At 40.5% G+C, this 144,179-nt stretch overlaps 5 protein-coding genes across 16 annotated transcripts in view; 3 read left to right on the forward strand and 2 right to left on the reverse strand.

Moving 5' to 3' along the window:
- Positions 1 to 9,545: 9,545 nt before the first annotated feature.
- Positions 9,546 to 67,644, forward strand: lrpprc (leucine-rich pentatricopeptide repeat containing). Its single transcript, XM_083539865.1, has 38 exons — positions 9,546 to 9,772; positions 11,870 to 12,078; positions 12,195 to 12,317; positions 14,052 to 14,173; positions 14,784 to 14,842; positions 15,161 to 15,247; positions 15,329 to 15,455; positions 21,303 to 21,447; positions 21,589 to 21,746; positions 22,936 to 23,041; positions 23,795 to 23,902; positions 29,748 to 29,866; positions 30,202 to 30,295; positions 31,162 to 31,231; positions 32,585 to 32,612; positions 32,724 to 32,781; positions 34,074 to 34,180; positions 34,325 to 34,402; positions 34,506 to 34,562; positions 34,809 to 34,922; positions 35,040 to 35,170; positions 35,404 to 35,489; positions 40,868 to 41,075; positions 45,073 to 45,197; positions 47,813 to 47,919; positions 54,738 to 54,806; positions 54,897 to 54,987; positions 56,242 to 56,384; positions 57,235 to 57,400; positions 57,622 to 57,748; positions 59,792 to 59,880; positions 60,008 to 60,212; positions 61,549 to 61,679; positions 62,463 to 62,578; positions 64,626 to 64,700; positions 65,678 to 65,759; positions 66,312 to 66,454; positions 67,421 to 67,644. The coding sequence occupies exons 1-38, from the start codon at positions 9,597 to 9,599 to the stop codon at positions 67,484 to 67,486; spliced, it is 4,305 nt and encodes a 1,434-aa protein (XP_083395991.1). The 5' UTR covers positions 9,546 to 9,596; the 3' UTR covers positions 67,487 to 67,644.
- Positions 67,645 to 68,397: 753 nt separating this feature from the next.
- abcg8 (ATP-binding cassette, sub-family G (WHITE), member 8) lies at positions 68,398 to 91,082 on the reverse strand. Of its 2 annotated transcripts, none has more exons than XM_083539988.1 (13): positions 90,855 to 91,082; positions 90,222 to 90,326; positions 89,901 to 90,048; positions 88,942 to 89,180; positions 72,371 to 72,503; positions 71,765 to 72,034; positions 71,510 to 71,675; positions 71,242 to 71,340; positions 70,905 to 71,104; positions 70,721 to 70,797; positions 70,287 to 70,554; positions 70,057 to 70,184; positions 68,398 to 69,954 (listed from the first exon to the last, which is right to left on the reverse strand). In XM_083539988.1, exons 1-13 carry the CDS (start codon positions 90,915 to 90,917, stop codon positions 69,817 to 69,819), a joined length of 2,034 nt encoding a protein of 677 aa, XP_083396114.1. In that variant the 5' UTR covers positions 90,918 to 91,082; the 3' UTR covers positions 68,398 to 69,816. The 2 variants fall into 2 exon arrangements, with proteins under 2 accessions (XP_083396114.1, XP_083396115.1); XM_083539989.1 differs by having other exon boundaries at positions 90,222 to 90,453; positions 90,510 to 91,008.
- Positions 91,083 to 91,094: 12 nt separating this feature from the next.
- On the forward strand, positions 91,095 to 101,518 carry abcg5 (ATP-binding cassette, sub-family G (WHITE), member 5). Its single transcript, XM_083539993.1, has 13 exons — positions 91,095 to 91,394; positions 91,975 to 92,096; positions 92,593 to 92,729; positions 95,073 to 95,171; positions 95,268 to 95,400; positions 95,913 to 96,052; positions 96,250 to 96,379; positions 97,736 to 97,949; positions 98,045 to 98,250; positions 98,752 to 98,890; positions 100,542 to 100,727; positions 100,847 to 100,959; positions 101,061 to 101,518. Exons 1-13 carry the CDS (start codon positions 91,234 to 91,236, stop codon positions 101,243 to 101,245), a joined length of 1,965 nt encoding a protein of 654 aa, XP_083396119.1. The 5' UTR covers positions 91,095 to 91,233; the 3' UTR covers positions 101,246 to 101,518.
- A 7,336-nt stretch (positions 101,519 to 108,854) lies between these two features.
- On the forward strand, positions 108,855 to 118,664 carry dync2li1 (dynein, cytoplasmic 2, light intermediate chain 1). The gene is made up of 15 exons (XM_083540067.1): positions 108,855 to 109,003; positions 109,621 to 109,777; positions 109,878 to 109,912; positions 109,994 to 110,063; positions 110,145 to 110,233; positions 110,383 to 110,578; positions 110,666 to 110,734; positions 110,873 to 110,950; positions 114,972 to 115,051; positions 115,193 to 115,263; positions 115,450 to 115,538; positions 115,636 to 115,728; positions 116,902 to 117,360; positions 117,510 to 118,220; positions 118,409 to 118,664. Exons 1-13 carry the CDS (start codon positions 108,990 to 108,992, stop codon positions 116,962 to 116,964), a joined length of 1,104 nt encoding a protein of 367 aa, XP_083396193.1. The 5' UTR covers positions 108,855 to 108,989; the 3' UTR covers positions 116,965 to 117,360; positions 117,510 to 118,220; positions 118,409 to 118,664.
- Positions 118,488 to 144,179, reverse strand: part of cep170aa (centrosomal protein 170Aa) — a 57,515-nt gene continuing 31,823 nt past the window's right edge. Inside the window, exons 9-20 of one of the 11 annotated variants that reach the window (XM_083539894.1) lie at positions 142,156 to 142,646; positions 140,227 to 140,316; positions 138,085 to 138,220; positions 135,905 to 137,380; positions 131,032 to 131,097; positions 128,825 to 129,065; positions 125,177 to 125,357; positions 124,753 to 124,920; positions 122,698 to 122,786; positions 122,503 to 122,596; positions 122,303 to 122,354; positions 118,488 to 120,630 (exon numbers count right to left, since the gene is read on the reverse strand). In XM_083539894.1, coding sequence (XP_083396020.1) covers positions 120,428 to 120,630; positions 122,303 to 122,354; positions 122,503 to 122,596; positions 122,698 to 122,786; positions 124,753 to 124,920; positions 125,177 to 125,357; positions 128,825 to 129,065; positions 131,032 to 131,097; positions 135,905 to 137,380; positions 138,085 to 138,220; positions 140,227 to 140,316; positions 142,156 to 142,646 — 3,287 coding nt within the window. In that variant the 3' untranslated portion in view covers positions 118,488 to 120,427. Of the gene's footprint in view, positions 120,631 to 122,302; positions 122,355 to 122,502; positions 122,597 to 122,697; positions 122,787 to 124,743; positions 124,921 to 125,176; positions 125,358 to 128,824; positions 129,066 to 131,031; positions 131,098 to 135,904; positions 137,381 to 138,084; positions 138,221 to 140,226; positions 140,317 to 142,155; positions 142,647 to 144,179 lie in introns of all 11 variants that reach the window. The other 10 variants (XM_083539898.1, XM_083539895.1, XM_083539896.1 and 7 more) reach the window with 10 other exon arrangements.

Consider the following 144,179-nt stretch of genomic DNA (forward strand, 5'->3'; position numbering starts at 1 on the left):
GTATCTTAGATTACCATGTTTTTAATATAAAACTAAAAATAAGCATAAACATCTATTCAAATGTATAGCGATTTTCACAATGAATTACAATTTACAATGACTTTACAACTGTCACTATTGCTCACACATAAAAAAAAAATGAAGCACTCTAGCAAACAATCTCTTCATTATGAAAACTCAAAACAGGATCTCTGTCATTTTCCACAACTGGTGACAGAAGCCATGTTGCTGTAGGCTACACTGGAGAAAGGGAAAGGTCAGGCCAGATTGCAGTCTACTCACCTTATTGTGGTGTTTTCAGCATTCGGAAGAAGGCGACACAAAGTCAGTTTTCGAGAGAAAAAAAGAAAAGAAAAGAAAGCGCAAAGGAAGAAAATTGAAAAAGACATTTTGAAAAGGTCATGTAGCTTAAGGCTATTGAGGTCAGAGGGGAGAGGAGTGCTGAACCTTTCATGAGCACTCTTGGTGAGTGGGTGTGATAGAAGGAGAGAGACAGGGTGTGAGAGAACGGTGATGATGCTGAGAACATGGTCAAAAAATCAAGGTCAAGGTTACAGCCAGAGTATTTTGGCTTGAGGATGCAGGCTTAATCTGCAATCTGCAGTAGTCTTTTTTATATAATTTTTATTTCATTTTGCAGAAATGATTGTTGAGGACCAGGTTCATTACGGTGACAGGGTGCTACAGCATATGCTGCAAGACATTAACGTTAAGGGTCTTCAAAAAAGTGTCATGTTTAAGGATGTGAGGTTGATTCGAATACAAAGACTGTATAGCTATAGTATTGGTAGCTACCCCTCTACACACTTTCTGCATTGTCAGCACCCTGATGTTCACGCTTGACTCACCTTGTTCTTGTCCCCTCACTGTTTTTAAATCTTAATTTAAAACAGAATTACTTTAGAATGTTAATGAAGGGGGCATCTCAATCTGCTGCCTAGCTCCTTAGGTCATTAATTAATACATTACACACTGGTGCATTGATTAAACCTGTGTTGTAAAATATCACCGCTAGCATTAGTATAAAACCTTTAATTTCCTCATCAGTCACAAAAACCAAAACAAATACAAGGGGCGTTCAAGTCAAACCGTGGCTTCTGACTTTATTAAATAAAAGAAAACATTTTATGCAGTGAAAACTGCATTTATTTTTCTATATACTCCTATGCTACATTCACACACCTATCCCGGTGTTTAACTAATGCCTGGAAAGATTCAGCACGGAAAGACGTATAGCCATCTTTGTAACGTTTACACTATTCAAATGTCTTAGTGCAGACAAGTGTCTCATTACCGCACTGTGCTTGAAGCTTTCTGCAGGTATTCGCAGATTTGACAATTTTGTTCACAAGAAACTTCATCACCACACGCTGTTCCATACAGGCACTAACTGACCTCCTGATCAGGGTCCTGATTCCAGAACTATTAACTAGCTGATTGAAACTTACCCAAAATATCTCTTAATAGAAATACTGTTTTTCTGGATGAACAAGAATCAATAACCTGCTTGACGCATTAAAATCCTATACAGATAAATAAAACAAAACCTGTACAACAGTGGCTGCAGAAACCGAGAACATATTGACAAACTTACAATTATAAGGAACAGTCTTATTCATTGTTTATTACTGCATATCTGTGTGAAACTGTTTTAAGACAATGTCCGTTGTTAAATGTGCTATTCCTCCAGCACTGCTCAACTGGTACCACCTTCTCCCAGAATGATATGTAAGTACACTTCAAGGCTCTTCTCTGTTCTGGCACCGAGGTGGTGGAATGAACTTCCCCTAGATGTCCGTACAGCAGAGTCCCTGATTATCTTCAAGCGACGACTGAAGACATACCTCTTCCTAAAATACCTAAATTAGCACTTTCCAAGTTTGTAGAATTCGAGTTATATTTATATTAAGTTTGTAATCTTGCGTACCAGTGTAGATTTATTCATTACTAAAGATTTAAAGCACTTTTGTACGTCACTCTGGATAAGGGCGTCTGCTAAATGTCGCAAATGAAAATGTAAATGTAAATGTCTATTTAAATAAAAATAAATTGAATTGAACTGCGGTGTGTGAGTGTAGTCACTCAAGATCAGGGGTGCCCAAACTTTTTGGTGTAAGGCCCACATAATTTTTCCTTTCGTTACTGGTGGCCAGGTTGGTCTGTAACAGAAAATTACATGTCTCAGAGTGTCTGCCATTATTATTGTGGAGATTGTATTATGATTTTAAATGTATTTATTATGCCTCCTAATGCTAAATTAGTGTCATGGATAGACCAGGCGTCAGAAACTGGTAGTAAAACATATTGTTTATTATTGGTCTAAACATGAAAACACAAGGGAGCTTGAGATGAGACTGTAGCAAATGGTAAACTTAACTGAGTGCTTCCTTCGAAGGAGCATGGAAGCACAGGAAACAAGAGCAGTAGGTAGTCCGGGTGATCAACGGTCGTAACTAGTAGATCAGATGGTGAGTAAAGGGGAATAGGGACCTTATAAAGAGGACGGGTAAATCGAAGACAGGTGTAGGTGATTAGTAGGAGAAGTACAGGTGTAGGTGATTAGTAGGAGAAGTACAGGTGTAGGTGATTAGTAGGAGGAGGAGAGGTGTAGGTGATTAGTAGGAGGAGGACAGGTGTAGGTGATTAGTAGGAGAAGTACAGGTGTAGGTGATTAGTAAGGAGGAGGACAGGTGTAGGTGATTAGTAGAAGAAGGACCGGTGTAGGTGATTAGTAGGAGGAGGACAGATGTAAGTGATTAGTGGGAGGAGGACAGGTGTAGGTGATTAGTAGGAGAAGTACAGGTGTAGGTGATTAGTAGGAGAAGTACAGGTGTAGGTGATTAGTAGGAGAAGTACAGGTGTAGGAGATTAGTAGGAGGAGGACAGGTGTAGGTGATTAGTAAGGAGGAGGACAGGTGTAGGTGATTAGTAGGAGGAGGACAGGTGTAGGTGATTAGTAGGAGGAGGACAGGTGTAGGTGATTAGTAGGAGGAGGAAGCCGGTTGTAGGTGATTAGTAGGAGAAGTACAGGTGTAGGTGATTAGTAAGGCGGAGGACAGGTGTAGGTGATTAGTAGGAGAAGGACAGGTGTAGGTGATTAGTAGGAGAAGTACAGGTGTAGGTGATTAGTAGGAGGAGGACAGGTGTAGGTGATTAGTAGGAGAAGTACAGGTGTAGGTGATTAGTAGGAGGAGGACAGGTGTAGGTGATTAGTAAGGAGGAGGACAGGTGTAGGTGATTAGTAGGAGGAGGACAGGTGTAGGTGATTAGTAGGAGGAGGACAGGTGTAGGTGATTAGTAGGAGGAGGAAGCCGGTTGTAGGTGATTAGTAGGAGAAGTACAGGTGTAGGTGATTAGTAGGAGGAGGAAGCCGGTTGTAGGTGATTAGTAGGAGAAGTACAGGTGTAGGTGATTAGTAAGGCGGAGGACAGGTGTAGGTGATTAGTAGGAGAAGGACAGGTGTAGGTGATTAGTAGGAGAAGTACAGGTGTAGGTGATTAGTAGGAGGAGGACAGATGTAAGTGATTAGTGGGAGGAGGACAGGTGTAGGTGATTAGTAGGAGGAGGACAGGTGTAGGTGATTAGTAGGAGGAGGACAGGTGTAGGTGATTAGTAGGAGGGAGAGGCTTAGCGAGAGTGTTAAGCGAAGGTGGAAGTCAAATTAGCATTACTGTTCAATAGATATATAGTCTATTAAAAGACCATTATTAATATCATAACATAATATTATTTCTTCATGTTCATTGCTATTGAAATCAAAACATAATTAGGCTATGTTAATAACTATAGTGGATTTGAATAATAGCTAGAATGGATCGTACTTAACGAATACCGTATAATCAACCGATCATTTTAAAGATGGATAATAAATTAAAAAAAAAACCATAAAAAACATAACACTCTGTGTAAAAAAGTACTGAGCTTTATTACAAAAAAATTTACAAAAAAAGTACAGAATCAGGAAAATGTTGTAAAGGAAATTAAAATGAATATATTAATTAATTAACATAATTTAATCATTAATAAATTATAAATAATAAATATATTATAGCGCTCTCCGTGCAGCTTGGGTCTCACTTGTAAAAACAAACAGCCCATGGCATCAATAATTCACCTCCAGATGCCGATCTCTTAATGACAACGGATCAGAAGCTAGAAAATCTATCAGGATGGATTTTTACCGATAGCCAATATTTCCAGCAAATCAATTATCGGTGCATAGACCAAAAACTAACCATTATTATCAAATGCAAATATGATATGAGTTAAACATATATTTTAAATTACACTTTTAAAATATGACACTGGCATTGCTCAGAGGGCCGTTTCAAATGTGGGGGCAGGCCGCAGTTTGGAGACCCCTGCTCTAGATTCATCATTCATCATTCTTCAATGTAGGGATGAGTATCTGCTAAAAATGCTAAAAATGTTCAGCAAGGTTTCATCAGGCCAGGGGACCAAGGGATTTCATTTGTTGCAATAAAGCATTATGGCGTGTCTGGGTTTGTCCTGTGAACAGCTTCTCCTGTTTAAGCTGTGGCTCTCTCCAGCTCCTTCATGGTTATTTTCAGCCTCTTGTTTGTTTCTTTCAAAACTACAGTGTTGGATGTTCTGTTTAAGAGGAGATGTGTATATCTAAATTCATGATACAGTATGTATGTCTGTGTGTTACCTCGTCACCCAATCACGGCTTAAAACTGAAGTTCTAGCGTCCATCCTTACTCACTGATCACAGAAGCATATGTTGATTATCTTGATGCCCAATCGTAGACTCCAGTCCACAGATTGTTCATAGCGCGCATGTCACAACATCTCACAGGCAGCTATATTAAAATGTTTGGACCTACAGCACATGATTTATCCTTTGGTGTCATGCTCGTCTGGCCTGAGCAGAGATCCAGCCATAGAGCTTCCTCATTCTTCAGGATTTGATAAGAGTGGACAGGCCTGAAGAAGAGCTGGCAAAGTGCTATAATGATGTTGCTAAGGACAAATGAATCTTGGAGAAAGCCACAGTTCTGTCATGTTCACTGGATTATCTCTGGTCACACAGTCCAGAAATGCATACAGTACATGCATGCATGAAATGTATGTCAAGATTTATTGCATGTTTGTGAGCACAGAAAGTGATTGTATCTGGCATTAGATACAACAAACAACAACAAAAAAGTCTACACCAATGTCCTTTATGCTGTATATATTAATCTGCTTTTATGTGCTGTTCATTTTGGGACTGTGATTTGAGAAACCAAAATCTGGGCATTGGCAGTAAATCTTGCTTTAGTCCAGAGAATGTGTTTGTCTGTGTTGATTTATATGGATTGGGTCAGATCAGGCCTGTGAGCCCTTGCTATGTTTGCAGTGTCATTTTCTTGCCACCAGTGCTGCCTTTCGTCCTCACATGTGTGACACTTTGGTTCACAAGGATCTCTGAGAAACAACACTCTTCTCACTAGGGAGAGTATTGCTCCTATCAACACATTCACACTCTCACACTCTTTAAAATGCTTAGACATGGATTAATTCTCTGGGGCCCATCCACATAAATACAAATATTCCAAAAATGTGATCTCATTTCTGGAATTTTGTGTGTGTACATATTCCAGAAATGTGATTACACTCTCTCTGCAGCCTGTGCACTATTTTACAAACTCCAAGCTTTACATTTTTTTTAGGCCTATAAGTAGGTGTTGTCTTGTAACAAACTAATGGTGATATCCGGTGCAATTCTCACCACGTGCTTTACCACGTCTGTGATTTTATCAGCTTTTATCATGGACAACAGGTTAGAACAAAGAGCAAAAGTGAAATTCTATGTGAAACTAGGCAAATCTGCCCCATCAGAGAACAAGCCATATGAGCTGACTTCTGCACCCACACTACTGAAGCTGTATCAAATACTAGGGACTTGATTTTAATGTCATTTTAAACATGGCAAATGGCAGGTTAATGGTACTGGTCAAGCTGTGCCTGGGTAATTTGGGTGGTCAGGTTTAAATGTAAATGCATTAAATGTCAATGTATTCTTCCATTTTTCTACCAACGATTAAATAAAAAAAATAATATGATTACAGTGTATGACAAGGTTTTCGTTTAGAAAACAAGAAACCAAAAGGGCAGCAAAAAATGTTAAGTAGAGAAGTGGCTCTAATCAGTAAATAAAAGATGACATGATGAATAAAAGATTGCTAACAAATGCATTCATGCTGTAGAAAAAGTCAAGGCATTTCATTCAACAAAAAAAAGTAGGGGTGGGGGGCATGAGCTTCAGTGCTCAGCTCACCTTTTTTTCTCTTCTTTATAATTTAGTGACCTTGAGATGTTTCCTCCCTGAGTTGAACACTTTTAGCTCTCACAGATACAGAAAAAGCACACACTCCCGCCAGAGTGCAGATCCGTATGTCTTCTCTGAAGTGTTAGGAAAAAAAATATAAAGAAAGGTTGCCAGATAACACAAAGCTGTGATTATATTGACAAGTTTTATATAGGACTTACCACATTAAACCCTAAGATAAACTTGGAACAGTTTGTGCAAACACTCGACAGCTATTTCATATTTTCCAGTTAGCTCATATTAAAATTGAAAATTTTCCACAAAATCAATGTTAAGATATTTATTACTTTTATACAAATACAGTGGTTCCAATTTTTCTTCAATTCTGCATTCTTTTTTCATTTGTTGACTGCACTATCGTGGATTCCATGCAACACTTCAATCGTCTATTGAAGTGTTGTCTGGTCATAGGCTTGAATAGAAAAGATTAGGGATGAAGAATAGTTGACCTTTGGTGCAAAGCAGTTAAAATGGCCAATATCACACACTGACTAACCAAAGACAATTTTAAAATGTGTATAAAAAAATATCTGTTGAGAAAAAGAATCTGTTGAGTTGTTTAAACAGTTAATTATTTGTTATTATATTATTTCCATTTTTTATTATAAATACTTATACAGTCTTGATCAAAACCTTGGTTTGGTCTTGAAACCAACTGCTCACAGCCCAGCAGGAAAACTGTGATGGACTGGGGTCTGACAGACAGGGGCAGTCTGGGGCAGTGGGTGACTTGCTCTGCAGGAGCCAGACAAATGTGCCTGGCAGGCAGTGCCTGTTCCACGTTGCCTGTTGGCCGGCTACTGCTGTGCTGCTTGCATGCATGCTTGGTGTGGTTTCGCTTTGAGAACAAGTGCAGCCTGCAATTTGTCAGACATAATGGAGCCCCCTGGCCCTGATGCCCAGCAGTAGACACAGTGACCCAGTGAGCATCGGTTTGGTCCTGGCAACACCCCACCTGCATGACCTTTTCAGATTTGACCACAGCTAGAGTGAATCAGCTTCCAAATCTTAACAATTTTCACATCAAATTTCTGAATAAGCAAGATAGATTGCACAGCAGAAATTAAAGTAGAACTGTGTAGTTTTGGAAAATCCTACAGTCTGCAAAAAAATAATATTTAGGGCAAAAGATACAGAAGCAAAAAAGAATCTGAAAATTTCCTACTGCACACACAAAAGATATTTATGACAAAAATAAAAATTGCACATTTATATACTACACACCAACTAGCAAGTGAAAATGACAAAAACATTTTGCGTAGAGCAAATACATTTTTTTAATGTAATGAAAACTGAAAAAATAAATTATTGGAAATTTGTTTTTTAATTAAAGTCATTTTTGTGGAAGCAGACAGAGAAATCCTGAGGCATCCAGGTTCAATAGTTTCAGGTAATAAAAAAGACTTTTATATATTTAATATACTTTGGTATCTGTACTTCAAGAAAAACATAATTTTTTCCATTTACTTTCAAATTTTGTCTTTGCTGCTAGCAGGGATCATTATGTATACGGAGACAGTTTAACAAATGTATTCAGTCTGCTTGAATGTAGACAACTTTTCAAGCTACGGTAATGGAATTTTTTTTCAACTAAAGGTTTATAGACATTAAAAAAAAGGATGTCTCTGTATGCTGTTGCATTAAAATCTACCTTCACTGGAACTAAGAGGCCCAAACCAGTTTCTTGTTTGGATTTTGTTTCATTGTCTCTTTGCACTTAATGAGCTCAGTGAAGACACGGTTTGTCAAAGTTAGTGTACACCTGAAACGCAGACTGCATTACAAATTTCGAATCATTACCTTGACACTACAAAATCTTATTCAACATCAAATTATGATTAAATCTGTATTGGGACATGGCATGGCTGTGTTGGTCAATTGTCCACAAACATTTGTCCATGCAATGTGTATATGAATAGAACACTACCTTTCAGAATTTTATGTTCTACTGGCAATTTGCTATTTTGGGATATTATTAGGTTTAGGTTTTAGAGCAACAAATGCTTCCAACCAGACAACGTTTTTTTTTTTTAGGAAAGGCCATGCATATTTAAGCATGACAGTGTTAAACCGCATACTGCATCTATTACAACAGTGTGCCTTCATAATAGAAGAGTCCAAGTGCTGAACTGGTCTGCCACAACTTTCACCATGAAAAATAAGACAAAGTAAACCCAGGACTGTTGAGCATGTAGGATTCTGTATACAACACAAATGGGACAATATACATCCCTCAAAACTCCAGCAACTGGTCACCTCAGTTCACAAACATTGTTAAAAGTAGAGAAAATGCCACACAGTGTTAAATCTGGCTTTGTCCCTACATCTTGAATTAAGTATGTTGAAGACCCCAGAGTTGTACAAGACATATTGAAGCCCAGGTTTGCCTTCTTAGTACATAATGTTGGGTTTTTTATAGACGATTTGTTCATTTTGAATGAGTCTTTAATGTGAGTCGTTCAACAAATAAAATAAAAAAATAGAAAAACAAATAGACTCAAAGACTGATTTGTTCATTTTCTACTAAACAGGCAGGAACAAAGAATCGCAATAGGTTATTTACAGAAAACAGAATTTAGTTTTTGATCTCATAAGTCCTCTGCCCCGAGTCGATAAAGACGTTACACAATTCAATAGATTTTTTTTTTTGGTTTAAATCCTCACATTTTTGATACAATTATTATGGGAGTCACGAGACAAAAGAACTTCCTACACAGAATGTGAGCTACTTATTCTATCATAATTTGTCCATAGCTGCTTTTTCATATTTTTATTACTGAAACTATCGTCAAAGTTTGTGTATGTAGGTGTGTTTGGGAATCTTCTTATTAAAAATGTTACATTTTATTGTATTTCTGATCAGAGCAACGGAATGCATTAAATGATGAAAAAAAAAAGATCCGCTTATTTTGATGAACTCGAGTCAAATAACCGAGTCACTTATATGATCCGATCTTCCCATCGCTAGTACTGTATGTAATTGTACATCCCATTCAGTCCGACAGGGGTTATTAGCAAATTGAGAAATTATATAATATGTAGCAAACTTGATACATTTTTATAAACACCACCGTCAACGAAACACTCGTGTTTAATCATAATCTAATTCATACCTAAAAGATTCTCACCAACAATCACGACCTCCCAAATCATTCCTAACAAACGATTCACCCCGCCAGTTCGCAGCTAATAAGCTCCTCCAGTGCCCTATGACCTGTCACGTGGTACGGATGTCCTTCTTCCACTCTATTGCAGGTTAAACATGGCTGCGCTCTTAAGATCCTCTCGGCTGCTTAAACTCTCGCCTTGTTCTTCGCTGCGAGGAAAAATAAACAGCCAGGGACACCCGATCCATCGCCTATACAGCAGAGCAGTTGGTGTGAAAGGAATCGAGGCTTGTCCGAGACAAACCGCTTTAAGATCGGTGTGCTCGAACAGGTAGGTTAGCATGCCGGGGTAGCCATGCTTGTTTAGGAGAGCACGCAGATGTCATTGAGCTTTGGGGACAAGACCGTGTAGGGCATCTTCTATTTGAACATGGTGCATTATAAGCGCATGCTCTTTCAGTATCTGATTTTAATTTAATGGCATGTTGTAAAAAAAAAAAAAAGGGATCTCATTATGATCTTAAGGCTTTGAGTCTGTCTTATAAATCAGATTGGGGGCAATGTGGGGATAAATACCATCCTGAAGTCAGGCTTTAATACTAATATACACATTTTACTACTTATTAATATTAATGGAAAATTTATATGTAATTTGTAGGAGTTCAGAGCTATTGAGCTGATACCAATGATTTACTACTCAATCTTGTGCAGGACAGAGTTTCGAAAAATGTGGCAAAATTTCTCACTTAAAACTTCACAGCACTAAATTCAGCATTTGCATAAAGATAATGTCAATGAATCTGATTACTTTTATTAGGTTTATGGTGTGTAAATGAGTAGCCAGAGTGACTGCGCTTACTCTTATTTTATTTTATTATTTTTTTAATGCTCCTGGTATTGTGTATGTTTTTTAAGTTTATTAATAATAAAATGCACTCAAAGTGCAAGGCAGAGACTAAACACAGTTACGGTCCACCACTTAATACATTCCTGAACTCGGATAATAACACTTTTCCACATAAGAATTGCATTCATGTACCGAACCGAAAGCCCCGTACTGAAAAGTTTCAGTACAAATCCGTGTGCCGATACACGTCTAATATATATTTGTAAGAGTCAAGACTCAGGAATACATCAAAGATGTTTGTTGCACAGTGTTTATTAGGTTAAATGGTCAAGGTCATTTATTAATCATTTGTATTTCAAATAAAATTTTATTTGACACACACACACATACATACAGAGATTTTTACAACGGTCCGGCATGAGGGAATAGAATGAGGAGAAAAAACAAAACAAAAGGCAGATAAATAAAAAGTGTATAAAGATATATGTGAAAAAAGTGTATATATAAGGATGCGTTTGACCGTAAACAGTATTTGGTGTACTTTTTAAAATTTTTTGCTAACCTGACGATATTGTGGCTCTCGAGCTGACACTCTGCAGGCCGCAGATGTGCACAACATCAGCCTCTGAATGCAGCAGGCTATAATACACACAGTTAAAAAAACTGTTATGTTAGGCATCTTTACACATATAAAAAAAAAAACACACCAACAGGAAACATGGAACATGTCGAATCCAAATCTGACCCCGATCCAGCGTTTAAGGCCTGTGTTATCAGACACCAGAGGTGTAAAATGTACCTCAAAATCATACTTGAGTAAAAGTATTGATACCTTACTGTTAAACTGACTATTACAAGTTAAGTCACTAATTCCAGAATCTGATTTGCACGTATGCTCAAAGATGAACTAGTTCTCAACACTGCAAGATCGAGATCCCAGAAACAATGATCACACAAACTGGTAAAAAAAAAAATAATAATAAAATTGTAATGGGAATTTCACTTTACAAATAAAATTACAGTATCATGTCAAAAGTTGAAGAACCATAGTATTGAATGGAGAAATTAAATTAAATATCGCCTCTTCCGAAGAATACATAAGCCACGGCAGATAAAGCTGCCACACAACATATAATAGGTAAAGGTCATCAATTAAAATAAAGTGGAGTAAAAAGAACCTCTAATGAATAATAAATGTAATTGAGAAGAGAATAAAAGTTGCTTAAATCTTCAGCACTCAATAAACCCAGAAAGTAGCCAAAAAATTACTTAAGTACAGTAATGAAGTACATTTACTCAAATGCTTTACACCACGGTCAAACACCAATGCCTGAATAAGTTCTTCCCTTCAATTAGGATTATAAAAAAATAAAAAAAGCGAAGCTTACTGATGGACATACAACTTATCATAGCGGATTTTATCAGAATCTCTTAATTGAGAAAAAAACAGTTCAGAAGGATGGAGTTAAAATGCATATTTGAGATTGATGTATATCCGTAAAGCTGCTTTGTGACAGTGTTCCTCATTACAGGTTTTTCCTAAGTGAGCAAAAAAATTTCATGTCATTTCTTTTTCTTTAGGTCCGCTTGGTCCTCTGCAGGTCTGCGCTGCCTCAGTGTTGCCACAGAGAGTAAAGGTGTGGTGAAAGATGAACCCAGCGTCGCTTTACGCACAAAACAGGCCCAGCAGTTCGACTGGGCTCTCGCTAAACTCGACAGCTCGGTCAGACGGACCGGTCGCGTCACCAAAACGTTGATTCAACGCATCTTTCACGACATCTGCCGTACAGGTATAATTATGCTACCTGGTTGGATTAATTGATCCAATATTTGTTTGATTCAAACGGAGTCTCTTTTTAAACAGCTTGAGCACATTAATATTAGGAAAACGGATTTCTGTCTGTAGGATACCCCAGCAGTAATCAGGCTCTGCTGCTGTTGAGGAGTTGTGGCTCACTGCTGCCCGAGATGCCACTTGAAGAGCGCAGTGAGCTGGCACATCGGATCTGGGAGAAGCTGCAGGAGTTGGGTGAGAGGCTGCCTCTCTTTATTCTTATTGATTCTGCATCTTAGAAATGTGCACTGTGTGGTAGTCAGAATCATGTACAAATCACTTGTTAATCCAGAACAATTAACAAAATGATTTTATTTTAAGGTCAAAATGTTCTAGCATTTAATGTAGGATGATTGCAAGTAACCAAATGTACGATTATCACTCAGGATTCTTGATTAATTCGAACTCTTAAAATCGTCTTGTTCTTTCGGCCAAATGGTTTAGTTTAATTCAATAAAATTTTATTTGTATAGCACTTTTAACTATTAACATTTCCCCAAAGCAGCTTTCCAGCGATGAAGGTTATGAAGTTTGAACGTACAAGTTTAGAGCCCATCAGTTTGTTCCTTTTAATTGTAAGGATGTCCATAAAGAGCGAGTCAGTGATAACTGTGGCAAAGGAAAAACTCCCTGAGATGGCATGCGGGAGAAACCTTTAGAGGAACCCGTCCTCATCTGGGTCAAACTCGTTGTTCATTCATTACAATTCCATTATTGATAGTCGCTTAAATTAGTTTAGTTCATTTTATTTTCAGAACGCAAGCTAAACTTATCTAATTAATAAACTTGGCTGATATGGAGCAGGTTTTTAAAAAAATGCTTATATTCTGTCATGGTAACCCACAAAGTCTTGCTTTATGTTGGTCTGTGGAGCTGAAATTGATGGAAATTGTACAACAATCCTGATTCATCAACTTGATTTTCTTCGTAAAATAACAACCAGGATTCAGTTGTTTGATGTGAAACGGAATATTGGTGGAGTATAATAATATCGATAATGAAATTAGGGAAAATAAGCACCCTTTATGTGTGATTTTAAGAGAACATAAATTGATTTGTTATTAAAATTAAAATTTTCTCTGCAAAATTTAAAAATCATTGATTGTAGAGATGCCCAAACTAGGGGTTGGTTGCCCAAGTTGGCCTGTGGTAGTGTTTGATTTAGCCTGCCATGCCCTATATATATATACACATACATAATGCTTTTTGACACTTAATGAGCAGCTAGTTATGGAGAAATTGAGGCAGACAAGAGAAAATTGCTGTTTTTAAAGATTATATTTGTCCTTCTGTATAATTCTTTCCAATTCATTCTTCAGCTTTTTGAATGTATAGTAACGAGAACATTTGCTTCCATGCAACATTTAATTCATGACCCATGGACCTTAATCAATTTTGATTTCTAGCTCTTTATTGGTTAAAGTTTGGGTACCTCTGGCAATGATCTGTGCCATGGTGAAACTCGCGTAATGCTTTAACAATTGTCAAAATTATCCTCAATGCACAGGCAGAAGTGGTCACTCAAAGCTTAAGATGTTGGACCTCTGATCAGAAAGTTAATATCACAGCTCCACCAAATAATTTCTGCTGGGCCCTTGAGCAAAGGCCCTTGAAAAGTCATGTGCTCAGTTGTATAAATAAGACGATTGCAAGTCACTCTGGATAAGGCCGTCTGCTAAATGCTGTTAATGTGAATGAAATCTTTTAAATGCTCTTTTCGAGGCAACCAGATTCGCTTCAACGCATTAACCTTTCACAGACCGTAACTATAACTTGCTATAATATTACAGTATGTAATATCTTAACACAATTTTAGCAGTTAACAGCGTAACATGTGAAATGGTTTCTAGATGAAATCGAACCAAAGATTGTGTGAAATCTCAGCTAAATCCAATACGTTGTTTGCGACTGTGTCTCTTTCTCTCGCAGGTGCCGCATATGATGTAAGCCATTACAACGCGCTACTCAAAGTCTACCTGCAGAATGAGTTCAAGTTCTCGCCTACTGATTTTCTCAGCAAAATGGAAGTGGCCAACGTTCAGCCCAACAGAGTGAGTGACGTTTTGAGCGATTACTGATAACTAACTGGAGAACAAGGCTGAGGGTAAAGTATGTTAGGTGATTGAAGGGTATACTTTTCGAATTAAGGAAGCAGGGGGAGCTCTATATTCTAATACAGACCACCCAGGAGTCTTAAAGAACGGTGATCAGTATGGTGTAATGTACTGTCATTTGTTAATTTAATAAATTACTGCAAAGAGTTGAACAAAACAGCAATTTACGCTATTGTATATATGTATGTGGGGATGCGAGGTTTGCGAGGGGATGGAGCATACGCTGCTACATTTCTGCTTGCCGCGCGGAACAAAATATTTTTACAATTTTGTCGTATCGTCCTCGTAATATACATTTTTTTTTTTAGTTGAATTGTATCTTATTGAATTGTAAAGAAACTATTGCAGGCCTTTCACTTTGTTTACATTTTGAGTGCTATTCATTGGTTTTATTATGAATAATTGCAATTATTATGACCTTATATTTTGTAGTGGTTGTAGTAGCAGCAGCCGAAGGAGTAGTAGTGTTGTTTTTGCTAATTGTATAGTGTTACAACTGTTTATTTCTGCTTTTGGCTAAACTGTTTGAATGACCCTTCCTCGCCAGGTGACGTATCAAAGACTGATTGCAGCGTATTGTCAAAATGGAGATATTGAAGGCGCAAGGTGAGACCAAGTTATTTATTTATTTAATTTGTAAATTCTTTATATTAAACAGCAGCACAATATACATTCTATGGCCAAAACTATGGGGTCACCTGACCATCACAACCATATGTTTTTTCCCGCCAAAGTTCGAAGCACACTATTGTATAGGAATTGTTTCAAGACCTGATGAGATTTTGAGAATTCTCATAACCTCTCTGTCTCTCTTTCTTTCTTTCTTTCTTTCTTTCTTTCTTTCTTTCTTTCTTTCTTTCTTTCTTTCTTTCTTTCTTTCTTTCTTTCTTTCTTTCTTTCTTTCTTTTTTCACTCTCTCTCCAGTAAAATTCTGGGCTTCATGAAGAGCAAAGACTTGCCCATCACAGAGGCAGTGTTCAACTCTCTGGTGACTGGTCACAGCCGAGCCGGGTGAGTCTCCCTCAGTGAGCGATGGCTATACGTTTTATCCCCATCTGTCTATAATTTAAACACTGCAACCTTTTTGCACAGAGACATGGAGAGTGCAGAAAACATCCTGTCCGTCATGAGAGGGGCCGGGATTGAGCCAGGCCCGGACACTTATCTGGCTTTACTAGTGGCTTATGCTGAAGAGGGGAACATGGGCAAAATCAAGGAGGTGAGTTGTTTGGCTAATTCAGTATTGTAATCAAGAGGGTTTTCTTTCTATAAATTAAACATTTAGATAAATGAGATTATTGTATCAGGCAGCACAGGGCTTCTGGAAAAAACTACATTTGTTGTGTTCTTTTTAATTTTGTCACATTAGGATGATTAATTTTGTCCAACTACATGTAATAACCTCAACAATGAACTAATCATATCAGGGTGCACAGCCTCTTAATAAAGTTGAAGGAAATAGGCCTGGATAAATGTGGAACGTGTCATGGCTTAAGGTTTGTTTAGGGTGTCCCCGACTAATGTTTTACGTCACAGCTTGGCAATTTTTTTTCCGTAAGGGCCACTTAATTTTTCCTTTTTTTTTATTGGGTCCCAGATCAGTCAGTAACAGAAAATGCCTCCTAATGCTCACATGTAAAAATGTGGCATCAGTGATTCACCTCTAGAGGCTGCATTCATGATGACAGCGGACCGTAAGTCGGAAAAACTATGGATTTTTGCCATTCGTTCCCGCAATCTACAATCGGTGCCTCAACCTCTATTAATAAATATTCTATAACTTAGTATAATTACTATACTATAACTTTGATAATTTTATCAAATACAAATACTATATGAGTAGTGTTGCAAATATTTTGATATTTAATTGGATACAAATGTATTTAATGCTTTGCTTATTATAGCTATAGAAAACCCTTATTTAGGGTATTTATTTATAAAAGTGTACTTAAAAAATGCAAAAGCCACATAGTGAGTTTAGCCATCTTTATTTTTGACATTTTAAAGCTTTTAGCGTCTGCTTGTTGAGGAGCACATGGGGGAGTTCTCCTTTGAACATATTCACTCGTGCTGTTTTTTTTTTTTTTTTCTCTGTAAAAAAATCAAAACAAAAACAGTATTTGAGTGTGCAAGGTGCAGCAATTAGTGTAAATCAACATTTCTATTGTATTTTGCAGATGGCATGTTCACACTCATGCTTAAAAAAAATCTATATAAAATATAATAACTTTATTTTAACAATGTTTTTTTGTGCCTCACTGTGGTACTTCCAGGCCACATGAGCTCCTCTTTGCTTAACTTTCAGGTTTTAGACTCTTTTTTACAGCAGTTTAAAATAAAACGTTCTAATGCCTAGGGTGAATTTGGGACGCACACGTTTTTCTGCTGCTGGTTGACTTGTACTTTTTCCTGTTGCCATTTCGCAGGCGGCTGTTATCTTGCCATCACACCAACCCGTGACTTGAGCAGCCCAACTAAGCGAAAAACAGCATCAGTTGACCATGAATGAAATTTTGTTATTAAATTTTTTTTATAAATGCATCTCTGGCATTGTTCAGAGGGCCGTTTCAAATGTGCGGTCATGCCATAGTCTCGGGACCCCTGTTTTACGTAGTCGTAGGTAGTCAGCAAATCAAAACTGCCTGTCAAGTGGTAGATGAAACTTAGTCTTTTTTATTTTTTTTTTATCTTTTTAAAGTTGAAATAAAAAGCAATGTGGATAGACATTCTTAAAACGATTTCTCATAACATTTTAAACCCACAATATACAGAACATCACACAAAGATGTGGAAGAAAATGTATAAAACCATTTTGGATCAATAAGCCTAATAAATCACTGTAGAAAGGCTATACTGCAGACAGGATTTGCATTTCACATGTCGACAAATCAAATGAAATTCCCTAAATTGCCTGTGCGAGATCGATTTAAATACAGTGCAACTAGTTGGGTAATTGGTTTTATTCAGGCACGTTAAATATTTTTTGTAAAAACTTCTTTCTTTTCATGTTTTTATTTACAGCATTATCATAACCCAGCCATTAGGGGGGCACAAGCCAGTGTACTCTTAGTGCCGGTCCCAAGCCCGGGTAAATGGGGAGGGTTGCGTTAGGAAGGGCATCCAGCGTAAAACATGTGCCAAATCAAATATGCGGATCACAAATGAGAATTTCATACCGGATCGGTCGAGGCCCGGGTTAACAACGACCGCCACAGGTATCGTTAGCCGACAGGGTACCGGTGGAAATTGGGCTACTGTTGGCCGAAGAAGGAGAAGGAGAGGAGGAAGGCGTCTACAGAGACGGCAGGAAAAGGAGCAGTGTGGGAGAGTAGAGGTTCGGGTTGGTACTTTAAATGTTGGTACTATGACGGGTAAAGGGAGAGAGATAGCTGATATGATGGAGAGGAGAAAGGTAGATGTGTTGTGTGTTCAGGAGATTAAGTGGAAAGGGAGTAAGGCCAGGAACATTGGAGGTGGGTTTAAACTGTTTTATCATGGTGTGGATGGGAAGAGAAATGGTGTAGGGGTGATTCTGAAGGAAGAGTACAGTAAGAGTGTAGTGGAGGTGAAGAGAGTTTCTGATAGGGTGATGATCGTGAAGGTGGAAGTTGAAGGGATGATGATAAATGTCATCAGTGCCTATGCTCCACAAGTTGGCTGTGAGATGGAGGAGAAGGAAAGATTCTGGAGTGAATTAGATGAAGTGGTAGATGGTGTACCTAGGAAAGAACGATTGGTGATTGGGGCAGACTTTAATGGACATGTAGGTGAAGGGAACAGAGGTGATAAGGAGGTGATGGGTAGGTATGGTTTGAAGGAGAGGAATGTGGAAGGGCAGATGGTGGTAGATTTTGCTAAAAGGATGGAAATGGCAGTGGTGAACACGTATTTTAGGAAGAAGGAGGATCATAGGGTGACGTATAAGAGTGGAGGAAGGTGCACACAGGTGGATTATCTTCTGTGTAGGAGATGCAACCTGAAGGAGATTGGAGACTGTAAGGTGTTGGCGGGGGTCAGTGTAGCTAGACAGCATCGGATGGTGGTCTGTAGGATGGTTTTGGAGGCGAAGAAGAAGAGGAGGAAAGTAAGGTTTGAAAGAAGAATAAGATGGTGGAAACTGAAGGAGGAAGAGTGTAGTGTGAGGTTCAGGCAAGAGGTCAGACAGGGGCTTGGTGGTGGTGAAGAGGTGCCGGATGATTGGGCAACTACTGCAGGAGTGATGAGGGATGCAGCTAGAAAAGTACTTGGTGTGACATCTGGAAATAGAAAGCAAGACAAGGAGACGTGGTGGTGGAATGAGGAAGTGCAGGAGAGCATTAGGGGAAAGAGGTTGGCAAAACAGAAGTGGGATCGACAGAGTGATGAGAAAAGTAGGCAGGAGTACAAGGAGATGCGGCAGCAGGTTAAAAGGGATGTGGCGAAAGCCAAGGAAAAGGCATATGAGGAACTGTATAAGAGGTTGGACACTAAGGAAGGAGAAAAGGATTTATACCGATTGGCCAAGCAGAGGGACCGAGCTGGGAAGGATGTACTGCAAGTTAGAGCAATAAAGGATGGAGAGGGAAATGTGTTGACTAGTGAGGAGAGTGTGTTGAGAAGATGGAGGGAGTATTTTGAGCAGCTGATGAATGAGGAAAATCAGAGAGAGAGAAGGTTGGAGGATGTGGAGTTGGTGAAGCAGGATGTAGATAGGATTAGTAAGGAGGAAGTGAGAGCAGCGATTAAGAGGATGAAGAATGGAAAGTCGGTTGGACCAGATGACATACCGGTAGAAGCGTGGAGATGTTTAGGAGAGATGGCAGTGGAGTTTTTAACCAGATTGTTTAACAGGATTCTGGAAGGGGAGAGGATGCCTGAGGAATGGAGAAGGAGTGTGCTGGTACCGATCTTTAAGCATAGGGGAGATGTGCAGACCTGCAGTAACTACAGGGGAATAAAGTTGATCAGTCACACCATGAAGTTATGGGAAAGAGTAGTGGAAGCCAGGCTGAGAGAAGAGGTGACCATTTGTGAGCAACAGTATGGTTTCATGCCGAGGAAGAGCACCACAGATGCCTTATTTGCTTTGAGGATGTTGATGGAGAAGTATAGAGAAGGACAGAAGGAGCTGCATTGTGTATTTGTGGATTTAGAGAAAGCGTACGACAGGGTGCCGAGAGAGGAGTTGTGGTATTGTATGAGGAAGTCAGGTGTGTCAGAGAAGTATGTGAGGGTGGTGCAGGACATGTATGAGGACAGTGTGACGGCAGTAAAGTGTGCAGTAGGTACGACAGACTGGTTCAGGGTGAAGGTTGGACTGCATCAAGGATCGGCCCTGAGCCCTTTCCTGTTTGCAGTGGTGATGGACAGGTTGACGGACGAGGTCAGACAGGAGTCTCCCTGGACTATGATGTTTGCAGATGATATTGTGATTTGTGGTGAGAGTAGAGAGCAGGTTGAGAAGAGCCTGGAGAGGTGGAGATATGCGCTGGAGAGAAGGGGAATGAAAGTCAGTAGGAGTAAGACAGAGTACATGTGTGTGAATGAGAGGGAGGGCAGTGGAGTGATGCGGTTGCAGGGAGAAGAGGTGGAGAAGGTGGAGGAGTTCAGGTACCTGGGGTCAACAGTGCAAAGTAATGGAGAGTGTGTTAGGGAAGTGTGACAGGAGTGATTTGTGATAGAAGAGTATCTGCAAGAATGAAAGGGAAAGTTTATAGGACTGTGGTGAGACCTGCGATGTTGTATGGATTAGAGACAGTGGCATTGAGTAAAAGACAGGAGGTGGAGCTGGAGGTAGCAGAGCTGAAGATGTTGAGGTTTTTGTTGGGAGTGACGAGGATGGACAAGATTAGAAATGAGTTTATTAGAGGGACAGCGCATGTAGGATGTTTTGGTGACAAGGTGAGGGAGGCGAGATTGAGATGGTTTGGACATGTGCAGAGAAGGGACATGAATTATATTGGTAGAAAAATGCTGAAGATGGAGCCACCAGGTAGGAGGAAAAGAGGAAGGCCAAGGAGGAGGTTCATGGATGTGGTGAGGGAAGACATGCAGGTAGTTGGTGTGAAAGAGGCAGATATAGAGGACAGGGGGGTATGGAGACGGATGATCCGCTGTGGCGACCCCTAATGGGAGCAGCCGAAAGAAGAAGAAGAAGAAGAAGAATTTACAGCATTATCATAATAGACTGTATAATAACTTAATGGGAGAAAATTGTTAGTTCTGCGTGAAATCAGACATTGTGCTCCCCCACATAACGAAAATGGCATGATCCTTGTTTTATTACACCTCTGTGAAGATTGGACTATAAGATTGTTAGTCGAATCAGGCTCCTCCTATACCTCGGTTTTTAAGTGATGGTTCGAATCACCTTTGGTACGTTATGCGGAAGAAAAGCAAAACATAAAATTGATTGTCGCAGTTTATTATTATTAAAATTTGTGAACATCAACAGTTTACATTTTTAAAACAATAAAAAAATGCCTGCTTGTTTAAATATGTAAAACATTTAATATTTTATAAAAAGAATATGGAATAAATCTTATTAATGCAAAACACTTTTTTATAATAATTAAATTGTCATGAATTAAATTTATAAAAAAAAAATATATAAAATGTAATTTTCTAAAGATATGATCTCCTTAACTTTTCTTATTTCAGCATACTTGAACAAATGTCTTCATTCTTTCCATCTTTCATTCATTCACTCCCTCGATATGCGGCATTGTCAGAATTTTCTCCATTTTAGGATAAATTCTTGAAGCTGGAGATAGAACGCTAAAGAATTCATATCTCTAGACTGTCGGTAAATTATGTCATGCGATTTCTTATTTCCGGTACGGAGTGAGTAGCCACAGTAACTGTGCTAATTCTAGTTTCTTGAGTACATTGAGTACATAATATTAAACACACAGCCTTGCCTCCTGATGATGTTTCTCCCTTTTCTGTTCGGCACACCCGCTGTGTTTCAGTGTATATCTAAAGTCGTTTATTGCATCTCTTCATACTGGTCGATTTGATTGGTTGTGTGATAATTAATTGTGTTCAAATGTCTTGATTAATTGTATTTCCTCCGGCTCTTGCACAGACTCTAAACACGGTGCAGAGCAAAGACGTCAGTCTGATGGACAGAGACCTGATGCAGGTGGTGTTCAGTCTCGCCAAAGCTGGCCATCAGCAATACGTGCCTGAAATAGTGGAGTGCATGCGGCATGAGAGGGGCTACGTGCCAGGTACATCTATTTTGCCATGTAACATTGATCATCTTGATCACCTCGTGCATGTCTAATCTGCACTGATATTTTTCCGTCTTGTTGCACTGTTTCTAAATGCATATTTTTGTGTGGGTGTGTTGGGGGGGTTTCTGTGCACAGATGCGATGAACCTGTGTTTGAGTCTGACCACCCAGGGCTTTGAGGACACTGCATTTACTGTGCTGAAAAGCTTTCCCGGATTGCAGTCAGAGTTGCAGGACGGGGAAACTCTGAACATGGGCAACTTCTTCCTCCGTCACTGCGTGAACATGAACAAGGTCAGGTCCTGCAAATATACACTATTGTACAGTTGATAGCTTTAGCCAACAAAGTTTAAAGTGTTCACATCTGCCACTTTATGCACATTTAACATGCATGCAATGTGTTCGGGTTCTCTAATTTGTTCGATCGCTTGCATTTCCTTGCCTGTGGAAGAAATGATCACCCTCATATTTCACTTTCTGTTAAAAAGATTTAAGATTTGGTTTAATATACTAAAATACTGTCAGTTTTCCCAGAATCACCTTTAATGGTAATGTAGCTAGATAATGTAGCTAGATGCTATAACGTAATGTCAGCCGAGACCAGAAAACTGCAAGTACAGATCTTTATTTCAAATGAAGGGTCATAAGTCAAACTTGATTGAGGCCTATAGGCAAAAAGTACATGTTGCATGATACCAAACTGTATTAGATTTAGTGGTGAGCGAAGTACACAAACCATAGGAGCAGAGATACATGTGGAAAAATGAGTCCAGTAAAAGTGGTCCCTTTTTAAAATTTCAGTTGAGAAAGTACAAAAGTATTTGCTTTCGAATGCACTTAAGTATCAAAAATACACTCCCTCACTTGTGGGGCGCTTTTCTCATTCTCTTTTTAACATCCTGGATGATTTCAAACTTTACCCCTACACTATTAATAAGTTTTTATCCACTCATAAATAAAAAGGTATGACTGATTTTGCAAAATGTAGTTGAGTAAGATACTTGGCTTTAAAATGTAGTGAACTTGAACAAACTACACGACTTGACAATCTTAAAACAATCCAATTCCTAGTACAGCTATTCGGGTTTTAAGGAATACAGACATAATATAAGTCTCCTGGCTTTTTGTAAGAGAGGGGCTATTATTTTCGACATGAATGGTTTCCTCTTTTTTTTTTTTTTTTGCTAGAGAAACAAAATAAGGAGTCCTCATTTATTTCTGCTTTATATAACTTATTTGTAAAAAGTTCTCACATTGAGGCATGTGGTTATAATGAATATCAGCATGACTGCGCTTTTCTATGGACCAAATGGGCTCCTACTAATGTGAAGTATAATAATATGCAGAATATGATAATTGCAGATAGAGAAGCCAAAAACACACATTCGTATTATTTGAAAGCTCATTAGAAAATGTTCTGTAGAATGTTTCCTTGCGTCTGTCTGTATCGGTAAACAATCTGTTTTGTGTATTTTTGTTACAGTCGCCTGAAAAGTTGGTCTATTTCTGCACACAACTAAAGGAATCCAACCTTCACTCTTCACCACAGCAGTTCACACTGTATTGCGCTCTGGAGTCCAAGAACACAGGTGTGTGTCCGTACATTTATGTGTGTTATACTAGTATTTGTGTATAGGCAAGTTATATACTAGACATAGACTTTCCAACTTTTTAATCTTACAGTGGCAATAGCGATGCAAGAAAATTGCTCAAATGTTAATGTTGTATGTAGCAGCATATATATGTGTTACAGTGCGTTGGGACACTGTCAACCACTGGTAAGAATAAGGCATCTCACAAGGTGGGAGACGCATATATCCTGGCAGAGTTCAGTTGTCTGTGTTAGAGCACATATTTCTTTTTGTTTTTTGGGGTTTTTAAAGCCCAAGTAGTTCTTGTTCCTGTCTCTTTTTTTTAATCGCAATTGCCAGACTTTAAAACAGAGCGTTTGTTTCATCTGGCTCCACTCTCCGTACATGCTGCCACATACATATATACTGTAAAGTTTATACATTACGGTACTGTAAAATTCCTGTTTTGCGAAAGGACGTACTGTTATTTGTTAAATTAACAAATTAATTGACCATATTCTACCTCATACAAATCATCATTTTATAAGACTCCTGGGTATGCTAGGCCATGACTTATACGATATTTTCAAGTTTAAGCTGAGGTCATCAGAACGCATCTCCATCATAAGTCAGGGACTACCTGTGTGCGTGTGTGCAATTATGGCTGTGCTTTTTTCAGGCTTGCATTCCGCTTTTTCTTGTGCAGGCCTGGCCTCATGCTCGGTGTCAGAAATTCTAAAATCAGTGCCAATAACTTCTCTGTCTGTACAGCTTTGGCCATAGAGGTGATGAAGAAAATGAAGGAAGAAGGATTACCCATCAGGCCTCACTACTTCTGGCCCCTTTTAGTCAAGCACCAGAAAGACAAAAACACACAAGGTAGGTTCTGATGGCCGTGCGTCTGAGCTGACTAACACAAAGATTAACGTTCGTCACTGATGACCTAGATTTGGAAAATAAAAAGGTTTTCTTTTTAAGGGTGTGTGTGTGTGTGTGTGTGTGTGTGTGTGTGTGTGTGTGTGTGTGGGGGAAATTTTTTTTTAATTGCGTCAGAGTAGCACAGCTGAACACAAAAATGTGAGGATTTGTGTGTAAATAAGCTGTGCTGTGCTGATGATGATGCTGGTTGCAGGTGTTTGCAGGGGAAACACAAACATACATGCACACAGTGTAATCAATGATTGTCAGCAATTAACTGCTAAATATTACTACAAGGTTAAGCTCACGATTGCACAATTTTAACTCGTTTCCATTACAGTGTGTTCGAAAAGTCATTTATGAAGCAACGTAAAGAGTAAATTCTCTTATATTCTTTTCCTCCTGCTAATTCCTCCACATACAATTTGAGTTTCAAAAATCTATTTAAATCAAAGAGGATTAAAAGAAAATGTACTGAATTGCAGTGGTGGACAAAGTGCTCCCTTTCACTTGAGTAAAAGTACAAAATTATTTGCCTTCAAATGTACTTAAGTATCCAAAGTACTATGATTTTATTATGGCAATTATGTTCCTTTTATCATTTTTGTTACAAGACTTTTGCTTAATGAAAAGAGTCTGTTACTCTTTTTTTTTTTTACAACAATCTATTAATAGAATGATATTAATGGGTCAAACACTGATTGATATCTATTACAATTATCATGAGCCCAAAACCTTCTTTTTAACTACTCCAAAAAAAATCACACAAATAAGGCCATGGGTGTTGTGGCGAGTTCAAGTCAGGAGTTTCTTCCATCATTTTTTTCCTCTGGAAATTCTTAACTTCAGCTGCTGAACTGACGCTGAACTGTATTTTCATGCTAGAACATGGACACCACCAAACGCCAATCAAAACAAGTCCAAAGCAAAGCGTGCGCTCGACCCAGAGAGCGCAGAGAGCGATGCTAACTTTGACCTCCTCGACTTGGATATGGAGGATGAGGATAAGGATGACAGTGGTCCCTTAACAGCAAAACAGTTGAGACCCCACAGCTAGGGTAAAATGGCCACGCAGGCAGATGGTAACCTGCATGAGGTATACAAGCGAGCCACGGCTAAGCTAGGCCTAGCTTGGCCCGTGGCCCAGGACGTGGAAGGAGCTGAAAGGAATCTCTATGACTGGAAAAGGCTGCCACCTGCTCAACAAGAGACAACTCCTGCCCGCTGTACCAGCTTGCATGAAGGAGATGTCTAGCCCCGTGAAAAAGTGCTCTAAGCTAGAGATTCAGGGGATGGGAGAGCTGGGGTTGGCTGGACCCGCCAGCGGTAGAGTCTTCGGGGGGCCTACCACCTCCATCTGAATCTGCGCTTTATCTCCGCCTCCTTTCAAATTTTGTTGCCAAGAAAAATGGAAAGATTGATGGAGTCTATCCATCAGAGGATGTACAAATATGCGCCGCAGTCAGTGTGCTCGCTGAATGCTGTGACTTTACTGTCTGCGTACCAAGCAAAGATTTTGGAGGCGATGGGGTGACAACTCAACACAGGAGTGCTCAACCGGCACTCTGGGACGAGATTTGTTTGGTAAATGACCTTATTCTGCGCTCTTCACGAGGTGCGGTTCGGGGCTGCGGCCGCACGATGGGCTTAGCTGTGTCAGGTGAGCCCTCACTGACAAAGCGTCTGTTTGGTCCAGCTCTCGAAGAAAATGAGAGAAACCAGCACTCAAGAAATAAGAGGACGAAGCTTTCAACCTCTGTTTACCTCGCAAGTTGACACACTAGTCAGAGGGCCAAAGCCTTATCTACTCACACACTTGATAACAATAAAGATGGTTCCACTGTGGGATCTGTCTATGGTCTTTTGAGGCTTTTTCTCAACACCCTTTCGAGCCATTGGATGGGATAGGGTTGAAATTTCTCTCTCTTAAGACAGCCCTGCTTGTGGTTCTGGTGACAGCCAAGTGTGTGAGTGAGCTGCAAGCTCTGTCTGTCAGTCCATCCTGTTTACAGATTGGCCCAGGGCTCTCAAAAGTTTCCTTTCATCCTATCCTGATGTTTGTACCTAAAGTAATGGATTCTTCTTATAGATGTCCCATTGCAGAGCTTTCGGCTTTTAACCCTCCTTCATTGTGTGCCCGGTGCGGCCTCTCTATACATATGTCAAGAGAACAGCAAGCTTCAGGTAGCATGACCAGCTGTTTGTGTCTTGGGCTGCTCCTCATAAGGATTGTCAAGACAACGTCTGTCCCACTGGATTGTTGAGGCTATATCTCTAGCATATGAATGCAGAGGTTCTTCAGCACCTGAGGGTCTAGGGGCCCACTCTACTAGGGGGATGGCGACATCATGGGCCCTACTTGAGGGAGTTTCTGTTCAGGAAATTTGTGAGGCAGCTGGTTGGGGTACGCCACACACCTTTGTGCGATTTAATAGACTGAATGTGTCTGAGTCATCTTTAGCACATGCAGTTCTAGGAGCCAGAAGGTCAGAGCCAACATAATTTGGTAGAGCGGGATCACGTGCAATCCGGGAGTGGTCTATATCTTCCATAGTGAAACACAGAGCGAAGTTAGAAAAAGAACGATGGGTTACTTAACGAAATCCCGTGTTCTTTGATAAGAGTGAGGTGTTTCACCAGCACGTCCCTCCTTGCACAGGAACGGGAAGAAATCTTGCTACAATAATATTGTAAGAGGTCGACCTGAGTAGTAAAGGTGGGGCGGAGCCTGATCTCAGGTCGCCCTGTCTGTCAAGACAGACGTGGTGTCATGGGAGCTTCCGTAGTTGGCCACGCCCAAAGCGATTCCCATAGTTAAACACCTCACTCTGTTATCAAAGTGATTTTGCTAAATGTAGTTGAGTAAAAAGTACAATATATGACTTTGAAATGTAGTGAAATAAAAGTTTTCCCAAATGGAAATAATTCAGTTAAGTACAAATACATGAAAAAAACTATTTAAATACAATAACAGATTACATTTACTTCGTTACTGTCCATCACTGCTGAATCTACCTGCCAATATATAATCAATGACATGACTAAATTCAAAGTCACATTTTAATCATATTTAAAAGTATGAATATTTTTAACAATAACAGTAGTATATCTCTCCCTCTTTTTATTTTTGAGAGCATAGACTATTTGGCCATTAAGCAACCTCAGAACTTTGTTTCACATTTGTTCAATGGCAGGAGCCCTAAAGAAAGGTGCAATCTCTCTTAACGCCATCCTGTGTGTGTTTGAGAAAAGAGAAAGGGTGCCATGGTAAAGCTGGAATGTGATGGAATGCAGAGTGACTGGGTCTCATGTAAATGCAAACGCTCTGAGGGAATTCACTTTGGATTACGCGCACTGCTGTGCACGGCCATGAAATATTAAGCACCACGTCACTTTACGTCCACAGGTGCCACTAGCGGGTAGGCGCCGAACAAACCCCCTCCTTCCCTTCCGAAAAAAAACAACAAAAAACGAATGTGAGACAGAGAAAGAAGCAAAGGGAAAAGTTAGTATTTTGATGAGGTGTGGATTTAGACAGGTTTTTTTTTTTTTGTGGAAGCATATGCTTGTGCTATCTAGCCAGCCGCAAGCCAACAGCTCCATTCAACCTGGATCAGCGGAGGCGGCTTCTTGCCCTTGACATTGTTTGAGGGGAAATGCACCGCCCGTCCTCTTTACCCACTGATGGCTTTAAGGTCTGTTAGAAACCTGTGCCCATTGTCATCTGCCTATTCAGTCTATCTTGACCTTCGTTAGTGTACATATTTTATATCTCATACTAAACTACCGAGATGGAAGAGAAGCAGTCTTGGCCCATTAGCAGTGATTTCAGATGATGTTTCACTTAAATAGTGAGGATTAAAGGTAGCATCTGAACGACAAAAGTTTGTTACTGATGTTTTTTGAGGCTGTTGTAATATGAGTTGGACATGTTAATGCTGGGGGTCCCCAAACTATGGCCCACGGGCTGAATATGGCCCACCCCCAATTGTAATTTTAAAATATGTGCTTTACTCATATCATCTGTGTATTTGATAATAAAGGTTTTTTCTTTCCCATTGGAATTTCTCTTGGTTATTAATAGAGGTCGAAGCACTGATAGTTGTTTGCTGGAACCATCGACTATCGGCAAAAATCCATACATAGTTTTTCCGGGTTCCGATCCGCTGTCCCTTTTAATAGGCTATATACCTCTCGAAGATTAATGCTCATTTGTCTGTATGGTAAATAATAAACAAATCTAGCAATAATTATCCATGCATAATTATAATACAATCTCCACAATCACTCCGGCTCATGTCGTTTTCTGTTATAGACCGACTAGTCACCCTTTAAAGAACGAAGAAATCGTGTGGCCCTTACAAAAAACAGAAGGGTTGGGGACCCCGGGGCTGCACCATTTGTATATACCATACTTCTACTGTGATCTGCAGGAAGGTGCATTGCATCTTAAGCAAACATGAATTATTTTTGCTCTGTGAAACCTACAGAGATTTTTACTATTAAGGCATTGAACTTGAAGGTTGTGAGTTCAAATCCCATCCATACCAAGCTGCCACTCCTGGGCCCCTGAGCAAGGCCCTTAACACTATAGCTGCTCATTTGTATGATTGAGATCAGTTGTAAGTGGCTTTGAATAAGGGTGTCTGCTGAATGCCATAAATGTAGAGTAAATGTCATGTTGTGTTGCTCAATGCATTTGAAGTTACTCTGTTTGATAGATATTTTACCTCCCTGCTCAGCCTTTGAGTCAGACCCATGTATTTACCGGCAACTATGTTTTCTTTTTTTCGCACACCGAACTCTGCTCTTTTCTGTATTCTCCTGTGGACAAGCCTCTTTATTATCTTTGCTCGCGTCCTCCATTTGCGGTTCGTTCATAAATCCTGCCAAACCCGAAACCCGAGTGTCATCTGAGAATTTGCTGAACTCCTAATGCTGCAAAAAGCCCACTTGTACGCTCTCCTGAGATCCTAAAAAAAAAAAAAAAAGGAAATCTGCTGATTCGACCAGCTTGGCTTTCCTCCTGCTTTTCCAGCCCCATTCACATGTTCCTGTTCGCTTGACAGGGTTATGGATTATTAATAAGGAACGCAGGTGTGCTCCTTTCACAATCTAGGTAGGAGTTGGATGTCAGGCTCCATTGAGGAAGCAACGTCTGACAGACCGTCCTCTTTTTCTTGAAAGTGGAGAAGCATCGTGCTGCGAAAGAAACATGAATGGAGGGAGTCAAATGGAGGGATGGATATCCCAGTTCATTTATGTTTACCAGATGTGGGGTTTAATGGCAGATAAAAGCACCTCGTATATTTTATTTAGCTGTGTGGCAAGCGAGAGCGAGTGTGAGGAGGAGCAGCCAGGTAAACGCATTTCCCCAGGACGCTGCGATACAGAGCACTAAAGTCCAGGTTGGAGAATGTAAACAGCAGAAATTGCTAATTCATGTGCTTCATGCACTTAACCCCTCTCATAGACATATCTGCACACTCACTTATCACACACACACACAGACCCACTCAAGCATGGTGTCCATATGTATGAGGCCCTGCTCGAGATTGAAGCACAAGGCACTGCTGGAGATCTTGGTGAATGACTGCTGTCTGAATAATATTCTGATTATTAAATCCTCATGTAGGATCATGGATGGTACTTTGGAGCTCTATGAAGTGCTGAGCAGGTTTCCTAAGTAAGAAATTGCTCGTTCGTGAGCTCGGTGCGTATATCATGATCTAAACGGTGTTCTTGCAGATCAGTTGTATATGAGGGCACTAACTTATTGCTGTTTTATTGATCTGATTTTGTTCAGGTACTCTGGAGGTGCTGAAGGCCATGCAAGAGCTGAACATTCATCTTGATGTTGACACTTACTCCACCTACGTACTGCCTACTTTCTCCTCAGTGGACAGTGCTCGTGTTGCTCTTAAGGTAATAGAAACATTTTGGGTGTGTGCATCTGTGTTAAGCATGTATTCCATTTATGATTTATTCGATATCTGGGGGGAGACTGGAGATGAGAACTGGGACTTATATATATATATATATGTCATGTATATTAGTAAGTAAATGTCGAGTAAATTTTGTCAGAATTTCAGTCTTTCACATTGTTTAGGCCAAATTTTTGTAGTGTATGTGTTTTTATTTTACTTGCACAAGTTGTTGAACATTTGTAAAACGGTTTACATCATTATTTGTTTTTTCTTTTTGATTTTATACGAAAGAGAATGCATTCCGATGCGTATGTATTTCTTTGTGTGGTGCAGGACGCTGGCTGTGCAGTCGACAATGGCGAATTTATTGCAGCAGAAGTGCGAACGGTGGCGGCGAGTGGAACTCTTTCTGAGCTGTATGCTCTGTGTGAGTATTACTAACTTTCTAACTGACTTTCTCTCAATCGCTCTTTCTCGCTTGATCCGAGATGCCAGTCTTGCTGTGACCTGCGAGCATGGCATGTCTCCACATATGCACACAAGCACAGGGATTTAGTTGACATTTTGCCTGCAGGTTAATTATCCTTATATGTATGACACAAACACAAATCCATTCACAGACATGGTTTTGTCCATTAGGCCTTTTAAGTGATTTGTAAATGAATGGGAACGATAAGACTTTATCTGAATAGGAATAAGGAGAATGAATGCTGTTTAGTTATATTTATTCTTTTCACATTCGGGATGGTAAGATTCCAATTACCAATCCGTATCAGTGCATCGGCATGTGTGATGCATCAGTAAAAAAAAAATGTGCATCATAGACAAATTGGCAATTGTTTCCCGATGCATCATTTTTAACGTATTTGCATTGTTAAAAACCTATGTATTTATATATAATTATTAGTAGACGTGCCAAACTTTTGATTATTTAGAAAGTGACCAATAATTTGTAATGCCATTACCGCTTTAATTATAGCAGAGATCTCTTGAAATTAGACAGAAATATAACTTGACATGTTGGAAAGAAACTGCAAAGCCTGGAAATTTTTCGAAAAATGTGACCGCCCTGAAAACACAGGAAGAAAAATCAGCTGTTACATTGTTTTATTTTGTAGTATGTAAAGTTATTTGATTTCGCTTAATGAGCATCAGTTTGCAATGTCTTCATAGAAAATGAATAACTGTTTGAGTGCTCTGTGAAAATGATATTATCTCAAGGATGCTTCTTGACTTGTTTCTCTCTCTCTCTCTCTCTCTCTCTCTCTCTCTTTTTTTTTTTTGTCTCTGCAGTAACTTTACCCTCCTTCCCAGTCATTTCTCTCAGCTCGTTCAGAGGAAGCCTGATCAATGGCTTCAGGGGGTAAGTGCAATAGCGTGTACATGTGTGTTTCAGCCCAAGGTCCTACACCCAGCTATACTCTATTCACTTCATGCATATGGATGATACCTCAGGTCATGCTGTAATGGCTCAAATGCCTAAATGCGCTATACATGGTCTTTCAAGCACAATGTGGCTGTAAACACACACACACACACACACACACACACACACACACTTTTTTTTGTGTAAATCCATGTTAATGGGTTCCCTGGTGGTCTAGTGGTTAGGATTCGGCGCTCTCACCGCTGCGGCCCAGGTTCGATTCTCGGTCAGGGAACCGAACCCAGCCATTAGGGTTGCACAAGCCAGTGCACTCTTAGTGCCGATCCCAAGCCCGGATAAATGGGGAGGATTGCGGCGTGGCGACCCCTAATGGGAGAATCCGAAAGAAAGTTAGTTAGTTAGAGTAAATCCATGTTGATTAACTTTCTTGATGAATTATAGGGTTATATGCAAGTGTGTGAGTGCTCACAAGTGTAAGAGTCTGCACGTGAAAAAGTGCTCACGAGTGTGGGTCTGTATGAGTGTGCGCACCAGAGTTTGTGTGTGTGCACAGATACGAGTGTGTGAAAGTGCAACTGTGTGCGAGCGCACTAGACAGTGAGTGTGCAAGAGCGCGTGAATGTGTACACGTGTGAGAGCATGTTAGGTTATGTGAGTGTGTGTGCATGAAAACACGTGAGGGGTGTGCACTTAGCAGATGTCCAGCCTTGTTAAAGTAATGATAAATAACTGTACCTATTGGCTATCGGCAAAAAGCCATACCAATATAGTTTTTCCAGGTTGCGATATATAGTACGAGAGCGGCCTCTAGAGGCGAATTACTGATGGCACATGCTGTTCATTTTGAAGTGTCTTGTTTCAGGTTGAATGCATGCATTTTTTTTTTTTTTTTTTCAGTCTGATGGACCAAAAAAATTATTTATTATAAAATGAAGTCAAATGTTAATACAGTACTGTATACATAAAATATCATTTTTGGGTGGTATTCATTTATCGGAGGGGTTTTTGGAACATAACTGGGTCATAAATGGGATTTATGACTGATCTGACAACTGATCTGTATTTATTAATATAATTAATATATTTATATACAAGTTGAGTACTAATTCAACATCAAGTGTTGTTAGTTTTGATCCAGTACCCATTTAAAAATCGAATGATTAACGGTTATTGGCAGGTACGATCCTTCCTAACTATTGTTAAAATATACTATCGGTCGACCTCATATTTATAATACACTACTACGGATGTATGGTACATGCACATACAGCTGTGTGGATAGTTGTGCGTTTATACCTAACACTTGTGATCCTCTGCTGCCCCCTGCAGGTCTAAAGATGTGGAGAACATGGCCAAGGTAGAGAAATGTGCCTTCACATTTAATTTAATCCTTATGCAGTTATTCGTCTACAGTACACAGGTTCTCCTGATCTTTTATTATGAATGACTGATTTGTTTCTTGTTTCAGATCACAGAGCTGCTTTATAAAAATAGCCGCTTTGGTCAGACTGACGCAGAACGAGCAGGTATGCTATTGTTTCTAGTGCTGCAGTCACATTAGACTTCAACATTTGTCAGCTTGCAAACCCTTCTGTGAAATTTGGTCGGTACCCAGACATGACATTGAAAGAAGATCTTTTTCCGTACACACAGATGCTAATGCTTGTATTTTATTTTAAAGCTGTTTTGTTTACACTTGGACACTGCTATAATCAGAATTTCTCATGACCTATTTTCTGATGACTTTACACCATGACACACACACAAAAGCCATATGCGTTTCTTCCACAAACTGTTAAATCAGAGGCACACGATTGTATGTATTTAAAATAGGTTGGAGTGGAACCTCTAGTGTGACCTATAGAATTCAACCCTATTGAACACCTTTGAGATGAATGTGAACATTCACTGATCCCCAGGTCTCCTCACCTCACCTACATCAGTACCTGACTTAACTAACACCATTGTGGGTTAATTAATCTCCACAAGCACACTCCAAATTCTAGTGGACCATCTTCCCAGGAGAGTGGAGGTTATTACAACAGCAAATGGGAACTAAATGTGGAATGGAATGTTCAAGAAGTACATATGAATCTTAAGGTCAAGTGTCCACAAACTTTTGTCCATATAGATTAACAAGAATAGAGTTACTGTGGGTAAAAGAAAAATCCAGATATGTGACCACATGATATTTGCTTCATGGTTTGTGATAACGTTTTATTTATGTGTATTATTGTTATATTTTATTAGTGTATTATGTGCATTTTTTAAGTGTGTCATAGATCTTTTTTTTTTATTAATCCATTATATTGTTTTGTATCAATTTGTAATTTTTTCACAGAAATATAGTCTGTAGAACTAGACTCTTTAAACAGGCATTATGTCATTGTGTGTGCATACAAAATAGAGACAGTGTGTATCTTGAGGCTCATCTTGTTGCAGTCTATTGTGTGTGAAGGTGTTGGGTAAAGCGCGCGCGCGCGTGTGTGTGGGGACCGCCCACAGCACTGGTGTGGGAGCATGTGTTATAGATGGAAATGGTTTGTCATTGTGCTGTTTTTGTGTGTGTCAGCTGCCCAATACACATGATCACATTCTTCAGTTGATTCTACGGCAAAACTGTTAGCAATACACATTAATACACATGCTTTATTAGTATATTTTTATTTATGTATATTAGCTTGTGTATTTAGAATTTGACAAAGGACACAAAGTTACAAAGGACACCTTTAATATTCTTATAAGATAAGGTAAGATATACCTTTATTCTTTCCACAGTGGAGAAATTTCTGAATTTTTTTTTCCTGTCTCAACACAGAAAACACGGCCTACTTTCTTTTTAACCTTTTTGATGGAATGACCGAGTCGGAGGTACAGGCTAAAGAAGAGATTTTGAGAGAATACCTTAATCAGCTCAGCAACATGGTGTGTCCCTATAATCCGTAATAGCCTCCTTTCCTTATTCGAATCATTGTAGACCATGTGGAGCTCTTTTTTCCTTTTAAATTAAGTCTTGACATATTGAACACAGTGGATGAAATTTGTATTTATTTTTATTTTTTTTGCCAGAACATCTTCATTCATATGAACATCTACAGAGGAATCAGGAATATCCTAAACCTCTACCATGTGCCAGAGCTCACCAAGGTACAGCATTTTAGTTGAAATCTAATATAGACTATATTATCTAATTATTAATAATGTATCATTAATAAATAGGAGCAAGCGTGTAAATGTTGTGTTGCTGCAGGACGTTCTTGCGCTAGTGGACAAACAATCGAGAGAAGATGATGTTGCAGAGTCCAAGGTAAGCTTGTGTGTGTATGTGTGTGTGTTGATTGATTGATTTTTATTTTTAATACAATACAATTACATTCTTAAAGCTACGCCCATGTCTAGTGTCTGATCCATTTGGTCTGTAGTTTATTTTATATGAATTGTGTATAATAAGGTGTTTGGTGGAACCGCTTACTTTCTTTACTACTGCTGTAAAAGGCTTTGGATTCAATTGTAAATACAAATCATTTGTAACGATTTTCGCTTTGGATCTCAGGTTTTTGATGGGAAACTAGGCGTTCAGGAGAGAAGGCTGGAGGAGCTGAAATCCAAAGGGAAGCCGGTTGGAAACTTATTCAGACAGCTCATCGCTGCTCTGTGTGCTGAGGAGGTGAGGGTGGATGTTTTCACACCTACAGTCCGAGCATCTCATTTTACGTTTTTCTTCTTCTTCTTCTTCTTCATACTTAGTGTTTGAGTCTGTTGTGTAAAACTGTTGTGTCTACAGAACCTGGCCCATGCTCTGGAGCTGAAAGCTCAGTATGAGGATGAAATGACTACTAGTTGCTACGCCCTGCTCATCAACCTATGCTGTCGTCACGACAACCCGGAGGAGGCGCTCAACCTGAAGAGAGAGCTGTGAGTTTAACTTCGAGCCAATCACACATGCACACACGACACACACAAATAATTGTTGTCTTACTACTGAGCAGTGCATCTTGTCTTTTATCTCAATGTGTCTTTTTTTTTTTTATTTATATATATTTTTTTTATCCATTTCTCTTCGTGCTTGAGAACCTAAGCAACAAATGCATTCTTTTTAGTTATTCCAGACGTTTACTTTGAACTTTTGTTCTTTCACATCTGTCCAGAGCTCGTAAAGACTCGGAGGTTATGCTGGATGCCAACAAATACATGAGCTTGGTCAGGGTGCTCGCCAAACATGGCAGGATTGAAGGTTAGTCCATCACACAGTGTACACACTGTCTTTGCTCTCCAGGTTTTTTTCTCACAATCAATGCCACTCTTTCTTTAATGGCAGTTATAATCAGTTATACTGAGAGAAAAAAATTAATCCCTATTGTTTAGTGTGGCCAATAAGTGATATGATGTGGGGCAGATTTTTCTCCAGAGAGTATAAAGACTCTATGTATCATGAAATCTATGAACTCTTTATTGAGAACATTGAGTGAACTGAACAGAAAAAAAAAGTCTTTAGTGATCTTTTGGTGAGTCGATTTTTTTTTTCTTTCAATATAACAAAGTTTAAATGCACGGTGACTCGACCAAGCAGACGAGGTAAATACACCTTCAAAATAGTCCCCTTGCACAGCAATACAGTGCTCCCAGTGTTCCTCAGTGTACTTCTGTCCTGGAAGTGTTCTTTTCGAAGCGTGATGAGCACCATCTGCAATTCACACTGGATCTCCACAATGGAATCAAAAGAGCAACCTTTTTTAGCTGGATCTTCATCTTTTGGGAAGTGGGCGAAGTCCGCAGGAGCCGAATTTATCAAGTAGGGTTCAAATGACCGCAAGCGAATAATTGCAGCTTTGCCGTAAGCGTACCGAATCTTGTCAAACATCTCTGTGACAGATTTGTCCAGTTTCATGCAGAATTTTGTTTGTGCTTTGTTCTTGCTGTCTATGATGGAATTGCAACCCTGGTAATGCAAGTGATCAGATTATCACCAGTTGTACAGCTTCAGATTTACTCAGGATTATGTCTTTTTGTACACTGATTTATGAAGGTTGGTGCTCCCTGTAACTGTGCGTGTGGCCTTGTGCTGCCATCTGTTGGCATGTTACAAATCTAGTTTCAAACTTTTCGATACCACCTCGGGCAACAGTGTAGGCTTTGCATTGTGCATACTGGACTTCATTAATAAATTCCTAAAGCATGAACATATCAACCTGACAATTAGGAAAGCTGCACAAAAAGCCTCTTTTTATACGGTATAGCAAATATACGGTCACATTACGAGCTCATCCAAATGAAGATTGACTCCTCAACTTCTTAAACAATTTATAACTTTGGGTTTATCTCTGGGGGGGGACGAAGTTCATTATTCATTGAAGGCGACACAAGGTGGATACAAGAAATTTCACATTACGTGAATTGCTTATATTTGGCTCCCTGATTTATTGCTAAATTCGTTCTCGACCTGCATGCTTCAGTGCGATCGCTTGTGAAGCTCGAGACAGCTGTCTCTCCGGACGCCCGTGCCAATCAACCATTATCTGAATTCTATGGTGGATTTCTTCATGCCCATATACGACACAATTACAATCAAAGTGTTTCCTCTTTGCTTTTGTTCATGCACTGATGGTGAAAATATATCCTCGCGCTTCCTTTTCAGCGTCTGTGTCACTCTGGACCCCTCCTTTTTTTTGACTCCTCCTGTCATGGAGCGGAGGAAAATTACAGGACTGGCGCCACTTTAACGGAATTCCGTCCTGATACTAATGGCATATCATGCCGGAGGGGGGAGGGAGGAATTGAGCATTACACACACATTCGGAAATTTACATGTGAATTCAGGCGAAGACGGGTAATGAGGGACGTCGGTGTGGGTGTGCATGCTGGCGAGCTTCTGCCTTTATGTCTGTCAGCATGAGCAAGCGGCCATTAGCCCGCCGGTGTACAACGGAAGCTTGTCTCCCAAATTAACACACCTCAGTGCTCTGGTACAGCAACCAGATCTGCTTAAAGATCATGACTCATTGCTCCCTCGGCTACCATGTCTTTTAACATCCCTACAATTCCTGCCCTTTTCTATCCAGCACTTCCTTAATCGCAGGTTGATTCCTTTGGCGATAAAGACTTTTGATTACACAGTAGTTGGGGTGTGGGATTTTTTTCCCCCCAGTGTGTGACCTGGAGATCTTTTATTCCTTTGATAATGTTATATATTATTTTGTCTCATGTCTTCAGTGGCCTGTGAAGTTCAGTATTAAAAGTCTAAGTTGTGTATACATTATTTACCTTCTTTAAGAAGTCCTGAAATATTGGATTTATTAATTATGTTTTCAGATGCATGCGCAAGATAAAGTTTTTTCCAATTCAAGCCACAACAGTTATATAAGATTAATATAAAAATATTATGATCTCACTAGATGCATTCAGATTGTTCAGTTTATCACAACGGTCTGTAATAATGTCATGATTGAGACAGCAAAGAGAACAGCATCAGGGATTTGCATAACAGGACAAAAATTAAGGGGAAATGAAAACACACATGAAATTGTGTGTGTGTTGGGAGTTTGGGATAGTGGTGCTCTGTTGAGCTTTCCAATTTAAATACAGCCTGCAATCCAAGCAAACCTGTTATGAAAATAGATTGTTAGAGTGCAGATTATGCAGACCTCCCTTAAAACTCACTTGCCTGTAGCACTTGAGTTCCAATTCTTCCGATCCCTGGAGGCATAAGTCTTTTTCGCATGTCATGTCATAGGATTTTACATATTTTTCAAAACATGCCACCTCCCGAACAGACTCCGGAGAGAAAATGAGCAGCGTCTGGCAGGCGAATGCAAGAAAACGTCCAAGTTTTGCTACGGTTTGTATAGGATAGGATGGCACATCTGTTGATTCCTCCTTTCAAGTGCACTTGCCACTCAAATCTGATTGCAACACATGTCCGTTATCAAGCGGCTCCAGAAAACGAAAGCAACAGACAAATTTCCTTCATCATCATTGTGACAGGAAGTGAACGGGATGGGGGAAAAACAAGTTTGTGAGAGTAGGGAATTTTGCAGACGGTGTACTTTGAAAGCATCGCGACAGGCTCGAAGATAAACTGAGCTCTGGGAGAGGTTTTTTTCCTTTCCGAAAGGAAAGGTTGGCATACTATCTCTCTCTTCCACAATCCAGCTTTGGATGATTAGTATCGTCTGTGCAAACAGGCCCTATCGGTATCAGCCCATTAGCGAGCTTCTAAACAGTGCATAAACACATCTTAATTATCTGGCTTGGTGACAAAGCAGATGTTGAGGTGGAAAGAGTGGTTTGTAGAGCTGGTGAGCGGCAGACCCTTGCCCTCTGCCAGATGGGAGCATCTCCCACCAAAAGAAAAAAAAAAAGCCTCCATTACGCTGGGTGATCAGCAGCAGGCCTGTGACCGCGCCCCACCAGGTTCACGCCGGGCACTCGCCACACACCTATAATTTACCGGCATGCTTTCACAGAGAGACGCGAAAAAAAGCAAGCCACCATTGTGGGGGCCTGGTAATTGGAGTCTCGTTTAGAAATGCAAGTAGCAATTAGCGGCGTATTGGCATTATATGCCAGCATTTGCATTCCCGCTGGGTGTAAAATGTTGTTTTAATAGCGGTTTGTTTTCCCCACATGAAATTATCTAAGGGGCCTTTTATCACCTCCTCCCCTCCCCTGTTCTCTCACTGGCGCTAAAGCATGCATCAGCAGCAGGCCCATCAGGGGACAGCCCAGTTTTCTGTCACAGATGTGAACTTGCTGACGAAGAGCCGGTTAAGCATCTCAGACTGGTTTGAGCCTACCCTAAGCCTTTTAAAACTATTAATTACTTAATTTGTTTTCCAGACTCCCAACCCACCTCTTCAGTTGATTAACAATCCCTACAGAAACTTTAAGTGATTGAGCTGCACAGCCTTCAAGTGTAGAGAAATGAAATTCCTGATCTTTAGGTTGTTTTTTTTTTTTTTTTGGTTTCCTGACTTTGTTAACCTTCCGATTGTACGTTAATATTAATAATTTCTGTAGCCAGTATCTGACGTGCAGATCGCTGGTTTAAGGTCAAGTATCGCCAAGCTGCCACTCATGGGGCCCTTCAGCCCTTTATGCTCCAGGTGCGCTGTATCATGGCTGACTCCAGCTTCCTAACATAGCTGGGATATGCGAAGTAATCAAGGCAATAGTTGCAGATGCAGGTAAAAAGCTTTAGTTCTCATCAAAAATTTGAATAAAAATGCTCTTTGTGACATGGGTGTTGGTGCCAGACTGGCTGAACATCTGGGATTTTTACACAAAAAAGTCCATTAAATTTAAAACAATTGATTTAAACCATCCAGCCATTCTGTGGGAATGGAAATGTCTTGTCAGATTAGAATGGCTTGATTGGTTGTTGGAACTGGAAAGCTGTGGTATCTTAAAGAATCACTCTGTACAACTGTGTTGAGTATAAAAAAAACAGCATTTTAATGCACGAGAGCTTAAGGTAGGTGGGGTACTACAACAGAAGACTAAATCAGGTTTCATGCCAGTTCGCGGCCCGGGGTTTGGGGACCACTGCTCTAGATGGTTTAGAAAACAACTAGGCGGTGTTTTTTTTTAGATTTAATTAATTTATTTATTTGTAGAGCGCTTTTAATAGTGAACATCGTCTCAAATTAGCATTATAAAAGTAAAGTGGTTGTAAAAGAATGTATAATTTAGTTCCTTAAATAATTTTTTTGTCCCTAATTAGCAAACCAGTGGCAACGCTGGCAAGCAAAAACTCCGAGATGGCATGAGGAAGAAACTTTGAGAGGAACCGTTCCATAATTGTTCTATCATTGTTGAGGTGTGCTGTGATAGTTGCTCAAATGCAACCTGCAGTCCTGAGCCATTCTAGCAGACTGTTGATATTCATTCCAGTCCGAATCCATCCTCAAAGTTCTTGTGTTGCTCAGTAACTTTATGGATTTTTAGGCTGTTGAAGTGGAACCATCCCCAGCTGCACAGTTTTCTTCAATTGAAGAGAACTTCGTCCATAGGTAGGGTGCAGTTAGGAGCCTTCAGATCAAAGATCCAACAGTGTATAACAGTGTTTTTAAAATGACTAGCTCTGTTTACAAGAAAGCACTTTATTTATCTGTTTACACACCATTACCTTCAAAATAGTCCCCTTGCACAGCAATACAGCGATCCCAGATTTCCTGCCACTTCTGGAATTCGTCCTAGAAGTCTTCTCTTTAAAGCATGTCAAGCACCTTGTGCGATTTCCACTGGATCTACCCAATGGTGACTTACCGATGACCTTTGACCTGGATCTCTTTATCTTCGGAAATAGGGTCCACAGGAGCCAAAACTGGCGAGTAGGTGGATGTGGAAGTGATATTGTTGTTTCCATGCCTGTCCCAGGGCTGTGGGTGCAGCCTTCTGCTGCCATCTGTTGGCATGTTACAAATCCATTCTCAAACCTTTTTGATACTACCTGAATGTGTCTGTACTTATTATTGAGTTGTCCGGATTCCTTATTGGATAAACAACTAAATTAGCTAAGCACATCATTGGTTGCCATTGATCTCTCTCTCTCTCTCTCTCTCTTTCACTCTCTTTCTCTCTCTGTGTCTTTTTCTGTGCTTTTCCTTCTTTCAGAGGCAGTCGACATCCTAAAAGAGATGAAGGAGAAGAATGTGCGGATGTTGGACACCACGGCCACCCGGTTGTTCCACATTCTCAACAACGCCTCTGTGAAAGGGGACGTCGCCACCATTCGGCACCTGCAGGACACAGTGTTCACCTTAGGCCTGGTCAAGCCCACCAGCAACCTCTGCTCGCCACTGGTTTCTGCGTACCTGGAGCGGTGAGTGGAAAAGAAACTGATTGTCTTCACAAAATTACCACAAAAGAAAGCATAAAAGAAAGAGGAAAAAAAAACACAATAATTCTGCTTCTCTAAACTGGCCCCTCAGCCCCGCCTCCGGTCTCTTTTGAGGTCTATTTGCGAGAGCTGCTTTTAAGAAGATCAGCTCATTTGCATGTTAATTATGCACCCTGTGCTAATTGCTGGATTTGTCAGGGACATGCAGAGCACGGCGTAAGTGCCTCCCCTCCCGCCAACCTCCTCCTCCTCCCTGCTGGGGAATACACGGGTTTACATGGTGTTAGTAAATACACATGCACCGGCTCACTTGGTTCCCCTTCCAAGACTGTTTGTTTTCCTGTCACTCGAGTGGCGCAAACACACCAGCACGACGCGAGGTTTAATTGCTGCCTCGTGTACGATAAGCTTTCTAATTTAACTCCAGTTCATTAGCAGGAAGAAACACGGGCAAACCAGGCACGTCTCGTTGGAGAGGCAGATAAGCTTGTTCATACCCAAACACACACACACGCACACACAGCCATTGGCAACCGGATACACAAGTTTTAGTTACTGTTGAAGGTAACAAGGATAAAAATACACATCTAAACCGAATCTGGCAAGGAATGATGCGTTCTTTCGCTATAGTGGTTCGGGTGAACTAGGCATCATTTCAATATTGGCATAAAACTCATTACAACACACTTTTCTGAGATATGGCATATGTCTGACCGGTGTAAATTTTTTTTCCCTTGTTGCATTGTTTGTAAATGGCGTTTTCTCTCAACATGATCCAGCTTCAGTGTATGTTTTGTAGTGTGGCAGATGGAGGGACTTTTTTTTACAATGGGTTCCTGGTTGAACCTGCTTGATCATGGGGCAATTCCTTATAAAATATCTAAACGTGTGACATTTAATTGTTCCAGTGACCAGACTGTGAATCTCTGGTTATTATTCTGTTTTGTTCTATGGACAATAAATAGGTTGAAGAAAACTGAAAGTACTTAAGGAAAAACCCTATGAAGTACTTCTTGCAAATACACTATATGGATAGTTGATTTGGGACCCCTGACTTAAAAAAAAAGTTAGGATGTGTGGTGCTATTAAATTGTATACAAAGTGAGCTCCATGAAGATATGGGTTTTACATGTTTTGGGAATAGAAGATCTTGAGTGGCCTGCTACAGAGCTCTAACCACAACCCTATTGGACACCTTTGGGATGAATGTGAAGACTGACTGTACCCTCATCACACCTACATCAGTACCTGACTTTACTAAAACCTTTGTTGCTGAATGAGCTCAAATCTCCACAAGCACATTTTAATATCTAGTGGAGCATCTCAGAAGAGTGGAGGTTTTTCTAAAAGCACATGGAGACTACATTTACATTCATGGCATTGTGCAGATGCCTTTATTCAGAGCGACTTACAACTGAGAAGGGGAGGGTTAAGGGCCTGGCTCAGGGGTCCAGTTGTGGCAGTTTGATGTTGGTGGGTTTTGAACTTGTGACCTTCTGATCCAAAGTCTGATGCCTTAACATCTGACATACCACCTCCCATTAAATGGGGTGAAATAGGATGTATAAAAAGCACATATAAAGCTTATGGTCAGGTGGCCACATACTTTTGTACATATAGTATATCAAAATCTTCAAATCATATCAGGTGTTTTTTTTTCTTAGCATGATGTTGCCTTCTTTTCAGTACCCCCCACCCCAGAACTCAAACGTGGAGCATCGCCCCACCCCATCTTTGTCCTCTTCTGATTTCCCATCAACCCTCCCTCACTCCTATCCCTGTCTTTCCGCTCTGTGTCATCCCTCTCTTCTTTCTGTCTTCGAAAGCGGTGCAGAGGGGAACAAAGCCGCGCGTGTCAGTATGTCAGCTATAATGACTTAATGAACGCTTCTCTATGGGATTAACTCTGACAGCCATCAGCACGTCGCCACGCCGACCACAAGCGCCGCTCCTGATCTATCAGTCTTCATCCCCCCCCGCCTCCCTTCGTTTGGGTGGAACAAAGGGATGTGGCATGAACATTTTTTTTTTGTTTTTTTGTTTTTTCCCCCCACCCTGTGCAAGGGGGCAGGGAGATTTGTAGTAACAGTAACAGGAAGGGAGGAGAACAGGGCTGTCAAGTGGGCACAAAAAGTCTGGCACTTTTTAAAAAAAATAAAGAGCCAGCTACGTGCACACAATTGACAAGGTGTGTGTGTGTGTGTGTGTGTGTGTGTGTGTGTGTGTGTGTGTGTGTGTGTGTGTGTGTGTGTGTGTCTGTCAGAGGAGCGTTTTAGGATGTGATAGTTAGGACATTTGAAGAGAGGAGGTGCACCATGGATCGCAAATCTTGGCGTCAGTCCTCTGGCAAGCGCGCACACACACACTCTCCAAGTTCTCCAAGTAAATTTTTTTTTTTTTTAAACAATAGCCAAAAAAAATCCCAATGTTTTAGTGGTCTCCTCTTTCAAGAACGTGGAATGGATGATAACATGGGTGCCAGTCTGAGGAACAAAAGAGGAGGTGGGCACAAGTGAGAGTTAGAAGGAGAAGAGCCGGGAGGAGGAGGAGGAGGGATGAGATGAGCTTTCTTGTCTAATTCTTCAGGTTCTCTGCGCAAAGCACTCACTCATGCCTTTTTTATTCTCCTGCGACTTAATTGGCTGGAAAGTGCTTGACATGCAAAGTTGGTGACATTAACGGGTACATGTTGCAGTAAAGGCTGAACGCCACTGACAGCTAAATTGTATCCAGGGAAATTATGAAGCCTTCAACATGGTTAAGTCCTTTTTTTCTTTTTCTTTTCCTATTTTTTTTCCCCCCTTGAGGGGCGTGTAGTAAGAGGTAGGGGTGGTTAGCAGCTGTAGAGGGGGTAATTGCAGTTGGTGGGCTTCATATCCTGTTGATGGCTGTGAAGGGTTTCTTGGAAAAGTTGGTTCTTAGTCATGAGATTTAAATTGGATGTTAGTTGGGGAACGTAAAGGGCATTAGGCAGAGGTATGCATGAGTTATGCGTGATTAGTGTATTATTATAGCTTAGAGCGGCCATTGTTTTCCCCAAGTGTAAAGTTTCTTTTTTATTTGCATATTGGTTCTAATGATTGTTATATTGTAATGGACAACTCTGTGCTTCTCTAGAACACTCATGCCTCTCTCTCTCTCTTGTCGAGTGCCTTGCTTAATCAGCTGGCGTGTGTTTTTGAATTGCCTCTTGACTCCTGCTTGATGAATAATATTGCCGCTCTTCATTTCAATTAAGCGCGATTGCCTAAGAGGAGTTGTCGTGGGCCAGGCTTATTCACTCCTCTTGTTTTTGTCTATCCCCGCTCCTCCTCTCGTCTTATTCAGCCCGCTAGCAAGGTCACCCCTGTGCAGGACGCGTTCTCCTGCCCTGGCACATAAAGTCAAGGGTCGTGCTCGGCACTGAAATTATACCTGTTAAAACCCCAGTGGTTCACTTTTTTGCCCTTCGTGCCCCCTCCTCGCCGGTGCCCTTTCTGCTTTGACCTCGCCGTGATTGGCGTGGTAATTACCCAATCACTCGACGGCTGCAGTTGCAGTCACAATAGAGCGATCGGAGTGGTGTTTTTCTCGTCTGCTCCCTTCGCTTTATCCTTCCGTCAGCCCCTCTTGTCAGAAAAAGCGCCGAGCTCTTTGTTAGGCAGGAGGAGAATGAGGGAGGTAGAAAGAGAGGTAAAAGGGAGGGAGACAAATGTAGCACACAGAGTAGATCTAATTTTGTTGCCTTGTTCTGTCAAACAGCCCAGTAGGGGGAGAGGGCTGGAAAAGGAAGGTGGGGTCTAAGTGAGCTGGGGAGGCTGCTGACCTTCTCCCTATGTCCTTACTGAGAAAATCTGTTTTCGGTCTTGAGTTCAGCTGATCTTATTATTTTCAGATCTCATGGTTCTTAGATTCATGTTTTTAAGGGTGAAGTCAGAGTAATAAAGTTGAACCTGGACTAACTGCATGCGTGTGTGTGTGTGTGTGTGTGATGTGGCAGTGGGGATGTGATTGGAGCTCTGGAGGCCAGCATAGAGTGCCAGAAGCAGTACAACCAAATGCCCCGGATTCATGACATCATCTGTCACCTGGTGGAGAAAGGAGAGACTGAGCCACTGCAAAAAGGTGACACACACACACACACAAAAATATTAGTTGTTAATGTCCTCTAATAAGAGGGACAGTACAATGTTTCAGTGTAAGTTTCCATCATTCCTCACAAAGCAAACGCACACATACACTAAGGATGGTAAGATGCAGCAATTTGCATCGGTGCATCGGCTTATGTTAACGATATGATGCATTGATTTAAAAAAAAAGTGGGCATCAGATACAAGTATGCATTTGTATCGTGATGCAGCATTTGTAACACAATTGCATCGATTTATTTACATATAATTATTTATAGATGCGCAATACTTATTTAGAATGCGACCAAAAATTTGTGACAGAATTTTGATATGTAGATTAATTTCTCCTCATTAAACTCTTTCTCAAGCGCGTTCTCTCAGCATCACTGCTGCTATGTGAATATGACGTATCACAAAACTACGTAGACCAAGACGTGTCCTGAAAGTCATATAGAATACAGATTAACATGGCAGAGTTAGAGCTGCATCTTCCTGGTGACAGAACAGGAAAAGAACCTCTGGTTTTTATTTCATCTTTTTTTGCACTGTAAGGTAAAGGTTTGTAAAAGGGCCATGAGTAAGAAGTCAGAAGACACTGAAGTAAATTTACGATTTGCTGTCTGTCTGATGGCTGTACCAGATTGAATTGCGTAGCATTATATCTTTTTTTTTTCCATTGCATTGTGTTGAACCAAATCGAAATCGATCGCACTGCTTCGTAATAGAAGTGAATCGTATCGCATCACAGCTGGACCTGCTTCATATGTTTCTTTGATGTATCGTATTGTTGGCTATGCATCGAGATGCGAATCACATTGGTTTCAGTTATAGAGATCGTTTAGGGTCTTCTGTTTTCTACCACCTGTGAGTTTTCCACTCTAGGGGAAAAAAAACAAGAGGATTAGGTGCGATAAAATTAAACAGTTCTGTCAATGAAAAAAAAAAAAAATGAACTTGTCCACGTCCATCAGTATCGGATCAGCTAGTTAATGAAGCCAAAAATTGTAATCATAATGGCTTAAAATTACCTGATTATGGAGCTTTGTTTGAATTATTTTTTTTTTTGTACGTTTGTTTTATTCCTGTGTCTGAGTCTGGTTGAAAAACCTATACAACCCTGCTTTTAATGATCCATGTCCTCCACTCGGCCACACCAAGAGGGTTTAATGTTTTTGTTTGGAGCTGAGTGTGTTTGGAGTATTAAGGACATGAGACCCCTAGGCTGGGGTGAAGGACCACTTTATCAGTCCCACTCCTCCATTCCCACCTCAACCTTCCCCACTCTCACTTAGACACACAGCAGCCCCGTGGCCTTTTTCCCAAAACACGCCCTAATGTGATTTCTCTTTAAGCCGACTAAGCGAATGGCTGCGCGGTATGAATAGAGAAATCAATTCTGGTGGAATTATCTCCTTGCTCTATTCACTCTATTGAGATGCAAATCCCTGTCAGGCTATGACAGCGTGTGTGTGTGTGAGGGGAGTGGGGTAAGAGTGAAGCGCACCAGTGGATGTGCAGAAGTGCTTGAAGTCTTGTAGTGAATGAGTGAAGAGAGCGTGTGTAGGCAGGTGAAGTGATTGCGAAGCGGCCTGCTAGGCACAAGAATTCCCACACACGCTGTGTGTATAGACACGTTTTAGTTAAGCTAAAAGCACCAGATTATGCCCTCTCACACGCATACAGATGAATCCCGATCGAGTGTGATTGCACTGAGGGCCTTACTCTTGAGGCTGCTCTTTGCCCAGGCTGCAAACGATAAAGCAGCCGCAGCACGATCAACCAAACGAAAGCATTCTGGGAATGAATGGATAGTAGGGATGTGCACCTCCGTAACCGAGACCGATGGGATTCGCATCTCAATGCGTAGTCAGCGGGACAACACAATAAAAATACATATGAAGCAGCTCCCAATGCGATTCCTGCTATTACGATGCAGTGCGATCCGATTTCAATCTGATCTGATTTAACACATGCAGTGGAAAAAAAATGATTCTATGCAACATAACATGATACAGATAGTTTGCTTTTATTCAGACAGACAGCAAATGATAAATTTGCCTTCCGGCTTCTATCGCAAGGCCCTTTCACAAAACAGGCCTTTTGTAGTTCAAAAAAGGAAAAGAACCTCTGGTTTTATTTTCAAAAAATGTTCCGTTTTGTCTCCAGGAACATGCAGCTCTACCTCTGCCTTGTTAATCTATATGCCATTTGTGATACTTTATATTCACGTTTTAGTAGTGGTTGCTCAGAGAACGCGCTTGAGAAACAGTTTAACGAGGAGAAATCAATCTACATATCAAATATTGGTCACACATTATTTTTCACTTTCTAAATTAAAATAAAATTAAATTAAAGCAAATCTACTAAGAATTATATATAAGTAAATCATTTTTTACAGATGCAAATATGTTAAAAACTATGCATTGTGATACAAATGCCAACTTGCTACTTTTTAAATCGATACATCACATCATTAACTTTTATGCCGATGCGCCGATGGCAATTAGAGAATCTTACATCCCTAATGTATAGCTTTATATAGCTTTTTAATTTTTTTTTTTATTTTAAAAACCCTGGCTACTCTAAACCTCTCTCCGTTTCTTTGGGCAGCTATGGACTTTGTGAGCCAGGAGCGTGGCGAAATGATGATGCTCTACGACCTTTACTTCGCTTTCTTGCAGACGGGCCGCTACAAGGAGGCACGCAAAATCCTTGAGGTGGGAACCGGCTGCTATTTCATGTACAGCCACAAAGCGTTTTTCCGCTTTTCAAACGATTCGGGCCACAAGGCTGAAATTAAGCTATTCATTCCACGCAGTAAGCAAAGCAGGGGGCTGGCGGAGGCAAGCGTGCATAACAGTACAGGTGTGATTATGAAAAGGGCAGCTTTGATGAGCAGTCTAAGCACAAGTGCTCTTTACTGAAGGCCCCCCCCCCCCCCATCCCACCCCCTAAGTGCTCAGGTGTTGAGCCTTATTTCTTAAGTGGCCATGAATGTGCTTGACTCGTACACATTCATTCTCACATACGCGCACACACACACACACACACACACACACACACACACACACACACACACACACACACACTCCGTAGCCAGGTTAATGTCTCCAGACTCTGGACTGTTCGTTGCAGATAGGAGCCTTGCAAATGGATTTTTTTATTTATTTCTTTGTATGTTGTAGTTGTGTATAAATGTCTGCTGAGGATTTCTTCTCTACATCTTTTGGCGTCTTCGGAACACGACCGATTTCTAGTCTCCTGCCATGTTTTAAATGGCTTTTTGAGGCCTGGTTTTACTCTACGCTCCATTTTGCTTTTTGTCTTTATGTAAGTCTCGAGGTCTCACAAGTCTTGTCTGCCACTTAGGAACAGCCCTGACAAAAACATTGATATTAATAAGTTGGGCAAACTCAAGAATTTCACACTACTCGACTCGTTTATATAATACACAGTATACTTGTTAAAAAACTGCACTTTCTGTGGGCATAGGTAGCCTCCTTTTGACAGATTTTTTTGGCATCCTACCCAATTTGTTTTTCCTCCTCCTCAATAAAAAAAGGATTAACAATGTACGAGTAACGAGTAACAATGGATAGACTTGCAATATCTTACGATGACTATAGCAATTCGACAAAATTGTAAAAATCTTTGCACGGCAGGCAATTGCACGGTAGCAGTGTATGCTCCGCCCTCCATTTGTGAACCGCCGCTTTTCCATGCACCTGCTGCCATACGTGTTTGTGTGCGTGTGTGTTTGTGTGCGTGTGCGTGTGTGTGTGTGTGTGTGCGTGTGTGTGTGTGTGTGTGTGTGAGTGTGAGAGATATATACATACAGTGAGGAAAATAAGTATTTGAACACCCTGCTATTTTGCAAGTTCTCCCACTTAGAAATCATGGAGGGGTCTGAAATTGTCATCGTAGGTGCATGTCCACTGTGAGAGACATAATCTAAAAAAAAAATCCAGAAATCACTATGATTTTTAAACTATTTATTTGTATGATACAGCTGCAAATAAGTATTTGAACACCTGTCTATCAGCTAGAATTCTGACCCTCAAAGACCTGTTAGTCTGCCTTTAAAATGTCCACCTCCACTACATTTATTATCCCAAATTAGATGCACCTGTTTGAGGTCGTTACCTGCATAAAGACACCTGTCCACCCCATACAATCAGTAAGAATCCAACTACTAACATGACCAAGACCAAAGAGCTGTCCAAAGACACTAGAGACAAAATTGTACACCTCCACAAGGCTGGAAAGGGCTACGGGGAAATTGCCAAGCAGCTTGGTGAAAAAAGGTCCACTGTTGGAGCAATCATTAGAAATAGGAAGAAGCTAAACATGACTGTCAATCTCCTTCGGACTGGGGCTCCATACAAGATCTCACCTCGTGGGGTCTCAATGATCCTAAGGAAGGTGAGAAATCAGCCCAGAACTACACGGGAGGAGCTGGTCAATGACCTGAAAAGAGCTGGGACCATCGTTTCCAAGGTTACTGTTGGTAATACACTAAGACGTCATGGTTTGAAATCCTGCATGGCACGGAAGGTTCCCCTGCTTAAACCAGCACATGTCCAGGCACGTCTTAAGTTTGCCAATGACCATTTGGATGATCCAGAGGAGTCATGGGAGAAAGTCATGTGGTCAGATGAGACCAAAATAGAACTTTTGGGTCATAATTCCACTAAATGTGTTTGGAGGAAGAAGAATGATGAGTACCATCCCAAGAACACCATTCCTACTGTGAAGCATGGGGGTGGTAGCATCATGCTTTGGGGGTGTTTTTCTGCACATGGGACAGGGCGACTGCACTGTATTAAGGAGAGGATGACCGGGGCCATGTATTGCAAGATTTTGGGGAACAACCTCCTTCCCTCAGTTAGAGCATTGAAGATGGGTCGAGGCTGGGTCTTCCAACATGACAATGACCCGAAGCACACAGCCAGGATAACCAAGGAGTGGCTCTGTGAGAAGCATATCAAGGTTCTGGCGTGGCCTAGCCAGTCTCCAGACCTAAACCTAATAGAGAATCTTTGGAAGGAGCTCACACTCAGTGTTTCTCAGCGACAGGCCAGAAACCTGACTGATCTAGAGAAGATCTGTGTGGAGGAGTGGGCCAAAATCCCTCCTGCAGTGTGTGCAAACCTGGTGAAAAACTACAGGAAACGTTTGACCTCTGTAATTGCAAACAAAGTCTACTGTACCAAATATTAACATTGACTTTCTCAGGTGTTCAAATACTTATTTGCAGCTGTATCATACAAATAAATAGTTAAAAAAAAAATCATATATTGTGATTTCTGGATTTTTTTTTTTTTTAGATTATGTCTCTCACAGTGGACATGCACCTACGATGACAATTTCAGACCCCTCCATGATTTCTAAGTGGGAGAACTTGCAAAATAGCAGGGTGTTCAAATACTTATTTTCCTCACTGTATATTGGGTTATAATAGGATGGGTCTTAACCCTCCAGAAGGGCTGAGGGCTCATAGTACCCGAGGCTTGGCCACCTCGTGGACGCTGTTTTAAGCGCGTTTCAATTCAGGACATTTGTGCAGCGGCATGCTGGGCTTCGCCGCACACTATTGTCCGGTTTTATAGCCTGGACGTCACAGAACCTTCATTGGCGCATTCCATCCTTAGTGTATATAAAAAATAATAATAATAATGGAGAAGATGGAAACATTGTAATTAGGATGGTTTCATTTCTCACACATCTCCGCTCTTTTCGGTGAAGGGTGGAAAGCTTGTGTTAATTTTATCACACATCACTGAGTTGGTTGACCCGACTGCTTCAGATAGCATATCTGGCAATATGGGAGTAGTTTATATCCCATAGTGAGAAGAGATATGTTAAGAATGAGGCAAGGACGTCAGCAGCAGTGTATATAGGGAGGCGGGACTCCCCACATCACTTTCGTGATTGATTTGTCAACCGACAGACGTGATGTGATTGGTGCTTCCAGGATCGGTCACGACCGAGACGATTCCCATAGTGAGATACCTCACTCCTGTTATCAGAGATCTGGGGTAAGGAGGGTAACCTGAAGTTTTTGTGAAAAGACTGTTACTTATAGCCCAACAATCTATTAATAGACTATTAATGAGTCAAACACTGATTGATATCTATTACAATGATCATGGGTCCAAAAGATTCTTCTTGATTGCATCAAAAAAAAATCGCACAAATAAGGCCACAGGTGTTGTGGTGAGTTTGAGTCGGGAATTTCTTCCATATTTTTTTTTACTCTCAAAATGTTCTGCTTGCTGTTGAACTGATGCTGAACTGTATGTTGGTATAAGTAGATGCCACCGATCGCCAATAAAAAACAAGTTCAAAACAGAGCATTCGCTCTACCCTGATTGGTTGGATTGCTGTTTGTTTGACCAGTTAGGTTTCTATCTGCTCAAATAAAAAGGAACAACTGATAAATATAGTTTAAAATGCAGTGAAATTAAAGTAAAAGTCTCCCCAAATGGAAATACATCAGTAAAGTACAGATACGTGAAAAGGCTATTTAAGTACAGTAATCAATTACATCTACTTGGTCTAGGCTAGACCATTTCTTGACTTAGTCTGGGACTACCTGTAGTTCTTTTGCACTGTAACCTTTATTGTGTATGAAGATTGGGTGTAAGAGGATCACATGACATGATGTCTTCTCAGAAGCATTCCAATGAGTTGATTGATTGACAGAAAAGTAAGGAACATCGGAGGCTGAAGTTTGATTACTCTGCACTTTTTTATTTTTTAATTATGTAGTCATTCTATGTACCGAAAGCAGCCATTCCCTATGGCATATGCCATATCCCTATTTCCGTTCATGTATCTGCCCATTTGTTTAATAAGGCTCTTATAGCCTACTTGAAAATAGTCATTCGTACACTGTTATAATCCCCCTTCCGGCATAAATGCTCTCAGTGTTAGTGAAGCATCAGCAGTGAGCTCCTCGGGGCCAGCCACAGGGTTTAAAAGCCCCTCTTGCTCGACCAGGTTGTGTGATTTTATTATGGGGCCGCTCCTCAAACCTCCAGCGGCTAATTAAAAACAATGATATCTGCGTAGCACTGTCAGATACCACCATCAGTTGTGACCCAGACAGTGGCTGTAAGTGCTGCAATTGAGTTTTATTTTCAGCAGGTGATTTTCTTGTCTGTAATTGTGAGATTATTAATAATAGTGGGTAATTACGTGAAACGAATGTAAACGATGTTGATGTAATTAAGACGTTTAGGACGCAATGGCACTCGCTGTAAGTGCTCGAGAGAATGTGACCCAGTGTTTCAAAGAGTGACGTTCGTGTGTAACTATTTCAAAGCTCGATTACCCGACATGCTGGTGTATCATTCATGCCTTGCAGCCCTTCTATTTCAACCGTTGGCAGAAGATACAATATTGACCCTCACAGTTCATTTGAGTTAATAGGTTTGCAAACATTATCTTACAAGAATCAATTACAGTTATGAATGAATTAGTAAATAAATCCCAGTCCACATTTAGTCACTATTTCTTATAATAACCATTACCCTTTTCCACAAGCACACTACAAAATCTAGTGTGACGTTAACAGATTTGTAATTATTCAGCCACAATTCAAAAATTGATGTAGGTGAGATGATTAGGGTGCTGCCAGCATTTCAGTTCATCCCTAAGGTTTTCAGTAGGATTGAGGTTAGAGCTCTAGAGCAGGAGATCTTCCTCTTCAACCCATAAAACCCATATCTTCATAGAGCTGGATTTGTCATGCTGGTACAGGTTTGGGTCCCATAGTTCAAGTTGAGGCAAAATGAAATGCTTCTGTCTTCGGCGACATTTATGTGCTGGTAACTTTGTGCAGTTTGGGGGAAAGACAGCATATGGATGCAAGTGTCGGTTGTTCAAATTGTGTATGTATTTTGCATGTTCAAATAAAAGAATATAAAGAAGTACACTGTGGAGTGTCCAAAATCCTCTAGCAAATATCTCCAAATGTTTCTGACATTGTAAGACGATGATCAGTGTTATTTGAAATTAATATGAAAACAATTATTTAATAAAAAAAAAAAAACGATAATTGGTGAAACCCCCAGAGTTAAAGTTAAACAGCATTTTACCCTTTATCCCATTTTTCCGTTTCTGGGACAACGGTGAAAATGTTTTTGAAGGTTCGCGACGTTCTCGTCTGATTGGTCTCCAATCAAATGCTCTAGATCTCCCAGCATTCATCCCAGCACCCAAACTTGGAAGGACGAATTATTGACAGTAGCTACTGAAAAGCATCAGTCATTCTGGTTGTGGATGATCCTGCATGTTCTCTTTCCAAACTGTTCCTTTGCTTAACCATCCGGCAACTTGTGCATGACGATAGCCGGAAAACAATCCACATGATCTTAATTTCGCACCCACCCTACTCACCAGATTTAGTACCTGTGGACTTCACCCTTTTTCCAAAGATGATCAGCTCATAGGTTGCCGTTTTGACACCATTGCAGAGATCCAGCGCAAATCACAGAACGTGCTTGACGCGCTTCGAAAATAAGACTTCCAGGACACATTCTAGAAGTAGAAGGAACTCTGGGAGTGCTGTTTTATTGTGCAAGGGGACTATTTTGAAGGTGATGGTGTGTCAACGTAGCTCAGTGGTCCTCAACCCCCGGGCTGTGGTTCGTGGGTCAATTGATACCGGGCCACACAGAAAGAATACATAACTTACATTATTTCCGTTTTATTTATTATCTGATTCTAAACAATGTTTTATTTTGGAAAATTACTGAATTCTCTCCACCACATCTGTCTATGACTCACTCTTGATGCATGTGAAGATGCTTGGCCTCGGTCACATGTCTTACCTCCATCCGCTGCCTTCTTATAGGGGCTCCGGCCGCTAACACATAATACATTACCACTAAATTCAAACGCCCAAGCTAGCAAAATAAACAAAAAACAACACAGTGGATTCACGTTTATTATTATAATATTTAGAAAATACAAGTTTTTATGCCGGTCGTATTTTATGCCGGTTTTTATTTTGTTGTATTTATCCGCCACACTTTAAAGGCCAGTCCGTGAAAATATTGTCCGACATTAATCCGGTCCGTGGTGCAAAAAAGGTTGGGGACTACTGACGTAGATAAATATGCCTGTATCAAACCTCATGTGGTCTGTTATAGGGCTGTGGTGGTCTAGTGGTTAAAGCTCTGGGTTACTGGATCATAAGGTTCAAGGGGTTCAAAGGGTTCAAGCCAGAGAACCACCAAGCTGCCACTGTTGAGCCCTTAAGAAAGGCACTTAACCCAATTTGCTCCAGGTGCATTGTACCATGACTGACCCTGCGCTCTGACCCCAGCTTCTGTCAAACTGGTATATGATGAAACTTGCTGCATTTCGTTGCCTTGTACCATAACTTGTGCAATGACAATAAAGTTTAATCTAATAAAGGACTCGCAGCCTTGTACAAATCCAGAGTATAGTGCCTGTACATCTATGTTTTTAACGATTTGATTGTATGTTTGTTAAAATGACTTTTTTTTTTTCCTCCCCCTTATAGACTCCAGGTTTAAGGGCGCGAGCTGGTCGCTTGCAGTGGTTTGCAGAGAGGTGCATTGCATCTCAGCAGGTCTGACTTGCTCATGTACACAGTCATGCACATAATCATATGCTCACATGCATTCCCATGCTCAGGCACGTATGTATTTTCCTTTATTAGATGGAGCCTCTCGAAAACATGGTGGAGATGACCGCAAAGCTGTTTGAATGTGACCGAGACGAAATGTACCACTACATGCTCCGCCTCTGCAGTAAGTTCCGTGTGGCACGTAGAAAAAAAAGATGCATGTGATGTGTGCACGCCCTGGAATAGAGTTATTTGTTGTGAAGCTGCACAGCTGGTGTGAAGGTCAGTGGATGATTTTGCTAGTGTGTAGACACTACATTTTGCTCAGTACATTGGTCATTTACCCTGCAGTGGAGAAGCATTGCACATCTGCTGTGTGCGTGTGTGCGTGTGTGTGTGTGCGCGCTCAACTGAGCTGCGGTCTTCGAAGCCCATAGACACGCACTTAGCCTCACAGCACTTGATTGTTCTCACAGCATGGAGCTGAGTGTCGCCAATAGCTTCCAGCCGAGAGATAAAATGTGTGCACTATGCACATCTGTAAGTGTGTGTGTGCAGATCGACAAAACCAGATGAGTGATGGGACAATGAGTTATTGTTCTAGCTTCATCACACTTCCAAATCTTCCCGAAAAGGGACAAGCCTGAAGAGCTCCATTTGAGGACGAGCTCATGGCTCTATTTGAATGAAATCTATAAATAAATGCTCTACTTGGGAAGCTGATAATGCTGTGCCACACTTCCTTTTGGCCAGCAGTTTTTGGGTCTTATCTTTGACTATATAATACATGGTGGACAAAAATCAAAGAGCTTCAATAAACATTACTAAAAAAAAAAAAACGGCTTTTATCAATTAAGCTCAATCAGCCACCGGGGGGGGGGGGGGGGAAATCTAATCGGCGTGATCATTCGGAAATTCCAGTTTACCAGTGGACTGCAGCCAGGCAGCTCGCTGATTTGCATTGTAAAATCGGGCTAATTAAAACCTATGATATGCAACCAGCCACTATGAAACCCCTGTTATTTTGCGTAGGAGTTTAACAAAAAAAAAAAACTGTGTTAAAGCCACAAATTCAAAATCTTTCGAAATCAAATTCGCCTGCGTTCTGCATCTTATAGCTCCCGGCTACATTCCATAACCTGCCACAAAAAAAAATGCAGATTGGATTGAAATGGGGAATATGCACCAAATGGTCATTTGACCAAAATGGTTCTCTTTTACCAGTCATTTATCCTGCCAGTGACTGGCCAGAATGGCCACCATAATGCTGTGTAAAGTCTAAATGTAGTTACAATATGAAACACATGCTGCATCCCAGGTTAAAGGGTGAGCACTTGATTTAATAATGAAGTTGCTGTGCATGTATAAAGTTATGTGCTTGTGCATGTATGTAATGAATTTATTTCTAAGACCTTGCCCACCACCATGCGTTCTGCAGAGGACACAAATGACTGGCAAAAGGCTGAAGCGGTCTGGACCAAGATGCAGGAGGAGAATGTGATCCCAAGAGAAAGATCCCTGCGTCTGCTTGCTGATATCCTCAGGAGCAACAACCAGGAGGTGCCCTTTGACATGCCTGAGGTAAAATAAGACCACAAGATTTGGTCCACCTGCTGCTGTCATATTCAACCTTAAGGCCACCTGGTAAATGTTACTAACAGGGTTTGAAGATGACTTTGAATCCCAACGTTGAAGGGTTTAAATACCGGCATTAATCTTGAGGTAAAATTCGATCCAAAGGTTTTATTTAATCCAAATGGCTAATATAGCTATCAGGTAATAGAAGTCTAGCTCATCCAAAATCTTTTCCAAAGATACATGAACAAGTCTTCATATGCTTGTTGTGCTTCCTGTAGCCCAGCTACATGCCCTAGTAATCTCTCCTGACAGAAAATACACCAGTGCTTTATTGTACAATGCTAATATTTTGAGAACTTGAATATTAATTGTAAAACAATAATAATAATTAAAGAGAGGCTCGGATTATTTTCCTGAATTTTAAGCTACATTTTATGCTTTTATATCCAAGCAAAAAAAAAAAAAAACACTTCCACATTAAAAGGATGATGACTAATTTAAATACTTTAAATATTAAATTACTTTAAATACTTTAAAAATTGTTGGACAACAATTCAGTAGAAAAGTTGGAATTGGGCATGTAGCAATAGTTTATAGTTAAATTATTCATTTGACTAATCTGATGTAATTACACTGTTTGCGTGATGTGTATGAATTAAGTGAGAATTACATTTTTCGTATTTCATGTACAGCCTGTAAATACATTTGTAAATTCTTGCCCTTTCTGTCTTTCAGTCATTCACAATGCTTCCATTTCTTTAATGCTTCTAATCCAACTTGTTTTATTTTACTGTTCTTTGGTTCAGACAACAATTTAAGATGTCCATCGTTTTGTATTGTGTTTTAATTGCAGTCGTGGTATGAACAACCAGAGTCTGAGGAGCATTCTGAGCATGTCAAGGAGGAGAGTCTAAAAATGGAGAATAGTACTGGTTTCAGCATATCTCCTTCAAGAGACACTAAACCCCATGACTATTACCGCAGTGTTTTGACCCTGAGCAAAAAAGGGAAAGTTGAAGGTATGCTCTTGTATTAGTTTTTTTTATGCTGTATCGATCTTGTGTAGAAGGTTTTCTAAATGTTAAACCTATTTTCTATTAATAAGGACTCAATAAATTGCAACTGTTACTCTCCTTCCATCTCCCTTATCCTCCCTATTGATGCCATATAGTCTTTTGTGTGCAGCTGCCTTGATTTCTGTATGCATTTTCTGGATATTGTCTACTTTCTCTTCTTACAGAGGCCTGTCAGGTGGTGAAGGAGGCACACAGGAAGGGTCTAGCTCTGGGAGCTGGTTCATATGACATCCTAATCAAGGCCCTGCTGGCCAGAGGAAACCTGAAGGACGCCATGGAAGTAAAAGACATGTAAGTGTTTGTGTTGGTCATCCTGTCACTTTCAGTCTGACTTGTATGATTTGCTTTGTATCATTTTCTCACGCAGTAACAGATGATCTCTGACCATGTCCACACTAATATACGTTTTAGTTTGAAAACATGTTTTTCTGTCAGTTTTGTACTTCCGTTCACACAGGCGGTGGATAAATGTTTCTGTGAAAACAGAGGCTTGCTGCGATGTTTCAAAGAGTGGAAAGTAAATAAATACCAGGCGTATATGACACAGGTCGAAGCATCTTGTCTCATGCACAGTACAGAGATGTAAGCGGTTTCAGGCGTTTCGACGTATATGAGCAACTTTTGGAAAACGTCTGAAAACGAAAGTGTGGACGCAGAGCGTTTTTACACGAAAACTCAGTTTTCAAATGAATCCGGATTAGTGTAGACATAGCCTCAAAAGTTTGGCTTTGCATAAAAATCTGATTGCTGAAGCTTGTTTGGAAACCCTTGTCATTGGTTATAATGGATCAGTGGACTGGTGCGCAACGAGGGTTCGCTGTAAAAGCCTTTTTTTTTTTATAAGTACGGTGATCCCATGAGTGCTGCGCAGAAGGGAATATCGATATTGTTACCAGTTTGGACGTCATGATCGTGATCTACACATTTTGAAGAATTAAGGGTTCATCCTTAAAAACAAAATACAAATAAAAAAGTCCTTAGGTGGTGTTAAACGGTCCACACACGAGAGATCAATGAGGCTGCTCGAGCTGCTATCATGAGAAATCCTCGCTGCTCCGTATCACAACTCGTGTCATTGTTGTGTTGATCTGTTTCTTCAAAATGATGCTTAGCAGACAGATCATGACTTTTTAACTGAAAGTGACTCTGAAATTCGCCTAATTCCCCTTCATACTGTGTGTGTATATATAGGTCCAGTTTGTGATCTGGCCTAATAGGTGCTTAAAAAGGATTGTATTGTTCGCAGCTATTCTGAATATTTTCTGATTGTTACGTTTACAGCTACGAAGCTTCACATTTCTTTAGCAGATATATATGTATAAAATGGGTGCCATTACTTCAGAGATCTAAACACTATTACAATAGTTACCCTTACACTGCTTACACACTTACCAGGCCCACAAAAACACTTTGGTTATATAAAAACAGAATCGCCAGAAGGCCTAATGTCCACTGCTTGTCTCCCTGTAGCTAAGCATCTGAAGTATTTTCAAGCTCTTGTGAGTTTCCTGCCTGAGAACCAAGTCCCCGCTGCTGATAACAGTTTTGTGTGTGCGCATTTGTGTTAGGTTGATGGCCTTTAAGTCTCGAGTGGAGTGGAGGGCTTAGCAGCCAGATTAAGAAGATTGGTAATAGAGGAGTGGAGAAAGAAATAGATGGATCGGATTGTGACCTGGGAGGGGAGGAAAGAATGACAGAGGGATTTTTCCTGAGATTGATAAGAAGTGTGACCCCTGAAACAGCGGCAATCTACCGAGCTGGCTGCTCTAGGCCCATTGCCATGGCGATAAGGTACGGGAGCAGCTACTCAATTGGGCGACAGAGCTAATCTGGACAGAGGATGTAATAAGAAAATTTTTTTATTGATGCTGCAGGGGGGGATAAAGGACAGAGGACAGGGCATCTGGGAACTGGAATAGTCTGCCAGAGCAACACACACGTGCAGACATTTGTTTTCTCACATATTCATGTACCTGGTTTTTATGATTCCAGTGAATATGTTAGGGAAATGTATGGGTCCCTGGTGGTCTAGTGGTTAGGATGTGGCGCTCTCACCGCTGCGGCCCGGGTTCGATCCCTGGTCAGGGAACCAACCCCAGCCACTCTTAGTGCCGGTCCCAAGCCTGGATAAATGGGGAGGGTTGCGTTAGGAAGGGCATCCAGCGTAAAAACATGTGCCAAATCAAACATGCGGATGATCCGCTGTGGCGACCCCTAACGGGAGAAGCCGAAAGAAAGTTTGTTAGGGAAATGTTTGCAAACACACAGATACTGGCGTTTTGATGTGATAATCATTCTTGTGCCCTTAAAATGTCTTCTCTTCCCCCTCCACAGTGCTTCCAAATATATTGCAGATTTCAAGCTGAGTGAAATGGCCAACAACCTCCAAATAGTCACACTAGTAAAGCAAGGAGACATTAAAGGTTGGTCAGAACACCACTGTTGTCTATTTAGCCAATCATTTTATTATAATAGTCTGCTGTTTTACGGAGAAAAAAAAAAAACGCTAAATCAACATTACATTCTGTCTTTCTTGTCTTTTGCATGAAGGAGCTTTGGTCAGTTTTAAGGACATGCTGCAGAACGAGCAAGTGCCCTCCATACTTGCTATTACCCGATTGGTCCAGGGAATGGGTAGTCACGGAGACATCGAGGGCATCCAGGAAGTGGAGAGCATGGTTAAGGATTTGGGGACCTCAGTCAACCTGTCCTATATGCTGTATTTAAACAACAAGGCTTTGGCTTATATCAAAAAGTGAGCCGAGTTTCTTTGCGCATGTGAATTTTCTGTGTGTATGTGAAAGTTGGCTTTCTCACCCTCGTCTAAAGCCTCAGAATCCACTATAGCCAGCTGTCCTCATATGCTTTACTCTGTTCCTGCCCCATCCCCATCTTATTATTCAAGCCCCAGATCAGCTGTGATGGCTAGAGCTACACAATCTGAATAATTTACCACAGGCCACGCTAATGCAGTGGCCTGTTTCCGGAATCCTCCATCTTGCCTCTTAACCAGTCATTTTGACTCAGCTGTGCTCACCGCACGTGTTACTGTGGTTTAGGCCCGGGCAGGGGGGTCAGAGTTCATTCAGACAGCAATGTCCACTGAGTCGTGAGAAAACGCGTTGCTCTTGCTTTGTCCTCTGCTGTCGATCGCTGACAACGCAGGAGCAGCTGCCACTGGCCCAGCGCTCCACTGGGAATATTAATGTAGCCAGTGAATGTTTTACACCCTTATTATTCTGTGCGCTACCTTTATCAGCACTTTATTTCACTCAGATGTGTATACAATGTTTTAATCATGAGTATGCTGGGAAGTACAAAAGTTTGCATTTCCTTTACTTGTACAACATTTCAAAGTCAGATTTTTAAGTTCCATTATATCAAAAAGGAGCAAAATGTTAGTGGTAAGATATTAACAGGGTGTGGACATTCTTTCTCACTGGCAGTTCTTCATGTCTAGTTATTCTTTAATTCTTCAGACATTTTACATTTACGACCTTATCCAGATCGCCATACAATTCTTATTCGTACAACCGAGCAGTTAAAGGTTAAGGGCCCAGCAGTAGCAGCTTGGTGGTGCTTGGATTTGAGCTCATAACCTTCTGAGCAGAAGTCCAACACCTTTAACCACTGAGTTACCTCTTCAGCATCGTCTTTGTGTCTTATCACCCCCCCCACCCCCTAAAAAATAAATAGACTATTATTAGCTAATCACAAAACCTTTAATACCTCTAATACCGTTTGTACTTTTCTCTAGCTTTCTAAAAGGTCAAGATCTTTCTGTTTCTTTCTCTAAATACCACCCCCACCACCCCGACTCTGACATTTACTCAGCATGTTGTTTGAATAATGCTAGTCTGTTCTTAAATAATAAACATGCTAATTCAGTTTCGAGTCATTATATTACATAATGAGGTGTTGGTTACCTTTGGAGATATTGGAATAAATCAGATTCTGTTTTCTTAAACATTCAGTCTTTTCAATGATGCTGTACAAGTATAGAAATAGAAAATGGACATCGTTGCCGCATATGTTGTTGATTAACTGCGAAATGTTCCGATACTGATATTTTCTTTCTCTTGTATGTTTAGCGGAGACTTGGACAGTGCAGTGGAAGGCCTCGAGGCTTTGTACACCCAAAACTCAGATGGCCTACAAAAAAGCATTGCATTTGTCTTCCGTAAAGTTCTCGAAGCCAACAACGGTGATGCGCTTGATAAACGTAAGCCCTGCAACCTTTCTTACGTAAAAGAGACTGTAGACTGTGAGCGTTGGCACTAGAAACGCCATGTTCGTAAATTAGTTTTATTTTTCGGACAATTTATTTATTTAATAATCTGTGGTAACATTACATTTTTAAGAAATGCTGAATTTTGTGTGCATGATCTTATTGTGCTGCTACATTCGGTATACAGTTCAGTTAGAGCTGCATGGGAACAATTCTTTTTCATACTGATAACCAATTAGATGTTTTCGTATCCAATTCAGCATCAGATTCTGATACAGAAGTTAGTAAAGTATTAAAGCAATCGGGGGAAGTAAAAAAAAAATGAGTGCACTGCGATTTAGTAAGCAGATTTTAAACATAAGTGGAAAGAAAGTGACCATTCACATCTTATTTTTAATGACTACGCTGCCTGATAGATCTCTCTGTTAGACACTATTTAAACAAGGTCATTACTTTTGCTTTTTATATTGTAATGAGGATAAATATGGAGTTGACCATTTTATGTGCATTGTTATAGACATTAATTGTATGCGAATTGTGAATGAAGTTGTTCGTCAATAGTACATGCATATAATTTGCTGTGCTCCATGGAAACTGTGATTGGAAACATTTTAACATGATCTGCTTTGTCAGCAAAAGGGGGACCATCACAATATTACACAGGTGGCCACGAATTTAAAGCTGATCGGTGTCATCGTGCCGCTCTAACAGTCTCTCTCTCTCTCTCTCTCTCTCTCTGTCTCTCTCTCTCTCTCTCTGTCTCTCTCTCTCTCACAGTGAGCGCTATGTCGGAGCGGCTGTGTAATCAGTTTGCCATCTACAGACCTGCCACAGACCTCTTCCTGCAGTACATAGATGCAGGCAGGACAGAGGACGCCAAGTTCTTGCTCCAGGTAACTCGATTCTCTCTTAACCACAACATTCTCAGTAAATTGTGCTCCGAATTAATGACTCTGTTAACATGAAGTCCCGCTACACGACAACAATTGCTGGTTGGTGTTGGTTATTAGGTATTCTGTTTTTGCAACCTTCTAAAATGACAATTAGGCAGCTTGTCAATCCATTATTCCTGTTCAGATGTCAGTTTAGGTCTCAGTCTGTCAGGTTAGCCTGAAAGTTTCTGTTCGTCCTGTAGTTATGAGACCGACAGGCCGTTCTTACTCTAAGCCCTGAAGTGAACCTTTTCCACCCCTAGAGAGCAGATGAGCGCCTGGCTTTTTTTTTTTTATTGTTCTGATTGTTGGAAAGGTTTTCAGGCGCTTGAGCTGCTTATGGTCTGTGTTAATACCCATGCTTGTTAAAACCCTCCCGGGCCTCTTGGCTTTTTTTTTTTTTTTTTTAATTCGGCAACAGCAGCAGGCAGAACGCGCATCTATCACGATTGGCTTGTAACGCTGACCTCGTTGCCACTGAAGCCAGAGTGGGGCGAAGTTATTCAAAACATCATTCACACACTGACAACCCAGCAGCTTGTTTTTCCAAACAAACTGTGTTGAAGCAGCAGAGGGCATTAAGTTTAGGTGCATTACTCAATAGACTGCAAGTATATACAGTACATTCGGAGTCGGTTCAATGCAGCAGTTTTTTTTGTTTTTGTAACCTTGCCACATGCATCAAGGATCAGAATTCAAATGATTTTCGAACATATACATTAATATCATCAGGAGAAAATCTCGCAAAATGTTCATCCTGTCGGATTTCACTGTCCATTAATTATACACCGATCAGGCATTACATTATGACCACCTGCCTAATTTTGGTAGTGCTGGTCCCCTTTTTGCTGCCAAAACGGCATTAACTTCTTAAGCAATTTGAGCTACAGGAGCTCGTATGTTGGAACGGGCCAGACTTCGCTCCCCACGTGCATTAAATGAGCCTTGGCTCGCCGGTTCACCACTGTTCCTTTCTTGAAGCATTTTTGATAGATACTGACCACTGCAGACCAGAAACAGCCCACAAGAGCTGCAGTTTTGGAGAAGCTCTGTCCCAGTTATCTGGGCATCATAGTTTTGCCCTCATCAAATGCTTACTCTTGATAATTTTTCCTGCTCTAACACATCAACTTTGAGGACAAAATGTCCATTTGCTGCTTAATATGTCCCACTACCAGGTGCCATGATAGAGAGATAATCAGTGATATTCACTTCCCCGGTCATAAGGTTATGCCTGATTGGTGTATTTTGTTGGATTTTGGTACTTCTACCCTTTAGGAAACTTGTGTTATTCTGTTGGGACTTTTGAAAAGGGTTTTAATCAAGTTAATCCAAATTTAGTCTTAAGATTTTTAACATCCTTAGTTTTTCTTTATTTGTTGATCTAAACCTGGGCTGAATATACCCATGGAAGCTGGCATGGCGTAGAGGGGGAAAAAATAAATGATCTTCGGTACTTTATTTCTGTTCCTTTCCTGTTTTTTTATTTTGACTCCTGAACCTCACTGGTCATCCATGGTTTCTTGTGAATGTGTTTTGAATGGTTTTTTTATTTTTTATTTTATTGAATTTTTTTTTTTTTTGGCGGTACTTTTCTCCTGTGTGGTATTCCTCTAATGAAAGAGTTCGCAAATTATACACCCGGGGTCTGAAAGCCTAACAGGTGTACAGACTCAAATCAAAGCCTTTATATTCCTAAGTGAGCATAATTATACTTCAGATTGGGCTGGAACAGTACATTTTAATTTTCATAAAGAATTAAGTGGTTATCCTTCTGACTCCCTATTAACTGTGTAATTAACCTTCAACTGTAGAGCGCCGTTTGAGACACCGACGAGGATGGAGGCCGTTTGGCACTCGCCATTCAAACCTCACATACTGTGTTTATACAAATACCTACATGCTGCTAATGATTTTCCAGAGCATGTACGTGCGCACACTGTTCTTCCTGATAGTAATTTTAGCAATCAGTTTTAGTGTGTTTTGTTCCTTCTTTTTTTTCTTATAGCGATGTGCAGCAGTGACTGAGCAGAAGGATTTAATGGTGGCCTACATGACCAAAGTTTCACAGATTCCAGGGCAGGTAAAGTAAAAAAAAATATGCTTGCCGTTTTATAATCTTTTTAATGTAATTGTTGAGATTTTATGATTAAAAATTTTTAATGCTAGATTAGTTTTTGTTATGCACAAAAAAAACTTTTGAGATATATATATATATATATATATATATATATATATATATATATATATATATATATATATATATATATATATATATATATATATATCTCAAGTAATATATATATTACAATATATATTTATATTGTAATATATATATATATATATATATATATATATATATATATATATATATATATATTCTATAAAAAAAATTTTTTTCCTATTCATTACATATGTTTAGTGGGTAAATCTAACAAGTATTTAGGCCACGTTAATAACTAGAGGTCGACCGATAATCAAACATAACACTCTATGTTAAATAGTACTGAAATTGATCCCAAAAAAAAATACAGACTCATGATAATGTGCTAAATGAACTAAGTATGAATAAATTCATTAATAAATATAATTGCATAATTAATCAATTTTATATAGCGCTCTCCATGCAGCACGCAGTCTCGCGTGTAAAAACAGCATGTGGTGTCAGTGATTCACCTCTAGAGGCCGCTCTTGTAATGAAAGCGGACCAAAAGCCGGAAAAACCATCGTTATGGATTTTTGCCGATAGTTCCAGCAATCAACTATCGATGCCTCGACCTCTACAACTGCCTTCATCTCTATTAATAACTAAGGCAAATTTTTGTTTAAAAGCAATCCTTTATCAAATAGATATAAATAAAACATTTATTTAAAATTACATTTAAATGTTTCTGGTATTGTTTGGAGGGCCGTTACAAATGTGGAGGCTGTTGTTTGGGGACCCCTGCTCTAAATTCAGTGTATATAGTGCACCAACAACACTAATTGATATTTAGTGATGCAATTGTTGTCTTCTGCCACTGTAAATTTGTTCTTTCTTCTTTTTTTTTTTTTTTAAAGACTGCCAAGATCAAGAATCTACTCGAACTCATGCCAGATTTTGAGAGGGAGAATGCGTTCACGTTCCTTTTAAAGTGTTATAGTAAGTGTGTCTTTTGAACTACCACAACTGACAGTAGACTGTACAGCTATGTGTGTAGCATGCTCTTGTGTGTATCCTTACTGATTTGAAACTTCTGACAGTGTGTGCTATCCAAGTACACTTTGGAGCTAGTAAACGTTCACCCTTGTTGTCTGGACTCGAGGAGAGAGTGCTTGCGTCATCGTCCAGTCCTCTGTTCGCTGCCCGCTTCACAAGCCTGTGGCTAAGCAGTTATTATCCAGCCGATTAAAAATGCAACAAGCTGGCCGTATACGCTGGAAGGAGAAAGCGCATTTCTGCTAACGCAAACATGCGCTTTCTATTGCCGGCTTGCTTTAGCCAGCCTGGCGTGAGAGCTTTGACATGTTAAAGTACTTACAAAACTCTTGTGACTGTCCATACTGCACTTGCACATAGACTATGTAACGCTGCCCCTTGAACAGAGCGTAATGAACGATGAGATATGAAACACTGCTCTGTCATTTCATGCATATTCATGCTTGGTTTTTTTTTTCCCCCCTGTCTCCTTCTCTGTCTGTCTTTGCCTGTCAGGTGTGGATAAAGACTTGACCTCAGCTAAGGCTCTTTATCAGCAGATGCTGGATGAAGGACTGCAGGTGAACGAGTTGTCTCTGAAGAGACTGGCACTGCTATACAAGAATGCCGGCGAGGACGTGCCCTTCGAGGAACCTCCGGTAATAATTCGTTAAATAGTCCGCTTTTGTCGTTTGTCATGCAAACAAGTATATTTTGGCATTTTTCTATACAAAAGAAAAAATCACTAACATAAAAAAGGAATCATTTTTTAGGTCTGTATATAATACAAGATGATTTTAAATGATCTATGATCATTCTCTGACTTTCACAGCTCTAAGAAACTAGGCTGCTCTCTTCCTCTTGCCCTAGGTGACCCTAGTAAACACCATCATCTACAGTTGACCTCATCACTTTTCTGCCCTACATTACCATCAGAAGTGTTCTGGGCTTGTGTTAGTCCTTCTTTCTCTTGTATTATTTAAGGCCAGCATTGCTGTGTTGTAGAAATCCTCTAGAACAAGACCCTGTCAAAGTCTTAATCACACAAAACCCCAGCGCTCTCACTTTTAACTTTGCACAAAGCAATCTCAAATAGCACCCGCCTCTCCTACTTTCCCTCTTTCCCGCTCTCCTTCCATTTTTCTCTCTTTCCCACGGGACAAGGCTAACCTTTCCTGAGAGCTCCGATAAGGAGGGGATTTGAGGTGCTGTTCGCATCTGGTCCTGCCATTAGCTTTCTTCTACTTATTGACTTTAATTACAACATGAATAGGGAGAAAATGCCAACTGTAATGTTCTGAAAGTAAAGTACTCACCTTGTTTAGTTTTTTTCAAACAGTCATTGTTTAATTAGACTGGTTTGAAGGAGGGCATAGTGCAAAGATGTTTACACGTTTTAATCTGCAAAACACGACCGCAGAGAAGAATCGTTTTATACTAATTAATCTGCTGTAGAGGAACGGCTGTTGATTTGGATGGCAGACAGACACAACACACAAAGAAGTCACATTAGCATGCCCTTTCTTTTTCTTTTTTGTGTGTTACATTTTGGATTTTCCTTCCATTTTTCTTTCTAGATTTATATATGCTTAAATTTGTGTATGTTTACCTTCTTCTTTCCATAGGAGACTTTCAAGTTCTACGCAGACAAACTGAAGGCCTCACATACCCAGAGTTCAACAGAAAACTAGAATCTCTTATTATTTTTTTTATTTTTTTTTTTTTATATATGTATGCTCACATCCTGTGAAGTTATTGAGCCTCGGTTAACTAGTCATTACAAGTGCAGTGAAAAAAAAAACCAATAAACTTATGTACAGAAGTATTTATGCTAATAAATGTGTTACACATGTTCGTTTTGTGCTTCGAGTTTCAGTTGGAATCAGTGCGTGCACACACACGTTCTGCAATACCAGTTTAGGCTTTTGTCAAGATTTTTTGAAATGTGCTGTGATTGACTCGTGATCATGCCAAATGTATCTCTGGCCTGAAGTCCAAGAGGCATTAGTCTTTGCTATGGCGTTACTTTTGCTCCGTTTGCTTTTATAATAACCTCCACTTTACTGGGAAGATGTTTTAGTTTTTAGAGTTTGATTTGTGGAGATTTGTGCATCATTCATCCACAAGGTTGTAAGTAAATTCAGGTACTGATGTGTTCATTGGGATTGAGGTCAGGTCTCAATCACTGCTCACTCAAAATCCTTCTTTATACCATGTTTTCATGGACAGGATCATTGTCATGCTGAAATATTTTGAGTCTTAGTTCAAGTGAAGGCAAAAAAAGAAAGAAAGAAAAAAAAAAAAAAAAGATCTATCTTTGTGGTAACCGTTTGAGTAAGAAGCACATATGGCTGGGAAAAGCTTGGTGACCCAATACTTTTGTCCTGCCAGAATTCACTCTTCTATATCAATATTATTAAACATTATTATGGTTAGAACTGTGCCAAATGTCTAGAACAGGAGAAAGGAGCAAATACACAGTTAAAACAGATGTTTGGGATATGACTGGTACACACAGTGTTTCTGGGTAACCTTATAATCCTGGGAAATACTGTATGCACTATATTTTATACACTAATAAATATGTAGTCGAGAGGCTGAATAACACAATTACCAGTTTTTATTTATAACATTTTCTTTTTACCTTTTATCAGGGTTTTGCACCAGTGCAAAACTTGCATCAGAATTTAAAAATAGAACTGCCTTTACGTTCATAAATCATTTAGATTAATAATCACAGTATTTAAAAAAAAAAAAAAACACGCATGAGGCATGAACAAAAGCTGCAGATGGATTGCTGTTATTTGCTTTAGGGGGAAAAGTGTATGCATGGTGCTTTGCTGCCATCCAGCGGCAGTCAATTGAAGTTTTACAAACAAATCAAAACGTGAATATATTCAGCTGTGGGAAAATGAGGGCTGTGTTTCAATAATCCCATGGACATACCCTTATCAACTCCCCCTTCCAATGGTTCCTTATGTTAAATCCTATTTGTTAGAGTAAAGCTGGTTACAATGATTAATTAGATCATTTGAAGTTCGGTGGTCAATTCATTGATTGATTTTAGCCTTTTTTTTTTTAGCCACTAGCCTTTTCCTGAAATCACATGCATACCTGTACACGTTTAGTCATTAAACTTGGAGATTTTTTGTGTGGTTTATAGTATATCACTTTCAGTAACTAGTAACTGTGATTTGCGATCTTGCACTTCTTTTCTATTGTCTAACTACACTTTGGTAAATGTATAGCATGGTTTGCAAATTAACACTCAATACAAGTTGGCTAACGGCCACCATTTTGCTCGTTACAGTATATCCTGCCAGTATATCCTATACTATTTTTTTAATCTTTGCCCTCTTTGTCCATCATATACATAAATATACAGATTGTAAAATGTCGATTAGTTACTTCGTATATAAAGTATATTCATCTACCAGGAATAACAGTATGACCGGTGAGGTAAATAACACTGATTATCTCTTCATGGCACTTGATAGTGGGTGGGATATTTTAGACAGCAAGTAAACATTTTGTTTTCAAAGTTGGTGTTTAAAAGCAGGAAAAATGGGCAAGCGTAAGGATTTGAGTGAGTTTGAGGAGGGCCAAATTGTGATGACTAGACGACTGGGGCAGAGCTTCTCCAAAACTGCAGATCTTGTGGGGTTTTCCAGTCTGCAGTGGTCAGTATCTATCAAAAGTGGTCCAAGGAAGAAATAATGGTGGGTTAACAGGGTCATTAATGCTCCTGGCCCGTGTGGTCAGATTTAAAAGTTAATGCTGTTAGTGCTTGATGTGTCGGGACTGTTTTGGCAGCAAAAGTGGGTTCAACACAATACTTGGCAGGTGGTCATAGTGTTATGTCTGATCTGTGTAAATTACGAACACTTTTCTCCAAGAAAAGTTGTTCTCCCCCTATATCATTCGACTTGACTGTGGACTGAGAACATGTTGATGCTGACATGTTATCTTCATTTACAATGGTAAAGTTTGTCTAAAGGAGATTTTGACTGTTTCTTTTTCTTCACCAATCCTGACTGGATTTCTGCTTAATGAACTTGAGTGACAGATAGTAGAGCAATATAAAGACCAACACCACAGCGATCAGCACTAAATAACAGGTGTAGAGTGGGAACTGGTTCATATGCATCAGCTCCACCACCTGCCAGGGCCAAAACAAATGAAAGCACATGAGAATTACAATATTCCCAAAGCTATTTTTTAGGATAAATAATAATGCTTATAAAAAAATAAATATTCTTACTTTAATACCATCTACATTGATGGTCAGGTTACCAAGGCTTACTGTATATTTGAGGCCACGGAACTGAACCTGCAGCATCCCATCAAAACCCCACCGCATGAAGGAAATATAGGAAAACCAGGAAGCCACTGAAAAAGGTAAATCATTAGTAGAGCTATCAACAATGCTTGATGGACTTCTTAGTAATTTGCTGTTAGTTGGGTGTCTGATCATTTTTGACAGGTTCTTACCCAGCCACATGTTGTCAAGGCTAATGACAAAGCCACCAGTCAGATAGAAAACAGTGAAAAGGGAGTTTCCAGTGAAGGAAGAGGTCTGAAGGGTGGGAAACACAGCTGCTGCGAACAAAGCCATGCAGCGGCTGCAGTACACCATCAGCCATGCCAGCATGAAGTTGAGCAAGAAACGATCTGGTGAGTCGTTCAATCCGGCTAGCCAATAAATAGGCAGGCTGTATACTAGTGTAAAAACACAGTGTTCAGGTAACTCACCAAGAACCTGAGAGAGAAGGGTTACACATAATCACAATGGATTTTATTATTCAATTTAATATGTCCAAAAAATATAATTATTTTGACCCAGGAACATTATTTCACGATTTGAAATCTTGCATGGAGCTTTGCTGCCCCCTTGTGGCCGCTCTACTCTAATACGCAGTAAGTACCTTTGCAAAAAAATAAGGGGTGACTGAGTACATTCCATCTTCCAGCTCATGATACAGCATGGCTCTCTCTGAATGACCTTTAAAAAAAAAAAAAACAACAAACACCAACAATGGTAAAGTTTTTACTCAAGGAATAGGAGTAATATCCTAATAGGATAAGACTGAAATTTAAATTGAGACTCACACTTGGCTATGACATCCAGTACCACAGCGAATGGCGTGAGAGCCCCAATCATGTAGAGGAGGGCCACAGTGTCCTGCACTGGCAGTTTCTCCTCACCCGCCCCGAAGTATAGAAAGCCTACTAGTAGGGACATTAACAGGGCTTCTAGGCCATGCACCACCAGTGTCACAAGGTCACGGAAATCATTAAATACCTGCCGCCTGGTGACACGAAAAAACAAACATCATGCAAACATAAATGCAGCATCAATACAACTGCTAATTCAGATACTATAAAGATCAACTCCACAGATGCTTTATATTGTTTTAACATCTGGTCTTTTTGTTGGCTTTCTTACCTAATCAGAATGGAGAACTGGTGCAGTGGGCCAGGTCTATGGTTCTTCCTTTGTGAAACTGTGATGCTTGTTTCGGCTTTTGTTGTAGCAGGGATATCGCTAAAAAAAAATCACAGATGTACTGTAAGATGCTACTCTCTCCCTCTCCCTCTCTCTCTCTCTCTCTCTCTCTCTCTCTCTCTCTCTCTCTCTCTTTCTCTCTCGCTCTGAAAGCATGAAAAGCAGCATTGATCTGAGAGCAACCTAAAGGGACAAGCAAAAGATTTACCTTTGGATATTATTGTCCAGCACTGGAACATTGTGCTCCTCAGACTTCCACATGAAATCATCAGTGTTCTTCACCTTGTCAGCAAACTGGCTTGCTAGGACTCTTGTTCTCTCTAGACATTCTGCTTCTTTTTCGGAGCAGCGCCGGTCAATGCTGATCAAGTCCACTGTGTCGGACAGAAACAATTCCCCTTGGCCCCTTGATCTAACCATGTGTCATTCCTTGAATATTCACCAAGAGTCATGTCTTACTTACCATAGAAATCAGAGGGATTGCAGTAGCGTGGACATGGATGCCCCAGAGATGTGAAGTAAGGCACCATGTCTTTAGCAGGGCCACAGTACACGGCTGAGCCAGAGGAGAGCAACACCACCAGGTCAAAGAGCTGAAAGATGTCTGAGCGCGGTTGGTGCACAGAGAGCAGGACCAGGCGGTTCCCTCGGGCCAGACGAGACAAGGTGATAACTAGGTTGTGAGCAGTAAAGCTGTCTAGACCTGAAGTAGGCTCATCCAGGATAAGAATTCCTGAAAACGAACATGTAGTATATAGATCTGTGGCCAAATTATCGTATGAGGTGGTATCAAAAAGTTTTCGAGACTAATGGTGCTAACTGGTGCTATTCCTACCACAATTTCAAAGTGCAAAAAAAAAAAAATCAAAGATCAAATGTAGAATTCTGCATGAAACTGGGCCTTAGTGAAAAACGTCAATGCACCGCACAAAAATCTTTGCAATTTGAAATATCTACCATATAGTCAAATTTAGCAAGTATTTTATTATAAAATTCTAATAATTTAGCCTTTTTAAAGCATTTATTTCTAGAAAGCAGCAAAATGAGTTGTCAGTAGAATAAAACTCACCCGGGTTCCATAGTAGCTGAACAGCAATGCTAACCCTCCTCCTCTCTCCACCAGATACACCTCGCACATAGTTGTTTCCCACTCGTGTGTTAGCACACTGTCTCAGCCTCAGCTCGGCAATGACATCATCTACCTGCAAAGACTGCTTCATCAGGTTTCTCTACAAACAATCTAAATAATAGTGTACTATTAATAGAGGCTAAGCAAATCAGTGTAACCAATTTTCATTGTGTTCAAATGCCACAGTCCAGAAAGATAAGCCACTTAAACTGAATTTACTTCAGCTGAAGTATAACGGCTCAAGTACAGCTAAGTGTTTTACATAAGGTTATGTTTTAATTCTGTTCCCATATCTGATGATGATATTGTTTCTTCTTGCACCACAGTGGTGTGTTTGTGGTTGTTATTACGTTGGAAAACTGCCGTTCTGCCCCGTTTTTGAATGGAGGGCATCATGTTCTGCTTCAGAATGTCACACTACATGTTGGAATTCATGTTTACCAAGTAACAGCAGCACATGTGCAACCCCAGACCATGATGCTACCACCACCATGCTTAACTGTAGGCAAAACACAATTTTCTTGGTACTCCTTACCAGGGCATTGCCACACATGCTGGACACCATCTAAGCCAAACTTGTTTATCTTAGTCTCGTCAGACAACAGAGGAGGGTGCCAGGAATTCATGCTCTTGGACAGATTATCTTTAGCAAACCGTTTGCAGGCTTTCTTGTGAGCCAGCTTCAGAAGAGGCTTCCTTCTGGGACAACCGCCATGCAAACCTCTGAATGACCCTGGCCTCTGTACTGTAACTTAGTTTCAGGGTTTTACCAAACTTTTTATAGCATAGGCCATCTTTGTACAGGAGAGAAACAATTTTTATTCTTAAATCCTCAGAGAGTTCTTAGCATTGAGGTGGCATGTTGAACATCCAGTGGTCAGTATTAGAGAATTGTACTCAAAGCACCAAATTTTAACTGGTTTTATACAAGACACACAAATCTGTATGGTCCTGTCAAGCAGACAAAAACATGAACATAATGCCTGTATGTTATTTTCAGAGGACAGTAAATCTATACTACACATTAACTACTCTAAAATATATCCAAGTTTCATTTCTAAAGTATTTTCCATTGTTTATTCCTATTCCTATTGGCTGTTAGTTACTTCAGTTAGAGATTAAACACTGAGTTACCTGAGTACGTAGAGAGTCTTTTTGTTGTTAGAGGTTGTCTCCTGTTCTGTGCCGAGAGCAAGAGCACCAAAAAGTGGGAACATTGACATAACTAACTGTGTGTTTATGCCACTTGTACTGTTGGTGAGTGTACTGTGTAACTACGTTGTTCAAGAAGTTAAGTAAACTTTATGGGAAGGATCCTCTTGCATCCTATTGTATTTCACGCATCCACATAGGCCAACGCATAACCGAAACTAACTGCTTGCACGACAACTGCTGTCAGAAGTGGGATTTCATCTGTAAATTTTAGGTACATGTATGAATCAATGCTGGTGAGGCAGTATATATGGGAGAAGCAGATAAGAAGTTAGCTAAATCGTTAGCTCTCTTTCGGCACGAGATGCAAGCAGGTTGACGCCATCATGCCTGATGAGAATAGCTTTGGCCCAACTACAACGTGAATCATCTGTACATCTGTAAAGATTATACAATTTTTTTTTTTTTTTTAAAGTGAAAATAATAATAATAATAATAATAATAATAATAATAATAATTACAAAAAATTACATGGAGCTATGACAGCAGCCCATGATTGCAACCAACCCCCAGACTGGTTTAAGAGAATTCTCAAAAAACAAAAAATTCTATAAAAAAAGAATGACGAGCAACTACAAATAATGATGGGTCCAATTTTGACTCATATTACAAGTTGCAATGTTCACTGCACCCAGGAGAACCACAAGTGACATCTCCCAGCCTACTGTCAGAGAAAAGATGATGCCTTATTCAGATTCACCCTTCCTTCAAGACAATACTGAGAGGTCATGCAACATCACAGTTGAGCCATTTGCTGCTAAGCTAGAAGTAATACAACAGAGAGCATGCACTTCAGGTCTCTCCATAGCTACCCTTCAATGGAAACTGGCACAAGGCCAAAAAAAAAAAAGGGCTGGAACACTGAAGAAGCCAGTCCTCCACACCACAGGTGAGCTGTGCAATAAATCAGAGGAACAAGCTTGCTTAGTGATGTGAATGTAATCTGCATTCCAAAACAAAGCCGTTGTAGACACGGGAGATGAAACAACAGCTATTGCAGAGACTGTGTCAGCAGCTTCCCCTCAGTAGGTAGACAGCTACAACACAGACATGTATCCATAATGCAGAATCAGGGAAGGACATGAATGCTAAAGGTAGATTGAAAAGCAAATTCCAAATTAGCACCTAGTGCACAGAATGGGAAGTTTTTGTGGCTCTGATACATGACCCTGTCCTTCTGGGGCTAGATTTTTTTGCAGGCTGCAAATGTTACCATTCATACTAGTGGCAGAAGAGCTAGTTCCTGAAAAGATAGTTTGGGGGTGACAACGAGACCACCTTACCAAAATGGGGCGTGTCTTGGTCTCTTAGTGGAAACAAATCCAGATGAGGGCTTATCAAGTTATGAACAGCAGGAAAGGACTGTGTTAGCACTCAAGAACCAAGTGATGACACAACTGAGAAGACTGACAACTGACACAGACCTACCTGAGCATCTCCAAGCCCTTTATGCTGCTTTAAGTGGAACATTATGTGAGGTGCAGCAACAGTGACTTATTGAGCTCCTGGTCTCATCCAGATTTCTCTTTGCTGTTTCAGATTTGGAATGGACCATGGCCTCTTAACAGCTGTTGCTAACAGGATAAATACTGTAGCTGCTGGTCCAGTACGGCACCTAGATAGACTCCCCTTGGATTTTAAGAGGAGTAGGAAAGGAGTGGGCTGCCTCAGAGTGGGTGTCACCCGTGGTGTTTGTTCGTAAAAAGGATGGAGGTGTTTGTTGGTGTGTTCGACTGTTGGCGTCTCAACCGAATGACAGCCTCTCCCCATAATTGAGGAATACCTTGATGTCCTTGGTGGAGCTTGTGTCTTTTCTTTTCTAGACCTTTGGTCTGGGTACTTGCAAATTGCAGTGGATGAAATTAATAGAGTGAAGACACCTTCATCACTCGCTATGGCCTTTATACAGTGAGGAAAATAAGTATTTGAACACCCTGCTATTTTGCAAGTTCTCCCACTTAGAAATCAAGGAGGGGTCTGAAATTGTCATCGTAGGTTCATGTCCACTGTGAGAGACATAATCTAAAAAAAAAAATCCAGAAAACACTATGTATGATTTTTTAACTATTTATTTGTATGATACAGCTGCAAATAAGTATTTGAACACCTGAGAAAGTCAATGTTAATATTTGGTACAGTAGACTTTGTTTGCAATTACAGAGGTCAAACGTTTCCTGTAGTTTTTCACCAGGTTTGCACACACTGCAGGAGGGATTTTGGCCCACTCCTCCACACAGATCTTCTCTAGATCAGTCAGGTTTCTGGCCTGTCGCTGAGAAACACAGACTTTGAGCTCCCTCAAAGATTCTCTATTGGGTTTAGGTCTGGAGACTGGCTAGGCCATGCCAGAACCTTGATATGCTTCTTACAGAGCCACTCCTTGGTTATCCTGGCTGTGTGCTTCGGGTCATTGTCATGTTGGAAGACCCAGCCTCGACCCATCTTTAATGCTCTAACTGAGGGAAGGAGGTTGTTCCCCAAAATCTCGAAATACATGGCCCGGTCATCCTCTCCTTAATACAGTGCAGTCGCCCTGTCCCATTTGCAGAAAAACACCCCCAAAGCATGATGCTACCACCCCCATGCTTCACAGTAAGGATGGTGTTCTTGGGTTGGTACTCATCATTCTTCTTCCTCCAAACACGTTTAGTGGAATTATGACCCAAAAGTTTTATTTTGGTCTCATCTGACCACATGACTTTCTCCCATGACTCCTCTGGATCATCCAAATGGTCATTGGCAAACTTAAGATGTGCCTGGACATGTGTTGGTTTAAGCAGGGGAACTTTCCGTGCCATGCATGATTTCAAACCATGATGTCTTAGTGTATTACCAACAGTAACCTTGGAAACGGTGGTCCCAGCTCTTTTCAGGTCATTGACCAGCTCCTCCTGTGTAGTTCTGGGCTGATTTCTCACCTTCCTTAGGATCATTGAGACCCCACGAGGTGAGATCTTGCATGGAGCCCCAGTCCGAGGGAGATTGACAGTCATGTTTAGCTTCTTCCATTTTCTAATGATTGCCCAACAGTGGACCTTTTTTCACCAAGCTGCTTGGCAATTTCCCTGTAGCCCTTTCCAGCCTTGTGGAGGTGTACAATTTTGTCTCTAGTGTCTTTGGACAGTTCTTTGGTCTTGGCCATGTTAGTAATTGGATTTTTACTGATTGTATGGGGTGGACAGGTGTCTTTATGCAGCTAACGACCTCAAACAGGTGCCTCTAATTTAGGATAATAAATGTAGTGGAGGTGGACATTTTAAAGGCAGACTAACAGGTCTTTGAGGGTCAGAATTCTAGCTGATAGACAGGTGTTCAAATACTTATTTGCAGCTGTATTATACAAATAAATAGTTTAAAAATCATATATTGTGATTTCTGGATTTTTTTTTTTTAGATTATGTCTCTCACAGTGGACATGCACCTACGATGACAATTTCAGACCCCTCCATGATTTCTAAGTGCGAGAACTTGCAAAATAGCAGGGTGTTCAAATACTTATTTTCCTCACTGTAAATAAACTCATATGCTGTTCGGATTGTGCACTTTTCAAAGCACTTTTCAAAGGGCAATGGAGCTTGTTCTTTGAGTACTTCAGTGGGAATCTCTTCCGATTTACTTGGACAACATCATCCTCCTGGGAAAGGGGTCAATGAAAGCCTTGATCGACTTTAAGTTGTATTCCAGCATCTTTTCAGTTATGGATTTAAGCTAAAGCCATCCAAGTGTCACATGTTTACAGAAGAAGTCCTTTTCCTGGGCCATGTGGTTAGTGGTGATGGCAAATGGCCCAACCCATCTTTGATTAGTGATATTGAATCTTAGAACATCCCACAAGTGTACATTAACTGAATTTTGTTCCAGCATTTTCTGAGCTGGCCAGCCCTCTTAATGAGCTCCTAAGAAAAGAAGCAACATTGATAAAAGACTGGGAGCACAAGAATGCCTTCACACAACTCAAAGAAATATTAACTTATGCAAACTAACTGTGCTTGGATATCCTTAAATGGAGGGAAAATATATTCTGGAAAATGAATCATCAAATCACAAAATAGGTGCAGTGTTGTCACAATGTCAGTAGGGAGAGAAAAGATTTATGCAAGAACCCAATTCACCCCAGCTCGAAGGAGATACTGTGTAATAAGACGAGAGTTGCTAGCTATTGTATTCTTCACCCGCCAATTTTGACACAACAGTCTTACCTGGTTACTCCGGTTCAGACATCCTGAAGGACAGCTTGCCTGCTGGCTGGAACAGCTGTGTCAGAATGATTTTGACATTGAGCACATAGCTGGAAAACACCATTCAAATGCTAATGCAATGTCAAGATGTGATGGTAAGATTTCCAATATTTGTAACTGTTATTAGATAGCTAGATAGATATAGAGATAGCTACAACTTTATTCTCATTACTTAGTACAGGTACACAGCAAGGAAATGCAGTTTGGCATCTACCAAAAGTAGATTGCAAATAGTGCAATTGTGCAAATTGACAAGTGCAGATAAATATACATAGTACATATATTGTATGCTTCAAACAGTCCACCATTGTTCCTGTCCGGAAAAAGCCCCAGCCCGCCTGCCTCAACAACTACCACCCTGTAGCCTTGACCTTAGTAGTGATGAAGTGCTTTGAGAGACTGGTCAGAGACTTTATCATTACCAGACACACTGGATCCTTTACAGTTCATGTACCGCCAGAACTGTTCTACTGAGGACGCCATTGCTCATCTCCTCCACACTACGATGAGCCATTTGGACTACAGAAAAGGGAATTATGCAAAGATGCTGTTTGTGGACTACAGTTCAGCGTTCAACACCATAATTCCCTCCACGCTCACCTCTAAGTTGGAGGTCCTGGGACTCAGCCTGCTGCTGTGTCAATGGATCTCTAACTTCCTGACAGACCACAAGGCATACGGGTGGGGAAACACACCTCATCCGCCCTCACCCTCAGCACTGGAGCTTCTTAGGGTTGTGTTCTAAGCCCCCTGCTGTACTCACTGTACACATATGTCTGTGTGGCCACTTTCAACTCCACCACCATCATCGAGTTTGCTGACGACACTGTTGTGATGGGCCTGATCTTTAACAATGACGAGACGGCCTACCTACAGGAGGTTAAAAACTTGGAGAGATGATGCCAGGAGAACAATCTTCTCCTGAACGTCAGCAAGACTAAGGAGTTGATAGTGGAATTCAGCACAAAGCAGGACTGGTCATACCAACCGCTAAACATCAACGTGACCCCAGTGGAGAGAGTGGACAGTTTTTCTGGTACTTAGGTGTTTACATCACACAGGACCTGTCTTGGTCCTGTCACACCAACACCCTGGTAAGGAAGGCCCGGCAGCGTCTGTACCATCTAAAACGCTTAAGGGCCTTAAAACTACCCTCTCAGGTGCTAAAGACTTTTTACACTTGCACCATTGAGAGCGTTCTGACGGGTAGCATCACTTCCTGGTTCGGGAACAGCACCATGCAGGACAGGCGAGCCCTCCAAAAGGGTGGTGCATTTAGCTGAACGTACCATCCACACCGAGCTCCCTAACCTGCAGGACATCTACAGCATGCGGTGCCGGACCAGAGCCAGGAAGATTGTGAAGGACCTCAGCCATCCCAACAATGGACTCTTTTCTTTGTTGCGTTCAGGTAAGTGCTTCCGCTCCTTGAAAGCAAATACAGAGAGAATGAGGAGGAGCTTCTTCCCGCAGGCCATTCGAAGTTTGAACCAGGAAACACCCAGGATCTAAAACTGGTCCACAAAAAAGTGTGTAAAGGTACAAGAAGTAGAAGATTATAAGGCTATGGCATTGACAATAATGTGCAAAAGGTAAATAAACAAGTACACTAAATATATTTATAAAGGTACATGTGAAATATTAGGCAGGATGTACAGCAAGGTATATATAGATGCACATAAAAATAGTGCAGATGTACTGTATGTAAGGCACAATATGTGTAGAGAAAAAGGAGTATAAAAATTGCAATATGTACATTGTATGTACAATTGTACAGAAGTTCTAAACAGTGTTTATATAGTGTTCTAACGGTGTAGTGTAGAGTTCTTTTTCTAACTTCGCTCGGTGTTTCACTATGGGAATCGCTTTGGGCGTGACCAACTACGGAAGCTCTTATGACACCACGTCTGTCTTGACAGACAGGTCGACCTGAGATCAGGCTCCGCCCTACCTTTTACCCGAACTCAGACCTCCTCGACTTGGACATGGAGGACAAGGATGAGGACGACAGTGGTCGCTTCCCGGCTCAACAGTCGAGGCCCCAGAGCGCAGGCGATGCAACCTCACAGGCTGAAGGTAACCTGCACGAGGTATGCAAGCGAGCCGCGGCTGAGCTAGGACTAGCGTGGCCCGCGGCCCAGGACGCGGAGGGAGCTGTGAGAGACCTTTACGACGGGAAAAGGCTGCCGCCTGCTCAACCCGCTACTAGACAGCTCCTGCCCGCCGTGCCGGCTTGCATGAAGGAAATGGCCCGTTACTGGTCTAGCCCCTTCAAGAGCAAGCTTCCAGCAAAAGGGTGCTCCAAGCTGGAGATTCAAGGGATGGAGGAGCTGGGGTTGGCCGGACCCCCAGCTGTGGAGCCTTCGGTGGCTTATCACCTCCATCCGAATCGGCGTTCTATCTCTGCCTCCTCTAAAATTGCGCTGCCTGGAAAAATCGAGAAATTGACGGCGTCCATCCATCAGAGGATGTATAAATATGCAGCGCAGTCAGTGTGCTCGCTAACGGTGACGTTACTGTCCGCGTACCAGGCGGAGATTTTGGAGACACGGGAGTGCCTAACCCGGTACCTTGGGACGAGATCTGTGTGGTGAACGACCTAATCCTGCGCTCTTCACGGCGCGGTTCAGGGCTGCGGCCGCGTGATGGGCTTGGCTGTGTCAGGTGAGAGAGCATTGTGGCTTAACCTGTCAGGCTTGGGTGACACACAAAAAGCGGAAGTCATGGACGCTGCCTACGACCCCGCTAAAGGTCTGTTCGGTCCAGCTCTGGAAAAGATGAGAGAAACCATCACTCTCAGGAAACAGGAGGATGAAGCATTCAACCTCTGTTTGCCTCGTAAGCTGTCTCAGAACCCGCCCCCTCAGCCAGCGCGACGGGGTTTTGCCGCAGCCGCGGCTGCGAGAGGGAGACCGATGAGCGCGAGAAGTGCGAGATCGGCTCCCGGCAGACAACAAGCTGGCCAACGTCCGAGATCGGACGGCTCAGGACCGTGGGGAAAGCATTCATTTGCGGCCGTGGCGGCGAGAAACCGTCCGCCCCGACCCGAGGAGCGGAAGAAGAAGCGTGCTACCTAACACGCGAATGTTCTCGGATCCTCTTTTCTCCGCCGGCGAAAAAAAGGAGAAGAGAACACGGCCCGGTTCTGAGTTCTGTAGGGGCTTCATCCCTAGTTTCTCCTCGGGTTCGAGGAATGATGGAAAATGTTCAGTGTCACCAAGCACTCATGACATGTGTTCACTCGCACGTCAGTTCAGACGATTGCGCAATAAAACTTTCACCATCGCATCCAAGCCACGGGCCACGGCCACGGGCGATGTGTTCAGACACAAAAAACAAAATAAATGTTAAAATTTTGCATCCAGGCGATCAGCCGAGGGCGATTGTGCACAAGAATCCCGAAAGTTCAGCGTGCAACCCCCCAGTTTCGCCGCTGGAGGGTGCGCTCGCTCTGCCAGCGGAGCCCTGCGCGGCGACGGTTGTGATGTCATCAACACGCGACCAGTGTTGTGTACGCGGGGCTCCCTTTCTGCGCACCTCGTCAATTGGCGCGCATGCGCGGCGCACCCGTGGGTTTTAAACACGATTTCACGGGGATACAGGCTCCAATTCGCTATGAAACCACCCAGATTCAACGGTGTGTTGGTCTCGGTGGCTCGAAGAGAGTCGGCTCTCGTCCTGACGGCCGAGATCGACTCTCTTTTGAGGAAAAAGGCAGTCAAAGTTGTTCCGGAGGCAGAAAGCCGTCAGGGTTTTTACTCCCGATACTTTGTGATCCCGAAGAAGGGAAGCACATCTCTTCGTCCGATCTTGGACTTGCGTGTGTTAAACAAGCACCTGAGAAAATATTCATTCAGAATGTTGACACACAAAGCGCTCTGTCGGTCGATCCGTCCAAACGATTGGTTTGTGACGATCGATCTATCGGACGCGTATTTTCACATAGACGTTTACCCGTCACACAGAAAATATTTGAGGTTTGCACACAGAGGCACTGCCTACGAATTTCAAACCATTCCGTTCGGTCAAGTGTGTGGAGGCGGCTCTTTTGCCATTGAGAAACAGCGGGATTCGGATTTTGTCTTATATAGACGATTATCTGATATGCTCCTCGTCAAGAGAGCGAGCGATCAGAGATGCGGAGAGCGTGATCACGCATCTCTGCAGCTTGGGTTTCAAAATAAACAGGGAAAAGAGCTGCTTGTGTCCCGCGCAGCGCACGGAATATCTAGGACTCAGTATAGATTCCCTCTCCTATCGTGTCACGCTGACGGAGAGAAGAATCGAATCTCTCATACAGTGTCGCTCCCGTTTTCGGGCAGGGACGAATGTCCCGTTCCGAGTGTGCCTATGAATGCTGGGTTTAATGGCTTCGGTGATTTCTGTGGTGCGTCTGGGACTTCTCATGATGAGAGATTTTCAGAGATGGGTCGCGCGGTTGCGCTTATGTCCCCGACGTCATCTCAATCGGCCGGTCAAGATAACGCACGCGTGCGTCTTAGCGCTCCGCCGATGGGGATGCCCCGCGACTCTTCGGTCGGGGATTCCCTTGGGGGCGGTGTCGTCGAGGGTTACTATGACGACGGACGCGTCTTTGACGGGCTGGAGCGCGACCCTTATGGGCAGAGCTGTGAACGGCGTTTGGCCTCCGCAGCTGATCTCGAGTCATATAAACTACTTGGAGTTGTTAGCGGTGTTTCTAGCTCTGAAACATTTTCTGGTTTTCATAAAGGGCCAACATGTGTTGGTAAAAACGGACAATTCCACAGTAGTCGCATACATCAACCGACAGGGGGGGGTGCGCTCCCTCCAGTTGCATCAGTTGGCAAGGAAACTGATAATGTGGTGCGACACGAGGCTTTTATCCATCAGAGCGACTCATGTTCCAGGAATATGGAACAAGGGTGCAGATCTGTTGTCCAGGGGAAACCCCCTGTACGGGGAATGGAAACTGCACGCTCAGGTGGTGGAGCAGATATGGCAGAGATACGGCCGGGCTGCCGTAAAACTCTACGCCTCACGAGAAAACGCTCAGTGTCCTCTGTACTTTTCTCTAAGGGACAGAGATGCACCGTTGGGTGTGGATGCGTTAGCCCACCCATGGCCAAACGTTCTTCTCTACGCGTTCCCTCCGCTGAGCTTGATCTCCCCCACTCTAGCCAGGGTCAGAGAACTCAGCTTTTTACTGATTTTGATAGCTCCACGCTGGGAGTCCAGACACTGGATCGCGGAAATAGTTTAGCTGCTGTCGGATCAGCCGTGGCCGCTCCCTCCACGGAGGGACCTTTTGTCCCAGGCGGGCGGGGAGATTTATCATCCGCACCCAGGCAGGATAGCTCTATGGGCCTGGCCCGTGAGAGGTGGATCTTGAATGTGGCAGGTTTGCCACGATCGGTTATACACACTATCCAGAGTGCTAGGGCCTCGTCTACTCGCACGCTTTATGACAATAAGTGGCGAGTTTTTGAGGAGTGGTGTGGCCGTGGTCGCATTGTCTCCTTTCAGTGTTCTGTGGGAGACATTTTGTGCTTTCTCCAGGATTTGCTGGATAAAGGGAAAGCTTTTTCTACTTTAAAGGTGTATCTGGCGGCTATTTCTGCGTGTCATGTCGGGTTTAATAACGAACCTGCGGGTCGGCACCCTTTGATTAGTCGGTTTATGAAAGGTGCACGCCGTAAGAGGCCGGTGTCTCAACGGCTAGTGCCTCAGTGGGATCTGTCCTTGGTTTTGGAGGCCCTTTCTCATCACCCTTTTGAGCCGGTGGATGGCATAGGGCTGAAATTTATTTCTCTTAAGACAGCACTGCTTGTGGCTCTAGTGACTGCGAAGCGTGTTAGCGAGCTGCAGGCCCTGTCTGTCAGTCCATCCTGTTTGCAGTTTGCCCCTGGGCTCACGAAAGTTTCCTTTCGCCCTAACCCGGCATTTGTACCTAAAGTGGTGGATTCTTCTTATAGATGTCCCGTTACAGAACTTTTGGCTTTTCACCCTCCTCCGCTCTCAGGAGGAGGAGAGGTTGAGTTCCTTGTGCCCAGTGCGGGCTCTCCGTACATACGTCAGGAGAACAGCGGATTTCAGAAAGTCTGACCGGCTGTTTGTGTCTTGGGCTACCCCCCACAAAGGGAAGCCATTGTCGAGACAACGGCTGTCCCACTGGATTGTAGAGGCTATATCTCTAGCGTATGAATGCGGTGGTTCTCAAGCACCTGAGGGTCTGAGGGCCCACTCGACTAGAGGGATGGCGACTTCATGGGCCCTGCTTAAGGGAGTTTCTGTTCAGGAAATTTGTGCGGCGGCCGGTTGGGCCACGCCACACACCTTTGTGCGGTTTTATAGACTGGATGTGTCTGAGTCATCCTTGGCACATGCGGTGCTGGGAGCCAGACGTCCTGTGCCCATGTGATTGGGTGTAGCGGGATCATGTGCAATCCGGGAGTGGTCTATATCTCCCATAGTGAAACACCGAGCGAAGTTAGAAAAAGAACGATGGGTTACTTAACGTAATCCCGGGTTCTTTGATAACAGAGTGAGGTGTTTCACCAGCACTTCCCTCCTTGCACGAGGACGGGAAGAAATCTCGTTGCAATGATGTTAGATAGGGTCGACCTGAGTGATAAAGGTAGGGCGGAGCCTGATCTCAGGTCGACCTGTCTGTCAAGACAGACGTGGTGTCATAAGAGCTTCCGTAGTTGGTCACGCCCAAAGCGATTCCCATAGTGAAACACCTCACTCTGTTATCAAAGAACCCGGGATTACGTTAAGTAACCCATCGTTCAGTAGTGTGATAGTGGATGGAAAAAAGTGACTGGGATGTGAAGAGTCGATCTGCTGTGGTGAAGGTGCTCAATGGCAGGTAGATGGGTGCCAGTGATGCGTTGGGCAATTTTGACCACCCTTTGTAGAGCTTTGCATTCACACACAGTGGAGCCTGTGTATCGTACAGTGATGGAGTTGGTAAGGATGCTCTCTATGATGCAGCAGTAAAAACTCTGTCGACCTGTAAAAGCAGCATCTCTTGCTTTGAACAGAAAACTAAGTTTATCCACGGTTTCTGACTATGAAAGCATTTTATGTGTTTGACCTTAGTGACATTGTCAATGCACGTGTTCATATGGTCCAAAACAGATGATGTGTAGATGTCAATGTCTGTGAGAGTCCAATATGGCATGTTCCAGTCAGTATACTAAAACTGTTGCTTTAGAAAAGAAATAGCCCACTATGGTTATACCTTTACTGACCTTACAGCTGGTTTGACCCATTTGATCAGTGGTATGTATTTGGGTAGCAGGAACAAAGAGAGAGGATCAGACTGAACCAAATTGGAGAGTGGAATGGCCTTGTGGGCCTCAGGTATGTTTGTGTATACCTGAGGCCCACAAGGCCATTGTGGGCCTTGTGGGCCTCAGGTATGTTTGTGTATACCTGATCCAGTGTGTTGTCCCCTCTGGTAGAGCAGGTATCATTATGGTGAAATTTTGGTAGTAAAGATCTCAGGTTGGAGTGGTTGGAGTCTTCAGCAACGATGAAATTTAGCCTTAGCCAAGCCCTAATGCCACCTCGCTTAAAGTAGGTCTTGCTGCTCTTCAAAGCGATTTCCAGAGGGAGTTCAATGTTTGTTGAAAGTCCCTCTCTGTAGTTGTGACCGATGTCTAGTATGTTTGTTGGCTGTATGAGACATGTGTAAGCCTATTCTGAGTAAATAAACTTGCAGTTAATGGACAATTTACTACCGAATCGCAAAATCTGGAGAGATGCTGGGCCTTGTATTGTGCATGCGCCGCTATCTGCACGCCATCTCAGGCAGGAAGGAGTGTTTTCAATTTGCTATGTGGAGGCTGTAAACAAAAAGCAAAAGCTGTATTGTCCACTAGGAGAGGTTTGAGGAAGACGTGGATGATGCAAAGAGCATAGAGTGTGCAAAAGGGGAACACGTCTTCAACAGTGCTGGCATGGGTGATGAGAGCAGGGCAGCTGCAGAGTTGTTTAATACCCTAGGTGGAAACTGGCTAGAAGTCTTCTCCAAAGAAAAGCTAGTGCAAGATTAGAGAGCTGATTCTGATCTCTCCATCCTGCACGAGTGGAAAGAAAAGGGAATCCTTCCAACAAAAGGGGATGTCACATTGAAAGGTCAAACAGTCAGAAAAATACTGACTGTGTTGGTCGCAAGTTGAACTCTATCAAGGTGTCCTCTTTTATCATTGGGAAAGGCCTGGAGGACTGTTGTTAGTACCTGCCTCAATGCAAACAAAGGTGTTACAAAATCCACCGCACTCTGGCCATTTGGGTGCAGGAACGACTTTAGAGCGACTCAATCAAAGTTTTCACTGGAATGGCATGGTTGGAGATGTACATTTGTACATATAGAGGTGCAGACTTTGCAATGCTTGCAAAAGTTCTGGGACCAACTCAGAGGGCCAAACTTCAAAACCAAGCAGGGGCACCAATGGATCGGATCCACATCGATATATTGTGCCCATTTCCTGTGTCCAGATCAGGAAACAAGTATGTTCTTATCATTATTGACTAGTTCACTTGATGGGTGGAAGCATTTCCTGTGCCAGACCAAGGTTTAAGACACTTGTCTATGAGTTCAACTCCAGGTTTTGCGCACCACTTGAACTGCACACAGACCAGGGTTGAAATTTTGAAAGTTCATATTCAGAAATGTTTGCAGTCTCTTGCAGATCACACAAAAACCCTTAACATCCTGCTTCCGAAGGGGCAAATTGAGAGGTTCAATCAACCGCTCCTTCAGATGATTTGATGCTACAATGCTGAACCAGAATTAGAAAAAAACTGTGATGAGCATCTCCTTACATCAGTGCACCATAGCTCCCAGCATGCAGTTACTGGATTCATGCCAAATAGGCTCATGCTTGAAAGGGAGGTTTACCAACCTCAGGATCTTTGGTCTAGTATAGCAGAGCAAAAGTCAGGGAGTTTGAAAGTTCTAGAATTTCTGTACAATTTTGACAAAAGCTTGAGAGAGGCACATGATATTGCCAGGGAGCACCTTTAAACAGCTCGATAATGGTAAAAGAAGATCTATGATCTCAGGGCTCAGGAGAGGAATCATGTTGTTGGAGATCTGGTGGAAAAGAGGACAGAGCCCTAAACTCTCATCTCCAGTCAGAGAAAGGCCCCTTTGTTAAATCTGCCTGCTAAAGTAGCCTTTAAAGTACTGGGCCACACAGAGCTTCATGAGATCCAGTGGTTACGACAAAAGAAAATCATGCATCACAATAGTCTCAAGCCCCCGACTGTGACATGATTTCAGCCAGGGTCAAGCGTCAAAGGAGTGATATCCTGCAAAAGTGCAAGGACACCCCTGACAACCCCATAATGCAAAAACCTCTACATGAGCCAGAACCAATTGCATCCTGTGGTAGCAGTAAAAATATATTTTTTAGGAGAACCAGGAGAAGGAGAGAAAGCAGCAGCCAACAGCTTGTTGGCATAGGCAACATGGACTTGGACTGATGTCAGACATAGGAGAACAAGAGAAAAAAAAACACAAAGAGGAAGAAAAATTCAGAATCCAGCAAGATACAACAGTCAGTTTTTCATTGTTGCCTTTCACTGTTCATTATGTACAGTTTCTTAGTTTCTTGTGTACTAAAGGGGGGATATTCCCTATGTTTATTCTGTTACTATACCTATTGGCTGTTAGCTACTTCAGTTAGAGAAGTACGTTTGAACGTAGAGAGTCTTTTTGTTGCAGGAAGTTGCTCATATACTTATTGCACAGTCTGAAAGCAGCCGTTCTGTGGCGAAGCACCAATAAGTGGGAATACAGACTGTGTTAATGCCACTTGTGCTGTTGGTGAATAATCTGTGCAACTTCGTTGTTCAAGAAGTTAAGAAAACTCTATGAAAAGAATCCATCCACATAAGCCAACACATAACCGAAAGTAACTGCATGCACGAACATATATATTATTTTATTATTGTATTATTCATATAAAGTAGGAAAATAAAACATTAATGACAAGTAATTCACAATTTATGTTAAGTTTACAGTACAGTGCATGTACAATTCTCTTTGAATAAGGAACCATCAAAAAGAGAGAGTCAAAACCCCGTGATTTTTTGTTACTTGCGAGGGGTCATAGACCCCTGCAAAATTTAATTTTGCACTATATACAGACAGACAGACAGACAGACAGACAGACAATTTCTTTAGCACTGGATTCAGGTTTATCGGTTTTGTTCTCTGAGTTATCACAAGAATCACTGTTAATTGCATGCCATATGAACTCAAGTGGCCTTTAGTATCAGTGAGTTGGACATACATTGGCTTCTGTTTAATTGAATTACTGCTATATATCAATTGTATATGTTATCCTTGAACAGTGAACCCCAAGCTCATAATACTGGTTGATAAGTATAAGATCCTACATTCATGCAATGTATTCTGTCCAGGGAATCAGTGATGTTACCTGGTAAAAATGTAAGTGATAAATAAATAAATTGTCCCAGTGCAATCAGAGAATTTGGTTACATGAACAGAAACCATTATAATGCTTTTTATGTAAAAGTGACGTGTAGTATATAGTTACAGCTAGTGTATAGAGAGCTTTGGTCAGCATTCCTAATAATACATTATTAATATAATAATAAATAATAAATCTTAAGTTTATTGACTATTGAGTGCTCAGGATGTCTATGCATGCAATAAACCATCTCTTTATGTTTTTGCTCGTGGTCTTATGATTCTTCAGTCATCATACTTCTGGTGAAACACTGCACTTTAAATACTGGACAGATTTATATAATTCACATTGCTAAAATTCCTTTTTGTAGGCTTAATCTTCTCAGCCACAGTCAGCTGACTAACATAACTGAGAGCTGGCCTTTATTATTGATTTAATGATTCCTATTAGCTCGTGAATTACAGTACATGGTTGCTTTGTTTCTCTGTATTGCCAATGAGATTTTTTTCGATGAATAAAACACAATTTAATTTAATCAAAGTATTGCCTACCCTTTGCCTTAGTTCATGACTTGTTATTAACAAGGATATCAAGGACATTTGGAAGAATTTATGAGCACTGCATGTCTTACCCTTTGATCTCTCTGTGCCTGTGTAAAATCTGTCGGTAGGCGTAGTTTTGCCACGAAGGTGAGAGTCTCCCGTACTGTCAGATGGGGTAACAAACGGTCATCCTGTCGGACGTGAGCGATGCTTTTCTTCACCAGCGAGGTTGTGCAGGGTTTGCCATTGATGAGGATCTCTCCAGATTTCTTGGTGCCTCCTTCATCTCGACATGTTATAATGTCCAGCAGGGAGGTCTTTCCACAGCCTGTTGGAGGCCAAAGCAAAAACGAGTAAAGAAATAAACTTGACACTGTACCTGCACAAAAAACAAAATAAAAACAAACACTGTGCCTTATATAAGTGATATTTATATTTGTCTGAGGTTGGAACACATTTGTACTTTGAATTACTTTTCATCTAATGCAACTTTTGCCTTTAAGGTAATTTTGAGGGCCCTTTTGAGTCCAACAGCAACTGCAATTAAATGTTTTTAGCAGTTTTTTAAATGTTACATTTGTAGTAAGCAAGCAGATCCCCAACACGTTTATATACACAAACTTTAACTATTGTTCCAATGATGAAAATATGACAATGCAGCTCCGTGTTGTTAGTTATTTTCTCACGTGACTCCCATAATTTTTGTAACAATGAAATCAAAACACCGACCAAAAAACCCTGATCTATTGCATTGTGTAGCATCTATGGGAGTCACGTGACAAAAGAACAACTTAGACTAGAAAAGTCAAGAGGTAAAACTTTGTCTGTAGCACTTTTTCCTGTTTAATCAGATAAATATTTTTGTAAATCTAAAAGTGTTTTTTTTTAAGGAAGTATAAATGCAGCCAATAACATCCTAGATATAATGTGTAGTTAAAAACATGGTTGTCTAAGACCTAAAGTACCCATATGTACCCTTAAAGTACCCATATGTTATTATTTCTAGTCATATTGAAATTATCATTTTATCAGTTTGACTCATTCCTACCTGAGCTGCCAATAACAGCCAACATCTGGCCGCTGTGCACTCTCAGGTTCAGGTCTTTGATAGCAGTTTGTTTTTTGCCCCGCATCTCCCAGGGCATCTTAAGCTCCGACAGTTTCTCATACCAGGGGATCTGTGCTGCCGTGTCCACCTAGAGTACACACAAAAAGCTCCCATGTGCTTGCATGCTTAACTGGTGCCAGTACACTGATCAATACCTTTTCCATTCCATTTACATTTTCATTTTTCCTCTTACATACACATTATAGAAGTAATCATTTGAATTAATTTGAGAAAGGTTTGTTGGTGTCTCAAACTGGATACCTGATAGTGCAGATTTCTGACTTCCAGCTCATTGTAACCCCCACTGTAGGTAAAATACAGACTGCTGTCCTCATCTCCTGATGTAAACAGCCTAATATCTCTTCCCTGGAATAAAAGGAATGAGTTAATAAACACCTTTATTCAAATACCACACATTTAGCTTGTGTCAGACAGCAAAGCATTTCATTGCATTAAGGGTCATTTCATTGATTTAGTTTTAGAAATAGTAATTCTAAATAATTGTTTGGACTCTTGGACCAAAGCCGATTGTAAAACATATACATATACATAAAAAATAAAAAATAAAATACAAACATCTCATTAATTTAATCAGATTTGTTCAATGCCAATAGATAAGTGGACAATGTTGAATTTTGGTTCAGAGTCCATTTAAATGATGGCACGCATTCTCATTGCATAATACACATACTCTTTTCTCCTGCATGAAGTCCACCAACAGGTGAAGTCAATAGTTTAGATATAATTGGGCACACAGTACACAGTAAATGACACAGAACACACAGTAAAAGCACACAATAAAGAATGAACAAATGAATGATTGAATGAATGTCTTTACTGATATGTCTCTTATATGTAATTGTCCTTGTTTAGTCTGCTGTGGTGGTCACTTACCTCACAGTTTCCAGGCACTGCTGAGAAGCTGCTTTCTGAATCAAACACATTGTCATCTGTCATGGTGGCTAGCTAGTGCTAGCAAAAGAGGTGCTGAATTTGAGGATAGAGACTACTGTCGGTCCGGGTTGAAAACCTGAAGAAGTGACTGCTGGTTTCTCTGTTAAGAGAGTGTGTTGTAGAGAGGAGGCACTTTCAGAACTCTCTCTATGTACAGCACTGAGCAAAGGTCCACTGATAAGCATTTCTTTTTTAGAGTGCCTGCTTCGCTAGTGTAATGTGCACTGGAATGACCTGACAGTGAGCTACACACACTAACAAAAGAAGGACCTGAAGAATCAGAAAGGCTGAATGTTCATGAGAAATTATATGAGCAAGTATGAGGAACTCGTACTCCATGCAGGCCAACGTCCAGAAAAACGGCTCTAATGATTCTTTCAGGTTTGTTCCGGAGAAGAGGACAGAGATTCAGAACCCAGCACCCTCTAACCAAAAGCCGTCCTGTTGTCTCAGTGTCAGCAAAGTGTCCTATACAGTCAGGTAAGAATGAAACAAAACAAAAATTACAAATACCTTTGATTTTTCTTCACAACATAGACGGCAGAGTATGCTACCTATCAGAATCATTACTAGAAAAACTAGCTCCTACTTGTCTAAAAGAGCATACATTGAGTTAGCAGCTGTTTTGATCAGTACTGGATTGAATTAGTTTGATTGCAGCTGAATTTTTTGTACCAAAGAATTTTACAAATAAAGGCCAAACACCTAAAAACCTAACCTTTAAAAGAAACATCACATACTGTGCATACTACACATTCATTGCTTTTAACTGAGATTCATTCAGAAATAGAACAAGTTCTAAAATAATAGAGTTTTTCTTGCTATTTAATATGTTATAATATGGCATAATCTTTATATTCAGAGTATATAGCTTTGAAATAATAACTGTCAACATAAAATAACTGTTTACTGGTTACTTTTGCAATTACAGTTTCTCTATTGTATTTGTACATTAATTAGAATTGGTACACCCAAGAAGAGTGATTTATATCTATTTATTGATATTATGGTATTTCATATCACATGAAACATTGGTTTGAGGTAAGTGTTTGTGTGTCAGTGAGCGTGTAGGGCCCTGGTGGGATCTCCCATCCTACAGAAAGAAATGGACTCGGCAGATCCTGAACGATGTGTCGTTTCATGTGGACAGTGGGCAGATAATGGGCATCCTTGGAAACTCAGGTGAGGTTCACAGGTTTACAGTTTGTGTGTAGCTTCTTTATAGGGGCTGTGGATTTTTGCATTAACCAATGTCTCATTAGGAGTGAGGGTTAGTGAGAACACAATTGATAGAGAAGGATGACCTTCCAACTCACAGCTGCAATACAAATCACATGTAGTGTCCTATAGATAGATAGATAGATAGATAGATAGATAGATAGATAGATAGATAGATAGATAGATAGATAGATAGATAGATAGATAGATAGATAGATAGATAGATAGATAGATAGATAGATAATGTTGGAATATTTATAATTGCTGTCCTGAGACTAGGGTTATAGTAAACTTGTGATTTTTTTCCAGAATTTGTTTTAGCACAATATTTCTTAATAAATAAAAACCACTAAATAATACATATTTAGTAAAATGATACTAATGAAATAATAACTACATAAAACATTATTATTATTTCCAAAATACTATGCATGTAGAGACAAATCTTTCATGTTTTCAGGCTCTGGGAAGACCACGCTGCTTGACACTATTGCAGGTCGTATTTCAAATTCTGGCACCCTCACTGGGGAAGTGTTTGTGAATGGAAGGAAAGTGAGACAAACACAGTTTCAGGACTGTTTCTCCTATGTGCTTCAGGTTAGTGTGTGTGTGTGTGTGTGTGTGTGTGTGTGTGTGTGTGTGTGTGTGTGTGTGTGTGTGTGTGTGTGTGTGTGTTTGGGTTTGGGTTTGCATGTACAGTATGTGCCTGTGTTTTAGATAATATAATTTGAATTGATTGTCAGCTTATCATAGGCTGACCTTTAAACATACAGCAATAGAATTAATCGTATGAGAAGTGTTGGTCTGGGTTACTAGAGGTTAAGTCTGTAAAGCAGACCTATAAATCTTTATACACAACACAGGGACGAGGCTAAGTGCACTTAAGAACGCTTAAATTATCTTCCTCTGACCTATTCATGTGTACCCAGTGTGAAATGAAATAATAATGAGGAGACGGCTGTTATTTAATCTTACATTATTGCAGATAAAATTTTCAGGACCCTTGTGGGCTGTAAACTAAGCCAATCATTAATTAAATTCTCCCGAATTTACGGAACTGGTGATATTGGAGCATGCAGTCATTAATAACACAGAGAAAGTGAAATGGCCTGTCAACCTTAGGAATCAACACCAGGGAACATGTGGAAAAAGACTTTTTGGAGGAATATTTGAAAGAAATAGTAAAGAAAACTGTGTAGTTCCACAGTACTGAAAAATATCTGATTAAAAATATATAACACTAGCTAAAAGTACCCGTGCTTCGCTACGGTAGGCAGAATGCTAAGCAATATGGCAATAAGCAGTAAGCACTGAGCAGGACTGGATGATCAGAGATCAGAACGTATCGTCAACAAATAACGTACTACCCCTTTGTAGTAGGGATACAGGGCAAACTACTTTGAAAATAATTTGTATCGTGCATCTAACATCTAATAAGAAACAATGTACTAAGTTTCATTAGGATCCGTAATGTTATTTCGAAGAATGTACAATGCGTGAAAAATCGCGTTTTCCGCGAGTTAGCCGCGATCCAGGCCGAATTTTTCAAAACCCTTTCTTAGTGAGCACATAAGACCCAAGAGGAAGGTATGTTCCAAATTTCATTGCAATCCGTTCAGTGGTTTTTGAGATTTCGTGATGAGTGAGTGAGTTAGTCAGTGGTATTTGAGCTTTATATATATATATATATATATATATATATATAGATTCAAGGATGGATGTTCATTTACTCAGTCCGTTGATTTTAATATTTAGGGTATTTGAAGGAAAGAAGGAAGGAAGGAAGGAAGGAAGGAAGGAAGGAAGAAAGAAAGGAAGAAAGGAAGGAAGAAAGGAATAGAAAGAAAGGAAGAATTAATCTAGTTAGGTTAATGGTCCCAAAGTGTACATTTTAAATCTCATAACTTGTTACTGAAAGTTTTAGTTGTTTATTTTATTTTTTTTTGGCATCTAGGCCCTTATCTAAAATGTGAGAATGAGAGACAGAGAAGTTTAAGAATTTAAAAAATGTAATTAATTTAAAAAGTGAACCAAAACTTTTCATTTTTGGGGGGTGGGGGGTGTGCATAGTTTCAGTGTGTTAAATGAGTCATGTTACATGGCATAAATGGCTCCTAAAATACTTGAAACTTTTCCATTAATTCAATATAAAGGATTCTAGCATAAAACCACAGTCATGATTATAATAAAGCATATTAACAATTCAAGGTAAATATTTTATTTATTAGCCTTTCACATTACTAGCATTCCTCAAACCTTTATTTGCTTTGAATACTTTTACCGATACAAAAGTTCCATACATATTTATTTTATATTTACAATGTATTTTATATTAACAAAATAACAAAGCACACTTAGTTGTGAACAGTATTCTGGAATATGAAGTGTTACAGGTGTTAGTTAATGTATAGTGTCCTTAAAAAAAAGATTGCCTGTAAAAACAGTCTGTAATCAGTAAGGAAGCACATTTATACATTTCACCATACTCTGCATTATAATAATAATAAAAACTCACACAATCTTTTTATGTTTGTAGATAAACATGTGGTTCTGAAAGTGCAACACACTCTCTCAGCAGAAAAACCAGCAGTCACTTATTCGGGTTTTTAACCCGGACCTACAGTAGTCTCTGACCCTAAATTCAGCACCACTTTTGCTCCCACTAGCTAGCCACCATGAGAGATGAAAATGTGTTTGATTGAGAAAGCAGTAGGAGGATTCATTTAGGTTCTAATAATTGTAATCATTTGGCTCATTTGGCTGCTTATTGCATTGTATCCTAATAGAAATATCAAATTAGATATTAAACTGGTTTCATTTAAAAAATGACTGGCTGTGAATGGCAGTCATGGAAATGGCTTTCTGAAGACCTTCACTATGTTGTTAAGTGAATCAGGTGTGATGTATAATGGCCACTATCCCTTTCTCGCTTTTTCTCAGAGTGACAATCTCTTGAGCTATCTGACAGTAGAGGAGACGCTCACATTCACGGCTCAGCTGGCTCTTAGGCAGCACTCAGCCAGTGCCATTCACAAGAAGGTGACTTCTTATATGTCCATATAAAGCCTGGGAGGTTTTTAATATATTCAGAGACTCAGTAGTGCATGAATCTCAATCTTTTGATTTCTTTTCAAGGTGTCTGCTGTAATGGCCGAACTGAGTCTAAGCCATGTGGCTAACACTGTGATCGGAGGCCGAGTCTTTCCAGGCATCTCAGGAGGAGAGAGAAGGAGGGTGTCCATCGCTAGCCAGTTGCTCCAAGACCCCAGTGAGTATGCATCTATTTACCTGTGTGTATTCTGTAGAACAACAAACATCAACAGTTTTCAACCATCAACCAAACTGAATCATTAATAAGTACATGTAAAATACAATGAGCAAGAGGAACACTCAAGTTCTGAGGCCCCATAACTAAAAGTCAAGACAGGGGGAAAAATGAAAATTAGAAGAGTGAAGGTTATCATACAGCATATGCAGAATTAAGTTGTGGTCCATGAAGTTTTCTCTGGGGCATTTTATCTAACTCTTCAGACCTGAGTGGCCTCCTGGGACTCCTGCTCTAAGTATTAGCCAACCACGTTTAATTACAAAAGCTTTTTGTCTGCTGCTTTCTTCAATCAAGCAGGAAATGGATTAATCAAGCAATTAATTAGGCACCAACTTTAAGCAAATTGGATGAACTAATGAGTCAGGTGAGAGTAAACTTCTCAACAAGGTTTCTCTACAAAGAAACAAAGTAAACTTCACACAAGTTTTTTTGACATTTTGACCCCATTGCAGCGGTGATCCTTCTGGATGAGCCAACCACAGGCCTGGACAGCATGACAGCCAATCAGATTGTAGTGCTGTTGGCAGAGCTGGCCAGGAGAGACCGTATAGTCATAGTGACCATCCATCAGCCGCGCTCAGAGCTCTTCAGAGTAAGTGCAAAGATGTTCCGTGTCAATCGTGTCGAAAATGACTCATTAGTTTTTAAAAGGTGATTATCTTACCAATGGTTCATATCTTTATGTTTTATTACCAATAAAGACGGCCATAAATGTTCAGGTTTTATTAGCTTATATGACTTGATAATGAACTCAAAAGCTGCGCTGTGGATTTATGTCTCTGTCTGTAGGTCTTTAGCAGGATAGCGATCATGAGTTGTGGAGAGTTAGTGTTTTGTGGAGATCCTGGCAAGATGGTGGATTTCTTCAGCAGCTGTGGCTATGAGTGTCCTGAGTATTGCAACCCCTTTGACATCTATGGTAATATATTTCTGATGTAAGCCATCACACACTGCCACACAGCAGAATCCAGCTGTAGGAAGGTAGAAGCATTCACTGTTCTTTCTTCCAAAAATATTCTTCTCTGAAACCTTCTCATTGGGTACTCTGAGACTCTGAGGAACTCCTTTAGCCTGCTATATTAAAATTTGTTTTTTTTTTAAAGGGTGTAGTACTCTAGACTACTGCAAAAAATACTACTTTAATTACAAGCTGAAAATTACAGCACTGAAGACTTAGTTGCAAAATGCTCTCAGAAGGAAGAGTTCTTTCTAATAGTTTGAGCTTTCTAAAAGGGGTTACTTTGGAAACTTTTTTGAGAGATTGATGTAAAGTTTTACAAGGATCTGCTAAGTGTCCCATCAACAGTACAAAAGGAAGAAGACATTTACCTTAGTATCCATATATTATTGAAAAATAGATTTTAGAAAGTAAAACAAAAAAATTACTAAAGCAAGTATACCTAGATGAACAAATACATGGATATTCACATTTTAAGATATTAAAACAGAAAAGTTATTATTTTTATTAGATCGTTATAATTGTATGTATTATTCCTAAAGTACCAAAGCCTTTATTGCATACAGAATCATAATTGTTAAAAACAAAATAGAGGAAGTGGTCAAGGAGACACATTTGAACCCCCTACAGAATGTTAATTCTGTGGAGGGTTTAGTGATTAAGGCTCTGGGTTGCTAATCAAAATTTCACGAGTTAAAGTCCAAGCACCCAAGTTGGGTCTAAGCCATGCTGCCACTGTTGGGCCCATGAGCAAGGCATATAACCATATCTGTTCCAGGGGCGCTGTACCATGGCTAACTTTATGTCCTGAGCCCAGCTTCCTAACAAGCTGAAAGCCTAGAGGAGGTGGTAGGCTAGTGATTAAGGCTCTGGATTACTAAGTAAAAAGTTGGGTCTCTGGTGTTGCCAAGATGCCACTTTTAGGGCCCTTGAGCAAGGCCCCTAAACCCTCTGTGCTCCAGGGGTGCTGTAACATAGCTAACCCTGCACTTTGACCCCAGTTTCTTAGCATCACTGAGATTTGCAAAATGCTGTAAAGTACATATGACATATATAAAGCACCTTGCTCTGCTCTGCAGCTCTGAACCTGATAAACTAGAACAGGTTTGATGGAACATACAAAACCTAATAACTATGGCATTGAGCTTAATTCTCCAAAAACCTTGCAAAATTAAAACACACCAGTAGCCAAATAAAAGTTTTTTTTATACTTAAGTGAATGCTCTGGAATGTTTGATGAAGTCTGCTCAGTCTGGAGACTGACTAATCATTGATTACTGTTATAGTCTAACTAGTGCTCTCATTTTTGACCACCAGTGGACCTGACCTCGGTGGACACACGCTCCAGTGAGAGAGAAGCTATCACCTACAGGCGCATGCATGACATAACTTCGGCATTCCAGAGATCAGAAATATATCAGAAGATGACATGGAAGATTCGGCAGAGCTGTCAGCGTGCTTACAAACCCATGATCCCTTTCAAGAGCAAAGAGTCTCCTGGCTGTATGTCCAAACTGGGTGTTCTTCTAAGGTGAGAATTTTAATCAATGGGTAATGCAGTTGTGGACAAAAGTCAGTTCTTTCTGTTCGTAGATTCCCTTCATTATTTATATTCTCTTATAACAGGCGGACGGTACGAAATTTGTCCCGGGACAGGATGGGTGTGATCATGCGTCTCTCTCAAAATCTCATATACGGCCTATTTGTTGCCTTCTTTGTCATGAATCTTGACAATGATGTCACCAAGGGCGCAGTGCAAGACCGGATTGGTATTATTTACCAAGCCATGGGTGCTTCGCCATACACAGGCATGCTGAATGCTGTGGCCCTGTGTAAGTTGCTCCTCCACACTGTGCATCACCAAAGTAAATTTAAATATTGTGGTCAGGGATAAATTAATAACAGTAAGATGTGAGCTCTTAAGTAGTTCCTATGAAGCCAATAAGATCGTCAAAATTGGATCTTCACGTACAATGTTGTACAAGTGAAGAGACCAGACGATACTATCTTAAATTTCAACATTTCAATAGCAAACACTACTATCACTATTAGTAAAAAATACAGCATTGGTCCAATACATAGCAAATAAAGGCTAAGATGTTAAAACGATAAATGTTGGTCATAGTGATGTCATTCTTTCCTTGCTCCTTGTTTTTTTGCTTCACTATGTATCACTCATATATACACAATTCTTATAACTGATTTCTACATAAAATCCAATCCACTACCTAATCTCTCGATAATCTCAGTCCTGCTTGAATGTTGATACATTGTCAGATTAAATTGTATTTAATGATTAGTGCTATAATGAAATACATGATTCTCCCATGTAGTCCCTGCTGTAAGAGCAATAGCTGATCAGGAGAGCAAAGATGGATTGTACCAGAAATGGCAGATGTTCCTGGCTTACATCATTCACATCTTTCCCTTCAGTATCATCAGTGTATTTATTTTCACCTCATTCCTTTACTGGTGAGTATCTGTGCATGTGTTTGTGTGTGTGTGTTTGACCATGATCTAACTGAGGTGGGGCTATCTGTAGTCCGATAAGTTTTGATAAGGAAAAGGAAAGTGAGGATGGATAGCGTGATGGAATAGAAGAGGTAACTATAGGACAGGTTACTAAATGGCATGTATAGTTTAGATAGTAAAATAGGTCTTGTTTTTTTTTCCCATAGCAGGCAATCAGGATCATTAGGGTTCTTCAGTTCAACTGTCAAACCCTTTAACCTTACATTAAAGGATTTCCCTGTCTAAAAGTGTTTGAGTTCAGTTTGGTTCAGAAAATCTTTTATATTTAGTTTTTTGATAGTCCTAAATATTTGAGTACACAAACCATCAAGCAATACGTATACTAACACTTTGTAACCTAGTCAGAGGTGGGAAGTAACGGAGTACAAATACTTTGTTACTGTAGTTAAGTAGATTTTTTTGGAATCATAACTTTACTCCACTATTTATTTTTCAGACAACTTTTTACTTTTACTCATTAAATTTTTACACAAATATCTGTACTTTTTACTTCTTACATTTTCAAAACTGGCTTGTTACTTTAGTTTTAACCAATTGATTTGGTGAAATATAAATAATTCTTTTCACTGCGCGCCGATTTCAGCCGAACAACCGATTTCCTGTTACTGCGCATCTTTTTCAATCCGCTGGTGTATAAAGTCCTGCTCTCACTCTTTACAAAGATAAGAATCAGCAGGCAGAAGGCAGTAAGAAGTTTGGGGTTAACGTGGATGAGACAGAGGGAGTCAGTGATGTAAACATGACTGAGAACAGACACATTCATGATCATCATCATCTTTTCTCTGCTTGTGTTCTATATGTGGATCTTCAGCCTGGAAACATTCTTTCGGTAACATTTTATATATATTCTATATATATATATATATATATATATATATATATATATATATATATATATATATATATATATATATATATATATATATTTGGCTGTAAAAATTTAAATTATTGTAAACGGCACTAAATGTTATTAACGCGCTATCAATTCAGCTCGCATTTCTGTTTTTACCATTTTTATTAAAAATTTTAATACATAAATAAATAACTAAATATAAAAGAGGCGAAATTAAAACCTTCGGAAAAAAATACATTTATCTACGACGTCCTTTCTTTACTTAGATATAAAATTAACTATTAAACTCCAGATAAAAATATTTTTAATCAGTAAACTTTTGTTTTATTTTTGCACCAAGTCTCAAATCAAACACCAAATCCGCCATGTTTTACACAATTTACCCTCTAGGTGGCGTTTTGTGGGTTTTTCCCCTCATAATGGCGACACAAACTACTTTTTACTTAAGTACATGTCAGAGCCAAGACTTCTTTACTTTCACTTGAGTTAAAAAGTTTAATCTGTACTTCAACTTTTACCCGAGTATTTTAAAACATGAGTATCTGTACTTCTACTTAAGTAAAGGATGTGTGTACTTTTGCCACCTCTGAACCTAGTAAACCAGTTTTGAATAAGACTCAAAGCAGTTTTGTACATCGCTCTGGATAAGGGCGTGTGCTAAATGGCATAAATGTAAATAAAATGCTAGAATTATTCTTGTGAAAATTTACCAGGTGTGTGTTTATATGTGCCTCACAGGACTGTAGGGATGCACCCAGATCCTTGGCGCTTCTTGTATTTTACAGCTGTGATCATGGTGCCCCACATAGTCGGGGAGCTTCTGACACTGGTGCTGCTCGGAGTGGTTCAAGACCCCAACATGGTTAACAGTGGAGTGGCATTGCTCAACATAGCTGGGATCATGGTGGGCTCCGGATTCCTCAGGTAATACCTTCATTATGATTGTTTAATTTTTTCAAATATTTTATTTTTATATTTTGTCATTAAGCTAGCTTAATGACAAATGAGCTAGTGCTAACACCATGCATTTTGTGACTCTGCAGGAGCACTCAGCAGATGCCTTTGGTGTTCCAGTGGCTAAGTTACCTCACCTTCCAGAAATATGGCTGTGAGCTTCTCATCGTCACTGAGTTCTACGGCTTGAACTTTACATGCAGTACGAAGTGTTACCTTCCTCTTAGAACAAATACTGCTCAAATTTCTGCTGTTAAATCCTTATTAAATTTCAACTGTTGATAGTTGTATCCTCTTCCTCAGATGCACCCTCAGGTTACGAAGCAGGATGCTTGATAAAAGATGGTAATATTATTATAGATCAGCTTTACCCTGGAGCCCTCTCACGCTACACCCTGGACTTTCTAATGCTGTACACTTTTCTGCCTGCCCTCGTTGTGCTCGGGGTCATCAGCTTCAAGATCCGAGATCACCTTGTGAGACGCTGAAAGGTTATATGTGCTATCCTTGGTGATAACCTAATTGTACATACTGTACTTTTGTGAGCTCCAATATCCAATAAAAATGTAATCCTTATCATTACAACAAGACCCTGTTTTAATGGTCCAGAGGTCGTTCACCTTTCTCAGTTTGTCAAGTTAACCTTGTTGTTGATGATGTTGTTAATAGATAAAATATTAAATACGTTTGCCTATTGTAAAAGTCACCATTGTGTTAAAAATAAATGTTTAATAAAATAAGCATAAAATTAAAATATAAAATCTTTATTTGGTTATTTACCTGTGATGTAATAAAAAGTTCTAAAATACTTCTTTGTGCCACTTATGCGTTTTAATTCTATATATTAGGATTACTGATAGCAAGACCTTCCCCTTCAGGAACTCGAGCTGCGTCAGCAATGCTTTGGAAACGAGAGTACAATACCACCAGACTGACCAATCTGCTGAGTGAGCTCTGACCCTAAAGGAGAGGGGAGACCAGAGGACTCATAATAGGAGGGTTTAGCATCCACAAACCCCCTGCTGAGGGTCTGCTAATTTGCACAGAGACCCTTCTTATATGGGCAGTAGCAGATTAACAGCTGATCCGGCCTACACACAGTGCAGTTATGTGGATGTATATGTCCAGTGATACACCCGGTTAAGCTTTTCCTGGTCGGGGACCTGAAAAGGTGGAGGATAGAATGCCTGGAGCATGACTGGTCGTGTGGCAGCCAGGGGCACCTTGGGGACATACCCTGGCCTAGGGTATAGAAAGGCACTGGCCATGCCTGGTGTGAAGTCCAGACAGAAGGGGTTCACAGAAAGGGCGTAAGGTCCCCAACTCTCTTTAGAGCTGAGATGGCCAGTAGAAAGATGGTCTTGACTGTCAGAAATCCTCATGGGCACCTCGGGCAAAGGCTTGAAAGGAGGCCTAGACAGGGCCTCCAGATCTACGGCCTGGTCCCACAAAGGCACTCTAGGCCACACCTAGGTCACGTGGAGGGAGCTCTGGATTGGCGAATAGTGTCCTGGGGGGGGGGGTGTATGAGTGGCCACTCTGGTAACCCGGGTTCCCTCCACATATCAAAGGCTTGTAAGGTTCACTGCTTGACCTTGATTGTGTGAAGTGGGTTACCCTTTCCAGGAGACCCCTCTGGTCCTGAGCCATAACTGCAGGGGTCTTATGTATAGGAAGCCAAGTGACACTACATTGGATGCAGCTGCCATCAGACCCCGCAGTTTTTGGAACTGCTTTACAGTGAGTAACTGGCCTTCTCTCACTCTCTTGACGACCATAAGGATAGAATCGACTCAAGCAGGAGACAACTGTGCCTGCATAGTAGTCGAATCCCACACCACACCTAGATAGGTGGTCCTCTGTACCTGGGAAAGTACACTTTTCTTAGCATTCAGTCTTAACCCCAATTGCTTAATGTGGGCAAGAATGATATCTTGATGCCGAGTCGCCAATTGCTCTATTTAAGCTGATATCAACCAAACATCGTTATAGTTCAGTATGCAGGTGCCCCGGTTTAAAGTGACACTTTGTGAAGTTGCGGGGTGAGAGTGCAAGGACAAACGGAAGGACCTGATATTGGTAAGCTTCGGCCCTGAAAAAAAACCTCAGGATCTTCCTATGTAAAGGAAAGATGGGTATGTGGAAATAGACGTCCTTCAGATCTATCGTGACAAACCAGTCCTCTAAATCCTAGCGCAGCTTGAGTAGTGCCCTGAAGCTGCTCTAGGGGCCTCCCAGCAAGCCCCCCAAATCCGCTAAGTTTCCGGGCAGAAGCTGAAGGAGGCAGAAACACCAGAAGTGGCTGGGTTAACAAGTCGCTCTCCTGAGGCACTGAGGAGAAGCGGGTGCCATGTGCTGAGGCATACACACCCTCTGCCTTAAGCCAGCAGGCATCTCTTTGATTTTTGGAATCCTTCTGTAGCCGAACTCTTTCAGTCCCACTTCATTGGAGTATAGAGAGACATTAAAACTAAAGAGACGGACCAAATAAAGGCTCCCCGAGCATCTGGACACCTATTGTTGTGCAGATCCGAAAACAAAAGGGCAGGCCCTGGCATGTAGGCAGTGACCTTGGTCGCAAAAAGCACTCATTTAATTTGAATGTAGTTCCTGTTTCTCATCTGGCCAAGCAATGTTGAGCTTAGAAACAAGAGTTACTACCTCCAGGAGCTCCTCTTACTAAAATGGCTGTTAAGGCATGTCTATGGGTTCATCCATTATTGCGTCCCCTTCAAGCCTTCCGAACCCTGAGAGAAGGTGCTGGATCTGGCATCTGGTCCATTTACAAACTCCATGACCTCAAACCTCTTCTTAAAGAGCGCTCTCTGGGAGTGGAGTGTACGCAAGGACATGCGTCCGCAGTACAAGCAGTCTGCCTCCTCGAGAGCCGACCAAGCATGCTCCACTCCAAGTGAAGCTACACATACACTGTGTGTACCCCCCCTCCCCCCCTCATAAAGCGGGGCAAGGAAGAACACACAGGTTTGCGTTCCACAGTGGCGGGCTGTGCATTTGGTACCTGGGCCTTCAGTGGTGATTTACCTGACTTAATCCACCTCTTAATACCACCACTATCACATCACAATTATAGAAACCATCAATACTATACGCAATATAACAACGCATGGCATTACAGAGAGAGAGGCATTTCGCATATGGAGGGTGAACACCATTTTACTAAAGCAAGCTCTGAACCTCTACACCACAACTGCAACTGTGCCACCTACATCATCTGGAGCAGTTAAAAAATCAATATTTGTCTAATAACATGTCAACAACATAAACAATAATATCCAACCTATTCACCAGAGATGCATACTCATAATTTTTACCGGTCCTCAGAGGCTGTAAGCCGGTGGTACCGCTTATATTCAATAGACATACAAACCCTATCCCGGGCTAGGACAAGCAAGCTAGCTTCGAGGCTGGCCGACCTCTCTTCACCATGTCTAGCTTTTCTTGAAAATTGATTTTTAAGAATGTCCAATACCATATCAATTTCTCTTTCTCTGTAGGCATAAAAAAGTCTAACTCAGATGTACTAATGTGTGCTGCGTGCTACAGACATGTATTAGCAGTCGAATTTGGCTGTAACAGTTTCCCTCTGGACAACCATTTAGAGGACGGAAAACTGCTGATGCTATTCTGGGCCAGCTATCTGGCCCTGTGAGTCAAATTTGAAATCTGGTTGGTTAAAAGAACAGACCTATTGCTAATATTCTCTATGGTAAAAAGGCCAGCGGTACAGACTTTGACAAATGTCCTGCAAGGGAACCTCTCCAAACAGAGCCGAAGAAGCATTCAAGCCTCTAGTGGCGTGAGCTCTGAGGCCATCTGGAGGCTGCACTCCCTTAGATTCCTATGCCAAGGGGATAGATTCCACAAGCCAACGAGAGAGGCATTGCTTAGAGATGTGATTCCCTGTGTTCGGGGGGGCCCAAGAAACAAAGACCTGGTTGCTCCTTCTAAATGGGTTTGTCCTGTCAATGTAACCCTGCAGGGCATGCACAGGGCATAAAGCATTTAGCCTCTGGTCCTCTGCAGAGGAAAAAGGAGGAGGGTGAAAAGCAGAGAGCTTGGTCACACCACCAGTGAAAGCTGGGAAGTATTTAGGCATGAAGGCCAGGTTAAGCCAGAGCAAAATCTTATCTTCATTGAGCGAGAATTTGGTGCACGAGGAATGAACTGAGAGTGCATGCAATTCACTGAAACGTTTGGCGGAAGCCAATGCCAGAAGCAGAGCCGTCTTTAAGGACAGGAGTTTAAGAAAGATATAGTGGCTCAAAAGACCGTTGGGCCAGCACCTCCAGCACCATGGAGAGGTCCCATTCTGGGACTACACTTCTGGTGACCAGTAAGGAGCGGATAAGGGGGTGTTGCCCCACCGTAGCCCTGTAGTGCCGCCAAACCCAGCAGGACAGAAATAGCCAAATAGACCTTAATTGTAGGAAAGCTTCTACCACGATTGATAAGGTCCTGCAAGAAGCCCAAAATATCAGCGACTGAGCACAGATATGAAACGAGCTGGCCTCTCGCACCACTCCTCGAACACACGCCACTTGTAATCATAGAGGGAACGTGTGGAAAAGGCCCCAGCATTTTGAATAGTGGCAATAATACGAGGAGAAAGCCCCAAAGTGTTTAAATTCGCCCTCTCACGGGCCAGGCCCAGAGAGCCACCCTGTCTGGGTGAGGATGGTAGATCTCCCCATTCGCTTGGGCCAGGAGGTCCATACGGTTTGCATACAGAAGAGGGATTATCTCTGCTAGCGACAGTGCCTTGGGCCACCTGGGTGCTATGAGGATCAAAAAGAAACCCTGTACTACCACCCTGGCCAGGGTTGGGGTTATCAGGCAGAGAGGAAATGCATAGAGTGGCACGTTGGGCCATGGATGAGCCAGTAAATCCACGATGAGGGGGGCATCCCTGTCCGGTAGCAAGAAGAACATAGATCAGTGGGCATTTTTGCGCGAGGTGAAGAGATCGACAGACGCCCGGCCAAACCTCATAGCAGCCCAACTATCTGAGGGTGGAGTTGCCACTCTCCGTAGAGCGGGTTGCCCCTCGACAATAGCTCTGCGCCACTGTTCAGATTTTGAGTTGCCCGTAATGACAGAAAATGTTGTCTGCTCCATACCAACAGCCTGTGAGCTAGAGCATAAAGCCTGGAGGAGTGCATTCCCCCTTGATGGTTAATATGTGCTACAGCTGTCTTATTTTCGCACCAGCACCAGGACATGATGCTCCTGCAAGCGGGGCAGGAAATGATTTAGAGCCTTCCACGCAGTAAGGAGCTCCAAATAGTTTATATGGGCTGAGTGAGTGTGTTTGGCCACACACCATTCACTGATCTGCTCTCCTGTGTGGCTCCCTACCCTGTTAAGGAGGCATCTGTCGTGACCACGTTCCGCAGCATGATCGCCCCAAGAAGGGTCCCATGTGCGCAAAACTCCACACCTCTTCAGTGGCGCAGCGCAGCTGTGCTCGCGCGTTTCACCGTGACATAGCGGCAAAGATCATGCAATGGGCTGAGATGAAAAGATAAGGTCTACTTAATGAAGCCCTCATTCTCAGAAGGCCTAGAGGCAAGACATAGACCCTCGCTCCTTCCCTGAACTGCAAGAGACAATTCATGAATTAGGAAATGTGCTTTTGTGACAGGCGCATGGGCAAATGCTTATATGGAAAAAAGCATCGCTCAGATCCACTGAGCAGAACCAATCGTTCTGCTTTGTCGAACGTACAAGAGAGCCATGTGATAGCATTCTGAAATTGTATTTCCTTAAATGTTTGTTCTATTCTGATCCAGAATAGAACAGAGAGAACCGTCCCTTTTTTGGGACCAGGAAATAGCAAGAGTAAAAGCCCTGATTGCTTAGGTGCGGGGTAACAACATGAACCGCCCCCTTCTTGAGGAGGGATGAGATTTCGTCCTTTAGAATCAGAGCAGAGCTCTCGTCCGTGTGAGACAAAATAATCAGGGGTGCCCTGGCAAACTGAAGTCTATAACCCCTTGTGATTGTGTGAATCGCCCATTCGGGGGCAAAAACAAACAGCCACCCTGTCATGTGACTCCCGAGCGTCACCACGCAGCCTGGTGGACTGCTGAGAGTTAATCCGGCCGGATTGCTCGGAAATAGTACAATGGCGCTATCTAGTGGTCGAACTAGGGGCGACATGCAAAAGTCTGGAGAGAAAATCTCTCTCAGAAATGAATTAATTAAATTTGATAGCTTTTTTTTCTTTATTGTGTTTTGTGAAAAACTGGGGCCGTAGCCTTTATTAAATTTGTGAGAGAAGTGTAAAGGGGACTGAGTAGTAGCACTGCTTGCGCACTATATCTCACATCCTTCCCCTCTGGAACAGGGAAACGCACTCTGGATGACACGGGGTACAGTGAAGCCTGTGCAAAACAAAAATCGGCACTTGCAGGCAAGGGGGGACTGACTTTGCTGAAAGAGAGGCTCCGTCTGTTGGATGGGTAAACTTGGAGGGCAAAACAGGTGTCCGGGGTGCTGGCTGCCCATTGACATGAACCGAGTCACACAGCAGGAGTGTTAGGCCGCCACACAGAGGGCATCTGGTGGGCGGCACCGGCTTCCTAGGAAGACACAGTTTGAAAACCTTGTACTCCTTTTTTTCATTATCGCAATGGCAGGGCCAAAAAGAGCCTGTCCAGGCTCAAACGGCGCTCCTGCGATGCGACGCTTCTCACTATTGGGGAGAGCAGATAGATTGAGCCACAGCGCACGTTCTCCAACCACAGATAAAGCCATAGAGCGCCCGCTCACTTGGACAGCTTGAAGGGCATTGAGGAGAACAAGATGGTTAACTGCAACAATCTCCTTTCAGAGATCTGGGCACAAAGCCAGCTCCATGAAGCTTTGTTTTAAATGGGATGAAGTGTGAGATATTAAGTGGCCTTCAATAGAGCTTCATTGAATACCTTTGAGATGAATTGGAACACTGCACTCCAGGCCTCCTCACATACATCAATATTTTATCTAACACCCTTGTAGCTGAATGAGCACAAGCACACTCGATAATCTAGTATCTCTTGTTATGTGTTGATTTTTCACCAAACATTTTAATCATATGATTTTTTTCTTGTACAAGAAGACTGTACAAGTGAATTTCCCTGTTTCTAGCTTTTCACCAAGCAGTTTACTGCAGCAAAAAATAAACAACTAAACGGTGGCACAGGAGCTCTCAGGAGTGCATTTGTTTCATTCTTCATTTTCTTTCCAATTATTTGTTGTTAAGACAAATAAAAGTTTTATATTTGCTATTTTGTTTTCAGACTCATTTTTGCCCAGGCAGGTACAGTATATATTTGTATGAAAGCCTGATAAAAGCCATGGCAGAAAAAATGCAAAGCAAAACACATTATTACAAAATCTATAGTATACAATTTTGCCTTAATTATTCAACTTCTATATAAAAGGTGCCCAAACCTTTTCCTATAAAGAAACAAAAAATGTGTTGAGGGCCATGGGCTGAAAATAAATGTTGTATTATACCAAACATTATATTAAAAAGAAAGTTGCGTTGTTTCTTTTCATTTATGATTCAATATTTAAAGTATACAGTGGCGTCAGAAAAAGCTGTGTTGGCCTTAACGGCCTGCCCCCGAAAATAAATAAATAGAAAACATGACTCTGTAATCTGATAAACTAATAAAAACTAAGTGACCTCTAATGAGAGACAAAAGTTTTTTCAAATGGCATTTTCTCCTCTTTTTTCTCTCCTCATACATGGCATGGCACACAAAATCAAAGGTCACCAGAGGCCAACGTTGACCGATGGCCCTAGTTTGGCATCTCTGATCTAGATGGTATAGACCTCTACCAGATACCCCCAAACCCCATTTGTTTTTACAAACACAAACTAATCTAAACTGTTTGTAGTACGTTTTTTTGATCAGTGTAAATCAAGTCGGCCATGCCTGCCAAATTGCTTCTTCTTTAACATTTTGCTTAGTTGATTTAAAGAAAAAAAAAAAAAAAGACAAATTTCAAATCACACATTTATCCAAGAGACATAAAGCAACCACTCCAGTGAAACCTCTTAAACGAAAAAACGACACATCCCATAATGCACGTGGTTAACACATCATCAGAATGCGCCGTTGCCCCTCGCAACACTGCCGAGCAAACGCTGACTAGCAAGGATGCAAAAAAGCGATTGAGTTAGAGCTGGCTAAGAAAAAGTAAAGAGATTAACAGGAAATAATGCGTAAAATAAAGTAAGCTGGAGATGGAAAGTCCGTAAGCGTTTAATTTCACCGATATTTTCTTTATAGTTTGTTGTAGATAAACCGTAACAAAACAGATCATATCTGTACAGTCACTGTGTAGGAATAACGTGTGTGTGTGTGTGTTGCTAGGGCTAAAAGATTGATCAATATTAATATTACTTTTTTGACAAAATATAGAAATATTATGTCATTATTGCTTGTTCTGTCCTGTACACAGTTTAGTGTGCAACTGATTTGCATTCAATACAAAATAACGTGTAAAAAGAGCAGCCAAAATTAGCATTGTGATTTATGTTTAATTTCAGATACAGCCTCAGATAAGTTCAGTTCAAGTCTATTCAATTAGATTTTTATAGAGCTTTTAATTATGTCCATATTCAAAGCAGCTTTACAGAAATAATAGATAATATAAATAGGCATGATCTGGAGGTGTTCTAAAAACAAGAGAGAGTTCCTCCAGACTGTATAAAACATTGCATGCAGTAAGAGAATGAATAAAACAATTGATTTTTGTAAATAATTGCATGCCTGATTTTTTTCCTTAGTGTCTCAAATAAATATGAAATGACTCAAACTTGATATAAGGCTGGCATTTTGTTTTGTAGTACCGACACGCTGTGGGATTTGGCTGCAGATGAGGTCCAGGCCAGAGAGAAAAGAACTAAACGTAATCAGGAGGATGATGATGATGAGGATGATAATAGGGAAGATAGCCATGCTCCCTGCGAGAGGACGGTTTTCTTTTTAGGCAGTAAAAATGGGGTAAAACAAATAAAATAAAGAACTATTTACGTTTACACAGGTCATTACTCTGTAGAGTTGTAAGATTTTTTCATCTTGAATTTTTATTTTACTATTTTAGGGTAAAACAACAATACTGTTCAGGTGTATTGACAGGTAAGAGAGAGCCCGGGTTTATTATATTTGCCGTTGTTTTTAAAGTATGATCAATGTTATGCATTTCATGTCTCCTTTTAGAGATGAAGGCCCCAAACCAACCATGGCTTTAGAGTACACGTTTGGTAGGCGAGCAAGAGCACACAACACAGTAAGTACAAGTTTTTCAATGCCTAGATCAATATTTTCATCATTATTATTATTATTATTTATTACTTTTATTTTAATTTAGCTCAAAGATGTAGCTAACTTGTGGGAATTGGGAGGAGGCACATCATTATCAGATCTTGTGCAGATACCTATCACTCCTCAGAACCTCAGGTCTGTCTTGGTTGGTTCCTTCTCATGTTTAACATTCACTTTCGAACAGTATTAGTTATTTTTAATAATAATTTATTAATTAGCAAAGAACATTTTCATTTTCTATTTGTCCCCAAGTTATTTTAACATGATTACAACTCTTCTTACAGCACATTGTCTGTGGTGTTAGTGTTGGACTTGTCTAAGCCCAATGCACTCTGGGCCACCATGGAGAAACTCCTTCATGCAGCCCAAAACCAAGTGGAAAAGGCATTTATTATAAACCCCAAGGGGGCAGGAGAGTCCAGGCCCAGCAAACAGCTCAGTCAAAGCAGAACATTGTGTATCCTCCCTAAAGATCACCCAGTGAGAAATCATCAATTGTTTCTATTTTTATGAATAATAAATGCTTTTGCTTATTCATTCTAACATAAGACTTGGCGTTTGCAATAGGACCGAGAGCTCATCAGCCCCTTTCCTGTCCCTCTTCTTATGATTGGTAGCAAGTTTGATATCTTTCAGGTAAGAATCTCATTGCACGGTCTAGTTAATGTACTTCATAGACTTTTTTAAATCAGAGTTGAATGTAAATGGAGTTCTTCACAGCACAAGCAGTTGTGAGACTGGACTAAATTTTTATTATTGGCTGTCTGTGTGCAGGACTTTGAGTCAGAGAAGAGGAAGGTCATTTGTAAGACCATGCGTTTTCTGGCTCATTACTATGGTGCTTCCTTGGTGGTAAGTTTTGTTAAATTGCGCTCACACACTGTTTTTGTGTGTGTGTGTGTGTGTGTGTGTGTGTGTGTGTGTATATATATATATATATATATATATATATATATATATATATATATATATATATATATATATATATATATATACAGTGGGTACAGAAAGTATTCAGACCCCCTTACATTTTTCACTCTTTGTTATATTGCAGCCATTTGCTAAAATCATTTAGGTTTATTCTTCTTCCTCATGAATGTACACATAGCACCCCATACTGACAGAAAAACACAGAATTGTTGACATTGTTGCAGATTTATTAAAAAAGAAAAACTGAAATATCACATGGTCCTAAGTATTCAGACCCTTTGCTCAGTATTTAGTAGAAGCCCCCATTTGATCTAATACAGCCAGGAGTCTTTTTGGGAAAGATGCAACTAGTCTTTCACACCTGGATTTGGGGATCCTCTGCCATTCCTCCTTGCAGGTCCTCTCCAGTTCTGTCAGGTTGGATGGTAAACGTTGTTGGACAGCCATTTTTAGGTCTCTCCAGAGATGCTCAATTGGGTTTAAGTCAGGGCTCTGGCTGGGCCATTCAAGAACAGTCACGGAGTTGTTGTGAAGCCACTCCTTCGTTATTTTAGCTGTGTGCTTAGGGTCATTGTCTTGTTGGAAGGTAAACCTTTGGCCCAGTCTAAGGTCCAGAGCACTCTGGAGAAGGTTTTTGTCCAGGATATCCCTGTACTTGGCCGCATTCATCTTTCCCTCGATTGCAACCAGTCGTCCTGTCCCTGCAGCTGAAAAACACCCCCACAGCATGATGCTGCCACCACCATGCTTCACTGTTGGGACTGTATTGGACAGGTGATGAGCAGTGCCTGGTTTTCTCCACACATACCGCTTAGAATTAAGGCCAAAAAGTTCTATTTTGGTCTCATCAGACCAGATAATCTTATTTCTTAGCATCTTGGAGTCCTTCAGGTGTTTTTTAGCAAACTCCATGCGGGTTTTCATGTGTCTTACACTGAGGAGAGGCTTCCGTCGGGCCACTCTGCCATAAAGCCCCAACTGGTGGAGGGCTGCAGTGATGGTTGACTTTCTACAACTTTCTCCCATCTCCTGACTGCATCTCTGGAGCTCAGCCACAGTGATCTTTGGGTTCTTCTTTACCTCTCTCACCAAGGCTCTTCTCCCCCGATAGCTCAGTTTGGCCGGACGGTCAGCTCTAGGAAGGGTTCTGGTCGTCCCAAACGTCTTCCATTTGAGAATTATGGAGGCCACTGTGCTCTTAGGAACCTTAAGTGCAGCAGAAATCTTTTTGTAACCTTGGCCAGATCTGTGCCTTGCCACAATTCTGTCTCTGAGCTCATCAGGCAGTTCCTTTGACCTCATGATTCTCATTTGCTCTGACATGCATTGTGATCTGGAAGGTCTTATATAGACAGGTGTGTGGCTTTCCTAATCAAGTCCAATCAGTATAATCAAACACAGCTGGACTCAAATGAAGGTGTAGAACCATCTCAAGGATGATCAGAAGAAATGAAAAGCACCTGAGTTAAATATATAAGTGTCACAGCAAAGGGTCTGAATACTTAGGACCATGTGATATTTCAGTTTTTCTTTTTTAATAAATCTGCAACAATGTCAACAATTCTGTGTTTTTCTGTCAATATGGGGAGCTGTGTGTACATTCATGAGGAAAAAGAATGAACTTAAATGATTTTAGCAAATGGCTGCAATATAACAAAGAGTGAAAAATTTAAGGGGGTCTGAATACTTTCCGTACCCACTGTATGTATATATATATATATATATATATATATATATATATATATATATATATATATATATATATAATTTACAGTGAGGAAAATAAGTATTTGAACACCCTGCTATTTTGAAAGTTCTCCCACTTAGAAATCATGGAGGGGTCTGAAATTGTCATCGTAGGTGCATGTCCACCGTAAGAGACATAATCTAAAAAAAAAAAAATAAAAATCCAGAAATCACAATATATGATTTTTAAACTATTTATTTGTATGATACAGCTGCAAATAAGTACTTGAACACCTGTCTATCAGCTAGAATTCTGACCCTCAAATACCTGTTAGTCTGCCTTTAAAATGTCCACCTCCACTACATTTATTATCCCAAATTAGATGCACCTGTTTGAGGTCGTTAGCTGCATAAAGACACCTGTCCACCCCATACAATCAGTAAGAATCCAACTACTAACATGGCCAAGACCAAAGAGCTGTCCAAAGACACTAGAGACAAAATTGTACACCTCCACAAGGCTGGAAAGGGCTACGGGGAAATTGCCAAGCAGCTTGGTGAAAAAAGGTCCACTGTTGGAGCAATCATTAGAAAATGGAAGAAGCTAAAAATGACTGTCAATCTCCATCGGACTGGGGCTCCATGCAAGATCTCACCTCGTGGGGTCTCAATGATCCTAAGGAAGGTGAGAAATCAGCCCAGAACTACACGGGTGGAGCTGGTCAATGACCTTAAAAAAGCTGGGACCACTGTTTCCAAGGTTACTGTTGGTAATACACTAAGACGTCATGGTTTGAAATCATGCATGGCACGGAAGGTTTCCCTGCTTAAACCAGCACATGTCTTAAGTTTGCCAATGACCATTTGGATGATCCAGAGGAGTCATGGGAGAAAGTCATGTGGTCAGATGAGACCAAAATAGAACTTTTGGGTCATAATTCCACTAAACGTGTTTGGAGGAAGAAGAATAATGAGTACCATCCCAAGAACACCATCCCTACTGTGAAGCATGGGGGTGGTAGCATCATGCTTTGGGGGTGTTTTCCTGCACATGGGACAGGGCGACTGCACTGTATTAAGGAGAGGATGGCCGGGGCCATGTATTGAGAGATTTTGGGGAACAACCGCCTTCCCTCAGTTAGAGCATTGAAGATGGGTCGAGGCTGGGTCTTCCAACATGACAATGACCCGAAGCACACAGCCAGGATAACCAAGGAGTGGCTTTGTAAGAAGCATATCAAGGTTCTGGTGTGGCCTAGCCAGTCTCCAGACCTAAACCCAATAGAGAATCTTTGGAGGGAGCTCAAACTCTGTGTTTCTCAGCGACAGGCCAGAAACCTGACTGATCTAGAGAAGATCTGTGTGGAGGAGTGGGCCAAAATCCCTCCTGCAGTGTGTGCAAACCTGGTGAAAAACTACAGGAAACGTTTGACCTCTGTAACTGCAAACAAAGGCTACTGTACCAAATATTAACACTGACTTTCTCAGGTGTTCAAATACTTATTTGCAGCTGTATCATACAAATAAATAGTTAAAAAAATCATACATTGTGATTTCTGGATTTTTTTTTTTTTTAAGATTATGTCTCTCACAGTGGACATGCACCTACGATGACAATTTTAGACCCCTCCATGATTTCTAATTAGGAGAACTTGCAAAATAGCAGGGTGTTTAAATACTTATTTTCCTCACTGTACATTAGGTCTTTCAATGGATTCAAATATTTAATCACATGATTGATTAATCACATGATTGTCATGAGTTAACTCGATCAATCGCACTTTAATTGGACATATTTATTTGTTTATTACTGTTAAATGTACCTTGAATAAATACTTTTCAAGTTTTCAATACTCTAATCAACATGGCCATGGAAACATATGGATGCTTTATGCAAAAGTTGTAGTCTTTAGGCATATAGGAACCGTGGTTTGGGCCAGTGACAGGTTAAAAATGTCAGTAAAGACCTGTGCTAGTTGTCCAGCGCATGCAAGGAGAACATGTCCCGGTATGCCGTCTGGACCGGCTGCCTTGCGCGCATCCTCTCTGCTAAATGCTGAATAGACGTCTGTTGTTGAGAGTGAAAGTGAACTAGAACTGTACTGCTATAAAAGCTGCACATTGATACTCTCAAATGTATCCAAGTTTAATTTCTATAGTATTGTCCCTTGAGAACATATAGTAAAATTGAACTAGAAAGCAGTTCATATACCACCTGTAGTCTTTTATCTGTTGTCTTCTAATATGTTTATCATAGTTCAGCAGCAGTAAATCAGAGACAACTATGTCTAAAGTCAAGAATTTCTTCAATCATCTAGCTTTTGGGACTGAAAGAGGGTAAGACCCAGACTGATTATTAAAAGTACACTAGCTGTATTGCTATGATGACGAAAATATACTAATATATACTAGATTTAGAACTATTGATAATCACTATTTGCACATTTCTTTCGCTTTTAATTTTTTTTTTTTTTGCAGGAAGTACATGTCTACAGACCACAGCAAACCTCTCCTAATTCCAGCAGGCATGGACTCTCTCAGTCAGATAGGTGAGAGCTTAGTGCACCATTTGCTGTTTACTAAAGCTAGTGATTGATGTATCAGTGATTTTACAGAAATCAAAAATTTGAAACTTCAGTGTGAACATTTACATGAAATGTGTAACAGTATTTAATATCTTTGGAATAATTAGTAAAGGTGACATAGTGGCAAAAGTACATTTTTTTCTGTTTAAGGGTCTGTTGATGTTGATTTTGGAACACTCCATGCTAAAACTCCACTGGACCTGTGGCAAAAAGTTTTTGAAAGGTTTTTTCCTCCAGAGGTACCACACCACACTCTAAATAGAAAAAGAACTAAGATGTTCTTTAGACAAGCCATTAAACGCTCATGGTTCTTAAATCCCCCCCCCCCCCCCCCAGAGCACTAATGAACGCAAAGAAGTGAAAGATCCAGCCAAAGACCCCCAGTACAGTGAGCACCTTATAGATGCCATGAGAACACAGAAAGACCAGGTACTCAGAATCCACATACACTTAAATAATATACAATTTCTTGTGTAGCAACTGCATAGCTTCAATATCTATTCAATTCAAATATCTAAAAAGTTATTACACCCATATGTGCACCAGTGGTGGACTGTAACAAAGTAAATGTAATCGGTTTCTGTACTTAAATAGCTTTTTTCGACTATATGTACTTTACTGAAGTGTTTTTTATGTTCTTTTTTTTTTAAGTATTTGAAAAGAAGCTTTTGGGCTCAAGATAATTGTAATAGATATCAATCAGTGTTTGACTCATTAGAATCATTCTATTAATAGGCTGTTGTGCTGAGAGTAACAGAGTCTTTTCACATAAACTGAGTCAATTAAGCAAAAGTCTTGTGACACAAATGATAATAGGAACATTATAGTTATAATAAATCACAGTACTTTGGATACTTAAGTTATATAAAAAAAAGTTTTTCTTTTACTGAAGTAAAATTTTACCTACTGTATCTCTACTTTTACTCAAGTACATGGTTTGTGTACTTCATCCACCACTGATAAACACAAATTCTCATAACCATGAGCTAAAATCTTTCCCAAAAGGAATGGAGGCTAATATTAGAGAAAATGGGGTACAACTCAATATTAACAAACATGGTTTTTATAATGGGAAAGGTTGTAATGGTCACAATGGTAGTTTTCTCATTACTGTAATGGTAGTTTTCTCATAACCCCTTTAGAAACAGTGGCTCAAACCACCTATCACGTCCCATTATTATTGTAATGGACTAATTATGTTCTGAGTGCTTATACATTTCACCTCTTGATGACAGACCATAAATACAGCAGCAGTTTAATAAGAATAAGTGCTCCAGAATGATAGCATGACAGCTATGTAACCTTTTAGAATTTACCCTATCACCTGATTTCTTCTTACTCGCTTTTGTAATGGCTGAGTGCCTGGAGTGCAAATAACAGCCACATGGAGCAACAGACAGCGTGTCAAAGTGCACTGTGCGGTTCATGAAGTGTCACACTCGGATTCTATTTATAGAGTCTGTTTGATTTTGGTTTGTTTTAAAACTCTTTAATAATTTTATTTTAGTTTACAAAATGTAAGAATGCAAAACAAAACATGTTGATGAATTTTTGTTGTATGTTGCATATAAAACCTTTTCCCCTTTGCTTTTTTCTTTGAAGGAGTTGGCGCAGTATAAGCGAGAACAGGCAAAGTCATGGAAAGGCCTGGCCTTGGAGACTTAGAGCTGCAAAAACGTATACCAGAAACTTAATCTTAAAGTGTGTGTGTGTGTGTGTGTGTGTATATGTATGTATGTATGTGTAAATATAAATACACTTCTCTTGTGGGATGTGTGTATATATAAAATCAATGACACACAGTAAGAACTGTTTTTGAGGGTAATCATATGTGTAATTTGTATATACAATACAAAATCTTTTATTAAGTAGTTCATTCTGTTGCAGAACATTTTTCAAAATGACTGATGCCCCCAAAATCTAGAATGGTAAAGCATGTCCTGGTGAAAATAAACTCCTTTGTCACATGGGCCACCTGCAATAAAAAGAATCCATACTAGGCCGGGCGATAGTACACTACTACTGAACATTTCCTTACTATTCACAATTCAGAGCAGATCAGTAGCATAGAGGCTTTCAAACAGAAACACTACAAGGGCATCATTCCAGTTGGCTAATGCTGTTTCACAGCAGCTGTTATCCAAATTTTTTATTAATAAAAGAATGCATCATCAGGACCTACATAGAGTGGGGCAAAAAAAAGTATTTAGTCAGCCACCAATTGTGCAAGTTCTCCCACTTAATAAGATGGAAGAGGCCTGTAATATTCATCATAGGTACATTTTAACTATGAGAGACAAAATGTGGAAAAGAAAATGTCCTACATGCGCTGTCCCTCTAATAAAAGAAGGGTTTTATCAAAATGCTGGTAGCAATATTGGATGCGGATCCTGGATTCTTCTTCATGCAAAACATTTTGGATGCCTTCCTATTCTTAGGTTTGTGCATGTGTACATTCCTTGGCCACTCTGAAAGCAGGTATTGAAATGAAAATATTCTGGTACTTACCAAAAGTGTCGATGGCATTAATTTACTAACAAATACAAAAAGAATATCACGTGAATTTTCTTGCTTCCTTCATTCTTTAAACCATAATAGCGCATATAAACAAAATGTTTGATTTGGCTCCTGTAGTTTAAAAGATGTTAGGTGAGGTTCAGAATTGGATTTTTCAGAAAGGGGGTCTTTACTGCAAATCTAACAAATAGCTTGCTGTTTTAAGGGTGGTACCTAAAGAGTAATGTTTCAAGCATTAAAACTAAACTGTGATCTTTGGGTTCTTTATTGACTTCTTCGTCACACTGTCCATTCGACACGCTGAAGTATTGAAAAAAAAATCTGATACTAAACCTTTTATAAACATTACCTGTTAACATATAAGGTCTTTGTGTTGTGTTGAAGGCTCTTCGATTTTCTACATGGTGGGGGAATTTTGCAACTCTGCAACCTCAAACTTGTTTTTTAAGCAATTCACTTACAGAATGTCAATCATGCTGGTGTTTGGTTTAAATATTGTGATTTTTTTTTCACATTTTGGTTCATATTTTGGCTTTGTTGAGGTGTTAATATAAAATGATAGCTATAGAAAAAGTTAATTAAAAAGTAAAAGTATAGGGAGTATGCATGACTTTCTTGTAAAATAAACAAATTAATTAATTATTAATAATAAAAAAAAAGGTCAGTCATAATTTAGATTAAGAACTTTATTGAAAGGTAGAATATATGCAGTTATGTTCAATAAGGGTCCAGGAATATTTCCTCTTTTTTTTTTTTTTTTTTATAGCATGGTGAAGAACATTCAATTTAAACAAACAAATAAAAAACAACCTAAAAAACAAATTCAAATACTAAAATAAATGTGCTGCTGCTGCTGCTGCAAAAAAAATAAAAGGCATTAAACAAAAATAAATAAATAAGTTTATCAAAAGCAAACAAAAGAACAAAAAAAAAGTTTATTTCACAAATGTAAAAAAAAAAAAAAAAACCCTGTACCGAGCATGTTTTCTGTTCCCCGTCATGTAAAACATACAATAGTATTATAAATACTACTTGAATTAACATGAATTAACATGAATTGACATGAATTAAATGATCATGTTATGAGAGCAGTGGGATGCATATGATTTGTGTGGGTTTTTTTTTTAGGCCCTGTACGGCTCTTGACACACATAACATTATCTTACAGGAGTCCAGAAACAGTAAAATGACACTTTACATTATGAGTTTCGTTACTAAACTGCCGAGATAATCCTGTACCTATCTTCACTAATGTTGCAGCTCCTAATGACAGCTGCACTACTCTCTGTCTCTCTACGACACGCAGATTCACAATGAAAGGCTGAGTCAGCTCATCTCCTGCACTTCCCCATGAACATAAACACAGCCAAGCAGCAAGTGGTGAACAGGAGAGTAAGACGATACAGTACATACACCATGTGCTGGAATACTTTCATAGAAAAACTCAAATAATAACCAGTTTTTAAGATCCGCTGATAAAAACTGCCCAACGCTCAGTACTGCGTATCTGATTCCCTGTAACTCTGATTCGAGAACGTTAAGTTTATGGAGATAAAAACGAAGTAACGTGTTTGACTGACCGTAGCACATTCTGAACGTGAATTTGAAGGCTGCCTTTGCTCTAAGGCACACGTCACAGAAGCACAATGCACCATGAACATGGCAGATGAGAGATATGACAGAGCCCTGACGTATTCCACTAAGACGTCGTCTAATACTGCATATTTTCCAAACGCCTCTGTTTAATGTGAGGGCAAATGAAACGATGGCTAAATCTCAGAGCCGGTTTATCAATAAACTGAAAAGTGAACCTTGTACGACTACATTTTCTACATTATGCTAAAAGAAATCAGTGCATGAACGTCGAGTCCTTTGTTTAGCGGAAGCCAAAATCGCCGAGTTCACAGACGCTCGTTTTAGTATCGTGAATGCACTTTGTGTGATCAAGAAATCAGGAAAAAACAAACAAAAAAAATCTGGATGAAATTTACAGTTGTTGAGTGCACGCATAGAATTTGACTTACTTTGGTAAGCTGGCTCGTGTTCAGCTTTAACACTTATCATGTTTCCCTTCAAGGTTTACATTTCCGTGAACCAACACCATCTGCGACACTGATGTCTGACAGAAAAGTCACTGTATAAGAGGTTGCTATTTGCAGGACAGGATGCTCACAGAGGAGAGAAGACAGGCACTCTGAGTTTTTTTTTGCTAAAGTTGAATTACAAAGTTCCACTTGCTTCATGCCTGGATGAAAGCGTACACACCTGCAGCTCAAGCTGTCGGTTCTTACATGAGTCATTAGGAAGAAGTCCAGCATAATACGCCACAGATCCATGGCCCTTCACCACTTTCTAAATTTGTGGAGTTGCGCTGTATATCACTGTCCAAATCCACAGGTGGAACTTTCAACCACTTTACTTGGAGAAAGATGGACATTCCAATGGAGTGCAGGAAGGGGGAGTGGTGTGTGTGTGTGTGTGTGTGTGTGTGTGTGTGTGTGTGTGTGTGTGTGTGTGTGTGTGTGTGTGTGGGGGGGGGGGGGGGGGGGGTGTCAGTATGTACAAGTCAGTTCTGAGAGAATGAAGTTTTAGGGGTCCAGTTTCCTGTCCTTCACTTGTTAGTAATGGTGCTCGCCTCTCCGCTGGCTTGAGGACGGCTCAGTCCAGGGCTGAGAATCTCTCTGTTAGGAGAGATGGCAGAGGAGGGTTTGGAGGCTCCATTGCTGGCCTTGGGTTTAGGTGTGGTAGGACTCACCAGGCTTAGACTGGTAAGAGCGTCAAGGGTGCCATCCGGGTCAACCATGATATTTATGGCTACGGAACAGAAAGGAAAATGTTTTCTTTAATATATTTACATTTATTTAATTTAGCAGAGACCCTTATCCAGAGCGACTTACATTAATTTTATTTATACAACCGAGCAGCTACGGGGTTAAAGGTCTTGCTCAGGGGCACAGGAGTAGCAGCTTGGTGTGGCTGGGATTTGAACTCATGACCTTTGGATCCAATGCCTCAACCACTAAGCTACCATCTCCCACTATATATATATATATATATATATATATATATATATATATATATATATATATATATATATATATATATATATATATATAAATTTTATATATGCTGTAAAACCAAGATTTACAAATTAGATTAAACCAAGAGAAGGAAGGCACTCTTTCTGTCTTATCCATACTTATTATAAACATGACATGACAATAACAAACAAAAAATTGAAGTGCCTCATCTCTAAGTTTGCAGTGTGTCATCTTCCAAAATAAACAAAATAATGAATAATAGGTTCTTTATTTATTTTTTTAACCGGCAGGAAATTATATTGTTTAAATCCGCAGTTTTCCAATTTTTCCCACAAAGGGCCGGTGTGAGTGCAGGTTTTCATTCCAATCAATCAAGGGCCACACCTGATAGTCATTGAAAGTGAAAATCATTAGATTTAAACAGGTAGAATTTGGCATGGAATTGTTTGGTTGGAAAACTTGCAACCATGCCGGCCCAATGTGGAGAAGATTGGACACCCGTGAAGTGAAGGAACTGCAGAGCTTTGAGATGGAGGACAGTTATTTTACTAAAATAGGTGAAAAAGAAGCTCTAATCAAGACACTGGTGAAAGCATTAATCAGAAAAATATACACGATATGGTCAGAAGTTTGTGGACACCTAATCAAAGGATTTCGTATGCACTTTTTGAACATCTTATTCCACATTTAGACCTCATTTGTTATTATAATATCCTCTATGTTTTCTGGAAAGATGTTCCACTAGATTGTGGAGTGTGCTGGTGGAGATTTGTGCTTATTCAGCCAAAAAAAAGTGTTAGTATACTCAGATACTAATGTAGGTGAGGTGAGAATGCCTGGGGTGCAGTCAGCATTCAACGACATCCTATAACTTTTTGTTTTAGTTTGGAAAATAAACACATTGAAAGCTAAAAAGTTTGGGGTCAAAGTCAGGTGTCACAATACTTTTGTCCGTAACGTGTAAACACAACATTATAACGCAGAGAATTAATCATGTCAACATATTAGAACTTCACCAGTTCACCTACTGGCATGTTTTTCAGGATGTGGGAGGGGGCAAAAATCAAACAGACACAGAAAGCACATAAACAGAAAGATCAGGATTAAGCTGAGGAGTCGTCTTCTTATACCCGAACAGAGCACAGTTAAACATGCTACTTGAAATATCTGGGACTTTTTCTATAGGTTGAGTGGAGTTAAAAGTTGTACTGCGGCTAGCCACAAGAGGGAGCCGGTGACATTTTGGCCTCGGTTTTTAATGGATACCATGTTGTTTTTCATAATATGATATACACCGCATGCTTGTATGGTTCATATAATGTATGTAAAACTACACTTTGCTGACACTACTCATTTCTTTCTGGAGAAAAACAGTCAAATGAGACACTCTGGACCAAAAGCTTGAGTGTAAGATCCTGTTTAAACAGCATTGTTTTCAAACTCACCTTGGATTTGCTTTTCCACCCTCTTTAGCTCTGTTAGAATGGTTGCGATTTCCTATGACAATTACAGCATTATTAGTATTGGTATTAAGTGATGAAGTATTAAATGCTATTCTGAACACTTGTAAACATGAACACAGATTTAAAAGTGCTCCTGTGACGGGCACTGGGATCATTATATTTGGTCGTGTTATTGAACTGACCTTGTTAGTTGTTTTGAGAAGTGGTATATCACTCTCTGTGCTCAGTTTGCTCTCGATGTCGTCCCAGTTCCTGTCCTTGTCCTTGAACAAAATCCTTGAACACAACACAAGCATTTCCAACATCTTGTATCAGTAAAATGACTGACATGTTTCAATGTCTGGTTATGATAAGTGCAAATGATTTCAAATACTGACTTGATTTTGCCTGCCGTTTTGTCCACAGATTGGCGGATTTTGGAGGACAGCTGAGAGACTGATGTCAGCAGCAAGCTGTCTAGCACGGCCTACAAGGTCATACGACAGAATGCTGAGCAATTCGAATTCACATACAAACACAAGTATACTCCAGAGTATGGATTCGATTTACATCGGATGTAATGGTTATGCGTAGTCTACATAATATTCTAGATCTCTAGCACTTACAAATGATGTGGATGGCTGTAGCATTCATAATGTATAAATACGATTAACAGTGGAGGTTGAACCGATAGTGGATTTTACAAATATAGATAGCTAGGTTGGATTATACTAGACGATAACTGATTAATCAACTAATTTTTTGTTCCAGCAATCAACTATCGGTGCAGATTAATTGGCAAAACCAATAAATCACTCAAACTCTAATTAAGAGTGCAGAGAAATAAATGTATCAGGTGTAATAATATTTATAGTCATTGAAAAAATATATCTAAAATTAGTTATTTAATAAATGCTTAGTATATTTACTGATCAGGCATAATATTATGACACTAAAACATTATGACCGGTTAAATGAATATCACTGATTATCTCTTCATCATGGCACCTGTTAGTATGTCGGATTATTAGGCAGCAAGTGAAGCAGGAAAAATGGGCAAGCGTAAGGATTTGAGCGAGTTTGATGAGAGCCAAATTGTAATGCTAGTCGACTGGGTCAGAGCTTCTCCAAATCTGCAGCTCCTGTGGGGTGTTTCCTGGTCTGTAGTAATCAGAATCTGTCCAAGGCTTATTAGGTGCTTTTACATGGAGCATTGTAATCGGATAAAAAATCTAATCTGAATGAAAATAATCTATATAAAGACCTCAATCATAAAAAAAAAAAAATGCTTAAACCGAATGAAATTATAATCGGTTTGAGACGAGTGGAATAAACATTTCTATAAACCAAACAAAATAAAAATTCTGCCATGTAAACATGTTGAACCGATTACTTTATAAGACCTATTACTGGAGGGACAAAATGTGCTTCTTCAAATCTGTGTGATTTCAGATATAAAACAACCGCGACACGCATAATTAGCGGAATTTGATTTTTTTGACAGTCTTTCCTTCTGGGGCCATAAATTCTTCTACCAATCCATACAAACGTGAATGACCGGGGATTCATGCGAAAGTTACGTTTCGATTTCAGGTCACTAAATTCCAGCATCACAACCTGTTTCCATCAGTCCTTTATCCATACGCTTCTGCTATTCGGAGGAGGGAGGGTTATATTCAGATGCTTCTTAAAGATGCACAGCCACCAAAAAGCTCAGCTTCCTGTGCCTGTCTTTTTCTCATCCTTTCCAGCAGTAGTAGGCCCACAAATCCACGCTGTTGCTTGGTTAAAAGCAACATTTTACATGAAAATAGCGCGCATAAGAAATAATCAATAGGAATGATGTACATGTAAACGTGACTATTGATGAACGTGGGAAGCGAAGACTGGCTTCAACATACAAGCTCCTGTAGCTCAAATTGCTGAAGAGGTTAATGCTGTTAATGCTCGACGGGTCACGACTGTTTTGGCAGAGGGGGACCAACACAATATTAGGCAGGTGGTCATAATGTTATGCCTGATCGGTGTAACTAAGCATTTTGTATATTGTATCTTTTTTTAATCATTGAATATATTCAATACAAATCACATGGCATTTCCTGCAGCTCTTAGCTCTGAACTTTGGTCCATACTGCAAGTAAAAACATCAACCACAAACATTTTTCTTCACTTGGGTCAATTCAGGGTCAAATCACTTTCTCGCTGTAATCAATTTGTGTTTGATTAGATCCAGACTGAGATTTTCAAACGCAGACAATCTTGGATGTTTTGTGAGTGTCTCAATCTGATGCTGCCGTTTTCTGTGTAAATGAATTGCAGTTCGACGGCTTGATTTAAATGGACTAATTGTTTCATACATAAAGCAAATGTCTTCACACACATTGAGCATGCATATGCAGTCTGAATTTTAGTATGTGCAGTGATGCAGGTTATGAAGTTCATACCGGTCTGACCTCATCTCGGTTCCATGTGCGCCTTCGCAGTGCATTCTGGGGATCCAGACTGTCCGGGGCTCGAGGCCGCAGCTCCACAGGCCTACCGTTAATCTCTGGAGTCTTGGTCTGCACCACAGGGGGGATCTTCCGAAAGTTCAAACTTTCATCAAAAACTCGCTCTACCAACTATAAGTAATAAGATGAAAGGGTGAAGTGATGAAGAATGGAGGTCAGTTTTGCTGCTACTCTGCTTGGAATTGTTATATATGTATTAGAAAACACTCCCGATTGCTATCCTGTCCGTGAGTGGGATAGACTGGAAAAACTCTGTGGCTAACGGGGAATAAAAGCTACATGTTTACTAAACCATTATTCGTTATTATTATATTTTAGTCTTTAAGCCGATGGTGTGGTGTATGTTCTCTGGGGAAGTGGGTTGTACCTCCTCCCTGGTGTCGATGGCAGAGCCGGGCGTGGTGGCCGCCGTGCTCACCGTGGTGCTTGGTGCTGTGCCAGAGGAGCTGACCGAGTCGATCTCGCCGGCCACGTCATGGATCTCCCGCGCCAGAATCGCCAGATCCTTAGCCAGGTCCTGACTGATCCTGCGCACACAGGGGAATAACCTGTTAAACATCAGACGGGTGCCAAAACTAGGGGAGGTCATAAACATGCAAAACAATGCGCAAAACTCTGACAAGGTGGGCCCTAAACAGCATGCTCACATAATCAATGGAAAAACAGAAATACATAAAACCAATAATACAAACAAACATAAAATATGCATTAATAGTAATTATTTTAATGAAGTACTGTAAAAGGAATAAAGAAACATGCATAAAGGTTTCTCAAAATTAAACATTTTACTTGGCAAAATATACAATGATGATGTTGGCATACAAAGCAATCCTGTAATCAGATACGATACATAAAATAAATAAACTTCCTCTTTAAAGTGTTTGTAAAACTGATATCTATTGATATCTTCTTTTGTACCTCTGTAAAATCTTATTCTATCCTTTCCAGACTTCTTGGTAGCATTTTTAACCACTTTGAACTTTACTGTGAGACTGAAGCGCTCATGATTTTTATCACAGGAGTCGGTGTCGATTTCTGAGCATGCGATAATTGCCGAAACAGTTTTCAGTTGTCATAACGTTACAGAGTACATGGTTTATACAGTATCTCACAAAAGTGAGTACATTACTCACATTTCAGCAACAACTTTTTAAAAACTTTTTAAGTGACAATACTATAGAAATGAAACTTGGATATATTTTAGAGTTGTCAATGTGCAGCTTGTGTAGCAGTACTGATTTACTGTCCTCTATAATGGCTCAACATACAGCCATTATTGTCTAAATGGCTGGCAACAAAACTGAGTACACCCTAAATGATAAGAGCAGTACGTTGTTTAACCATGCAAAGCCACATGTTTTTGCTTGACAGGACCATACAAATTTGTGTATCTTGTATTAGAGCAGTTAAGATCTGGTGCTTTGAGTTCAATTCTCTCATACTGACCACTAGATGTTTAGCATGGCACCTCATGGCAAAAAACGACGAGGCTATAAGATGATCAGTAACACCCTGAAACTGAGTTACAGTACAGTGGCCAGGGTCATACAGAGGTTTTCCAAGACAGGTTCCACTCGGAACAGACCTCACAAGGGTCCATCACAGAAGTTGAGTCCTCGTGCTGTGCGTTAGGTGCGGAAGCTGCTTCAAAAAACAGATGCATGAGTGCTGCAGCATTGCTTTAGAGGTTGCAGAAGCAGAAGGTCCGCTGTAAGTGCTCAGACCATATGTACACTGCAACACTTCTGAAACTGGCTCACAAGAAAGCATGCAAACAGTTTGCTGAAGACAACCTGTCCAAGAGCATGAATTACTAAAACCATGTCCTGTGGTGTGATGAGACTTAATATAATCTTGTTTGGCTCAGATGGTGTCCAGAACGTGAGAAAATTGTGTCCTGCCTACAGTCAAGCATGGTGGTGGTTGCATCATGGTCTGGGGCTGCATGAGAGCTGCTGGTACTGGGAAGCTGCGGTTCATTGAGAAAAACATGGATTCTAACATGTATTGTGACATTCTGAACATGATGCCCTCCCTGCAGAAACTAGACTGAATATTATAACATAATAACAACCCCAAATACACCGCCAACATGACAACTGCCTTGCTGAGGAAACTGAGGGTGAAGGAGTGGCCATGTATGTCTTCAGACCTGAACCCTATTGAGAAGCTCTGGGTCTTCAAGCAGAAGGTGGAGAAACACCATGTGTCTAACATCCAGCAGCTCTGTGATGTCATTATAGAGGAGTGGAAAAAGGATCCCAGCAACAACCTCTGCAGCTCTGGTGAATGTCATTCCTAGGTGGAGTAAGGCAGTGTTGGATAACAATGGTGCTCACACAGAATATTGACACTCTGGACTCACTTTGTTGCCAGTTATTTAGACAATAATTGCTGTATGGTGAGTTATTTTCAGAGAACAGTAAATCTGTTCTGCTCAATTCATTCACAATCACAAACACTTGCTGATGTGGTTTTAAACAAAGTATGGCACTAATCCAAAGAGTGACAGGAGTGATTTGTGATAGAAGAGTATCTGCAAGAATGAAAGGGAAAGTTTATAGGACTGTGGTGAGACCTGCGATGTTGTATGGATTAGAGACAGTGGCATTGAGTAAAAGACAGGAGGTGGAGCTGGAGGTAGCAGAGCTGAAGATGTTAAGGTTTTCGTTGGGAGTGACGAGGATGGACAAGATTAGAAATGAGTTTATTAGAGGGACAGCACATGTAGGATGTTTTGGTGACAAGGTGAGGGAGGCGAGATTGAGATGGTTTGGACATGTGCAGAGAAGGGACATGAATTATATTGGTAGAAAAATGCTGAAGATGGAGCCACCAGGTAGGAGGAAAAGAGGAAGGCCAAGGAGGAGGTTCATGGATGTGGTGAGGGAAGACATGCAGGTAGTTGGTGTAAAAGAGGCAGATATAGAGGACAGGGTGGTATGGAGACGGATGATCCGCTGTGGCGACCCCTAATGGGAGCAGCCGAAAGAAGAAGAAGAAGTAAATCTGTTCTGCTATACAAGTGGACATTGACTACTTTAAAATATATGCAAGTTTTATTTTTATAGTATTGTCTCTTGAGAACATATAATAAAATGGTTGCTAAAATGTGAGGGGTGTGTCCATTTCCACATATGATCTATATATCCAGTATTCTCAAACTCTGTATACTCAATTCATTCACAATCACAAACACTTGCTGATGTGGTTTTAAACAAAGTATGGCACTAATCCAAAATGAATGGGGTCGAACTAGAGTGATTGTGAATGAATATATAGTTCTGATTTCAAATTAACAACTTTTCAATATATTGCAATTTAAAGTAAGTTAACGATAATTTGATCGTTTTTTGGTAAAGATTTTGTGTGAGACGGACTCCCATGAAACAGACCGAATAACTACATGTGGGCTAACAGAAAGACGCCTTTCTCATCGTTTTGAAAGTTTCAGCAAATTTACAGTTGATTGATTGTGATTGGTACAACAAATTTCCTGTGCGGCAGAGAAACTCGACAGCTGTAAATGCTAAGTAGCTGTTGCTCTCAGTATAGAAAGAACATCTGGCTGAACACTGCTGTGTCATCACTATTTTGTTGTTTTCCTACACAGGAGCATTGTAGTGAAGTCAGAGTACTCCTGAGATTGCGTGATTATCTGCAGGCATATTGTTGTACAAAAGAGCGAGACTAAGAGAAAAAGAATAGTGAGTAATAAAGACTAAATGGAGAGAATAAACAGATAGGCAGGGTGCTATGTGGCCAGTCGTTTAGAACTCCTCTAGCCTCAAAGAGACAAACTCAAAGCATTGTTAAAATCGACTGGAAAAAGAAATCTGTAGCCAGACTTCTGTATCTGTCTCCACAAAGCAGCTAGGCATAAATGTAAATCTCACAATGCCAGTAATGGTCCTATAATAAGAAAGGGAGTGGAGTCTAGTTCTACTGCTTTCTAGGTAACTAGAAAGTGCACGAGTGTATTAGTGAATCTGAGGAACATGGAGTTGATTGGTACCTGGCGATCTCTTCGCTGTGTGCTGTCCAGTCTCTGATATATTCCTCCTGCTCCCTCATCCTGTGTTTGATGGTGATGGTGCCCGGGCTTGTTGTCACTGCGCTCGAGCTGTTCAGCCTACTGGTGCGCAGAGCAGTGCCTGGTCTCAAGCGCCCGGCTTTCGGTGAGTTCCTGTTCGAGCCGAACTCGTCCTCAGAGGTGGAACCGTATTCCGTATTAAGTCGCCGCCACCTGCTGCTGGCTGCAAATACACAGGAGACGTGTGGTTATTGTGTGGGCCAGAGGCTACATCATATTATACACTTTTCTATACGGTAGAGCACCAGCAAACCATAGTTTGTCTACTGCGAGAAGCTGAGCGAATAATAGAGCACTGAGCATGCTATATATATATATATATATATATATATATATATATATATATATATATATATATATATATATATATATATATATATATATATAAGAGAGAAAAAATGAGAGGCAATGAGTAAGAAGCGGATAAGAGGGGTGAAGAAAAAAGGTTTAAAAATCTCTTGTCATTATTTAAGATCAAGATTCTTGTCAGTATTAGACACAGCTGTGGTGAAACCTGTGCTGTTAGATGAGAAGAACACCAAAGGCACAAATGTTTCAAATGAATTATCTCCATTCCTGCTGACACAAGGTTTAATCAGATGATTTATTCATTTTCATATTCATAATAAAATTCATCATAAGAATAGAATTAACTAAAGCATCCTAAACACCCACTACCTATTAACAATCATGATATTACTAATATCTGGCAACAAAAAGTGCATAAAGTGAAGCACATGTATAATGTGTGTACTGTATACTGTACAAGCCGCTGGATTCAGTGATGATCTTTGGTTGCTTAAACTGGTCAGTTCAAGGCTCAGCAACATTACTGAGCAATAAAATTAAGTACCTGACTACTTAAATGGACTGAATGACCAGTTTTGTCTTTGCTGATGGCCAAGGCATATTCCAGAAGGATATGAGAAATCATTTCCACACAAAAATTGGCCACCACATAGACTTGACCCCGCTGAAAATCTCAGATGTGCTGACAGTGGTCTGACTCTCTCTGTCTCAGTACAAAATGGAAATAAATGTGGTGACATTGCATAAGTTTGTCACCACATTTATTTCCATTTTGTGCTGAGACAGAGAGAATGAAATATAGTTTGCAAATCTTTTTGGCTGGGTAGTGTATATTTACATTTTCCAACAGTATAAAAAGTCTTGCATTAATCCTTTAAAACCTTGTTTCTTTCAGGATTGGAGATTTTTTGTATACCAAAGTAGATATGGTCCCAAAAACAAGCAGAAAATAATAATTTTAAGAATGTATACATATCTGTCAAATCTATCCAAAAGAAAAAAGAAAAGTCTGATTAATGTTACAACTATCACCACAGTGAGATTTAAGCGATGTATTGCAACTAAGTGATGACATACTCTGCTGTCTTCTCTATGTTACGTCAACGTTAACTATAAAGAATTTGAGGTTTTGATATTGCGCTTGCTCACCATACACCCAAGCAGCCATTCAATCAGTTGTTATGAATGATTGCCATCAGGGGGAGCCGATGCAACACAAGCTGGACTTAAAGCTTTTTATTCCCATTGCTCAAAGCTTGCATCAGCAGAGTCTGGTGACTTTTTTTGGGGGACATCTGCCATACTCTATATGTTCTACACTATATTCTGTGTTATGGCCTTCAGGATTACCTAAAAATTACACCCCATCTTTTCTGAAAAATTACAAAATAAAATTCATTTTTTATTTAAAAACTTTTTAAGTACTTTTAGCTCACCTCTTAATCCTATCTTTAAATCATCTCCTTGGGAGTATGTAACTTAAATACGCAGCACAAGAATAAGCACACTTCAAAATCACTGATACGTACATGATTTTACTGTGGAACTTCTACGTTGAGTTACATAAAAAAAACACACTCATGGAATGCAAGGCTCTTTTAAAGGGTTTTCACCATCGCATTAGAGTTATTTGACCAAGGTCTTGCATGCACAGACTCTGGTGCAAATACAACAAAAGCACACACAATGCGCACAAAATGAGCGCACACACACACACACACACACACACACACACACACACACACACACACACACACACACACACACACACACACACACAGCAACTAAAAAGCACACGCAGCCCAGAGATGGTACAGTACCCATGGGCTCCTGGTCAGCTAGGTCGTCCTCAGGCTCGGGTCGAGACATCTCTGAGTAAATGTGCTCTTTATAAACAACATATGCATGCAGGGACAACAACAGATGACAGACAACAACAATCAGACATCAAGTAAAAAACAATCTGTGGGAAAATACACTGCTAACTAACATTTGTGTGGGGTCTCAGTATAAATATATCTCACTGTACAAGCCCTTGTTTTAATTTGTAAGACCTACTTCCTGGCAATTTTAATGTATGTGGAAAGGGAAAGGCATCCTTTGAGTTCAAGCAAGGAATTACAAAACAGTCTTCTTCTTTGTTCGACTGCTTTCATTAGGGGTCGCCACAGAGGCTCCTTCGTCTCCGTATTACTCTGTCCTCAACATCTGCTTTTTTCAAACCAACTACCTGCATGTCTGCATCTCCTTATACTCCTGCCTACTTTTCTGATCACTCTGTCGATCACAATTCTGTTTTGCCAACCTCTTTCTATTTATGCTTTCCTGCACTTCCTCATTCCACCACCACATCTCTTTCTTTCTTTCAATTTCCAGATGTCACACAAAGTACCTTTCTAGCGGTCTCCGTTATCACTTCTGCAGTAGTTACCCAATTATCCAGCATCTCTTCACCACCACAGAGCCCCTGTCTGACCTGTTCCCTGAATCTCACACTACAGACTTCTCCTTCAGTTTTCACCATTTAATTCTTCTTTCAGTCCTCACTCTCCTTCTCTTCTTTTTTTTTACCTCCAAAACCATCCTACAGACCACCATCTGATGCTGTCTAGCTACAATGTCCCCTGCCAACACCTTACAGCAGGGGTCTCCAATCTTTTCCAGAAAGGGCCAGTGTGGGTGCAGGTTTTCATTCCAACCAATCAATGGTCACACCTGATAGTCATTGAAAATGAAGATCATTAGATTTGAACAGGTAGAATTTGGTGTGGACTTGCTTGGTTGGAATAAAAACCTGCACCCACACTGGCCCTTTCTGGAAAAGATTGGAGACCCCCGCCTTACAGTCTCCAATCTCCTTCAGGTTGCATCTCCTACATAGAACATAGTCCTTAAACATCACCCTATGATACTCCTTTTTATTAAAATAAGTATTTACCACTGCCTTTTCCATTCTTTTAGCAAAATCTACATTCCTCTTCTTAAGACCATACCTACCCATCACCTCCTCATCACCCCTGTTCCCTTCACCTACATGGCCATTAAAGTCTGCCCCAATCACCAATCATTCATTCCTAGGTACACCTTCTACCACTTCATCTAACCCACTCTAGAATTTTGCCTTCTCCTCCATCTCACAGCCAACTTGTGGAGCATAAGCACTGATGATGTTTATCATCACCCCTTCAACTTCCAGCTTCATGTTCATCACCCTATCAGAAACTCTCTTCACCTCCACTACTCACTTACTGTGCTCTTCCTTCAGGATCACCCCTACACCATTTCTCTTTCCATCCACACCATGATAGAACAAGGAATTATAAAACAGTATGATCCATTATAGAAGGAAATATATGTAATGTATGTGGGCTGAGCACAGATACAAGCTCCACACCCTGTTTTACTGATCTGCCCTTGAGATATTCACCTCTTTTCCAACAAAACACCTTTCTTTTCTAAAAAACTGTTTGACTGAACCACACATATGGTGTGATATAACTGCACGAGTCTCTGAGAGAAGACAACCAAATTCAGCAGTTGCCGTTAAGCCCAAAAGCCTGATGCACGACCTGGAAAAATGTTTCCCCCTCATGTCAATCTCTTGACATTTGGACTAAATAAAGCTGAATCCATGGTTAACTTTATATGCATAAGTGGATTTTAAAACACTCTTGACACAAAAACCTAAATGTTTAGTTTCTTGATATGCTCCAGTAACCTGCAATTGTGGTTGAGAAGCTAAGAGCCTTCTGTCTGTACATGTAGCCAGTGGCCACTCTGGTGCATTTTACAATAACTTAAAAGTATATTTGGAAGTAACTTAAAATTTGTGATTTAAATCCTGCCGATCACCACTGGTGTATTTTTTGTGTTCTGGCTACCGAAGTTCATTGAATTGGTTTGGAGTAGGGCTGTAGCTATCGATTATTTTATGAATCGAGTATTATGCCGATTATTCCAACGATTATTCGAGGTATTTGGATTAGAAGTAGTTTTTCTTTATTAAAGAGCAATACTAACTTGTTTTTTTATTCCTGAATCCTATGGAAGCCCGTTTCTGCCACATAATTATTATTTTTTTGCCTAACTTTTTTTTCCCGCAATTACCGTTTTTTTCTCGCAATTACGAGCATTTTTCTTGCTATTTTTCTCCTTGCAACTCTGACTTTATTTCTCATAAACATTTAACATTTCTGGTGCATCCACCGGTAACTATGTTGTGGGCCTGAAGTTTGAAGCTGTTGGTGTATGAACGAGGTCTCCTCAGCTTCATCTGTTTTCATTTGCTTCACAGAATTCTCTCCAGGGATCGGAGGCTTAGTTTGATACCATGTGATTATATTGATTGTAGCCTATTTCATTTTAAATGTGTAAAGTCGCAATTGCAAGAAAAAATCTTGAAATTGGGAAAAAGAATTTCTAATTATTAAGCAAAATCTTCTCCACACACTGTTTATTCCCCATTTCTCCATTTTTTTATTCTGCAGTGTGTGTTTTTCTATCCAGAGCACTCCAGAGTTTAGTGGGTGGTGTGTCAGTAATAATGGTCTTAAGGGAAACAGTGCTCCATGTGTAGTTAAATGGACTAAATGAGGCATTCTTTTTTAGATTTAAATTACTCAAGTTACTGGAGGAATCATTTCAGCCCTTAGAGTTTGAACTATGGTGTAGGGCTGTATTGATTCCTAGAGTAACTCGAGTAATTCAAATACATACAATTCATTTTATTTAGTCCATTTAACCAAACACGGAGCACCGTGTTTCCCACGGAGCATTATTACTGACGCACCACCCGCTAAACACTGGAGTGCTCTGGACAGGTAACACAGAATACGCTGCAAAATGAAAAATGGTGGAATGGGTAGACAACAGCAAGGGGCGAGGAGATTCAGGCCAGTTACCATTTTTAGGTAATTTTTAAATAATTTTTACATTTTAATTTATATACACTTTTAATTCAAAAAGTTCATCCTAAGTAGCGACGTAGAGTAGGGAAAGGAGCATGCTTTTAAAGCTGGCAGTGTGTGGAAAACATTTTCGGAGACAAGAAAACCACAAAGTCGATACTGTGCAAGATTTAATAAATAAATTCGTGAGAATAATTATTAGTTTTATTAAGTGAATAGTTTCCCATAATCTACTGTACATGGCCACTGCAGAGGCACTTTTCGAACGCAACTGAATTTTTATTTTGATGTAAAAAAGCTATTAAATGCACTAAATGGGTTTAGATTTCACCGATATTCTTGTATGCATTTTTAGCAATTAAAATTTACATTTTTCTAAAAAGGAAAACAAATTACATGTTCATTTTAAGAGGCCTGTCATATTTTCTCTCTTATTTAGTATTGCTCTTTAATAAAGAATAAGTACTTCTTATCCGAATACTCGATTAATGGATGGATTAATCGTTGGAATACTCGATTACTAAAATAATCTACAACAGCAGCCCTACTATGGTGAAAAGAAAAGCTAAACACTACAGCTATGTGACTAGCCGGTGTATAGGTTGTACCTACTGGAATGTTAAGATAAACACCTTGGAAGTCAAGATCAACTTACTGGATTGAGGTAAGCAAAAGAAGCAAGGAATTAAACAATGTTAAAAAGATTTTATATCAAGTGTTATGCATTAAGGAAAATTTCACATTATTCTAAATCAAGGGTCCCCAAACTAAGGTCTGCAGGTCAAATACAGACCAGACATTTAAAACAACCCTCTAAACAATACCAGAGACATAAATAAAAAATTTTATTTTAATTATGGTTTTACTGATATCATATCTGTATTTAATAATAAATGTTGGCTTTAAAACAAAAATTTTCCTTAGATATCAGTAGCATAATTATATAATACCAACCAACCAACAGAATGTTACATTCAACATAACATTCCATTGTGATCGAGCAGGTGCTACTGCACGTGAGACAAATTCAAAGAGACAACAAAATGGCAAAATTGTTGAGAAAGAGAAAAGTCGATTTAGAATGCAGGGTATTTGACCAAAAGTGGACAAGTGATTATTTTTTGTTCAGTGCAAAGAAGTGTCTGTTTGTCTTATCTGTCAAGAAACACTGTCTGTGTTCAAAGAATACATTATGCGCCGACAATATGAACCCCGCCACAGAGACAGGTATGCAAGGGCAAATGAGTGCGGACAAATTGTTGAAGCTGAAAAGTGGACTGTCAGCTCAGCAGTATATGTCTGTATGCCAAAAACCAACTAAACAATTCGAGCGTTCGAGCTAGTTTTCAGGTAGCTAAACAGATTGCAAACAATGAATATGAAAAAAAAGGCAATATGATAGTAATAATGCTCTTTAAAATATAATATATCTCTTATCTCTCTCTAAAATGAATGCTTATTTGTCTGTATGGTGCATAACGAAATAATAAACTAATCTAGCATGAGGAAGGCACAATTAATACATTTAAAATCATAATAAAATCTCCACAATAATACTGGTAGTCACTTCGACATATGTCATTTTCTGATACAGACCGACCTGGCCACCATTAAAAAAATTATGTCGCCCTGACAGAAAAAAGATTGGGGACCCTTGTTCTAAATTAATCTCTTGCTTATTTTATAGACCTTTTAATAGTTAGCCAATATGGATAGTGCAATTCTAAATAATTTGTGAAAATACATAAGTCTATACCATATAAAGTGAGGATTAATATGAGCTTACCTGCAGGAGCACTGGTGATAGAAGACGTGGTCTTAGATTTGGTGTCTGTCAGCTTGGAGACACTGTTTGCCCGGAGACGTGGGTTAAGTTTGCTGTCTGCCGGGTTGGTGGGGCGCAAGCCTAGTCTCAACGCTGTCTCAGATGATATCCTTGACGTAGTGCTGCGGGATATTGTAGCTTCAGAGTCGCTGCGTGCTGACATGGACCCGAGCCTGGTGCGTCTGGGCTGTGCCAACATATCGAGCCGAGATGGTGCCTTCCTGCCTGATGGTGGTCTGGATGTAGAGCTGGTTGTGGACACTTCAGATGCAACTGAGACTCGGTCTGCATCTGCCAGGTCTGTGTCAGATGTGTCTCCAAGTCGAGCACGTCTCAGGAGAGATGCTCTTGTGGGCCGAGGCTGAGGCAACTGAGGCTTGCCAATGGGAGTAGTGCTGGCTTGGGGTGTCCTGTTCGATTTGCTTGCTCTAGTGACCTTTGAGGAGTCCAGTTTGGAGTGCAACAAGTCATCAGTGAAAGTGAACGGGTTACGTCCATTCTCCTGGTCATCAGAGAGCACATCAGAAATCGGTAACGAGGATGTCTGCTCATCATCAGTCAAGTCCATGGAGGGTTGGCGGGCCCGCTGACTTGTATGGGAAGAACGACGCGTATCCAAACGCCCATCTGATGTCTTGGGCTTGGCTTTCCTTTCCAATCGCTCCCGTGCATTGGTTGTGCTCTTTCCAGCTGAGCTCATGTTGCTTTTCTCTCTGTGCATACTGCTGAGAGAACGGCGCTTCTGCGGCACTTCAGTGCGACCAGTTGCTTTAGTTGTGTCAGAACCCAACTCTGGGGAAAAAGAGCGTCCTAAAGGGTAGCCAGGGGGTGGCGAAGGGTCCAGCTTTTTCTCATCTCGCAGTTTGGCCTCTAGAAAGGCCATAACAGCCTCAGTGTCCTTAAGCAGCGTGGCTGTGTCCATGCTGCCAGCTGAGTCACTGCGCTCTCTGCCCCCAGACTGGCGCTGGTTGATGCGTGGGATGAGCTCAAGTGGAACATTGGCACTTGGTTTGTCTATGGTAAAGCTGCCTTGACGCACCAAGGGCTTCCCGCTCCGTTCGCCATCACTCCCTTTGCTCCTGTCCTCAGCACGCCTCCTGCGAGCGTCCTCACTCTGCTTTTCTACATCTCCCACAGGAGGCACAGGAGGCTTGGAAGAGGCCATCTGCACCTGGTTTGTCTTTCCACTTGTAGTAGCTTCCTTCTTGCTTGGAGTGGAAACACATTCACCATCACCCTTGTGCTGTTTTTCTTGTAGTTCAGTGTCTTGCTTCTCACCAATCTCAGAGCGAAGTCCTGTGGAAGGGGTGGACTTCCCCAGCCTGCTCTTCTCCTCAGTGGGTAGTTGAGGCAGTGTCCTCCTCTTCCGTTCAGCCTGGCTGGAGGTGGCAGAGCCAGTGCTCCTCAAAGACACACCTGACTCAAATGTCTCAGCTTCTGAAAGAAAAATATTAGGACATGCTTTTGAATTTAAAGATTATTTTTGCTGAGTCATCAGCAAATCGGGACACTGATTATCTCTCCATCATGGCATCTGTTAATAGGTGGAATATATTAGGCATCAAGTAAACATTTTATCCTCAAAGTTGACATGTTAGAAACAGGAAAATGGGCAAGCATAAATTTTTGAGTGAGTTTGACTAGCTCAAATTGCTGAAGAGGTTGATGCAGTAATGCTCGACGGGTCACGACTGTTTTGGTAGCAAAAGGGAGACCAACACAATATTAGGTAGGTGGTCATACAAATACAGTTTAAAATGTTGAGCGTAAGTCTAAGTCATATTTTAATCACAATTTTATCTCAAACTGTCTTTAGCAATAATTAGAAAACAGGGTACAAGGTAAAAGTGCTCTTGGACCTAAAGAGACTCTCCCAACCCATAATTCTCTTTTGGGTTACAGGACAGGCTTATCACTTTACAAATCATTGTTCACCAATATAAAGTAAAAGAAACCACTACAACCAGCAAAGCAGCTGAAACCACTACCAGCAGTGTTTATCTTTTTAAATTTAAGTGAAATGTGTTTTTGCTGGGTGAATTTTATGTTTCAGTCTGAACCATGCTTTAGCTGAAAAATCATGGTTAGCAAATTGTATCATCAGACCATTATATATTATCTAGTGAGATAAAGATTAATACCTCGCTCTTGATGGACAAAGTGTGTGGGTTCTGCTCCAGAACCTTCAGGATCAGTTCTTGTGTGATTGGCAGCTAAAGTGGCCCACTGGGAAACCCAATGTGGACTTCCAACAGCAACTGATTCCACCAAAAGGCCCTACAAACAAAGTACATGTGTATTCAATAAGCACATCCCTGCTATTGATTCAAATCAATTACCCCTGTTAGAGTAAGCCTTTGCAAATGTCATTCCTCTTGATGTGTCTTGAGTAGTGTGTTGTCCAGTGTACTGTCCCATGCACTAAAATGTTCCAGTGCATGCAAGTATATTAACAGGCTTAGAAATAAAATCTACATGAAAATATTGGAAAGACACTTTGTTGTACAATTCCTGTAGCATTAATCATTAAGCATTAACTCCATTCCTGTACATTTTGTTGATTCAAGTTGATTATTAGTTTTTGAGTAGGAAAATCTGTTTTGAATTAGGTGCTGTGATCCAGTGTCTATTGTGTTTACACACAATGGCACTAGAATTGTGGGGTATGTCGACTGCATGGCGCCATTCTTCTTGGCCATGTGTATGTGCCTTGAGGGGAAGGGAGCACGGTTCCTTCTTTTTTTTCCCCTTAACTGGGTCAGTGAGTGAGTGACCTACTCTGTTTAACCAACAAAAATGGTCAAATAAAGGAATGGCACAGAGCTGACACAGAATCAATGCAAATGTTACATGCCTTCTTTAGTGGCAGTCTGAAAATTGGAGTATCCTTAGGCAAGCTTTCCAAAGAATGGTTTTAAAGAAATTCAATACGATTTCAATGAATTTAAAATTCCAGCACACTCATATAAATACATACTATATTAGTATATTTAAGTATAGTAAAAAAAAAAAAACCCAGTAATATCTGTTTGGGCAGCATTTTTTTTTATCATACTGTTAGTCCTCTTAATCCAAAGAAAATCCAAAGAAAGCACCTAGGATTTCCTACCCAATCATGAGTTCTCCATGTGATATCAGATAAGCAATGCTCACAGGGTCAACAGTAAGCAATGTATTACTTCCATAATTTTAAATGAGTTATTCTGTATACAATAGCTTTGTTTTAAATCAGTCCAATAGACCAATAAACAGACGTATTCACTTGGTAAATGTAATAACTATACACTTCCACTGTTTTGAGATACTAAATTCATCCTTTATATCACTAATGTTAGCTGACTCGATAGTTGCTAACCAATAAGGCGCCTATTTGTTTTCCTCACTTTGTAGCTTTACAAACAGTTCACTTCACCTTTTGTGCCTCATTTGACATTGTCTTTTGCCCATGTCCAGGTTTTAATTTTAAGTGCATGTTCATGGGTGTTTTATGTTTCGTTTCATCCATTTAGAATCATGTTTCTTGTTTACGTATTCTTTTTATTGTGTGACAAATGTTGGTGTTTGCATCTAATTAACTATATCCAATATATCCTAATATATCTAATATCCACTAAATTAAACATGTTTTACACTAGGGGGTCCACAAAAACCGGGCCACGGACCAGTACCCGTCAACACAGCAAGAATAAAATCTTTTAAATAAAATTTTTTTTTTTTATTTAATTGACTTTTATGCATCAATAAATGATGCTCCCACTGATTCAGCATTATGTTAAGTTGAATTAAAATTTTATATGCAATACCTATATAAATAATAAAATCCTATAATATGTATAATAGTAATACGTGTTTGGTTGTGCATGTGACATCCTCGGTCCGTGAAAAAAATTGTTTCGCGTCCGTGGTACAAAAAGGTCGGGGACAGCTGTTAAACACCATTCTGCATTGTGCAAAAGATTGTGATTACAATAAAACTTCTGGATTCGATAACTTAACGCATGAAATGTATGTCTGCATGTCAAATGCAATTAAAGACAACGACTCCATTCTATGTATTAGTCAAATTCAGGCTTGTGCAAAAAATAAAAATAAAAATAAAATTTTAGAAACACATCTTCTTACAATTTAACAATTTTTTATTGAATAAATATATAATAATAGCTGTTTATACTAATCAGTGCAACCCTGCTCTAAAAGCACTTTAAAAAAATGGACAACTGATCATGTGGTGCACAGCCACACAATAAACAATTAATGTGTCATCCCCAGGACTTCAAAATTACCTCAGCTTTAGTGCTGCTGGCCTTCTTACTGTCCTTAGTTTTCTGATGCGCTGTGCAGCTAGGATCGGGAGGGTTCTTCACCCCAAACACCTAAACAACAGAGGACAAAAGCGCATGAGGAACAAGGGCTCCTTCAAATCAGCACAAAGCCATGAGACTCTGACACCTGAGTGTGGAAACATATGCCTCAAAGCAGAGCTACTTCACAGCGCATGTCCTGAAGCCTTGATTCCATAGCAACAGTGTGGAAAAAAAAGGTCTTGAAACATCTGAGGCAAGAATAAGAGGGTTTTCATTGGTAAAGGTGCCAATTAAAGGCTCTTTATAACATTAAATATATCCATATACAATTTATTTACCCATTCATTCATCTTGACTATTTTATTTATTCGACAGAGAAGGCCTTGAAGGAACTATTTCATTTTCTGGATTGTTTTTTTTTGTTTTGTTACAAATTAAACTACACTTTGAGAAAAGTTACTGCAATAAAGTCAAGAGCTTAATAGCTCCCTCAAGGTAAATAGAATAAAGCAAGAATTGCCTGGTTAGCTAGAGAGGAGCATTACAAACACATTAGATATAGATTCGGAGAAAGCGCACTGTGCAAACAGCTCTGGGGACGAGACACAACTCACATTGCACTTCATTAAATCGTAAAGGATCATGGGAAGAAGTGCAGCACAAATTGCTGTGATCTATTGTGCTGCACTGATGTACATCATGGTACCAGAACTGACTCAAAACTGCCTTTAAAACCGTCCTGAAAACTTACACAGGTCTCGCTATTGTATTATTAATGTACAAGCACTGCATTGTGATACAGTGAGAGAGTGGTTCATATGAATTATGAAGGTTCAAAATATTAAACGGACATTTTCATCAAAAAGAGATTATTACCCATTCAGTCACTTTTTGATTTATTGGAAGATACATAAAATAATATAGATAAGAAGAAAGCCTCTGCTATTGGGTTCATCATAAAACCTTCAAAGATTAGTGATATTCAAGTGAAAAAATATAATGAAACATACATTCCCTGCTTATAAATAGCTGTATAAGCAAATAGCAACTCAATAGCAACCACAATTAGCATTTAATATTTTGACATTACTGATTGGAGTATAGTTATCAATGAGACAACATAAACATATGAAAAGTTTATTTTATGTTGCAATCTTTCTTAATTTAATTGGCTCTTCAATCAGACCAGGAAGGGAAGATGAAGTAAATGTCTACGGCAATGTAGATAATTACTTGCTAAACAATTGACATAAATTGCATGTGATTGGTAAAAACAGGGAAACTGCTATAAAAAAAACATTACTTTCAAATTAAGAAAACTTAAATCACCGAACTGTAGTCTATACATCTTTTTTTTCATATGTTTATCGGCTATGCTGCGGTAGGGCTTTGTATCGCCAAGAATCTGACGATATGAAACGTATCACGATACAGGGGTTGTGATACTATATTTTGCGGTACATCACGATACTGTAAGCAAAGCGATAAATTAACTTATACCATAATTGTTTTTACAACAGCGCCACTAGGAAACAGATGGATATTAATGCTAACATTAGTGGCGTGCCCTTATGCTAGTACTTCTGTCACTGTTTAAGTTCAGAGTTCAGAGAGTTTTAACCTAAAACAACTGCCAAGAATCTTGTATAAATTTTTTTAAAATATCGATATTTTTTGGAGAATCGATACAGTATCATCAAACAGAATTTGAGATACTCACGTGTATCAATATTTTCTTATGCTGCAGTAGTTTTTCTAGTACTAATTTCAGGTCTGATGAAATATTTATGTTTGTTTAGAGTCTGAACTTCGAATGAATGACCCCTGCAGGCAAACCTAAGAACATATTCAGGTTCTGGATTGCTACTAAATATTTTTAATTTAGAATATTGAATCAAAATCTGTTACCTTATCAATCATGCGTCGGGCCTCCTCCTCCTCAGGATTGTGGTTCTCCAGCTCGATGGTATAGGTACCTTTGTCGCTTTGCTCATCGTCCTGCTTTTGTGTCTCATCCACAGGAGTCGTTGTCTTTTCTTCTGACCTTTTTTTCTGCAGTAGCCGTGCTGCTGTTGGTGCCACCGTTGCCAACACTGATGAAGTGCCCTTAGGATGGGAGGGTGGTGCCGGACACAGCCCTTCTCCTACCATACCTCCCAGAAGAGGTGCTGTCTGGGAGAAGGAGTAGGAGCGGCGTTTGCGCGGGTTCTCCTCGTCAAAGAACTCGATGGTGAAGGCGGTGCGGCTGGTGGAGCCCGAGCCCTCTGCCCCGGTGACTTTGGCACGTGTAAGGCCAGCTGCCTTCAAGCGCTCCTCTAGAGCGGCGTGGCGTCGGCTACCAAAACGCAAGCCGAGGCCGTTCTCTGAGTCGCTTTGGGTGCCATCCTCGTGCTTGCTGCCTGTGAAGGAAGAAACACGAGCCTGTCTGGTTAGTGCATGTTAGCCAGATTAACTAATTGTATTTACGTGTCAATGTTCATAATCTTGTAACTTGGGTTGCACAATTTCGGGAATTTTCCAGACTGGAAACTTTCCAAGGGAATTAGCGGTACAATATAGGAATGAATGGAAATAAACTGGGAATTAAAAATATATATGCAGGTTAGCCTGTAACAGGGAACTGACATGTAGTTGCAGGATAATCTTGGTTATGCAATTTCAACTTATGACCAAACAAAATGTTTATGTTTGTATATGATACAGTTTATATAAATTTCCCCAAATTTCTAATGAATTCCCATAAATTTCTGTATATTCCCATAAATTCCTGGTAATTTTCCAACTTGGAATGTGTCCGAAATATCCCAGATGTAGTTTCCAGACATTTACTGGAAATTAACAGGAAATTACAGCACCCCTACTTGAATCACACATAATTTGAGTATCATATGTCCTAGTGCAGCTACAACATGTGTGGGATTGTGGATTGTAACCTCAGGTTTACAGTAGGCATGAATTATAGTAAGTAAGTTAGGTAGATGGTAAAAGAAGCAGGGTGAAGTTATAAAGAAGGAGCTTGAACTGAAAAATCACTTTTCATCAGCTCAAGCACTGCAGGCTATAATATGTAGTAAGAGTTTACAAAGCCTCCCCTACACTAAACCCTGGCTTCTCCTGCAGCAGTTTAACAACAAAGAGCTCTTCTTCAAATAAGCAGAGATTAGCCACACAGGCTCCCAATGAGTCAGTGTCTCAAACTAACATGACCACACACACAAACAACCTTAACTGTGTCAGCCCCGTTCAAGGCGCTCTCGATTAAAGCACCCACCTGAGATCATGAATATTAACGTCTTTCGTGTCAGGTTACGTCTTTCGTCTTAGTGTGCTGCACAGAGGATGCTCGAGACAAACTAGCGTATTGCTGCATACAGGTGCTCCAGGAATCATATCCAAAGAATCACCAGCCTTCATAGCGGTGCGGAAATTCCGAGAGAGAGCATCGTGAAGACTAAAATACATCTGCAACGAAAAAGTCCACCTCAGAGATCACTGAGCCACGCCTCGTAGCGGATTGACTGCAGAGACCCAGGCGCATTCTCAATCACCTGCGCACGGCGCACGCTCCTCCGTTCGCATACGTTCTGTCAGCACTTCTATAGCCACAAAAGCACACACTCATCATAAATTAGCACCTATTTCATTACGACAGGCAATGGTGCTGAAATGAAAGGGCGTTGCTCCCCCTCCCCAAAGAATCAAGCTGCAGTGTTTGAGCAGAATGAGAGGAGAAAGTGCAATCCTACCAGAAAAAAAAGGAAAGAAGCATCCCAAACTCCTCCTTATGCATTAATTAGCATACTGCATGCATTGAACACTAAGCAGCACAGATGCTGATGAGATGTGAGCTGTATAAAATCGAATGCCTGCACTGAGGAAAAGGTCGCATTGCTGTGAGCATCAGTGGCAGTGCTACACTCTAGGTGTTCGGA

The sequence above is a fragment of the Silurus aristotelis genome, assembly GCF_946808225.1.
Source record: "Silurus aristotelis genome assembly, chromosome: 4".
Taxonomy (NCBI): domain Eukaryota; kingdom Metazoa; phylum Chordata; class Actinopteri; order Siluriformes; family Siluridae; genus Silurus; species Silurus aristotelis.

Bases quoted from the DNA above. Each gene is read 5' to 3' on its own strand.
- dync2li1 (XM_083540067.1), top strand. The intron at 110,735-110,872 runs GTAAGAATCTCA...GTCTGTGTGCAG, and splicing joins GCAAGTTTGATATCTTTCAG to GACTTTGAGTCAGAGAAGAG. The intron at 115,729-116,901 runs GTACTCAGAATC...TTTTCTTTGAAG, and splicing joins TGAGAACACAGAAAGACCAG to GAGTTGGCGCAGTATAAGCG.
- lrpprc (XM_083539865.1), top strand. From the start codon at position 9,597: ATGGCTGCGCTCTTAAGATCCTCTCGGCTGCTTAAACTCTCGCCTTGT. The intron at 12,318-14,051 runs GTGAGAGGCTGC...TTTCTCTCGCAG, and splicing joins GGAGAAGCTGCAGGAGTTGG to GTGCCGCATATGATGTAAGC. The intron at 23,903-29,747 runs GTAGGTTCTGAT...GATTTTGTTCAG, and splicing joins GAAAGACAAAAACACACAAG to GTACTCTGGAGGTGCTGAAG.
- abcg5 (XM_083539993.1), top strand. From the start codon at position 91,234: ATGAGGAACTCGTACTCCATGCAGGCCAACGTCCAGAAAAACGGCTCT. The intron at 95,401-95,912 runs GTGAGTATGCAT...ACCCCATTGCAG, and splicing joins CCAGTTGCTCCAAGACCCCA to CGGTGATCCTTCTGGATGAG. The intron at 98,251-98,751 runs GTAAGTTGCTCC...TCTCCCATGTAG, and splicing joins GCTGAATGCTGTGGCCCTGT to TCCCTGCTGTAAGAGCAATA.
- abcg8 (XM_083539988.1), bottom strand. From the start codon at position 90,917: ATGACAGATGACAATGTGTTTGATTCAGAAAGCAGCTTCTCAGCAGTG. The intron at 72,504-88,941 runs GTAAGACATGCA...CAGTCTTTGCAG, and splicing joins AGGCACAGAGAGATCAAAGG to GTAGATGATGTCATTGCCGA. The intron at 69,955-70,056 runs GTAAGAATATTT...TGGCCCTGGCAG, and splicing joins TCAATGTAGATGGTATTAAA to GTGGTGGAGCTGATGCATAT.